At 38.7% G+C, this 121,896-nt stretch overlaps 9 protein-coding genes and 1 non-coding gene across 24 annotated transcripts; 6 read left to right on the top strand and 4 right to left on the bottom strand.

Moving 5' to 3' along the window:
• Positions 1-3,553: 3,553 nt before the first annotated feature.
• LOC109072415 (transmembrane protein FAM155B-like) lies at positions 3,554-10,162 on the top strand. Its single transcript, XM_042724290.1, has 3 exons — positions 3,554-4,792; positions 4,893-5,064; positions 9,452-10,162. Exons 1-3 carry the CDS (start codon positions 4,067-4,069, stop codon positions 9,757-9,759), a joined length of 1,206 nt encoding a protein of 401 aa, XP_042580224.1. The 5' UTR covers positions 3,554-4,066; the 3' UTR covers positions 9,760-10,162.
• Positions 10,163-14,126: 3,964 nt separating this feature from the next.
• Positions 14,127-49,109, top strand: LOC109045625 (ectodysplasin-A-like). 4 transcript variants are annotated; one of them, XM_042724292.1, is made up of 9 exons: positions 14,127-14,786; positions 42,074-42,137; positions 45,919-45,954; positions 46,070-46,255; positions 46,861-46,895; positions 47,088-47,139; positions 47,940-48,032; positions 48,465-48,496; positions 48,666-49,109. In XM_042724292.1, exons 1-9 carry the CDS (start codon positions 14,469-14,471, stop codon positions 48,924-48,926), a joined length of 1,077 nt encoding a protein of 358 aa, XP_042580226.1. In that variant the 5' UTR covers positions 14,127-14,468; the 3' UTR covers positions 48,927-49,109. The 4 variants fall into 4 exon arrangements, with proteins under 4 accessions (XP_042580226.1, XP_042580228.1, XP_042580225.1 ...); XM_042724294.1 differs by having other exon boundaries at positions 47,949-48,032; XM_042724291.1 differs by having other exon boundaries at positions 14,129-14,786; positions 48,465-48,502.
• A 3,832-nt stretch (positions 49,110-52,941) lies between these two features.
• On the bottom strand, positions 52,942-53,013 carry trnap-agg. The gene has a single exon. It is a non-coding gene; the product is annotated as a tRNA-Pro (tRNA).
• A 60-nt stretch (positions 53,014-53,073) lies between these two features.
• LOC109055467 (protein Wnt-11-like) lies at positions 53,074-57,710 on the top strand. The gene is made up of 5 exons (XM_042724295.1): positions 53,074-54,076; positions 54,494-54,729; positions 55,736-56,013; positions 56,177-56,469; positions 56,726-57,710. The coding sequence occupies exons 1-5, from the start codon at positions 53,871-53,873 to the stop codon at positions 56,898-56,900; spliced, it is 1,188 nt and encodes a 395-aa protein (XP_042580229.1). The 5' UTR covers positions 53,074-53,870; the 3' UTR covers positions 56,901-57,710.
• Positions 57,711-61,292: 3,582 nt separating this feature from the next.
• Positions 61,293-65,380, top strand: igbp1 (immunoglobulin (CD79A) binding protein 1). 2 transcript variants are annotated; one of them, XM_019072668.2, is made up of 6 exons: positions 61,293-61,613; positions 62,560-62,874; positions 63,394-63,589; positions 64,138-64,214; positions 64,317-64,426; positions 64,578-65,380. In XM_019072668.2, the coding sequence occupies exons 1-6, from the start codon at positions 61,399-61,401 to the stop codon at positions 64,724-64,726; spliced, it is 1,062 nt and encodes a 353-aa protein (XP_018928213.1). In that variant the 5' UTR covers positions 61,293-61,398; the 3' UTR covers positions 64,727-65,380. The 2 variants fall into 2 exon arrangements, with proteins under 2 accessions (XP_018928213.1, XP_018928214.1); XM_019072669.2 differs by having other exon boundaries at positions 64,581-65,380.
• Positions 65,381-65,968: 588 nt separating this feature from the next.
• Positions 65,969-69,236, bottom strand: LOC109055454. Of its 3 annotated transcripts, none has more exons than XM_042724303.1 (10): positions 68,955-69,229; positions 68,742-68,840; positions 68,631-68,647; positions 68,323-68,401; positions 67,991-68,061; positions 67,457-67,510; positions 67,146-67,211; positions 66,623-66,676; positions 66,291-66,435; positions 65,969-66,073 (listed from the first exon to the last, which is right to left on the bottom strand). In XM_042724303.1, exons 2-10 carry the CDS (start codon positions 68,754-68,756, stop codon positions 65,972-65,974), a joined length of 603 nt encoding a protein of 200 aa, XP_042580237.1. In that variant the 5' UTR covers positions 68,757-68,840; positions 68,955-69,229; the 3' UTR covers positions 65,969-65,971. The 3 variants fall into 3 exon arrangements, with proteins under 3 accessions (XP_042580237.1, XP_018928215.1, XP_018928216.1); XM_019072670.2 differs by having other exon boundaries at positions 68,738-68,840; positions 68,955-69,221; XM_019072671.2 differs by lacking the exon at positions 67,457-67,510 and having other exon boundaries at positions 68,738-68,840; positions 68,955-69,236.
• Positions 69,237-70,122: 886 nt separating this feature from the next.
• taf1 (TAF1 RNA polymerase II, TATA box binding protein (TBP)-associated factor) lies at positions 70,123-90,668 on the bottom strand. Of its 6 annotated transcripts, none has more exons than XM_042724300.1 (41): positions 90,368-90,668; positions 89,985-90,099; positions 87,999-88,122; positions 87,764-87,880; positions 87,561-87,683; positions 85,493-85,734; positions 85,166-85,387; positions 84,779-85,060; positions 83,168-83,357; positions 82,933-83,040; positions 82,653-82,820; positions 81,992-82,119; positions 81,781-81,888; positions 80,520-80,693; positions 80,216-80,389; positions 79,982-80,086; positions 79,649-79,849; positions 79,337-79,478; positions 78,697-78,827; positions 78,543-78,623; positions 78,309-78,458; positions 78,076-78,195; positions 77,672-77,847; positions 77,290-77,516; positions 76,982-77,189; positions 76,652-76,817; positions 76,313-76,524; positions 75,491-75,599; positions 75,259-75,357; positions 74,986-75,163; positions 74,833-74,900; positions 74,633-74,755; positions 73,927-74,019; positions 73,760-73,844; positions 73,600-73,667; positions 73,394-73,510; positions 72,859-72,924; positions 72,232-72,330; positions 71,859-72,072; positions 71,620-71,770; positions 70,123-70,552 (listed from the first exon to the last, which is right to left on the bottom strand). In XM_042724300.1, exons 2-41 carry the CDS (start codon positions 90,096-90,098, stop codon positions 70,315-70,317), a joined length of 5,901 nt encoding a protein of 1,966 aa, XP_042580234.1. In that variant the 5' UTR covers position 90,099; positions 90,368-90,668; the 3' UTR covers positions 70,123-70,314. The 6 variants fall into 6 exon arrangements, with proteins under 6 accessions (XP_042580234.1, XP_042580232.1, XP_042580233.1 ...); XM_042724298.1 differs by having other exon boundaries at positions 72,859-72,963; XM_042724299.1 differs by having other exon boundaries at positions 75,485-75,599.
• Positions 90,669-91,724: 1,056 nt separating this feature from the next.
• LOC109045383 (rho-related GTP-binding protein RhoG-like) lies at positions 91,725-95,319 on the bottom strand. 2 transcript variants are annotated; one of them, XM_042724305.1, is made up of 2 exons: positions 95,276-95,319; positions 91,725-93,943 (listed from the first exon to the last, which is right to left on the bottom strand). In XM_042724305.1, the coding sequence occupies exon 2, from the start codon at positions 93,918-93,920 to the stop codon at positions 93,345-93,347; it is 576 nt and encodes a 191-aa protein (XP_042580239.1). In that variant the 5' UTR covers positions 93,921-93,943; positions 95,276-95,319; the 3' UTR covers positions 91,725-93,344. The 2 variants fall into 2 exon arrangements, with proteins under 2 accessions (XP_042580239.1, XP_042580238.1); XM_042724304.1 differs by lacking the exon at positions 95,276-95,319 and adding an exon at positions 94,260-94,590.
• Positions 95,320-95,794: 475 nt separating this feature from the next.
• On the top strand, positions 95,795-103,989 carry micu2 (mitochondrial calcium uptake 2). Of its 2 annotated transcripts, XM_019063245.2 has the most exons (13): positions 95,795-96,054; positions 98,266-98,401; positions 98,781-98,831; positions 99,063-99,094; positions 99,258-99,333; positions 99,495-99,542; positions 100,469-100,551; positions 101,125-101,178; positions 101,345-101,439; positions 101,633-101,804; positions 102,347-102,455; positions 102,599-102,756; positions 103,037-103,989. In XM_019063245.2, the coding sequence occupies exons 1-13, from the start codon at positions 95,860-95,862 to the stop codon at positions 103,136-103,138; spliced, it is 1,311 nt and encodes a 436-aa protein (XP_018918790.1). In that variant the 5' UTR covers positions 95,795-95,859; the 3' UTR covers positions 103,139-103,989. The 2 variants fall into 2 exon arrangements, with proteins under 2 accessions (XP_018918790.1, XP_018918791.1); XM_019063246.2 differs by lacking the exon at positions 98,781-98,831 and having other exon boundaries at positions 95,796-96,054.
• A 255-nt stretch (positions 103,990-104,244) lies between these two features.
• Positions 104,245-121,308, top strand: LOC109059731 (RNA-binding protein Nova-1). 2 transcript variants are annotated; one of them, XM_019076896.2, is made up of 4 exons: positions 104,245-105,121; positions 112,287-112,430; positions 115,642-115,808; positions 116,688-121,308. In XM_019076896.2, the coding sequence occupies exons 1-4, from the start codon at positions 104,965-104,967 to the stop codon at positions 117,705-117,707; spliced, it is 1,488 nt and encodes a 495-aa protein (XP_018932441.1). In that variant the 5' UTR covers positions 104,245-104,964; the 3' UTR covers positions 117,708-121,308. The 2 variants fall into 2 exon arrangements, with proteins under 2 accessions (XP_018932441.1, XP_018932442.1); XM_019076897.2 differs by lacking the exon at positions 104,245-105,121 and adding an exon at positions 107,690-108,235.
• Positions 121,309-121,896: the final 588 nt, after the last annotated feature.

Consider the following 121,896-nt stretch of genomic DNA (forward strand, 5'->3'; position numbering starts at 1 on the left):
CAGGATTTACACTGTAGGGATGGTCATTTAATGAAACTCAAATGAAAATATTCTAATATTTTGAGATACTGGATTTTTTTACTTTCATGAGCTGTAAGCTCTAATCAAAAATAAAAAAAAAAAAAAAACTTTTGAAATGTTTTACTTTACATGTAATGAATTTAGAATATATGAAAGTTTCACTTTTTAAAATAAGTTACAAAAAAAGAATTTTTTCACAATACATTTTGAAGTGCACCTATAATATATATGAAAGTGAAAGTGACGTGACATACAGCTAAGTATGGTGACCTATACTCAGAATTCGTGCTCTGCATTTAACCAATCCAAAGTGTGCACTCAGCAGTGAACACACAAACACCGTGAACACACACCCGGAGCAGTGGGCAGCCATTTATGCTGCAGTGCCCGGGGAGCAGTTGGGGGTTCAGTGCCTTGCTCAAGGGCACCTCAGTCATGGTATTGCCGGCCCGAAACTCAAACCCGCAACCTTAGAGTTAGGAGTCAAACGCTCTAACCATTAGGCCACGACTTCCCCATATATACATTCTTATCTGCTTGCCCTACATCTTGTCGATTCTTTTGGATCATAAAAAAGATGTATACTGAATTTTAAAATCATGCAATTGTGATACCATAAGCAGACAGCACACTGTACTCCACCAAAGGTTCAGTGGATTTCAGTGGAATTCATTACACCCAGATCCCATGTGGGCTTGATTCATTTACAAGGAAGCAGCATTTTCCTGCTGAAACTTGATGTACTATTACAAGCATGCTCAAACATAGTTCAGTTTAAAATTCAGCCAACTAAACCACACTGAAGAGGCACATCATATTTGCATATAGATGTGCAGAAAAAGTCATGTACTTGCTTGTCTGTTGAAAAGACAAAGTTTGACATGTTAGACATGATCTAAAAGAACTAAAAAAAAAAAGTTGCACCATGAGGATTCTCCCTGTAATTAGCGTTGTGTATTTCACACTGGATAAAGTCTGCTACTAACTAACCTGACCTCAAACGTCAAGGCGTAAGAGGAGACCCAGTCATCTCTCTCTTACGAAAGCATTCAAAACGCATGCTGTTTGAAGAGAATACTTACTCTTTTATAAGCCCTGCAGGGCTTGCAAATGCTCTAGAGTTTATTTAAAAACCAGTAAAAAATCTGGACGGAGCTCGGCCCGGAAACACACCTAGTCCCTCAAGGCTTAGCAGGATCAAAAGTCCAGATGATAAATCCCACCCTCTCCTCTCAACACTCAACAGCGACTCAGCTCGGTCCACATTTTCTCAGGTACAGCCGCCAAGTTTCGCACTGCAGTTTAATTGGGTTTATAGCGCCATCTAGTGTAAAAAGAAGAGCCTTATATGACAGAATTCATGTCATTCACACATTCATTCAAGCAAGCATTAATCTATCTATCTATCTGTCTATCTGTTTATCTATCTATCTATCTATCTATCTATCTATCTATCTGTCTGTCTGTCTGTCTGTTTATCTATCTATCTATCTATCTATCTATCTATCTGTCTGTCTGTCTGTCTGTCTGTCTGTCTGTCTATCTATCTATCTAGACTCCCATACAGTAAATTATGATAGAAAATTATTGAAGTAAAAATAATTGGTTAAAAAAAAACTTTGGGACAGAACTCCTCGTTAATTTGAATCCATATTTCATTTCACACAATATGAAAAATTCCTTCCATTAAATGAACTGTAGGCTACATCTTAGCTACTACAATTGTAGTTAATGCTTTTACAGATACATTTATTTTGTGATTGAAGCAGTCAATTACCCACTTTGCACTTCCCTTGCAATAAATCCATTAATCCTCACTACTGCAAAACAATTACGGTACTACAGGTTTTTGGGAAAGTGCTGTAGTTGTTTTTATTGCCATGTAATATTTTAGAGGAAAATCACATTCAAAATTACAAGTGGTCTTTTACCAACGGTTGCCTTTTATTTCCACTGTGTGTGGGGGCTATTTATGTTAAATGAAACTGATTCATTTGTGGATAGATAGATAGATAGATAGATAGATAGATAGATAGATAGATAGATAGATAGATAGATAGATAGATAGATAGATAGATAGATAGATAGATAGATAGATAGATAGATAGATAGATAGATAAAGATGCATCTCAATAAATTAGAATGTTGTGGAAAATTTCATTTATTTCAGTAATTCAACTCAAATTGTGAAACTTGTGTATTAAATAAATTCAATGCACACAGAATGAAGTAGTTTAAGTCTTTGGTTCTTTTAATTGTGATGATTTTGGCTCACATTTAACAAAAACCCACCAATTCACTATCTCAACAAATTAGAATATGGTGACATGCCAATCGGCTAATCAACTCAAAACACCTGCAAAGGTTTCCTGAGCCTTCAAAATGGTCTCTCAGTTTGGTTCACTAGGCTACACAATCATGCTGATCTGACAGTTGTCCAGAAGACAATCATTGACACACTTCACAAGGAGGGTAAGCCACAAACATTCATTGCCAAAGAAGCTGGCTGTTCATAGAGTGCTGTATCCAAGCATGTTTACAGAAAGTTGAGTGGAAGGAAAAAGTTTGGAAGAGAAAGATGCACAACCAACCGAGAGAACTGCAGCCTTATGAAGATTGTCAAGCAAAATCGATTCACAAGGAATGGACTGAGGCTGGGGTCAAGGCCTCAAGAGCCACCACACACAGACGTGTCAAGGAATTTGGCTACAGTTGTCGTATTCCTCTTGTTAAGCCACTCCTGAACCACAGACAACGTCAGAGGCGTCTTACCCTGGGCTAAGGAGAAGAAGAAATGGACTGTTGCCCAGTGGTCCAAAGTCCTCTTTTCAGATGAGAGCAAGTTTTGTATTTCATTTGGAAACCAAGGTCCTAGAGTCTGGAGGAAGGGTGGAGAAGCTCATAGCCCAAGTTGCTTGAAGTCCAGTGTTTCCACACTCGGTGATGATTTGGGGTGCAATGTCATCTGCTGGTGTTGGTCCATTGTGTTTTTTGAAAAGCAAAGTCACTGCATCCGTTTACTAAGAAATTTTGGAGCACTTCATGCTTCCTTCTGCTGACCAGCTTTTTGAAGATGCTGATTTCATTTTCCAGCAAAAGTTGGTTAAATGACCATGGTGTTGGTGTGCTTGACTGGCCAGCAAACTCACCAGACCTGAACCCCATAGAGAATCTTGGATTTAAACTACTCCAGTCTGTGTGCATTGAATTTATTTAATACACGATTTTCACAATTTGAGTTGAATTAATTTTTCCACGACATTCAAATTTATTGAGATGCATCTGTAGATAGATAGATAGATAGATAGATAGATAGATAGATAGATAGATAGATAGATTCTATCAGGTATTTTGAGCCTTGTTCCACCGCTAAAACGACGTGGTATTTATAGGGTAATTATTTTTTTCTTTTATTTTTACCGAAAACGGGTTAAAATGACCTGAGGACGTTAGTCTATATATTTCCTCACGCACACTGCCCCTCTACGCTCGTAACCGGGATATGTGTGTCTAGCCGAGCAAGGCAAGCGGGGTGATTCCTCGCGGGGTGGGGTGGGCAACAATGCGCGCTGTTGAACTGAATGGTGAGCGCATAGTGAATGAAGTTTCAATGGGGGAGGCAAGGATGCGCGCGACAGCGCACGCGCCACACCCCCGCCTTCAATTAAAACATCTCGGGGTTCGTCTGAGTGCGAGCGAAGATGGCGACAGAGTGAAGGAGACCACGGAAAGATGACAAGCTCCCTACAGACAGAGAAACACGCACGAGCTCTTCGCCCCGCCGCCTCAGAGATGCCCGTGAATGAGTAAGACGCGGTTGCTTACGATGTGTTGTCAAGGAGATGCGGGGTAGGTGATGGAGTCTCGCGGCATGTGCTTTATCATGCACTCTCTCGGTAATTCAGACGCAGGTGTTTGCAGTGCAGCATGATTTTGAGCACCAGGTGAACGGGACGCTCCGAGCCATCATGTAAACGTCGCGGTGGGGAATATTGCGGAGGAGACCCGCCCGTGTGAGCTCGCGCTTTGTCTCCCCCTCTAAAATATGATCACGGGCGCCTGGCGCTGTGGAAGGAAACTTAACGCCGAGTTAGAAATCTGCCGCGTGACCGAATCCATCGACAAACCGTGCGCAGAGCCGGAGAAGGTGCAGAGATGGCGCATGAGCCTCGCGTCGCTGCTCTTTTTCACGGCGCTGCTGTCCGATCACATCTGGCTCTGCGCGGGAGGCAAGCTCCGCTCGAGAGACCGGACTCACCGGAGGACGTGGAGCAACGCGAGTCACGACGCCCAGAGGGGCCTTCGCGAGGAGGACTGCGGTGTCCTCTTGAACAGTCTGACGGAAAACGGGCCAAAGTGCGTGGAGGCTGACGCGCGGCGTCGCGCGCCTCTGGAGTCCGCGTGCTCTACGCTTTACCGGCAAAAGAGCGGTTTGGTGAGCTCCTCTTATTCTGTGCCGGTGCCCACGGTGTCGCCACACGCGTTTTTGGAGTACTTCCGGAACTTCAGCTTGTCCTTTTGCGACGCGCTCACAATAGCGGACCTACTGGAGAGCATGACCGGTCCTGAGGGGCTCAACTGCAGTCTGTCGCGTGTCATTCGTGACCTGTTCAGCGGCGGACCGGAGGACGGGGACTTGTGCAGTGCTTGTGTTCACGCGTACATCCGACTCGACCAACACGCTCAGGAAAAATATGAGGAGTTTCAAGTCCTTACGCGCAAAATCATGGCGGATGACTACTCAGTGCGCGCGCAAACACACATGTGTCAGGTGAGAGGCTCTTTTTAGTCTCTTTGGATGAGGTATAGACATGATATGTGTACTTAAGCATGCATTTGAGTTACCAAGAGTTTGGTAACGTGTCTTTCAGGCAGTGTATAAAGCCTGGCTCTGTGCAGAATATTTTCCGGTTCCTCATCGGCAGTGTGTGAGGTGGCTTCCATGCAAGCACTACTGTGGTGAGGTCACAGCCAGCTGCCCCTTCATCCTACCTGACAATGACCATCTGCTGTATGCCGGTCTGCCAAGCTTTCTCTGTGCAGGTAAATCACAGAATACATCCACTATATGGCCCAGCGTTATATGGGCAGGCCCTTCTAATCATCAGGTTTGGCTGCTGTAGTAACTGTACTGAATTGGATTCTTAGAACTTTGTTGCAACAGTCTGGCCTGCACAAATCCCGCTGAACAGCTTTGGGATGAATTCGAACAGAAAGTTCATACCAAAGGTGTTCAGTGGGGTTCAGGTCTGGACCTTGTGCAAGCCAATCAAGTCCTTCCGCACCGGACTCAGTAAACCAATTCTACACAGACCTCATTGTGTGCAAAGGCTCATTGCTATGCTGAAATAAAAGGGGCCATTCTTCAGACATCGAACTTGAAAGTACAATTCTTAAGAACATTCATCCCCACAGAAATAACTGAAATTACACATACTTTTGTCTATATTAGACATTATTATTATTATTAGACAGTTAACTGATAAAATTCATAATATGTGTCTTTGATTAAACATTGTCATATGAACAATCTACTACACTAATTAAGGTCACAAAAGCCTAAACTAATTAAATCATATTTGTTAATTAAAAAAAATAAAATGTAAATATTAGATGAAAAGCTTATATGAAAATGTGGGCTTAGCAACTAACTAAAATAGCTGAAGTACTAAAATGACTAAAACTGAAATAAAGCTAAACAGAAATCGAGAACCAATAAAAAACAAATAATCACTTTAAATCAGTAAATCTCTAACTTAAAGTACAACCTGAAAATATAAAAGCTTGTTCAAATACAGTGCCCTCCATAAGTATTGGGACAGTAAAGTGAAAAAATCTGTAAATATGACTAAAAGATGAATATGAGACAAAACTACAGAATGTCACATTTTATTATTGGGTGATTCAACACACATGTTTTACCAGCTAAGAAGATCAGCACTTTTAGAGTTCATCCCACTATCTGATGTGAGCATAAGTATTGGAAAGGTTTCCTCAGAGGTCTTTCTAAGTGTTCAGCTGTGTCCTGTTGCATTAATTGTTCAGATATTAAAAGCAGGGAATGTGTCGTATCAGTTATATCCATTGCTTCTGCATTCTGAGTCTTGCATTTGATGATGACACACAAACCAGGATGAAGACGAGGGAGCTGACTTTGAGAGAAAAGCAAGCAATTTGGGTGCTAAAAGAAAAGAGGAAGTCAATTAGAACTATAGGAAAAACAAAGGGCATGGAGAAATCAAGTGTTTGGACCACACCCGCAAACAACACCTGTTATCGGCTGAGAAAAACAATGCAGTTGATGTAAACTGTGAAAATGAACCCTAAAATACATGTCTGTAAAATTACAAACAACCTTCAGAAAGCAGGGGGGATGCTCTGACAATCTACTGTGCGCAGGAGACTTTGACAGAATTACAGAGGCTACACAGCAAAATGCAAACCTCTGACCAGCACCAAAAATAGAAAGGCAAGATTAGAGTTTGCAAAAGGCACAAAGGTTAGCCAGTAGAGTTTTGGAACTGAGTTTTATGGACAGATGAGACAAAGATTAACCTTTATCTAAGTGATGGGAAAGCAAAAGTTTGGAAAAAAAGGGATCTGCAGATGATCCTGAGCATGCAACCTCATCTGTAAAGCATGGTGGAGGTGGTGTCATGGCATGGGCATGCATGGCTATCTCAGAAACAGGCCCTCTTAATTTTAATGATGACTTAATGTATGATGACAGTAGCAGAATGAATTTGGAAGGGTGACAAAACAATCTTGGCTACCAATATTCAAGAAAATGCCACCAGAGTCATCAGAAAGCATTTCATATTGCATCAGGACAATGGCCCAAAACACCCTGCCAGTTCAGCGAAGGAGTTTATCAGGCCACAGAAATGCAAAGTTTTTGATTGCCCAAAATCAATCTCCAGATTTAAAACCGATTGAAGATGAATTTCACCAGCTGAAGAGGAGACTAAAGGCAGAAACAGTTGGAATTGGCTGTATTAAAGGCTGGGAAAAGCATTTCAAAGGATGAGACCAAGAGTCTGGTGATGTCTGTGGGTCGCACATTCACTGCTGTCATTGCACACAAGGGATCTGCAACTAAATAACAGTTAAAAAAAATAACCTTAAGTTGAACTGTTCCAATACTTCTGCTCACATCAAATAGTGGGATGAACTCTAAAAGTGCTGCACTTTTTATTTGATAAAACATGTATGTATTGAAACAGCTAATAATAAAATTGTGACGTTCTGCAGTTTTGTCTCATATTCATCTTTTAATCCTATTTGGAGATGTCTTGACCACACAGCAAACAAAGCAATTTTTCATTACTGTCCCAATACTTATGGAGGGCACTGTATGTATAAATACTATAACACTATATCAATAATACTTAAAGGAACACTCCGACTTTTTGGGACTTTAGCTTATTCACAGTATCCCCCAGAGTTAGATAAGTCCATACATACCTTTTTCATTTCTGTGCGTTCTGTAAGTGTTATTTGACGCACCCACCGCTAGCCTAGCTTAGCACAAAGACTGGATGTAAATGGATAATGGTAGCATAGTAATCCCAATAAGTGACAAAATAATGCAAACATTTTCCTATTTACATGTGATCTGTATAGTCACAGCGTGTACAAATAACAAGGCTATATGAGACAGAGACCATTTTAATCGTATAAATAATGGGAACTATATTCTCACTAGGCGTAGGAGCACAGTAAAAGTTACTTGGGCGGAGTGGCTTCTTGGGCGGAGTGATTAACGCAGCACCCGAGACGCGCTGTGGTGAGGAGCAGAGAGTTCGCTCAGAGTTGGAGTAATAGAGTCAGCAATTACTAGATAGTAAATTTATAGTGTACAATCATGGGTGTTCGTTGTATTGTAAATAGCTGCGACAATAAACAGGGGAGACCAGGTAATACTATGATGTTTCATAGAATTCCAACCAAAAACGCTGACCTGATGAATCGATGGCTACTTGTTCTGGGTATAGTTCCAAACACACCTGTAAACACCATCACAAAGTATTTAGTTTGCTCTGAACATTTTACTGTAGACGACTATTTTGAAAAAATGCAAGTTGCCACACGGACCATGAAACGTGTGATAAAGGATACAGCCATCCCAAGAAAGACATGACAAATTGGATCACCTGTTGCTGCGGTAAGTGTTCCGTTATGTTTTGAGATGACTAACATTAGCCATACTGTAACAGTGCCATGCTAATGTAATATAACCTTAGTAGTGACACTATTACGTGAATAGGTGTTCCGTTTTTTTTTTTTATTATTATTATTGTGTTGTCATGAACACACTGTATCGCTCAATAACAAATGAGCGGCGCTAAATGTAACTCTCAGGACTAATACATTCATCTTGCTAATGAATTGGAGGGGGGTGGGCAGTTTTCTTTTTTGAGAAAATGTTTGTGAAATAGTAGGCTAACGTTACTGTCTGTGGGTTCATTGTGCAAAAACTATTTGCCTTGTGCTATTACTTTCCCCATATTCTTGGTTATTGTAATGCAATTATCTAACATTACTGTATTATATGCTGTTGAATGTATTTGGTCAGCTGTAATAAATTGCATTTCAAATATATAAATTCCTGTAATAATTCTTTATACATTTTCTGTGATAATTATTAATCAGGATGAGATGAGTGTTCTACAGCACTTTGTAACTCCTCGTCTGTGTATTCTGGCTCAAAACTATATGGTTCTGGATCTTGGTTTGATACACAGTAAAATTCCTCTGAGTCTGACAATTCCTCAAAGTCAGCCATGATCACGAGTCACGTCTAGCTAGTTAGTCACGTTTGTTTTGTTTACGGAACCATCAACAGGGCGTCTCGTGTGCTGCGCTAATCACTCCGCCCAAGTAGCCACTCCGCCCAAGTAACGTTAACTGTGCTCCTACGCCTAGTGAGAATATAGTTCCCAGTATTTATACGATTAAAAATGGTCTCTGTCTCATATAGCCTTGTTATTTGTACACGCTGTGGCTATACAGATCACAACATGTAAATAGGAAAATGTTTGCATTATTTTGTCACTTATTGGGATTACTATGCTACCATTATCCATTTACATCCAGTCTTTGTGCTAAGCTAGGCTAGCGGTGGGTGCGTCAAATAACACTTACAGAACGCACAGAAATGAAAAAGGTATGTATGGACTTATCTAACTCTGGGGGATACTGTGAATAAGCTAAAGTCCCAAAAAGTCGGAGTGTTCCTTTAAATAGAGTTGGACAAGATGAAATTAATGACTGCTGTTCAGTGAGTAAATCGGATTAATCAAGAAACTGCTCCAACTGATTCATAAATGTTCAGGCAGAAATGTTTGTTTTCGATTCACTAAAATGTGTCAACCCTCTCGGTACAATGTTTTGTCCTGTTCTAACCCAGTGTTTCTCTCGTTCTCATCAGGGTTTCACAAGGAGTATTTGAGCAGTCAGGGTCCAGACTGCTGTGATGTCAGATGGAGTGAGTGTGACTCCACTGTAGGCGCCGCATGTGCTCTGACACGCCTCCCGGGCTCCTTCTCTTTGCATAGGAGGTTATCATCAGGAGCTGTGTCATGTACAAATCGTCTTCATGGCAGTAAATTGAAACTGTGTGTGCTTGTTCTCTTCTTACTACACACTGTTATCTCCATAACAACATTGCAGCATTGCAGCACTGGCTCTTTGGAGGCAATAGTACCTCTAGAAGACGTTCCCATGAGGGAGGAGTAAGAGACTGGAACATCTCCCTCTTTATTGGAAGACACGCATGCTGTGAAAGTGTTTTTGTCTGCTGTGCATGAGACGAACCTTACCAAATGCCTGGAAAACACAGGAAGTCTCACCACCGCTGAAGCGCCTGTGCCTGTCTTTTTGAGGGGTGGAACATCTGGCTTGATATGAGCATGCATGTTTGTGTGAGTGAGTGAGTGAGTGAGTGAGTGAATGAATGTTTTTAACTGTTTTTCAGTGTTTCGTCTGTTTTATCAGGACTAATTGCACATTTTAAAACATGGTTCATGAATGACATTCTTGTTTTGTTTTAGACAACATTCTTGGAAACAAAACCGAATGTATGAAGAATGAATGGATGACATTGTTACATTTCTCCTCTAATAAAATCAACACTATTGGAGACATTTTTCATATTTAAGGTTCTTCTATATATATATATATATATGTATAGGGTTTATGTTTCTGGACACTTTGCGTCCTCCTGTCCATGTGTCTACACTGGCTACAGGAGAAAAGTGGTTGTATTTGAATTAAGGGTGGTTTCTGCTGGCATTTTCTATGTGTTATTTTCTGCTTTGTGCTCCCTTCATAACTCTTTCTCTTTCTAAAGGCTTTCACACACTGCTGTAGCCAAAACCTATTAATGCCTCTCACATTTACTCATGGGTTTTATGTTGTTCTTGATGTTTGGGGGCTGTTAAGGGGGCTTTTGGTAGTTACCATTTAGCAGATGCTTTTCTTCCAAAACAACTCACAGTGCACTAATTGAAAAAATACTGTGGGAAAAGCTTCGGAAACGATACGAATTTACTCCATGTGGTCTGTCACAGTTCTACGAACTCCCCAATAACAACATGAACAAGTTTAAAATTATTACATCATTCAGACAGGGTGGTTTCAGGCACACATCATTTACATAATGGTCAGTGATATCCACTTTCATAGTTAGTGGATATATATTTCATTCTGCTCTAGCTGTCAGACTCAGAAGCAGTTGTGGGAGAAAAATAAGCTGCGCTTAAATGTTCCAGACAGACTGACATTGTGCATTATTTAAACGATTCGTTCAAAACACTGATGCATTCAGGAACGAATCAAGTGACTGGCTTTATGGGTGAGCAACTGAAACATTCATTCAAACAATTTAACAGTCTTTATGTCATTTAATCATTTTCTCACTCAAAAAATTCATTCAAAAACATTGCTTCATTCAGCAATGAAAAGAAACGCTGTCTGAAATCACATCTAGCTGGAAGTTGCCTACTGTTTTATGAATTCTATTAATTTTCGCACAGTTTTTCATTAGGTCAGTATGCAAAATGCATAATCAGCACCACTTGTCCTTATGAGCTAGTCACTGAAAAAATCATTCAACTGGTTCGTTCAAAGTGACTTTTTAGGAATGTATCATTGAATCATTTACTAAACCGATTCATACAGAAACACTGATTTATTCAGAAATGCCTATCCTGGATTTATAATATCAGTACAACTGTACAACCTAAAGAACATCACTCTGTGTGGCAGTCATAAATACATTGTAGAAGTAAATGGAACAAATGCCCAGAAATTTGTCATAGAAGTCAGGTAACAACATTGTGTTGTGATTGACAGGATTAAACACGTTCTCTGGAACTTTAGTAAAATTTTGTTTCAAGGCCATGAATGAACAACAACAAATAACAAAGAGACCATAATAGATTATTTATTTTATAAATAATTTGGTTGCTTTGTGAGTGTTTCTTGTCCTATTTATCCATTAGATGAAGACGTTTAGCCACTCATCTCAGTGGTTTCATCAGGTTTCTGTGAGCGTGTTGGCATCTTTGAGCTGAGTCAGTGGAACTGTTCTCATGCTGCTGCTTCTGTGCTCTTTTTGGCCTGAGATTATCTCCTCCACGATCTAAACTCCTACCACCCGGATGTTCTGCTTGAGCACAGACTTCAATTTGTCAATCTATGTATGGACTTTGAGACAGTACTGTAGCAACCCAACAAGCCATGTACTGTATATTATTTTCCTGTTGCATTATGTACCCTAAGTCAGTGCATATCTTTGATAGGCCTGTATGATACGATTTTAGCCAGTAGGAGGCAGTGTTTTCTCATAGTGAGTGTGTTGGGTTTAAATGCAGCTATCTTGTATCTTGCACATTTATCAATATCATTTACCCACTTCACTGCCTTCTGACAAGTATATTTTCTTCATACTGTAAATATCACTTCCTGACTGTACTAAAAGTAATAGCTATTTATCTAATTTAATCAATTTTACTTTAGGATTTTTTATATTGTTATTGTTTGCTGAATTTTGTATAAGCTAATGAATTTAGACAATAATTTTTCCAGAAAAACCTAGAACATTCAGTTTCCAGTTCCGTCTGCATCTCTCTCCCTTTCTCTCTCTCTCTCTCTCTCTGTGTGTGTGTGTGTGTGTGTGTGTGTGTGTGTGTGTGTGTGTGTGTGTGTGTGTGTGTGTGTGTGTGTGTCCATGTTTATGTGGTGTATGAGGACACAAATTTGTATAATAACATGGGTTATGACATAGGTATTACAACTAGAAAATGATTTATGAGGACATTCAAAAGGCTAATAAATCATTCAGAATGAGTTTTTTTTTATCTAAAAATTCATAGTTTCTTGTTAGGGGTATGTTTATGTGTAGAGTTGTAGGGCGATAGCCTATGGAGAGTCCTCATAAACCATAATAAACAATGGTTTGTTTGTGTGTGTGTGTGTGTGTGTGTGTGTGTGTGAGAGAGAGAGAGAGAGAGAGATTACTGTTTTCTTAAACTCTTAGCACTCTGATTCCTGCCTCTCTGGGCTCATGGGCTGGATTCTCTGTTAAGTTAATTTGTATAATTTAATTTCAACTGCCCAAGGGTTCTCAGACCCCTACCTATATATTCGACGCAGCTTTGCTTTTTTGGTTTAGTACATTTGTGTGCGCCTTCGAGTGTTTTTGGCAAATGTTTTTGTTGCGCGTTCGCGTGGGCTTGTTTGTTTATGCGTGTGCGTAAATGCGTTTGCGTGCGTGTTCAAGACTTTCTGGGTGGGTTTAGCTAATGTAATGATGCTTTTATTACATCATTTAGTAATGTCTGCGTTTAGAGAGCCTCCATGAATTGTCAGAGGACATCGCCTTATTAGTGTGAGACAGCTAGACCGTGTGCATGTGTGTGTGGAGCTGAATCGATTCAGCAGCAGTGTAGCTGTGAATATTTAAGTGATTTAAGATTAAAGAGTCTGGAGCTGAATAAAAGCGTCACAGATTTAATATAAAGCCATATTAAAGAGGCTCAGCTTTATGAGGTCACAGAAGATCTGCAGTACACAGAGCACAGCTGTGAGTGGAGCGAGAACAGAGGAAGAGAAGGAGAGAGGGATCAGATAGCATCCACCAAAACTTCTTGGGCTAGATTTCTTTTTCTAAATTAAACACTGAGCTGTATTATATACTTTACCTAGTATGCAGTAATGCTGACTTAGGTTATGATAGCCTACTGCTAGTAAAAAAATAACGAAAGCTAGAAACAAGTTGTCCATCCTGCCTTTAATTCTCCTTTTTCAATCAGTTTATATCAATTTCCCTCCTTTCATTATTTTATTTTTTTTTTTTTTTTTTTTGACAGGTCTGCAAAAACTGCCAGAGAAAGAAAGTTAGTGTTTTCCATAGAAACCTCGCGTTCTCGCCTCACACAACATGCAGCAGAAGAGTTTTGTTATAGTAATAAATAATTGTGTATTTTTGAGTTGTGCTTTGTGCGTGAGCTGGTGTGTGCTTTGACTTTGGTGTGTGTAAGCTGGAGAGCACGTAGGCCTATGTGAATAATTTTGTTGTTTGAAAAACGCGTGTGTTCATGTGTGTTTTTGTGCATGTGTGTCATTTGATGTTTATATTTGATTGGCAGTGCTGTCCCGCTTTTAACACTCAGTCTGCTCTGATTCTCAACACATGCCACAATTACACTACCAGTCCTCTGTTCTAACACTTTAAAGATGTGGAACTTCACACTTGGACGCTCACACATGCAAACACTGAGTAAGCCTAATGTACAAACATGTGGCTAGGGAAAGTTTGACAAAAAAAGTTTTGGGTTTTTTTAGGTACAGGGTTTCCTTGGCTTGTGGGTCTCTTATGGATCCCCAGACAGGAATTTCAAGATATTTTTATATTAACAAATGATTTTTTTAAAGAATTAGCCTATATAATGTAGCCTAATGACACCAGTTAGTTCAAATGTAAGTATGCAGTAGGTGTGTGAAGTTTGAAAAAACCCTTATGTGGAGACACAACAAAATTAAGTAGGAAACTCTCTTGACTTCACCAGCTAACTTTTTTCTTTTTCTTTTTTTTTTTTTTTACAGGCGGTTCCTTTCAGGGGTTACGAAATGGGAAATATTGTGTAATCGGCAGTGAACCTCTGACGCTATTGTTAGCGCTACAGTGATTTATATTTGTTTGCTTCTTGATGAATGTCATAGTGGCTGCGCGCTTTTCCGCGGGAGGATTTTCAATGAGGTGACGTCACGCCGGCAGCCAATCAGCTGCTAGGGGTCGGTCTCTGGAGCTGGCCGTAGTAGGTTATCAGCCTGAATCCTCGCAGTCCGAGGTCAGGAAGCCAGATGAGCCCGCAGAGAAGCGCTTGCTCACCGCGACCAGCCCAAGCCAAAGAGAGGACGAGGAAGTTCGGTATGCAGAAGCAATGCTGACTGACCTGCACGCAGCCATGGTACCGAAGCGCGAGCCGGCGAAGTCGGAGGAGCGCAAGCGCACGCAGGCGGCGTGTGAGTGCCAAAGCCAATGCAACAACTGCAAAATCTTCCTGAGTTTATTCATTCTCTCGCTCTCTCTGCACCTCGTCACGCTCTTCTGCTACCTGGACCTGCGCTCGGAGCTCAAACGAGAAATATCCCAGAAGAACAAAGATGAGGTGTCATCAATGGGGTCGGTGCCGCACTATGAAACCACAGCACCAGTGCTCCGGTTACCGGACACCGACCACCCAACAATAGACGACCAGGTAAACTGAGTTATCTGTTGTTCTATACAAAGAGCAGAAACCTCTTGCTCACTTGGCTTCAGCATCTGTTATTGAGAAGATAATTTCTTATTGTCATGTCTCCCATACGATTGATTGTGTGTGTGTGTGTGTGCGTGTGTGTGTTTAGCAGGGGCGGATTTAGTGAATTGGGGGCCCCAGGCAAATACAGGAATGGGGCCCTATACATTTGCACACATTTACCTAGATCAACCCTCGAGGTCCTTTTTTTGTCGTGATGCTTGCTGCTGCACAATGGTGCCACATTGTTGTGTCCAATGTTTCTACATTTTTTATGTACATGTTCTAATGGGATTCTTTAATTTAAATTTATTTATTTAGCAGATACTTTTATTATTTCATGTTGTAGACCACGAAATAGAAATTGATTTACGGTTTTTTTTTAGTTTTAACATAAAACAAAATAAATTATAAAATGATAAACCTCACAACTGAAACTTTATATTTCTGGGATGAGTCAGAAGTATAAATTATTATATTATTTAAAACAGATTTATGTGGGGTGAATATTCGCATTGGTCTGAACAAAAACTGCAGACTGGATTATTGAAAATGCACATTCATTCTCTGCCAGTAGGAGGTGCTTTTGGAGACAGAAATATAGTGGTTTCCCTGGTAACAGCTCTAAACAAAACAGCTCAACTCATAAATGGTACTTTATCAGGTAAAATGAAAATGTGAGTTACCAGCGTAAGCTTTTCATCAATCAAATGAAAATTGAGTACCAGCCGTGGCCTACATTTTATTTTAGTCATTTTAACTTGCTGTCAATTAATTAAAATATATAATCACGATTAAATGGCATGATTGTCATGAGTTAATCGCACATTTTTATCTGTTCTAAATGTACCTTAAATGAATATTTTCCCCATGGTTTCACAGACAAGGCTTAAGCTAGTCCCAGACTAAAATGCATGTTTGAGCTGTCTCAGCTGAAAATATCTTGCTCATGACATATGTTAAAACGTATTGTTCTGTGTCAAGATGCACACCTGTAACACTTTCTTTTAAGGCATTTTTGTAAAATTTGCTTAAATATCTTAAATCCTGGCTTAAGCTAAGCCCTGTTTGTGAAACGGGCCTTCAAGTTTTTAATCTAATCAACATGGGCATGGACAAATAATGATCCTTTATGCAATAAATGTTTATTAGTGAAACCATAGTTAACAGAGCATGAAGAGTAGGCATGTTTCATAGGTCATAGATGTTTTTCAAGGAACTCTTTTCATGTCTATTAGACACATGAAAAAAAAAAAAACAGAAATACTAGCTTCCTATTACTTCTCTTTCTTTGCACTGAGCACTTTACACAAACCTGTTTGCATTTTCGCACGACAGGGCAGCTCACTTCTGAACATGCAAAATGTAAATTTATTATTTATTATTACATTTGTTTGCCTCTCTGTGCCACATACTGTATTTTGATGCAGCAAAATTCTCAAAACTGTTTTCATTGATACATTTGACTGTTTGTTGTCAGACAACCAGATGAATATGAAATAGTGACTGAAACGCGACCCATTAAGACTAACCAGCTCTCCCTTCCGAGAAGTTAATCTGCACAAAAAATCCTGTTTTTTAATCGTGCCGTCGTCTGATAAAAATCAAATAGGCTACAGAATAGCTTGAAGACAATAGCTGTGCTGTGATTTCAGCTATACTTATATGTAAAATTAGAGAAGCAACATGTCAGTGTTTTAACTGAAAGCGCAGCTCCTTTCAGCCGCGCGCTGAACGCAGAGAGAGAAGTGTGCGCGCGCGCTGGGAAAGAGGGACCTCGCGCTCGTGCGGCAGTCAGCTTTAGATGCATACAATTTTATTTTGCGACAAGCTGGATACACAAGAAGCACGTTCAACTCGGACGCGCAGACGATTGTCGTGCATAAACACCGTAAACAGCAACCGTTCGCGTGTCCGCGCTTAATGCGCACCTCCTATATGAAAAGCATTAGGGGGCCCTTGGCTTTTGGGGGCCCAAGGCAGTCGCCTACCTTTGCCTAATGGGTAAGTCCGCCCCTGGTGTTTAGTTGGAGAACTATTGTTAGAGTCCACTTCCTTTAGATCACTGCTTCTCATTCCTTGACCTGAAGTACTCAAGTACTGCTCATTTTGGAGGTGTCCCTTATTTGAAACACCCAGCTCAGGTCTTGTAACGTACTAGAGCTGATGGTATAAATCAGGTGTAAACATCCAAAAAGTCTTTAGGACCAGGCTAGAGAAACAAGTAATAATTGTGTGAGACAGAATGATCAAAGAGTGAGCGATGCAAAATGATACAACACACAAAAAAAATCACTCCACTAAAATAAAACTTTAAAGCAGCAATTCAACTTTTATTTTTTCTGAGTGGTGCAGCCTGCTGCGATTATGTCATATCACTTTTTTACATTACTTATGAAGAAAATCAGGCTGAAACTTTGAAAATTCATATAATTAAGTAGAAATTACAGAAATTGTTTGTTAAATTACACTATTGTTATTGTAATCAGTAGTTGTATACACCTGTTACTAATATTATATTAATATTTATATAATTATTATTAATATGCACATTTAGGTATATATATTATATTTATATTTATATTATATTATATATTATGTACTGTAATTTATAGTAGGATTTAATTCTCTTTTCCACATATAGATCCCAATTTTGCTAAAGGGCACATGAATTGCCCTTTGCAGGGGTTTGATCCTGCAACCATTAAAGTGCCCCTATTATGGGTTATGAAAGGTTCATAATTTGGGTTTGGGAGTCCCCAACAACAGGTTGACATGCATGCAAGGGCAAAAAACATGTTCATTGTCTTATAATATGCATTTATTTTTTCCTTTTTTGCTCAATGACTCCAAAACAGTTCGCTCAACGATTAATTTTTCCAAACTCCTCTTTTGCGTGACACTAAACTGCGGTGATTGGGACTGAGGACCCAGTCTATTGTGATTTGTCTACTGCGTGCAGCGCATGTCAATAACGGAATGCCCATCACCATTACTTGGTAAACACCCAGCCATGGTTTATGCATTAGCCCAATGCAGAAACATATTGATAAAGCATTGCAGTTTGTACACCAACATATTGCTCTATTCTTTGTCAGAACTCCAAGTAATAACAACGACAAACATTCACTATTCACTGACACATTTCTAGACAATTGCGAGAGAACATATATTGGTGTTAGCTGGTTAGACGGAGACCTACAAGCTGCGCGACGCAAACACAACACACACAACTAAATACCAATGTTGCATGCTACAGTGCAGAGTATGACAGCAACAGTTTTTAAAAGAATTACTCTACTTTCAGAATAAAAATTTCCTGAGAATTTACTATGGGTCTAGTAAATGAACCCATGTCATCAAAGATGTTCATGTCTCTCTTTCTTCATTCGCAAAGAATTTAAGGTTTTTGAGGAAAACATTCCAGTATTTTTCTCCATATAGTGGACTTCAGTGGTGCTCAGTGGATTGAAGGCTAAAAATGCAGTTTCAATGCAGCTTCAAAGGGCTCTACATGATCCCAGCCGAGGAAAAAGGGTCTTAGCTTGCAAAATGATGGGTCATTTTCTTAAAAAAATGTATATTTATACACTTTTTAACCACAAATGCTCATCTTGTCTAGCTCTGCGAGGCCCTTGCATACTCTGTCTGTGTACAACGGTTCAAGACAGGGTATCTCTAAAAACTCCCAACACTTTTCTCCTCCAACTTCAAAATCATCCTACATCTTTGTTTTACCTTTATTTTATTTATTTATTAATTTTTTTGTAAAGGGTATTTGACCCTCCTTGCATGTTCACTTTGTAAACACTGGGTTGGTGCTTCTGCAGTGATGTAGGATGATTTTGAAGTTGGAGGAGAGTTTTTCGACATACCCTAACGGATTTACCCTCACAGTGCAGAGCACAGTGTCTTTTACGCTACAGTGTTTGAGGGAGGGGAGGTTCAAGTTTTCCCAGGTCTGCGCGGCAATAAGTTGGCGGGCATAAATATGCTAATGTTTCATGTTGACGTCAACTTGAAACAGCTTAAAGGGGTCCTGTTATGCTCTTTTACAAAGTCTTGATTTTGTTTTGGGGGTGTACTAGAACAGGCTCTCATACTAGGTTATTCAAAAAACACATTATTTTTGACATTTTACATAATTACAACACCTCTCTCCCCAGTCAGGCATTTACGGCTTGAATAGTTCCTGTATCCTGATTTGTTTTAAAAAGGACTCATTTTTATGACTCGGAGTCGACTCTTTCTTTTGAAAGACAGTAACTTTATACATGGTGCTTTTTTAGATTTAAAACTTTCTTTCACTTAGAGCTGTGTTACAGACTGCATGAAAGGTAATTTTCAAAAATCCATAATCGGGGCACTTTAAATTCCCTGTGAGAATCCTTAATCTTTTAACCCCTGGGCATGACAGAAACCTACCTGGTTTGTAGGCTTCAGTCATTGATTTAGGTGAGCATTGTCTCTCACCCCACTCACATTGTGCGTCAAAAGCCCAGGAGTGACGTGCTTCTCGTAACTGTGACTTGTTCACCTGCAGGGTACATTTGTTCTGTTTAAACAACATCTGTCCTTTTTACGAGCTCTCTTCATCAGAAGTGCTTTTTACTGTCAGGCGGCACAGGTCGCTGTTTATTTAGCCTTTGCTGTGGTTTGGCCTGGACTCGTGTTTAATTCCTTTGGCAAAAGGCCAGGCTCATCGCAGCATTTCCTGATGTTCACCCCGCAGGCAGTGTATTAATGCTAGATCCAGAACGCTTGGCTTATGGATGCGTTTTATTAGACATAACTAGAGGTAAATTCTGGAGGTAGAATTACACACACAGACAAATTCCTACAGTGAATGAATGAATCTAACATATGGCTGTGGCCTTTCTGAAGTGAATATGGAGGTGCAAAGACATCTCATCCCTAGTGCACTCAAATGGTACAGTAAACGTTAGTGGAATGGGCTATAGTAGGCTAATTCAGTGGTTTTCAAACTTGTTCCTGGGGACCCACAGCTCTGCACATTTTGCATGTCTCTCTAATCCAGGACTGAAAACCACTGGGCTAATTATTCTGTTTGCTTACTGTGCTATTGCCAAGTATTAGATGTTCATATCATACTGGTCTATCACAGTCATCTTATTTATTTATAATAGCGTATATGCTTGCATTCACAGTTTTCATATTTATAATTCCATAATGTGATTTTTAGGCACTCAGAGTTGCCTCAACCCATGAACAATTTGTTATAAACAGATATCTTAAAATGTAAAAGTATCCACCTGTTTCTCCAGAAGCATCTTCAAGGGCATGTGAAAAATACACTTGCATCTTGAACTTGTGACCCTTGAACTTGTGAACTATTTTTTGGGTATCGATGTTCCCACCAAGCAAAAGTGATATTGCTGCTAGGCGTGATTTTTTGGAATCATCCAAACACACACTTAAGTGTGTGGAGGTGTTGCTGTGTGCATGTGCGTGCATATACAGTATGTGTGTTTGTCAGTATTGCACTGATGCATGTCAAAAGAAGGCGTGTAACCATAACGACTCTGATTGATGGAAGGAGGCGTGAGCGTGGTTAGACTGTCAAAGTAAAAATGACATGCAATAAAGCCACAGAGTGAGAGAAAGTGTGTGTGCAACATGACCACTCTGCTGCATATTGCCTACTATTTTTTAAGAATAGTGTGTGAAACAGTATACAATAACCAACCCATAATGTTCAGAGTAATGCGTTACAGTGTTGTCACATGACAAACACTGAACATTAATTCAGCACAGCTGTCAAGGCTGTTACCTTATAAATATATGTGCTAACCATTATTTTTTACAAAGGCTTGTTAATAAGGATTCATACTAGTAAACAATGATATATTGCCCAATTTAACTCATTTCATAATTAATGAACTTTACATATTGAAGTCAACACTAAGCTGTCTTTAACTGAACAATGATATTATTTTCTTTTTGGCAGGTACACTAAGTGGAAAAAGCAATACATTCTAGTTACACTAGTGCAAATTATTTCTGTTTAAAAAATTCTTTTAACACTAGCAGTATTTTTTTTTCAGCAATAGGCTAAGTGTAAATAGTAGTTTGATGGCCATTTTATTTCCACTTTTAAAATATTCCTTTTGTTTTATTGAAAATAAATGCCTTTCTGATTTGATATGTGATGAAAAAGGAGAAGAACAAGTTTGGCAAAAGGTGGATACGTGTCAGGTCGATCGTGTCAAAAGCAATTGCTTCAGTTCTTACTCACTATGCCACAGATACTATCAATAAACAGGCATCGTTGTAGTGCTGTTTATCACAACCAGGCATTGTTGGGCGGAGTTAATATAAATAGCCTCTGCCAAAAAATTGGGCTATTTGTACTTTTGTTTTTTAGAGCTGTTTTACAGCAGAATAGAATTACTGAAATATTGTTTATATATTATATATTATTTAGGCAATATATTATTTTACTGCAATATTATTATTATTATTATGTAATACCTTTGAAACAGTCTGTACTGCATATACTATTGAGATAAAGGTGAGGTCATTTGACTTGATCGGAAATATGCCATAGAGATTAAAGTACAATTTATGGGCTACTAACAGTATTGTTTTATATACAAAGCAATAATTTGTAGTGTACAGTAACATGTAAATATGTACTTGTGTAAGTGTTACATTTATAGTTACTACTCCCCGCCTCCAGTTCACTCACACATTTAAAGATGAGACGTCACATGTCAAGTTGTCACCTTTATTTATATAGTGCTTTAAACAATACAGATTGTGTCAAAGCAGCTTTACAGTATTACATAGAAACAATAGTGTGTAATTATACAAAAGGACAACAGTAAACACTCAATTTCAGTTAAAGTCAGTTCATCATTGATTCAGTGATGTCATCATCCAGCTCAGTTCAGTTCAAATAGTATCTGTGCAATCTAGTTGACGATATAGCTGGAAATTAAGTGTCCCCAACTTAGCAAGCCAGAGGCGACAGCAGCAAGGAACTAAAACTCCATCGGTGAAAGAAATGGAGAAGAAGCTTAGGGAGACACCAGGCTAAGGGGGGCTCAGTTCTTCTCTGGCCAGACAAAACCAGAATTTTAATTCCTGGCTGCAGCAGAGTCAGATTGTGCAGAGGACTCATCTGATTCCCATGGGCTTGTGCCGAGGGCCATCTAGATCAGGGGTTTTCAAACTGTGGGTATCAGAGAGCTACAAGGTGGGTCGCACAAAGTCACTTGGCTGCAGCTAAATTTGCGTTTCAATGACACACACACACACACAGTTCAGTCTAGAGTTGTGCTATATACCAACATTAATTGTGAATTGCGATATTCTTAGTGCGATTTTTGAACAGTGAAGGTCTCATAGCGATGCCATTATTAAAAGGCTTGATCTGTCCACATTATTAATGAGAAGAAACTCGCTCACTTCAGTGCGCTGTATTATGCATGAAATTGCATAGACCAGAAAATTCAAATGTTATGAAAACTGTTGCAGTTATATGTTCCTTCATTTCTATCGTCTGTTTGAATGTGACGCTGTTTTTGTTCCTTCATATGCATTTGGCTTCCCACTAATAGGGAAACATTCTGTAAAAGCATTTCACATGTACGGAGTGAGTGAGGCACAAACGCGGGTTAATTGTAACACTACAAGATTTAAACATTTCCACACGCTAGCATAACAAAATTGACAAAATTTCCTGTTATTTCCTTGCCATATCATCTCTATATATAGAAAAAATATGCCAAAGTTCAAAAATCTTTTGAAGATATGTTGATCATTTATTTAACCATTTCAAAAGTAAATTTCTGACTGAAGCAAATTTGTTATCTCGGTTTTTAGTGTTTATATAAAATGAGAAACATTTGTTTATTGTTTTTACAATTGTTTCAAAATTATTTTAATCTCCAAACTGTTTTAGATAGTTCTGCTTCGCTTCTTATGTTTTGCTAAAAAAAAAAAAAAGGTTTTTTGTGTTTTGCTCTATTCTCTTCTAAAAAGGAGTGATGATGATTTTTTTTTTGTGATGAATGTTGTGATTTTTTCAACACTCGCAGTGGATTACAGTTCATAGCCGCACCGGAGTGAGTGTGTTTCGAGTTTTTATGGACATGTTTCATAGACTCATTAACGTCTGTAAATGAAGAAATTAAAACTTAAATATTAGTAGTGAAATTTTACAGTTGTACTATAAAATAAAATGGTTATACTTTTTCTTAAATACTTAATTTCTGCCATATTAAACTTTTAATTAAGATTAAGCATACAGTAATGTCAGTTGTTTTTTTTATCTAAAATATTTTGGTGGGTCATGAAATAGATTATGCTTGTCTAGGTGGGTCTTGGAATGGAAAAGTTTGCGGACCCCTGATGTAGATGATGAGGTCTTCGCTGGGGATGTCTCTGGGACACATCTAGTTGTCCTGGACTCCGCTGTTTGTCCTTAAAACGCTTGTGAGTAGGATTCATTTTTTACGCATCTCATCGAACGCCTCCGTTGCTAATTCCAAAACATTTTAGATTTAGTAACGGAGGCTTGAGCTGTTGATAGTAATGCATAATGCGGTTAAGTGACAGAGAGAGAGATAAACTTAGTGTTTTATATTTCAACTCTTTATACAAAATAGTATAAAATGTACTTTCGGCCATTTATTGGTCATAACTTTAATGGCCCTATGTATGTCCATACATCAAAAACTCAGCTGTGAAAATGCTACTGGTGTCTCATTATAGCACATCCAGCTTATGTTTCAGTGAAGGTCATTCCTGTTACAGAAGATCAGACCAGCTTTTCTTTTACAGTGTAGATCAAACCTTTCCTTTGTTAGAGTTTGTGTGTGTGAGAGAGAGAGTATGGGAAAACGAAGGGAATACTTTCCCCAGCAACCTCGTTCTTTCTCTCTCAGGCATTATGGCATGTGGCCAGATCGCAGTGTGAGCTCTCTAATGCACACACACACTATTCCTTATTAAGCTTTGTAGGTATGGGATTCCTCCTCGACAGGATATTACATTAATGGATAGAGTCAGCCACACTCTAATTACTCTCCATTCAACTATTTACTGCTGTAACTAATACACACAAAAGTTTCTCACATGCGCTCAGTGTGTTAGCCTGGGTCCTTTGTCCTTTGAGTTAGCATTGAGGAGTTAGCAGTAAGGAATGTGCTTGTTGATCAGCATCTTAGATCTGATATAGCGTTAGCCATATATCCCAGAGCGCTGCTCTGTCTGACTGATTACAAAAGTGTGTGTGTGTGTGTGTGTGTGTGTGTGTGTGTGCTAATGAGGGATCTAAGAGTGGGTTCACCTCAGCCAAACAGGTGTTAGAGAGCTGTGCTCTGAAGAAACAGAATGTTTGCATGACTTTAATGGCTTTACTTTAAACAGCTGGATGTATTTAAGGAGTCTCAGACAACATCCAACACACAGATGTGTAAGTTTGGGAACCAAAGCTTTAAAATTTCACTTTAGAGCGGCATGATGATTGGATAAATGGATGGATGGATGGATAGATTGATGACTGAATCTTCCTGACTACAGTAGGTCACAGCAATGAAAATAATTCAGATAATTCAGAAAATAAGTCAGATCATGCAGGCAAATTAATATTTTTTACCATCTAGATGAATATAAAGCAATGTAACTTAATTTTTCTGTGGTGTGATAGTAGCTCAACCCTTTTCATAGCAGTATAATTTTTTTTAGTATAGATTGAAAAATCTAAATTATTTTAGTTAATAAGTTCATTTGGATGATTAAATTTTAATAAACCAGATAAAAATCAGATTCATTGAAGCACGGCCCTCATTTAGATGCCCACACAGCATTACACATCGTATTTTGTAGTTATACACTGTCTAAATTAATTATACAAAATATAGTTAAAGACTAGTTTTTATTTATTGTATATAAATCTGTGGTGAAAAAAAATCAATTTGATATGTATATATATATTTACCACAGATTTATATACAATAAATAAAATACAACACCATAACTTATTTGTGTGTGTGTATGTATTAATCTTTTCAAATGCGTTTATTGATATCACCCTAAATGAGCTTCTCAGTTGAGTGTTTTTGGGCAGATCCTAAATGACCCATGACCTCTGACCCTTCACACAAGCCCTGCCACCTCTAAAACAACTAGAAACAGCTCAACGGCCTCTTCTTTCAATAAATAAAGCTTTTGAATTTTTTTTTTTCTTTGTGATTAATGTGAGCTTATATTGGTTGTGACTGGAGTCTAAACACTGCCCCATTTTTAGTATGGCTGTCCCCAAGTAACCCAGTGTGTGTGTGTATTTGTGTTTGTTTGTGTGTGCATGTCAGTCTGTCTGTAAAAGCCTGTGTGTGTGTGTGTGTGTGTGTGTGTGTGTGTGTGTGTGTGTGTGTGTGTGTGTGTGTGTGTGTGTGTGTGTGTGTGTGTGTGTGTGTGTGTGTTTGACGTTGTATGTATAATAACCCCTATTATTCTGGTCCTGCTTGGCATTTGTGAGGAATGCTCTGTCTTTCTGTTGTGGTGTGTGTATGCATCTGTATCTGTTAATATTGTATTTTGTCTCTGTTGTGGTGATTTAAACTTTTCGCAGCAGTTTGTGCTTCCTGGTGGTTTCCGTCCTTGTTGATGTCTGTGTGGGTGTGTGTGTTTCTTTACACGGGAATGTAATTCCCTCTGTTTCTAAATGAGTTTGGTTCACCCTGGGGTTCACCGACTGAGAGAGTTCCAGACAAACATCATTGTCTGTGACCAGGCAATGATCTGTCATTAAGCATGGAGGTTGAAAGGTCATGCGTGAGTGTGTGTATATTTTGACAAGGCCTCCTGTTATCATTCCGTTGAAAGGACTCCTCTGAATAAAAGCAGTTTAGATGTTGTATGTTAAATTAATTTTAGCACAGCTGTGTGCGTGTATTTGATCATTTGTTGCCTTTGACGAAACCATTTGGTGAGGTAGTCCATGTGGTGAGGCAGGGAAAAAAGAAGGGAAGATGAGTGAAAGCTTGACTAAACAGGACAATCTATCTCGGTGTCTGTGATATGTGAACCTCCCTGTGGTTTGAGATGAGAGCAGAGGCTTGTGTTGTTTTTGGAGTCATTACCAGCATATTCTTGATGGTCCTTTGAGAATCGTATGAAACGTTGTTCTCAATAATGTAATCCATATGTGATAACATGCTCATAATCTAAACCTGCTCTAATCTGTATGTGTGGACGTGCACATCTGTATAGGGTGTGTTTGCAAAGAGACTGATACAGATGAGGCTGGAATAAGAGCGATGAAGGTGCCATTCACAATCATAGATAGATTCTTTTATTTCTATGCTCTTGCACACTCCTAATTTCTTGCTCAGAGTTTTGTTCTCTTCTTTACAGTTTTTGAATCCGAGACTATGAAGTCATAATTCCGTTCAGAATCAAACAGAACCTGAGAGCAGATGCACCAGAGCTCCTGTTCTCTGTCTAATAATACAATGGTAAATACTATAATATGTTTAACAATATAATGTCTGCATTTCAAAAATACACATATCATTAAAACAAACAGTTAATTCTACAAATCTCTTGAACACTGGGGAACTGTTAGATCTTCTAAAGTGTGCATTGTATCCTGTATAAAAATGTGTGTACTCTGTGCCCGAAGGTTAGTCCGTGTGAAATTGTGTATTATTCAAGCCTTGTGTATTGATGTGAACGGTCTTTAAATGCACCCATGAACAAACAACTTAAAACTATTCTTGGCTATATCCAGCTTACTGCTATGCTATAGTTATGTTGTTCATTCTGTACTACTGAATGTAAAATGAGTGTTGCTTGGTCTTTATTTGAGGATCTTTGATCCCCAGTGCATACAGACTGAAAAGAATATTGAGTGCACTGTTGGTTACTGCCATAATGGAATTACAGAATCAAGAAGTTGCTGTATACATTGTTTATTTTAAAGATTTTTTTTTTTTACAAAATTATTTTTTAATTAAAAAAAAACTGATTTAAATTTGATTTTCAAGTGATTTATATCCAAATATTTTAGTAACTAACTATTTAGTAACTATTAGTAGTGATAATAGTAGTAGTGCTCTCAACCTGCTCTCTAAAACATTGGCATCTGCAAACAAAAAAAAAAGAATATATGTGTGTGTGTGTGTGTGTGTGTGTGTGTGTGTGTGTGTGTGTGTGTGTGTGTGTGTGTGTGTGTGTGTGTGTGTGTGTGTGTGTGTGTGTGTGTGTGTGTGTCAACCAATACACTTTACTTAAGGCCTCAGTCAACTATCCATTCATACTGTATATTTGGACCACCTTCTGAGATGGTAATTTTGACAGGAAATTAAATGGTTGACCTCTTGCTATAAAAACACTGTGTACTTTGCAAGGGGCCTCACTTACATGTTCATGAATCTGTTCTGTTGAACAATAGGCTGTTTTACATATGGTGACATTTGAGTGAGGCTGACAGTAATGATATGAATCTGAATACAGATGGCGTGCCCTTTAAGATTATATCATAGATTTATGACGGCTTAGATGATTGTTCATGTTTTTCTGATTAGACCGATGCCCTCTGTCACATATCTAGCAAGACTCTGGAAATTAACATGAATTTGAATAAAAAAGGGCATTTCTCTGGTGTATAAATATGTAGGGCCTAGGGCTGTACGATATATATCATCTACAATATTACCGTAATTGTTGTTTAAATGTTATGCGATTTGACATTATCGAGTATATCACAAAAACAAACAAAACACACCCAGAGAGTGCACGCATACACTATGAGACGTAGGTTAGACTACTGGCCGAGTACATCTAGTGTTCATGCTTTCCAAATAGTTTTAAACAAGACACAACAGTCTCTGAGCAACACACGACGGTTGCCTTGTCCAAATACCCACACTTGCGGTCTTTGCACTTGACTACTTATTAATGAGTTTTCTTGTATTTTGCCCAGGTGTTCAAGTGAGGATGAAGACCAGAAAAGTGTGTCATACTTTTCATTACCTGATGGGACACACTTATAGAGTGTTGTAAAAATGCAAGTGTCTACATAGCTTTATTTTTATTTTAAATACTTTTCATTTTAAAATTAACTTCTAAATGTCTGTTCAGTAGTCACTATAACATGACACAATTTAATTTTGTGGTGCTTCTAATTAAGTGATAAACAACAGTTGCAAATGTTGTGCAAAATAAATATCACCACTACTCATCTTTGCACCACTAAAGCATGCAAAAGTTTGTTTTTCTACCAAATTATATGTAATATCTAATTATTATATTAATATTTAACTTACATTGGAAAGGTTTCCATGACCTCTTACGAGATCTTGGCAAAAAGTCTCAGTTTATAGCATCGCATAGCATTATTGGAGTGTGGATTCAGTGTGCTTTAAGCACGGTGCTTTGGCATTTTTAAGACCTGGGACAGTCTTCCGCATTTACTTCCTGTCGCGTGCACAGCAATGTGGGTATTTGGACAAGGCAGGTGTTTCTTACTGAATCTGTTGAATGAATGACTCAATGACTCACTAATTCAGTGATTTGCCGCCACCTACTGGTGATTTTAGGTTTATGTTTAAATGTGTAGAAGCGTTTTTAGAGGAATCATGACATCATGAGTTATCAATGGTTAAAAAAAAAAAAAAACTATCAATGATTTTTATAAACGCATTCATGCATGCACACAAAACACTGTCTATCTCTCCTCATATTGTTCATGTATGTTCATTTGTGTACTCGTCAAGCTGTTGAGCAGATGTCTCTCTCTTTCTCTTTCTCTCTTTCACTAGCCTCTCTATCTCTTGCTCTCTCTGTTTCATGTGGTTTGTGGTTTGTCCCAAATTGGAATTGTTTAAAAGCCACAACACAGAGCCCTTTACACCAGGCAAAGCAAAGGAGGGGGGAACAAAGTCAGCGAGAGAGAGAATAAATCAAGAGAGCAGGTGGAGAAGAGTATGTGCCAAATTGCAGACAGGTGCGGCCCAGCCTCGACACCATACACTCGCTGTGCTCGCACGTAAAATACTTACACTTGATCAGCAAAGCTCTTTCTGACCACCTGACAAGCCTGCAATGGGATCATCTACCCATTCAGGTCAGGGGTTTAGGACAGCAACTCTCTAATTGGAGGACGAACGAGGAAGTGCCTGTTATTTTTTGGGGGGTATTTCCTGTCTCTGCAATTGGTTGGTGAAGTGATGCCTTTTGGCACTTCTCTTTTAAGTTGGATGTCTTGAAGAAATATATAATATGAAACTTTAAAGTATTATCCCACGGTCTCACTTTTTTTAAGGTGTTTTAATGAAGCTATTAAAGTCTGGCATTAACAACACAAAATCTATTGAAAAGGTGGAGCAGCGGCTCCAGCATTGAACAAGATGTTGAACACGTTCCAGGCACATGTGTGCGCGCGTATGTGCGTGATCGTATGCACACATTTCTCTTGAAAGGCACTAGATCACATGTTAATTTAATGTTTGTTCTGAAAAGCCAGACTGATGATGGTGTAAATGTACGGGTGATCATGATAGCCAAACGTGCGTGTGAGTTGGTGGGTGGGTGTTTGGAGCAGAAATCATCTGGCGTGTTTAAAAAGAGTCTCAGAGAACTAAATGACATCTCCAAAATTATACATTCATAAATAAAAAGTGGATCTTTTTATTTATCAGTCTTTGTCTCTCTTTAAAGGAATAGGGCGATCAGAGATGATAATTTTGTTGTTGGTCAGTGGTTTGTTGTTCTAATTTCATATTTAACTGTTTTTCTTCAGTGGAACACAAAAGAAGAAATTCTGGGGACTGTCCTGGTTGCTCTATGATCGTGTCCCATACAATAATTTAGTTTGAGAAACAGCCTGAAATGTGAGTCATTATGTACTATATGGGTTATATAAGAGCTTATAAGCTTTTACTGTGACTGGAACATTGAGCTACAGAATTGTGTCGATCCAATTCTAGAATCTGAATCATTCAGACCTGTTCTGTGAAGTAGATTGAAAAGATGTGACTAAAAAGAATGATTTATTCACATCCACTTTTATCCATCCATCCATCCATCCATCCATATTCTTTCTCTCTATCATCTTTCCTTCTACCTTTCTTTTTTTGATACTTTGTTCCTTCTTGTGTGAGCTATTTTTACCAGCATTAGATACTGAGCAAAGCATTTGTGTCCTTACTTTTTTGATTTGGGCTGGTGCTCTGCATTCAGTCATACACTGTAAGCCTGCTGTCAAATCTCTAAAGAAAATAAAATGTGTTTAAAATGAGACCTGTATAGAACTTCAGGGTCTAAATGGCCATGCAATTTATTGTAATAAAATAACATTGTATAGAAAGTTGGATTGTTCTATACTCACTGGAGTATAATCAAAGCTACTTGCTCTGTACAGTATTGTTACCACGTCTGTTGGTACTATTGGATTACATCCATTACTCATGATTTCATGTATTACTCATGAATTCATTACGAGACCTCATCTGTGTATATGTATACTGAGATTTCAGTGTTACACAAAGGTTAATTTTCTCTAGTTTAAAGCCAGCTCTTGTGACTCACCCCACAAACATGAGAATGAGAAGGATGAATATGGAGGAAAAAGTATCAGAGAAAAGAAATAATGAGAGGATTGAGGAGAAACAAAAATAGGAGCGAGAAAGACATTCATTCCTCTGTGTGCTTGATGAGCCAAGCCTTTTGTTTGAAGCTGTCATAGTTTGCATTCAACACAGCACAACACACACGCTGAGACGTGTAATCCTTGAGAAATATGTGGAGGCCTCTGTGATCGGTTGCTTACATGTTTTCCGTCTTAAGTTTGGGATAAATATTTGTGATGTATGCGTACAAATCTGTGTGTGTTGTCCAAGCCGCAAGAGTTTGTTACCGATGACCAGGCCCACATGGGATCTATGTGCACATAGCTCCACAGAAAGCTCCCCAGATTTCCCCAAAAGCTTGACACATTCCCCACCCCGTGCATGTTTGTGAATTAAATGTTTTGGATAATATGATTATGCTTTCAGCTACCAGTATGAGTGTCATGCGTTTTGTTGTTGTTAGATTCCCAAAAAATTCACAAAGGGAAATGCAAAAGTAGCCTTTAGGTTCAGTCTGGTCACACTGACAACCCTGTCTCATGTCGTTAGTTATGGTGAAAGTGAGTATGGTTAAGTGGTTAGTTAAGAACAAATGTGTTATAGTAGTAAGTGTACATTGGTGTGCATGTGTGTGTATGTGACATGTCTGTATTAGCATGTGTGTTTGTGTACTGTGGTGTGTGTGTGTAATTTTGTGGTATGTTATTGATTTAGCTTGTAAAGAAACAGACTGTGCACCCAGAGAGGTTTAGATGAGGCTAGGAGGTGAAGACTAACAGATGCCAGAACCGACTTCTTTGAGTTGTCCTTGATTTTCTCTCTCTCCTTCTGCAGCTGTTCATTTTTTTTTTCTGCTGTATTCTGTTCATCAGCTGGTATTAATCCTTCCAAACACTCAGGACCCTTCAGACAAACGGGAACGCCTCACTTTACAAACCACTTGTGGCACCAGACACACGACCCTTGGAGTGTGTGTTTGTGAGAGAGAGATAGAGAGGAAATGGAGCCCAGGATCTGGTTTTAGTTAAGAGGGCAAATACTTGTATGCAAGCACATACAAACTTGCATGCACACACTTACACTGGCTCTGGTGCAGTTGTGTCGCTTAGCTACAGTGATGACAGGCAGAAATAGTTTGACTGCGCACGGATGAGACAAAGTTTAATATAGCGAATAGGTTTGTGACTGCACACACTCTCTCTCTCTCTTTGGCAGTTTTGTTCGACTGTTGATCACTTGCAATCTTCTAGATATCAAAGTAATGTGCCAAGGACAAATTTGAGCCATTTCCATGGCATTTATTCAGACACGCTGTGATGGACGTCAACACAAACTAACCCAATTTGAGAATGTGCGTAAGACTGCCAGTTGACCCAGTCACATTTCTAGATTCATATTTAGATTCTGTCTTCATTCTGGGAAGGCTTGTGGTCTGATGTTTTTTACGGTTTTCACACATAAAACATCCCTGGGTCGCTCTTTTGAGAATTCAGAAACTCCATCTAATGTCATGGCCTGATCTGATTGCAACCTCTGGAGCACATTCTGCTCTCATTTGGCAGTGTTCATGGGAGGGTGGAACAGTTTTTAGATGTTGCTCAAGTTTAGCGAAGGTCTCGGAGGATTCCATCATGAGCTCTGTATATAGCAGCAGGAGCGGGGTTGACTGCTTCTTCAGTGCGTTTGTCAAAAAGATTTGAGCTCTCATAATGAACTCAATTTTATTTTAATGTACAATTTAACCATATATGTACTACTCTACATGTTGGATTTTCAAGATCCACCCTTAGAAGGGACAGCAGCATTTCATGAAGACTGAACTCTCTCAACCAGCTCATGTTTATATACTGTTCTTCAAATCATCTAAACAGAAATGTAACGTAATGTCTAAAGAAGTGAATATGAACTGAGTTTGTCATGCTCCAGAAAGAAAAAATAGTACTGTGAATGTAGTCTGTAAGCTATGTGATAGCTGTCAATCCTCAAATCTGGCATTTTTATGATTAATGTAAGATTTTCTTTGATTACATATACTGGAAGTGTTTCTTACGCCACACCACAGGATAAACAGAAACTACATACACATTTCATTTGTTATTGTGTGCATTGTCAACACAACAATGTATGCAAAATTATTATTTTAATATACATTTACTGTGGTTATTACTATTATTTATTTGAAAGCAGTTGTCTTGCTTTAAAGGTTTTTATATATAATATCCTAGTCATATGGACTGCTTTCACAGTATTTTATTTTTTATTTATGTTTTTTTTCCTTTCTTTTTGGAGCTTGACACTGCCACTGTCACTCACCTGTGGAAAGGACATTCAGCATAATAACATGCATGTGTGGGCAAGTAAACAACAGATTTTTTTTTTCCTTTTTTCTTTTTGTACAGGGCTGCATGATGTGGTCAAACAATCAAACTGCTTGCAATATGCAATATGATACGATGGAGAGAGTGAAGAGTGTGTGTCTGATACACTGGAACCAATAGGTTATTGACACACATCTGTAGTTTGTTTTGCATTAATATGGAAAGCATTAATCACATTTGTTCACTGCTGTCGCCACGCATTTCCTGTATTGCTTTGAAGCTGTGTTAGTTGATTGGATTGGGAGCAAAAATTGAACGTTTTGTACAAGTCAACTCATATCTGGCAATTATGATTATGATTTAGACTTTGTTGCAGTTTTTCTGCTTGCTTGGTTCAGAGTTTCATCTCTACTTGAAGCTGCTGTATAGGCCTATTTTTCTTCGTTAACATACTTTCTGGTATCCCAGGATAATATGGAGAGACAGCTCCAAGGATGACTTCCCGAAATGTGTAAACACTGCAGATCTTTGGCGCTTTTAAAAATTGCTCTGTTTGTTTGAGTGGTCTGATGTGTCAACTTCTGGCTCAGCCAGTGGAGTGAGTCGAAATATAAAATGGTGGCGGGGCTATTTTTTCAATTTGTTTTGGGGATGCTAATTGTCCAGAATTATAAATTCTGGATTGGGTTTGTTAAATGAGGAAAATTAATCAGCTTTATTTTACTTTCTAACAGTATTTGCAGAACCACTGGTGGTATTTTTTAGAAGAGCAGACTTCTTCAAATTGGATATTGGTCTGTTTACTGTAATAGAGGGCATAGTGGCTGCTCCCCTCATTCCTTTGTTAGTGTGTTATGAACTCTGATGTTTGGTTGGCCACAAATATGCAGCCCATTAAAATCCATAAATCTTTAGTGTGGTGTGTTTTGCTGCTGTACTTTGCGAGAATGCACTGTGAGATTGTGTAATGTGAGTAAATGTATATTTATATCCAACAATATCAGTGGCAGCTCTGTCAGTTTGTTGACTACACCTTTCATTCTCTTTTTGCCTCGTTATCGTTACCCTTTTCTTGCATCTGACCCCTTAATCATAACGGTTGAATCCTTTACTGCTGCTGAACAACGCTCTAATTGGGGTTGTGTGTTTTCAGAGCCTTTGTTTAATTCATTTGGTGTTTTGTCTTGTCAGAAGGGAAACAGACTGATCTTCTGCCCAGGCTGGAGATAGTGAGCTATTAAATCACAGAGAAGCTCTTTTCTTTAATCTTTCCCTATCTAGCTTGTACTTATTTGTACAATGCTTGAAACTTGCTATTATGAGCACTTCCTATGTCTATTCAACTCTTTAAGATGAATCGACTGATGTATTCCCCAATTGTAAGTTGCTTTGGATAAAAGCGTCTGCTAAATGAGTAAATGTAAATGTAAGCATATACTGTCTATATCAAGGCTCAACCATTGCTTTGTTCACATGTATGCGTCTTGTTAAAGGTTTAGAATAGTAAAGGTTGCTTTTTAGTTAATTTGTGAATGTTCACTGAACTGTGTGTAGGAAAGTGAAGCTTCAGGATCCTGGAGATCCACTCTAACGAGCATTCATTTACTTATATGCCAGTATTTCCCTCACTGCTTTTCACTACCGTGGCCAAATACAGTCCCATGACAAAAGAAGTCATATTTTGAGATTGATATTGCATTCCAGAGTGACTGTAATGAGACAAATAGGGCATGTGCCCTGCATCAAAATGCATCTTTCTTAAGTTGTTTAAGTTGTTCCATTTAAGTTTACCTTGCCAGCTGCATACATTAATTATAAAATACAAACAAACCAAGTCTTTTCTTGACTTGAAACAGACTTGACTTAGCATGGCATGAACAGACTTGAGCAGAAATAGACTTCAACTCACCAACAGCAGGTTACACTGTTCAAAGCTAGACAAGGAACAAACGCAACATGAGGGCTACTTATCCTTATAGTAAGGGTCACATGACATAAACCAACCAATGAGCAAACAGAACTGAGAACCACATGACAGGACAATTACCAATGGAAACACGACAAAAGGACCACATGGCAAAATCATACGACTAGACAGGAACCATGACTAAGACGAAATAAAAGACATGAAAAGAATGAACAGGAAACAAAACCCAAACCCCACATTACATCTACTTCATGACCAAATGACTCTTTTGAGCCGATCTTCTTAATGAATCATTTAGAATGACTCACTAAATTAGGATTCACTTTTTCAATTAGTCTGACAAATCCTTCTCTGCATTGGAATTGAAATCGAGTCCAATCCAATCAAGAGCTTGTGAATCCGAATTGAATTGGAAATTTGTATTGATACCCAGTCGTAAAATATTCCATTTATTGTACTGTAAATTATTTTCATAAAAATGAAGCACATTTCCCCTCCATGGAGGACTGCTACTCTCAGTCAACATTCTGATTTGATCTGATAACATCTTGCCAACTTTTGATTCGAGTCAAGCGATCACTGACATATCCATGACACATTTATAGTGATCAGCTTGCATTGGAGATGAATGTTTTTTTTAGTTTATTTTATTATTTGCATGTTGGACTGGTGATATAATGCTTTTTTTCTCCCATGGGACGTAACATGAAATAGAGCAATAATAGATGAAAAGACAGAGGGAAATGAATCCAACACTAACAGCAGTATCAAAGCAGGAACACATGCTTTGATCAGCTTCAACACTGAAATCTGCAGACCGAAGAGCAAGTAGGTCATCAGAAGGTTGTCTTGTGTTTCCATTTTTGTTCTTTTATCCAGATTTCTCCAAAGGTTAGCTCATAGTTTGGATTTGAAACCTATGAATAAAACCATATTAATAGTCTATCTGGTTATTTTATCTTCATAATAATAAGAGCATTCCTTCTGGAGGAAGACAAGGTGACGTGAGGATATGTAGATATAACAGAAGAGAAGAAAGGGGTCCATTGATAAAAAGGCCAGTTAGAGTTTATCATAGTTTGCATCTTGTGTGTCTGTGTATGTGTGTGTTTGTGAGTGTGTATGCACATCTCATCCAGTGTTGGTCCCAGATGGGCTGCAGCTGTACAAGTAAAACCACACATCCAGCTGTCCGAGCTGTGTGTGTCTCACTGCCCTCTAACTGGAGAAACTCTCTATTTATGAGGTGAGAACATGTTGAGACCACTGTCACATAAGGTCTGCCACTCTTCTTTATGCGAGTGTGTGTTTGTGTCTGTGTGTGTTACAGTACTACCAGCCCTTTTAACTACCATCACAGCATTAGCTTATTGTGTTATACAGTGGATGTGTGTGCTTTACTTCATAAATCATCCTGTACCAAACTTAAGTCTGCATTCCTATCAGGTCAAATACCGCTCTGACCCTCCAAGTCAGTATTGTGTGCTCGGAAACGCACTTTGTGTGTGTGTTTGAGAAAATATAACTCTTGCCAGAGAACATTTGATTTCTGATGTGCTCTTTAGCCAAAGCAAGCAGAGCTGTAATCAGATTGCCACGGTAAAAAGATCCCTCCACTGAGGGAGTGACATCATTAACTGTTGTGAAGGTCTCTCACTCTTATTCGCAGCCTGACACACACCGTTCGACAACCTTGACATGCTTTGCTCAAACTCTACCAGAGCCTTTTCTTTTAAACCCTAGAAAGTCATCCAAGTTGTTTAAAGTCATGTGCTCCTCTGTGTAAATGAACCATATCATCGCTCTGGATATAACAATCACAAAAAAGTATGCATGTCCTTATTGTATTAATTAAATGACAGCGTCTATGATAAGGATCTTTTAAAAATCTAGCGTACTCACTGTATCTGTTTTGGTTTTGACAACACAACAAAAGTTTGAATTTAATGAGTCCTTATGACATTGACAAGTTTTTAAATAATGATCAGTGAAACATTTTTGTCTTTTTTTTCTTCATTATTATTTCAGGACAATTACATCTCCCTTATTATTGACAATGTGGCCAAAAGAATAGGCTATTTATGTATTTTTAATAAACTGATAGGTCTGTATAAAAAAATTGCATCATTTCACTGACCCTCTTACCCTAGAATACTTTACAATCCTCTTTAACTTTTGAAAATAGAGTGTCTCTGTGTAATTTCAGGTCATTGGGGCCAGTTTTTGAGATGCCTGTCAAAACGTGGCTTGGTTTGCCCACGTTTTCCCCTTTCTTACATGCTCTCTAATGGTTACGGTGCTTGCTCTAATTTAGGGCAAAACTGTCTTCTGCTCTGTTCTTATACATTTAAATGTCCTTGAAGTGTCCAAGATTTTGTGCTCATCTGCGTTTGAACAGGACAGAAAACAACTTAATTATTGCTATTTCTTGAGGTTCTAGCTGTGTCATTTTTATTATTAAACTCTTGGCTTAAATAGCAGCAAATGATTGTCTAATGAGGTTGATGACGTGAGATTTATGATTGACCGGTCATAGAGATGGTCCCACTGGAGCGACGTAGGATTAACTGCCTCTCACAACACTGTTATGGTGATAGAGCTGGCTGTGATCTCAGAAACTCTCCGTTTCCTGGAATACATCTTCCAATCTTTCAGCTAGGGGCCCGGATCCTTAACCACTAACCTACCACTGCAGTCCGTCAGATTCTCCACTTGTGATTCTCCACTTGTCTTCATATGCAATGTTTTACGATTACATTCAGATTCAGCATCACACTTTCATACACATTTCATACACACGCTTGTGTGTGTGTCTCTAGAGGATTATATCTCTCAGTAGGAGTTTAATTGTATGATGTCAAGTGAGCTTCATTGGTCCAGGAGGACTGCGGTCATTCTCAACAATGAGAACATCTGCTCAAAGCGAGTGTTGTCTTGCTCTGTGATTGGGTCATAATGTCAAACTATCAAACATTTTAATCCATCCTGACATTATTTCCCTTCTTCTTCTAGAACGTTCAGGATTTATCACGCCATTCTGTCAGCAGATCTCTACCCATCAGTATTTAATTTCTGTTAAAGGACAATCAACAATATGTGGATGGTTTATTGAAATATTTTAAAGTCGTTTATTGTACATCTGGTATCTTGTGGCGGTTGACCATTTGATCTTTGAGGGTTTCATCCCTGGAGTGATAATTAACATGATTTGCAAAAAACAAACGAGCTGCTAAAAACACAATAATTGAGCGCTATAATAATAGATCTTTTGTGCGCATTTGACATCAGAGTTCAGTTTGTTTGGTTGCAGTGAAAGTAATTTTCTCAACTTAAATGCACATCAGTGAACCACACATCGTCTTTATGTAACAGACTGCAATAGCCAGATTTTGCTATTATGTGAAAGTGAACAAAAAATGAACACGGAGTGATTTTCTTTCACGAAATTTGTTCACACACAGTACAAGCCAAAATTCTTGCAAACCACCCTGAAATGAAGCCCTAAGCCTGACAGAAACTACGTGATTAAGACTTGACTGGTATTTTTTACTCCGTTTATGGCAATGCATGAATCTGGCAATAGAGATTTTCACCCGTATTATCTCAGCGCAGTGCTAAAGGACTGCTGATCCTGCACCACATATAATGAGTTATTTATGTAAGATAAAAGCTGTCCAACTAGTTTTTAGTGAATCATGGGGGTTTATGACTGAAGTGTTCATGATTCATTATTGAATTCATTAGTGTTCATAATTTTACACATATAATAACAGTTATATTTTTGCACAAGAAATTATTTTCAACTTAAAGTTGCATCAGTTGATAACTACAGAGCAGTTTTGGATTGTGCTGATTTAAAATATGTTAAATAAATGAATACAAATATTTTTACCAAATTAGAAGGGTCCCTGTATAACTCACAGCATTAGATGAGAGAGGATTTCTTTCACATGTAAGCAAAATAGACACTATAACCAAAATATGCCTGAATGAATTGGAATCAAATTGAGAGTTTGTGAATCAGAATCTAATTAATCATTTGAGTGCTAGTAGTGGTTGTAAACGTAATGCATTTCAGACCTAGTTAATAAGCCACAATGAAAAGTGACCAGCAGGGGCAAAGAAGAAGGGTGGAACTTTGGACCCAGACATAAAATACACAATAAAAAACACATTACATTGTGAGAGAGGTGTTTTTTCTTGTGTCAGAACAGGTCAACAACAGGTTAAAACTGTTTGTGGAGAGGGAAAGTTTTGAAAAAGAACTGCCGCTAATGTTTCAGAAAAACAAGAATAATGTAAATGAAGTGTAGTGTATTAATGTGAAACACACACGCTTTCTTGTGTTGTGCTGTGTTTGTGTTGCGATTATGTGTGTGTGGCCAGTCTGATTAAAAAGGTCGTTTTTCTCCAGCTGTCAGCGGAAAGAATGGAGAATGTCAAAATAAGTATGAGTGGAATAGATGCTACCGTTAGCTCAGACCACACATACACAACCTTTTCAACAAGCAATGTCATACAATTCAAACAGAAATAAATTAGGCCTCATACAGCGCGTACCCTTACTATAAATATTGTTTCAGAGCAACACATGTGTATGTGTGAGTCTACACACGTGTATGTATGAGGGTGTGAGTGTATCTGTCCTCGGTGACAACTGACAAACTAATCACACACACGTATTCATCATGCAGCAGCGTTTATCTGTTCACAATCTCTTGTTTTACAAGCATGAAGAAATGTACACACATGCGGACACACGTTTGAGGGAAGCAATTTTAGCTTGATGGAGCATTTGACCAATCAGATTGTGGGTGGTCCAAAGAAAGACAATTCTCTCTCTCCCTCTCTCTATAACTTGTATCCTCTAGTGCGTTTTGGAAACAATTTTACAGTAAGGTTCATTTTGATCGTATTCATGCATTTGGTACATTATCGTTTAAAAGTTTATGGTTTTTTAATGTGTTCAACAGAAGTACAATATAAACAGTGCTGTAAATAGTAACAAATATTGTGAGATATCACAATTTAAAGTTGTTATATTTTAATATATTTTCAAATGTAATTTATTTTAGTGATGACAAAGCTGAATTTTCAGCAGTCATTACTCCAGTCTTGAGTGTCATGTGATCCTCAGAAATCATTCTAATATACTGATTTGGTGCTCAAGACTTATTATCAATGATGAAAATGCGTAATATTTTTGTGGAAACCATGTATTATATAATGAATAGAAAGTTCAAAAGACCAAATAATCCAACTGTGCATCTCTTGTGATACTGCAGTAAGACAAAGTTTCTAATGCCCTTTAAGAAAGAAAGAGATTGGTGTACAGTGTTTTGTTTAGTGTGTGTTGTTTAGTGTGTGTAAAAAAGAGACAGATGAGATGTCTCACACTAGAGTCGAGTTACGAGGTCTAGACTGCACAGAGCTGTTTCTCACACACACACACGTCTTGCTAAATGAGGACATACCGTAGACCTCTATTGTATATAGTCAAAGCTAATTATAATTACTGCAAACTAACCCAAACCATACGTCTAAATCAAAAGTTTTGCATGTTTAATATTGGAAACACATTATTTGCTTTATTTATAAATCCCTTTTACGTTTGATGGTGACTCAGATGTCCCCAAAGGCAGGTTTTGTCAGATTTGGCTAACCTCTAGGGTCAGTTTTGTCCCTAAAGAACATGTAATTAAACCTCCATACTCGCTTTCTTTTGTTGCTTATCATAATTGCAAATAAGAAGATCATTGTAAGTTTGGAGAAATGTTTTCAATGCTCTCTCTCTCTCTCTCTCTCTCTCTCACACACACACACACACACACACACACACACACACACACACACACACACACACAGACTCTGAGCCAGAACATCATGTCCAAAGGCTGGAACATCCTCTGGCAGGAAGACAGGCCTAGAGTGTCTGATTTCAAACACACAGTGGATTAAAAAACAAAGTGTGACACAGCAAGGTGTTTACAGATCTAAAAGTGTCATCTTACCGGTTAAAACACACACATACTTGCGTTCACATTCACACTTTAATGTTTTACGTGGATACATGAATACACATGACACCCAATGCACTCTTGGGCTGAACTCTGTGATTTAGTGGCTTCTCTAATCACATAAATAACATGAGTTTTACCCAGACACAGCTGCATGACCCCGCTAACCCTGCTCTACAAGTGTGTGTGTGTGTGTGTGTGAATTCAGACTCCTTTCCCTTCAACAATTCTGCAATCAAAAAAGAAAAAAAAAGGCAAGCTATGAAGATGACAATGGCAGTCTAGGTCTTGTAACGTGATTCTACTGTGAAGAACAGCAGGGTTATGTTCTCTGTCTTGCTGACACAGACACAGATATGTGCTACTGCAACTGACCCAGAGTTCCTCTTCTCTCAACCTTTTCATTCACTGTGTATAAACATACATGGGAACTCCAAACTGTCCTGAAGTGTCCTGGCCTGATAGTTATCCCCGAATATAAGATGTATGATGAGCTGTGTGTGTGCGTGTGTGTGTCCACGTCTGCCTGAACATCCTCTTATTGCAATCTCAAAAGCTCACAGTTACAATAGTAGTGCTTTATACACATACAAAGAATGAAGAACTGAAATAAAGATAAATAAGCAAGGAAAGGAGAAAAAAGAGAAGAAAGAAAGAGAAAAAAATGAAAGAAGAAAAATAGAAAGAAGAAATGGGATGAAGAAATGAAAATAAAAAAATGAATGAATGAATAAAGAAAGAAAGAAAAAATGAAATAAAAACATGAAAAGACAGAGAAAAGAAATAGCAAGAAGGAGAAAGTATTAACAAAAATAGAAAGGAAAGAATAAAGAATGAGAAGGAAATAAAGGAAGAATGAAGAAACAAAGGAAGAGAAAGTTTGTTCTCTCCCAACCTCATCGATTTAGTGAAAATGTCTTTGCTTCCTCTGTGTGTGTGTGTGTGTGTGTTTAAGGCTTGCAGCGCTATTACTCTGTTCATATGTGAGATAATGATAAGAAAGGTATTTCCTTTCTAAATAATTCATTAAGTTTATGTGATTTTGTGTGTGTTTGTGTGCTGGATCATCCCATTGGAATGTCTTACTGTTGTAAATCCACAGGGTTTCTCGACACACACACACACACGTTCATTATGTTGTCTTTCAGCAGAGGTGTGTGTGTGTGTGTGTGTGTGTGTGTGTGTGTGTGTGTGTGTGTGTGTGTGTGTACGTGTATGGGTACATTTATTTTATGAAGAAGTGGATTCATTTCATAGATCATGTCTTGGCTCAAAATCAAGCTGAAGTTAAAATGTAAAATGCTTTGAAACAGCACCATGAATTAATTTTATTCTTCTGCACTGTATTTAAAAAAAAAAAAAACGTATTCCTTCATCTTCACAGAGCAGATGGAAGAATGAACACACAAGAGGGCTGGAGAGAGTCATTCATCGTACCAAACGTTCAGGTAAAAAAAAAACTTCTTTGTGTGTGTTGGTATTCCTGAAATTTAGAGCTTATATTAAGACTGTGTGTGTGTGTGTATACGTGAGTATAAAGCCTGTGAGATTGCCAGCGAATTCTCTTTGATGTGGTTTAGAGTTCAGAACAAGATGCATTTCCTTCATTTGATCATGCTACCTCTCACTCTCTCTCTCCCCCTCGTTCATTCTTTCCATCTTACTCATTACTGGGCTATGCTGTGCACACCAGTAGTTTATACGTGAAATCCCTCTCCTTTTTCCATTCTGGTAGCTTCTAACAAACTGATATTGCTCCTCTCTTGCTCTTTCTAATTGGTTGCCTCTAGCTTTGGTTACCTACTCCTCTTTCCACTGCCGTGATTGGCTCCAGTTGGCAGCGGTTTGATTGGCAGGTGGTTTGGGTTTGATTATGGCTGTGCAGTCACTGGCTCTGATCGGGAGTTCTACTGTTTCAGCTTTTGCACCTGTGTGCGTCATGTGCCAAAACAAATACCGATACAACACAGATAATGTGCACGCATGCCATCTCAAGCAATGCTGAAGCAGATGTCTGGAAAGCAAGGTTACTGATGATGATACATATAGGGTAGATGATATAGTGTGTATTAATGTCAGCAAAAGAGATTTAAAGTAAGGAATTATATGATATCCTTAAGGCTTTATAATTGCACATTTGTAGAATGACATTAAACTTTTTTTAAATTTTAAACACTAATACATTGTTTCCTTTGGTCCACTATAGTCGTATTCTACTTAATTTAAACTTTCAGCCAACCTGAATATATAATAATAATAATAAATATTTTATTGTAAAAGTAGTAGTAAATTAATATTGTTACTACTACTACTACTATTATGAGCAGACGTAAAAGAGATGGATTTTAAAAAATGTCACAACTACTGACTGTTTTCGCTGAAATCTCACCTTTTTCGGAGATCAAACAAGAATATGAGGTCTACAGAAAATGATATTTTGGTGCAGAAGCCAGCAGACATCACCTGAGATCAGTTTGTGTAGTTTTACCCCCATAAATTGTCATGCACTATCCAATTTCAGCACTAGACAGTTGTGCTATGTTAACTTGTGGTAATGTGACCGCGTGCGAACGGTCAAATGCACATCGATTGCCTTTTGTATTTAAATTGATAACTTGTTATTGATAACAAAGTTATCAATTTAAACACAAAAGGCAATTAATGTGGTTCAACTGGTATTGTGAATACCAATCTTTATCCTTGTACATTAAATTCTCTTAACAAACTAGGAGAGTGGCACACTCAGGTGTGTTGCAGATGGAAATAATGCCTGTAATATGTTGAGCTGTAAATCTCTGTATATTTGACAGCAGTGTATGGATGTTCATAAATCCCGAAAATACTGTTATGTAGACATATAGGATATTGCATACAGCTCAATGTGTGTGTTTGAAACTATAGACCTCACTCGTCGCCGTGAGCTCATTTTGAACAGCGTCCACGCACATAACTCATATTGTTTTTGATTTTTATGGCTTGGTTGTAATTTTGTTCAACTAAATTTCCATGAAATGTTGACAACAGATTTTAATTGATTAGATTTGTGTATAAAATCCAAGCATCAGACTGCGTTAGGTGAGTATTATTGCGAGTGTCAAGCTGTGTGTGTGCATCTGTGTACATGCACGGTTTAATAAGGAAGCCATTTAAATCCATTCTTGTGATCAAAAATCATACTGTCTTCTTCCCAATTCTCAGATTCATGGGTCAAAGCACTTGCACATGGACATACACAAACTCACTTACTTTGTGGCCTCATAAACATTAACTTTGTGAATGTACAGCTGGTGTTCGGTGTGTTTGTGTGTGCAGCTGCATGTTTGCTGTGAAATATGGTTTCAATATTGTCTGCCTTTGATGCTAATTTGTTCCATTCATTAAAGACTTTTAACACTCTTTCTTTCTTCTCTCATAAAACAAACACAGACATGCCCAATGTCAAGTAACCCTAAAGTAAATATGCATGTACACAAACTTTTTATATTTGTATTTTATTTATAGTTTAACATTTAAAAGCACTTTTTCTTATATAATAATTTAATATCTTAGTTGCATGTATATTCGTTTGAGTTTCAACTACGATATAAATGTTACCTTTCCCTGATGCTTCTCTTGATGTAAGCTCTCTGAGGCTCAGCGGCTCCACCAGAGGGAGTTCGTTCACTCTGTTGATAAATCTGCGCCACTGGGTTTACATTTTCACAAAACCTGAGATTAATAAAACTTGGATATTTTCATTATGTTTAGCAAACGTTTTGTAAATCAGGTGAGTGGATTTGCTAAAGCTGCAGGGACAGTTTGTGTGTGAGGGGTTTATAATGTGGTAATCTGGTCAAAATATTCTGATTAAGAGGTTTTTTGGAGTAGATGTCAAGACTACGTAGATAATAAAGGTTTTACAAAATAAACCAAGGCTTTGTGAAGTGGGCTAAATGATTTGTTCATACTGAGAACAGAATTCACTGAAAATGTCATATTTGCATGTTTATTTTCATCTTTAAATACACTTCAGTAATAAAATAATATGATTGAAATATTAAACATTTGATGTGTGAAGCCCCTGAGAGTTCCAAAGAGAAAAGCATTTTTTTATGGGCCATTGTGTCAGTACTGTGTTGTTAGAGCAGGGATACAAAGTCAGTCTGGCTATAGTTTCCACTTCAAAGATCACTTGGAAATTTGCACAAAGTCCATTAAAATAAACTGTATGCTTTAACTGAATTAATTCTTTAAGCATTTTGTCCATCTGCTTTCTATGGCCATTAAAATCACTATGTTAACTATACCCTGCAATTGCGGCTGTTTAAACAGGATTGCGAGTGGTATGTGAATAAGACGCAGGGTTTGCGCTGAAATAAACAACTGTTTGATGAGTTCATCACTGATTGTTTTATAAAAAAGACAGGGACATCTGCAGGGAGGTATTGAAGGCAGGTCAAGTTCTTTGCGTGATTATTATATGTGTCATGTTTGCTTTTTGTTGTGCTTGCTTGATTTTAGGTATGTGCATGTTGCCCCCCCTCCCCCCACTGTTTTTCATAAAATGAGAAAAAATGAAGATTGAAGATTAAAGGAAAAGATTAAAGGCAGCAGGTTGTTTCTCTTCACTTTTGATATTCTGTGTTTTGAGAAAAAGAGATATCGCGTGCGAAGCCCACCAGACAACACACTGAAAGCAGCAGTCATTTACGAACGAGTTGAAGTAGTTTTATTGCGAAAAAAGACCCTCGAATACTAGCCAACACAAACACAAGAGTGACCTCAGGCCTTAGGAACACAGATCTGTCTCCTGAGACTCAGTGTGTGTGTGTTTAGGCTAGACTTTAAACTATAAAAGAGTGGATTTTGTCAGACTTGTTTAGTACAGATGTGCTGGATTTGTTACACATTCACACAAACACACTCTTACTAGATATGGTTTGACTCTTGTGTCTACTTGTGTTGCTTCAGTATTATAGTTTGTTGTACAGTGATACGTGTGTGTGTTTGTTATTTGTAGACACCAGCAGAAGCAATTACATTTGGAGTTTGTTTTTCTGTGGTCATGTGAGTGTCATTATCGGTTTAGCAACTTTGAAACAAATAAACAGTGTGATTGAATAAATCAGTCTCTTTTCTGGAAGAAAAAAGCAGGAGCCCAGGAAGATTTTTTTTTGCATTTGTGATCATGAATGTAAAATGATACATTTCTAACTGATTTTCTTTTCCTGCTGCTTATCTCTAATCCAGAAACTAATGGAAAAAAGAAAGGAGACCGGAAAAAAGGTAATTTCATAATTTTCGATCTTTTTTTTTTTTTTAATGTGGCAGTTTTGAGGGCTTTTATGTTTTAGTTTATGACAGATTCATGCATTTTTATTTATTTTTTTAATTTCTTTAGGCAAGAAAGGACACCCTGGCATTCCTGGACCCCCAGGCCCACCTGGTCCACAAGGTCCACCTGGAATACCAGGGATCCCGGGAATCCCAGGCAGTAACGCAATGGGTCCCTCTGGCCCACCCGGACCTCCTGGACCCGCAGGGCCACCTGGACCACAAGGTCCACCTGGACCACAGGGACCTTCAGGTTAATGCAGACACTTGCCTTTGCATGCAGTCACAGCAAGCTGCTAGTTTAAAGTCAACATAAAATAAAAATGAACAACTCTTGTTCATGGAATTCCATTTTTAAATGTATGTGCCCTCGGAATCTTTCATCAAAATTGAATCAAATCTTCCCCTTTGGAACAACATCTCTTCTCTGACAATAGACTCTTCCCTTCAGCAAACTGTCACTCACATGAGATCACAGCAATAGCAAACAACAACGATCCAATCAATTCCCAGTGGACAAAATCAGGTCCCATCCTACTTTTTTTGCTTATTCAAGAAGCTGCTTCACTCTGATATACGTCTTAGGGAAGAAAAAATTTGATTTTTCATATTATGTCGATGATAAAGGCCTGCTCACATCAAGAACAATGCAACAGAGCAACACCACAAAATTACAAAATCGACTGAAATGTTGCTTCATTGTTGTGCAAGTTTTTGCAATACATTGGAATTCATTTTTTTAATTGAAAGGCTTGTTGCTGCAAGGATGTGTAGCAAACATTCATTGCTGTTGTGAATAAATCATATGCAATTAATAAAAGACCAAAAGCAACTAATTTCTTCCCCGTGTGTCAACAGGTGGCGCTGATAAAGGCAAACACAGAGAGACACAGGTATGCACCATCTCCTGATCTCCTCCGCCACACTGCTCCATATTATATTGGCTCAGTAATAAATAGTAAGAGGATGTTTGATGTGTAGATCAGACACATTTGTAACATGCTAATAAGTGCATCAGAAGCACACAGAATTTTTTTGTTGTTGTTGTTTTTTAATTTGTGAATTTAAACATGATGTTTCTGTAGCCAGCTGTGGTGCATCTTCAAGGTCAGGAAACTACTATCCAGGTGAAAGAAGGTAAGAGTTAAATAATGATCTCCTACATACAACTATACATATGCTTCATAATGCTTATTGATATTGTGTGTTGAAATTACTTTCATTTGTTAAAGGTTGTATGAAGGGCTCAAATATAAGGATGGCCCACTGGCTGTTGTAAATGTTCTTTGTAAAAAAAAAAAATATATATATATATATATATATATAAATATATATATATATAAATAAGTACATAAATGAAAATTAGGAAAGACTTTGATTTAACAAGGACACAATTTATTAAACGCATAAAGACATTTTAAAGTAAAAGCATTTATAAGGTTACAAAATATTTTTATTTCAAATAAATGCTGTTATTTTGACATTTCTATGCATCACATAATCCTAAAAACATACAAAATATTAAGCAACGCAACAATTTTCAGTGTTAATAATAAAGAAATGTTTCTGAAGCATCTAATCAGTATATTAGAATGATTTCTGAAAGATCATGTGACACTGAAGACTGGAGTAATGGCTGCTGAAAATTCAATTTTACATCACAGGAATAAATTACATTTTAATAATTAAAAATGATTAATGAGAAATGTATAATTTATTGGTGTTAGGGTCAGTGAAAACTTTGACAAGACAAGTAGAAATCGGGGGGAAAAAACGCCTTATAATTGAGCTCGTGTGTGTGTGTGTGTGTGTGTGTGTGTGTGTGTGTGTGTGTGTGTGTGTGTGTGTGTGTGTGTGTGTGTGTGTGTGTGTGTTTTACCTATGTGTCGCTGCTGTCATAACAGATGATTGAGTATTTACTGGTGTCTGTTTGTGAGATTTGTCAGAAGGTGTGTTGAAAAATTGGAGAATGATCTCAATCCATCAGCGGGTGTTTAAAATGCACTCACGCTCCGGAGAGCTGGAAGTCCTACTTTCAAGTCAAGTCAAGTCTGCTTTATTGTCAATTCTTCCACATGTACAGTACATACATACAGAGAATCGAAATTGCGTTACTCTCAGACCCCCGGTGCATACAGATAACACTAACAGTAGAGCCTAAAAATCTAGATCAAATATAAAATATAAGATAAAACTATACAATAAGGTAATGTAAAAAAGACATAATAGAAAAAAAAAATTAAATAAAAATGAGGTTAAATAAAAGCAGCGCAAGGCACATGGCAGATAGAGTGCAAACCAGTGAACAAACAGTGCAGATAAAAATATTTTTAGTGCATAAAAAAAAATAGCTTATTCAGTCTGATTAAAAGTGACAAAGTGACAAAGGGCTCAAGAGCAGTTATATTATTAAACTGACTGATGAGGTGGTAGAATGATGTCAGTTCCATGGTGAAATATGTTACTTGATGGAACATATTTTATATATAGTCAGGTAGAAGTGAGTACAGTCCCTGGACTAACTCTACTGCATACACACAAACAAATACAGTCTACATTTCATACAAATACAAAAAAATATATATTTTTCCAATATTACCATGATTAGAAATGAGTAACCATTATCCCAATTTGCTTTCCTTGTGTGTCTGTGTGTTCAACAGGTATATTACCTGAACTTCACGGACATAGCGAGTTATGAGGTGATGGTTGATAAGACTCCTTTCTTACGCTGCACGAGAAGCATCGAGACCGGCCAGCGCAAGTTCAACACCTGCTACACCGCGGGGGTGTGTCTGTTGCGAGCCCGCCAGAGGATCTCCATCCGCATGGTGTACGAGGACACCTCCATCTCCATGAGCAACCACACCACCTTCCTTGGCAGCATCCGTCTGGGGGACGCCCCTGCCGCCGGACACACCTGAGCCCATCGGTGTACGGGTCGACCCGATCAGACACACACATCACGCTGATGAGCTCACAAACCACACCCACTGAACTCAACTGAGCCAGTATGTCTCATTAGCACCGCCAACCATTTATGAACGACCGGGCTCATCTACGTATCTGCCGAGCGTCAGGCAAATGTGACTATGTAGCATCAACAACACTGACAAAAAGATCCAATTCTCTCTGAGCACTGATACAGCCTCCATCATTCCTCAAACACTAGCAACACAACATTCACCACAAATTATTAAATCAACAGACTGGCTTCCTGGTAAATAACCAAGATGCATTGTGTATCAGCCATTCTAGCAGCTTCCACCAAGCGACTGGATTAGCTCAGCGCCCTACAGCTGCTGCGTGTATGTGGTATCCAGCCTCGTAGCACATGGAGGAAGTGCACCTGCAATGATTGCAGTGACTGGAACTGTGAATGAAGTGAGATACTCTTCATTCAGTGCACCGGTAGCAGCCCGCTCAATCCATAACAGACACACACACAACACATAAATAGTGAACCTGTGTACTTTTCTATTAAGCACTGATTATGGCAATGTATAAAACAGAATATCTATGTTCAGTTATCACTAAACCTTTACAAATGCAGTCAAGATTAATTTTTTTTTTTTTTTTTTTTTTTTTATGAAGTCATGCGATTCTGAAATGTACAGTTTTATGGCTCTTTGCTCTTTACCTGTAATTACCTGTGGGAAAAACTGAGTGATGGCAGTAGTTCAGGCACTGAAACTGATGATAATCCATAATGGTTTTCTAGTGTCCTAGTCTTCCAACATCATCCTGAATATGCAAAACAATACCATATCCCTCCTGTAGGGGACAGTAGTGCTCCTCTATAGCATATGAAGCTGAGTCTGGCTGTGTTTGGAATAGAATACTGGTGTACTTCGATTACTGTTGCTACAGTAGCTACATAGAATGCATGCTGTACTCTAATAGATATATGTGTGTGTGTGTGTGTGTGTGTGTGTGTGTGTGTGTGTGTGTGTGTGTGTGTGTGTGTGTGTGTGTGTGTGTGTGTGTGTGTGTGTGTGTGTGTGTGTGTGTACTATTGCAACGCATTAAATTGGTCAAAAGTTACAGTAAAGATGCTTATAATATTGCAAAAGATTTATATTTCAAATGAATGCTGTTCAGTAGCGTATATGCTGAATACTGTATACCACAATGCAAAATCCGACAGATAGTCTCATTAATATAGACAATTTACAGAATATATATTTTTTTAATCCTATAAAACATACAAGATGATAAATCGCTGAACTGATCATGCAACTTGAACTAGAATACAGCGTTTCATAATCTATTCTGTTGTATATACCGGTTTGAAAAACAGGAGTTAGTATTCAGTATATACTGCACACAGTATACAGTAAGCAATAAACTAGTATTCCATTCCAAACATGAGCCTGTCTTTCACTCCAACACATACTGATAAAAATCACAGTGTCATGAATCAACCCAGCGCCCGAGTGACAGCTCAGGATTGTGGATCTGAATGGGTTGTAGAGAAAAACTGAATTATGCGAGTGTAGTGTAGTTAATAGGAATCAGATCCTCACAGTGAGAACAAACTGCTTTATTGTGCGTTCAAAGGTCTTGGAATAAAAAGAAGTATGGGAATTATCTGGAACCTTCTACAGAGCGCTGGTAATCTGCCCTCGGGTTTCCTCTGCATCCACATGGAAATATAAAAAACCAGGAGAGTCTGAATGTGATTGTGTTCTGATAGATTTGTTGTTTATATATCCCTTTTCTTCCCTCAAACAACACATCCGACCGACAGCTTGTTTTAGTTTTTGTTTCTGGTGTGTGTGTTTTAGATATGAATGTCTTTGTGGGTAAGTGATTTGTATACTGTATGTAGTCCTGTTTTATTGAAGAAGATAATGTATATTTGTAAACTATACAGGGACTGTATATATGTACATAAGATATTTTGCTCTTTTGTAAAGTTTTTTTTTAATGTCCTATTAAATTGTTTTTGGAAGACCTGAAGTTTTTAAAGTGTGCTTCAATTCCCAGTGTTCCCAGAGAAAGCGTGAATTACAGTGAGAATTGCAGTTTTGGGCCAGTTTGGTGTGCAGTGCCACCTAGTGTTCAATTAAAAAACATGTTTTATGATACTTGTAAACTCAGTCATATAATTCAAATATGACCATCAGTATATTCTTGTAGTCATATACAGAGATGTTTCTGGCCTAATATAATCAAATCTAAAAACTGTATTTGTGAACGTGTGACTGACATGTTGATTCAAACTCAGTGGAGAAACCAAATCAGTTTCACTAAGCATCACTGAACTTCATTGCTGTTCCACACACGATCTAGCACAAAAACATCCTTTCTGCCTGTGTGTATTCAGTGTTAAGTGGTCTGGAGGATGGTGTAACGGCTAATAACACCTTACAGTGTCATTCTTTCACAAACATGAAGGTTTCGTCACCTGTTTCCACATTCCAGTCTTACTGTCTACATTGTACACAAACAAATGCAAAAGACAGGATACGATGTTGGTGCTAAGCTTTTGTCTAAAATCTCAGGACAATTACGTCAAAGAGCACAAAACAGAAAGCAAAGGGCTCGTCTTCACAAGCCCCCTGACTGCTTCAAACAATTGTTTCTAGGTGAGACATCTGCATCTCACACCTCATCATCCGTAGCTCTTTCATGTTTCTGTTATTGCTCAGAACAAGTCCAGTTTTTAAACACTGTACTGGCGCATAGTGAAGAGCCCCTGTGAACAAGAATAAGAAACATGATTTGTTATTGCTAACTAGGCTCTCTTCTATCATGCCTCAAACTTTTTAAACCTCTATGGAGATGTAGAGGACATACGATTACATTTCTTAAATAAAACTTATAATGATAAGGTTGGAAATATTTAAGGCTTCTGTACAACTACCTAAATGGGATTTTGGAGGGAATCCTCAAATCATATGGTTGTTGGCCCATTAACACTTTTTGAAGCTGATCAGTTCCACACCTCTTCAATATGGCTTTCTTAAATTTGCATTCTAGTCCAAGAACTCATTTGTCAATGTGAATTTTATGTGTAATTGTGACATATAAATGTAGACTACTTTACTGAATTTTTGGGATCTAAAAAGGTTAACTAAAGGTCAAATTTACCTGAAAGACTCCATATCCAGCTCCCAGTCTCTCTTTAAAAAGTACAGAGCATTGCACTACAGAAGAAAAATACATAGTTCTTCGTTTCATTTACTAGTATATGATTTATTATAAGACCTGTTAAAAAAAAAGTTGGTTTATTTATTTATACAAATACAATGATGTCGCTTATTTACAGCACACAATGCTCATAAAACCCGATGATTAGGCCTCCGATTATGGCAGGATTTGTTGATCGGATTAGCAGCCCAATGAGGCATTTGTATTATTCTCATTCCATTAAAGAAAGGAGAACTGGTTTGTTTGATCTTAATTCCGACTAATTCACGCACTGGCATGCACATCAATCAAAATTCCAGTCTGCAGTTTCGGCCTCTGATGGCCCATTGCTGGATCAAAAAGCAGTCTATTCGTGATTCTGATTTGTCCCGACACATTTCAGAGAGTTGTATTCAAGGACGAGTCGAATCAAAGAGCAACTTTTATCGCCTTTCCGTGGAGTGGCCGAGCTGCCCGCTCGCAGGGGTGAGGGATATGTAATTTCTGATTGTTTCGGTAGGTATAGCCGCTCTGGAACCTGTGAATATTCACACCTATGTGATGATCAGACTAGAGTGATTAGCACCGTCTCAGCGCCGCCATTCACATGCGCCAGGCTGCATTCTTCAATCCGCCGCTGAGGCACATTCAGCTCCACTGAATAAGCATCGGCTGATCATATGAGTAAAACAGATTTGTGTTTATTGAAGAGTTCTAGTGCACGGACGCTATTTAGCGCTTATATTTGTGTTCATTCCATAGTAAACAATCGAATCAGATATTGTTTTGAAAAAATGAAAAGTAGGGCTCGTCCGGGATTTGAACCCGGGACCTCTCGCACCCTAAGCGAGAATCATACCCCTAGACCAACGAGCCGCGCTGATGCTGCGTGGCGGGAAAGCACGTATTTAATGGATGGCTATTCGCTATGTGAGACAGATTTCAAGCGGAGTGTAAGATTCTGCTTTTCTTAACCCCGAAGAGCAAATAAATGAGACTTGGGAATACTGTTGTAACATAACGTCAACGTTCTGGAAATTTTTGTCTAGAATAAAATAGAATTATGGATCATTTTTGTTTAATGCCTCCGGCGGCTTTCAGTGACCTACTGCTGTTTGCGCTTGTAAGGCTTGAGGAACGAGAAATCCGGCTTATCTGAAGGGAAAAGCCGAGTCAAACAGATTTTAATGTAATGTAAATGAACGAGTCGTTGATCCCGTTTGGACAGAAATCTTCAAAAAGACTAAAGCCCAATTGTTTCCTTTGGGAAGGCGCACACCCTGAAAAGCGGAGCTTACAGATGATGAGTCTGTTACTAATGGTTTTTCTTACCTCGTCCTCCACAAATCGGTTAAAACGTTGTTTGCTCACCAGGCTACACGAGCAAAGGAAAATAACAACAAACAAACCGTTAAGTCTCTCGTGAGAATTAATATAAAAACAGCGTTTGCTCGGTCGACTGGCAAGACACACTAAACCTGTTTGATAACTAACGTTAACACTTTAGTGAGCTTTGATAAACTCTACTTTAATTCAGCTAGGATTTGGCGCATGCTGTTTGCTTAACTGGCGTGACCAGACAGTGTGGTTCATTCTGTTCTTTCTCAGCTGTGTTTCAATCCCTCCTCTAAACTGTCTGTAACGTTAGTTGGAAATCTCTCCGCGCGCTTCTTGAATATGAATCTTGCGACCGCCCACGAGCAGAGGGGCGGGTCGAGTCCCATAGCTGAACTATGAAAGAGAGAGAGCTTCAATTTGACTCGGACACATTCAGCGTAGGTAGTTCGGTTTGCATCTTGACCACTGGGAAAAAAATCAAACCGGACTTCACTAGGATTTCTAAACGACAGAAGAGCAAAATGACAGCAAGCAGGATTTTTCTTCTAATATTCGTCATGTCTTTGGCCGTGATTTATCCATGCACAGGAATATCATGGCTGTAAGTATTTTTATTCGTTAAACGACATGCAGTTTTGGACCATGGAATGAATTAAGTGATTTTCACCAAAAAAAGAAGGACTAGAAAAAAAAAATGATTCCAGCTCTTACCCGGGTTTTTCAGAAAGACTCGTAGCATTGAATGTCACAATGATTCGAGAACCGAATAATTCGATTCGCAAATGAATAATTCATATCGGGTTTATGAACCGATTCACTGAAGTTCATTGAAAAGTCCAGTTTAAATTCAATGGCACATGATTGGAACAGATGATTTTCACTGTTTCTGAAGTTTTTGTCGATTACATTGTTGAAAGCCTATGTTAGTAATTTGGCATTATAAAATAAAAAGAAGTTAGATGTATGTTTTGGATATTAACGGCAGACTTGCTCAGTCATATGGTGTTTGTGTTTGCAGCGGTTTAACGGTAAACGGCAGCTCGGTGGGGTGGAATCAGACGCATCATTGTAAACTGCTGGATGGACTCGTGCCAGATCAGCTGCAGCTCTGCAAACGAAACCTCGAGCTCATGCACAGCATCGTGCACGCGGCCAGACTCACCAAGAGCGCGTGCCAGAGCTCCTTCAGCGACATGCGCTGGAACTGCTCCTCCATTGAGAGCGCGCCTCACTTCACCCCAGACCTGGCTAAAGGTGATGTACAGTACATGGGCAGTCTGTCCTTATATAACATGTTGTCATATAAGCCACATTTTCAGTAAATAAACATTTATTCAAATAATTCTGTTCAACTTATTTATATCAGCATTGTACTGACCAACAGTCACTACTTTTTAGATATACACTATATTGCCAAAAGTATTGGGACACCACCTTCTAATGAACAGGTTTGACTACTTTAGTAATCTCCATGAGTACAAATCTTAATGTTAAAGCATATAATTATATTCTAGGGAATTGTGTGCTTTTTTATATAGAATTTTATAGCAACAGTTTGGACGGGACCATTTTCTATTCTAACATGACTGTGCCTCTGTGTATAAGTCAAGGTTCAAAAAGAAATGATTGATTCAGTCAGTGTGGAAGAACTTGACTGGTCTCAACAGTCATTTTAGACACTTCCAAAACTGTTGCAACAGAGATGGAAATACAATTTTTAAATACATGATTGTTGCAACAGAGATGGAAATACAATTTTCTGTTTCCGTCATTGCCAAGGTTTTGGAAGTAGTGTCCCAATACTTTTGTCCATATAGTGTATGTACAAGTCATTGGTGTTTGGTGATGAGTTCAGCATTTAAAGTCACATCAGAGGTGTTTAGCTGGGATTAGGACTTGGCTTTCTGCAGTCAAGTTCTTCCACACTGACTGAATCAGCCATTTCTTTTGAACCTTGCCTTACACACATGCACTGTTATGTTAGAATAGAAAATGGTCCTGTCCAGACTGTTGCTATAAAATTAGAAGCACACAATTCCCTAGAATATCATTATATGCTTAAAATTAAGATTTGTACTTATGGAAAATACTAAAGTAGTCAAACCTGTTCTTTCAAGGGGCTGTCCCAATACTTTACTTACATAGTGTAAGTATCAGCTATGTAAAAACCACTAATTCATAATATAAATTTGCAAACTCCACACAAACTTCAGGTTGCTAGTGTTTGCATAGGTGATCTAACAGTGACGTCTCTGTGCAGGGACCCGCGAGGCAGCGTTTGTGTTCTCTCTGGCCGCTGCAGTGGTCAGTCATGCCATCGCCCGTGCCTGTGCTTCCGGAGAGCTCCCTAGCTGTTCCTGTGCGCCAGCGCCCTCAGAGCAGGCAGCCCCAGACTTCCGCTGGGGTGGCTGCGGAGATAATGTGCGCTACGGCCTGCAGATGGGTTCGGCTTTCTCAGACGCACTCATGAGGAACCGCCGCTCAGGACCACAGGCCTTCAGACTCATGCAGCTTCACAACAATGCAGTGGGAAGACAGGTAAGCTCAGCCGCATGGTTAATTTCCACCAAAGACTGGCTTCATTTGTAAATTACCTTGATGCACTCATCTGTGAACAGAATACTGTATGAGTGTAACACTGAAACATGCATTTTCTTTGATGCAGCTCATTTCATTAATGTGTTTGGTTGTTTTTGCATAGGCACTCATGGATGCTCTAGAGATGAAGTGCAAATGCCATGGTGTTTCTGGCTCCTGCTCTGTGAAGACCTGCTGGAAGGGCCTTCAAGACATCAACAGCATCTCAGCTGACCTCAAGTCTAAATACCTGTCGGCCATCAAGGTAATTCCACGTCAAATTGGCACCCGCCGACAGCTAGTCCCCCGTGAGATGGAGGTCAGGCCGGTCGGAGAGAATGAACTTGTTTATCTAGTCAGCTCGCCCGATTACTGCTCACAGAACGCCAAGCAGGGGTCATTCGGAACCACAGACAGGTGAGATAATGCATCAACAGTCAGGATTATTGTTCTTTCTCAACTCATCAGTAATCAATCAGTTCTCAGTCACTGTAATGAATGAAGGACTATCACTGATGTGACAAATGGGATAAAGCACAAAGAAAACATAGAATCGGTTAAACATTATCACACACACAGAGACACAAATACTGATTCTCACAATACAAACAGGCTATTTGTCAGTATTAAAATACACTATGTGTGAATAATTTGCTCTGTATTGTCTCTGCAGGCAGTGTAACAAGACTGTGACCGGCAGTGAGAGCTGTGGACTCATGTGTTGTGGACGAGGGTATAATGCCTATACAGAGGTGCTGGCGGAGCGCTGCCAGTGTAAATATCACTGGTGCTGTTACGTGTCCTGCAAAACCTGCCATCGCACTATTGAGAGATATGTCTGCAAGTGATAAGCCACCCTTATGGACTGTCTTCATTGACAGAGAGAAGGAGGCAGGGTGCAGTGCTGGATGAATGTGTATGATCTTTTTAGAGCCATAAGTGAGTGGATAATCCTCTCGGAGTGCTGTAAGGATGGCATGTAAGTGGAGAAAGAAGAGCTGGAGTTGAGGAATACGGGATGGTGAAAGACTTAATGAATGGCTGTAAACAAAGAACCCTGCGGTGAGGCCCTCAAGACACCCCACAGAAAAGCAGAGTGATAAGTAGTGGCCACTCACAGCAAAACTCATCAACTCTGGCACAGAGAAAGAGATTGGGGGGAGGGTAGGACTGTGCTGGTGAAGAGTAATACTTTACACATTGCTGATCTATTCAGATCTGTTTTGGGGCCAGTTGCATAAAATGTTTAGATTGACAAGTTAGTCATCTAATTTTTTTCGTTAAGACTGGTCTTTTTTTAAATTCAGTTACATAAGAAGCGTAGATTAGTCTAAGTTGAATCCAAAAATAAGACTCGTACAAAAAAAAACAACTCATACTTAAGACACAACAGAGGCTAAATTTATGCAACTGGCCCTTGGTCAGATAAATTTCAAAGGTTCCACAGAAGCAAGAGATGGAAATCAAACTGTTCGGTTTGGTTGACTTCAGAAGTTCTATGCACTCAGTACTGATTATGAAAGATTTGATGACACCATTGTATTCCATTGTATTTGTAAAAAGAAGGATGAAGGCCATGCCTTTCACCCTGGGAAATTTGTAAATTTTCTGTAAAAATGAAAAATTTTATTTATTTTATTAAAATATTTAATGTGAAAGAGTCTAATTTGTAATTTTTCATCATGTAAGAGTTAAAGGGATAGTTGGTCCAAAAATGAGAACTGTGGTGTTCCAGACTTTTATGACCTTTTTTCTTCTGTAGAACATAAAAAAAGATATTTTGAAGAATGTTGGTAGCCAAACAGTATTGGCACCCCTTGACTTACACTATATAGATAAGAAGCACAGAGACATTTCTCAAAATATCATCTTTTATATTCCACAAAGTCTTGCTTACAGTCAGTCTAAAGCAGTTTGGAGAAGATTTCTGTTGGTCAGAATCTGATGAGCATTTTATAGCAGTTCTGTATGTGAACATGAGCATGTTTTCTCTGATCTCTCATCAACATTCATCCACATCAAAGACATTTTCAGGATATCAGTGCTATAGAGAGATTTAAAGCCCAGATAGCAAGAATTCAACAGAAGCGAAGGGAGAAAGAGACAGAGGGCTAACCTGTTATGGAGTTCCTTTTGTCCTTTGATTTGGCTGATTTTTATCTCTGCATTGTTACAGAAAGACAAAGGCACACACAGACCTCTGGGCTCTTTGCAGGACCAGGCTGAGCCTCGGAGGGGTTTTAGCTTTGCTCAACAGCTTACAATTAAGGGTTCTCAAATGCTTATTGATTTAAAAAAATACACTGGCAGAGAAGAATGTTGAGTGATGTTGCTAAAATATAAGCAGTTATTTTTCCTTTACAAAAGTTCATCTATTGGCTTTAATCATGAGGATTTTATCAGCCACAGGAAGCAATAGACAGCAGAAAGGTGTGTGAGATGTGTTTGATATCTTGGAGCATAATGCCATTTCTTTCTCTAAAAATATTGATCTGTTTTTCTGACATGAAGTTATTCTCCTCTTCTCTGTTGACTGTGCACACGGTGTGGATCTCTGGAATGCGGCTCCTCATTACCCAGGCCCCTTGTATTGTTTACTAGGAGTATAACACCACACTCCCACACAATGATTATTTACACACACAGTCTGAGGAAGAGTTTAATAGTGCTTGGCTGTTTGCTGAGTGATTGTTTGTGAAAACAGATGCAGGACAATCCCACCAATCTCTTTTTCACACACATTTGTTTTTCTGTCACAGTGGGATCTTTACATCGACTTCTGAGGTGTTATTTTCCATCCCCTTATGTTAAATCGCTTTCCTTATGGTGACCTTGAGATGGTCTTCACAATGTAGGTGGCTTCAGTTACTGAGCCACACACACAGAAAATCACAACATCTTTTTATAACACTGACCATGCATTTTGCTATGTTTATACTGAACTAGGCCACAAATCTTCCCCTTTTAATTCAAAGATTTAGTCCCTTTATTAAACACTTCTTCTCATATAGCAGGAACATCTAGTCCATTTACTATCTGAGGTTTCCATTTGAACCATGTATTTGAGTGGGTGTGTGTGTGTGTGGCACCTGTCAGTTCTGCCCCCCATATTGCAAATGACAACGCAAAGGGCACAAAAGGCTATAAGTTTCACAACATAGCTGGACACACACATGCACACACATACTGAGAATAGATCTGCAAGTGACTCCAAATATGTGAAGAATTAACAGCATGGTGTGACAAAAATAGAACCTAAAAAAATCTTTAGAGCTACACAACATGTAGGAAAACTGGGTGGAAATGTTCAAATGTATGATGTTTTTCAGTTCTTTTCCACTCATGGGGTTTCCTGGTGCTTATTTGAATGTGGTTTGTCTATGTCGGCTGTTATTCTATAGGGTGACAGTTGATATATGTTGTATGTTCCAAGGGTAAAGATCAGGGTTAAAGGTCATGCCTGGGTTAGGGTTAGTCCTCTACTATGAGGGGAATTTTCTTTTTGTGGCCAGAAAGACAGAATAACCTCATAGCCCATTAAAATGATTAAAAAATAGCATCTTTAACACATAAGAGAGTAGACATGATCTCACACCTGTTCGACGGCCTTTAGCTGCAGGCTGAGCGTGATTTCACCAAGTACAACATGTTCCTGGAACAACATTCCAATCAACCAATCAGAATTGAGATATAACTTTTCAGGAAATATCTGTTTTAGGCTTACAATCAGGATTAGGTTCTTCTATACCCTTGTTAATCAGCTATCACTGATTTCCCTCTGATTTCAGGAATAAATTATGGGTAGGGATTGGGTTAAGTCTATATTTTTGGACAATAATGTTGATCCAGGATCATCAAAAGATGTTGATCCAGGAACATGACTTACTTGGCAAAATCACGGCGACCTTAGCTGCAGACAGACACTCAAATGTGTGGTTAACCATCAGATAAAGAAAAGACTGGATCAGGATCAGTGAACTGAATAAACACATTTACTTAAGCCTAGAGAGAGTTCTCGTCTATCACAGTAACAGCTCTAATGTGTCATGGTTTCTCAACAGCTGATCATGCCAGAGGTTCAGCAATACAACACCATGGGAAAATGAGTTGAGTTTCCACTTTGTACTAACAAAGGCTCAGTCTTCGATGGTAAAACAGCCCTGGAATATGTTACTTTATGACGTTTATTTGCCATACACAGTATTAATGGCTCGGTTAAACACTCCCAGGCTCATTTACTTCAGGCAAAATCATTAATATCAGCCAAACGTGCTAAGTTGCCTTCATACACTCACACAAACAAATAACCCAGCATCCAGTGATGCATGAAGATGCATGAAGTGACCGAGACCTCTGAGACAAATGGTTTCTGCATGCTAATGTTGTCACAGATCTGTGTTTATACAGGGTGTAAAGCTTTTTAAAATGAAAACTGAGCAGACCTGTGGTAGATCTGTTTTTTTTTTTAGGTTCTTGCTTTTCCTACTTTGAATTTTTAAAGGTATGCTTCAGAATGGTCCTGTTGACAGAAAAAGAGCAGGAGTTTTGCATGCAAAACAGTTTTATGTGCAAAGCTTTCTCTGAATATTTTCACCGTGTGAAGTTAGCCATTTGATAATTTAAAAAGGCAAAAATATATACGCCTAGTACAGGAACTCATACCGTGTCAACATATACTGTCCAGGGTAGGACAAATGACAGAAATTTAGGATGGGAAAGTAAGTTTTACATAGTAAAAAGGCTAATTTTGTAATATAATATGACTTTATTTTTGTTTTAGATATTTGGAACAATTCCCAAATTATTATTGCTTGTTTTAAGCAAAATTATTTGAAAATAAAAAGGCATTGACCATTAAGAATAGGCTGCTCTGGTATTTAAAATGTTTGTAAATATACATTTTACATTAATATATGCTATCATAAGAGCAGGATAGAAAAATATTTAATGTTTAAATTTAATATTTAAACCCTAACCCTAACCCTAAGACTGTTCAGCTGCAACACCCACTGACTGCAATGATAGAGCTTGGAATAGCGAGGACAATTTTTAATACAACTCCGACTGGATTTGTCTGAAAGAAGAAAGTTATATACACCTAGGATGCGAATCCGAGGGTGAGTAAAGCCAACTTTCATTTTTTGGGGTGAACTAACCCTTTAACTTCTCTTTAAATTATGCTGATAATGCCTATTTGTTATTTAAAGAGGTCTCTCCTGCGACATTAGCGTCATACTGACTCTGTTGACATCTACAGTGAGACGCCAGAACTGCAATACAGAAAACCGACCGGAAACAAAGAACCGGAACAAACGGAAGCCGAGCTGGACAAATACGCTTTGAGAAATGGCGGCCGCTGAAGACGCTAACAGTAAACAAAACCCCAGTGGTTCAGAGGCTCCGAAACTGTCGGATTTACTGGACCGGGGCTGGAAGCTGTTTGAAGAGGTGGACACCACGAACGAGCCGAGCAGCTCCAATGCAGTGCAGGTGAAAGTGAAGCGCGCTCTCATGCAGCTGGAGGAGGCGACGAGGATGGTCAACCAGCTGAACGTGTTCAGGTTAGAGGAACACACACACACACACACACACACACACACACACACACACACACACACACACACACACACACACACACTAAAACGCCGACTGTACACGAGGCGACATATTAAACCGCTCCTGTTATTATCAACGAAGCTGTCAAAGGACCGCGAGCGAGCGACGCGCTGATAACGAAAACTTTATGTTTTGTCTAGTCATTAGTTGCCCATTAAAATAGTAAATGTTTAGGATATGCATTATACGTTTACAGTACAGTACACTAAAGGCCAAAAGTGTACATTAGTGTATGTATTGTTACTCAGTTCTTACCAGAGCCAGCGCAGCACTGATGAGGGGGCGGCTGAGGTGACGAAAGGGGGCGATGACAGATCACAGAGAACCAAAAAAAAAAACTTATAGAAAAACCTTTTGAAAAAAATATTTCATTATAGCTTACTTAGTGCTGCTTTCTTAGTTGCACCGCTTTTGCGGGAATTTGTGTCAGAGTAACAATTAAAATGCGACTTTGTGAAACGGACTGTCCTGAATTGTTGCTATAGTAGCATCATATTGCTGGAAAGCCTATGCATTTGGAAACAGTGCGCCGGCCCTGGTTCTTACAGTTATTTAGAGTATGACTATGGCTGTGTACACTGCTTTACATTGAACTGATGTCGTCATTTGGCTACACAGATAGTGTATTGCACTAATGAATATTACAGGACTACATAATTTTTCTTTTAGCATCTGTAATGTATTTTGTGTGTATTTTGCCTTGTGCTATTAAAATAATTGACAATTAAACTAACATTAAAATTATACATACTGTTCAACAGTATATTTGAACATGAGAAGCACATTTTGCAAAAAAAAAAAAAAATCCAATGAGTCACATGATCATTACAAAACACCAGCTAAATAAAACTCACATGAGTACTTATTAATTTCCTCGTTTTTTTCCTGTAGTCGTAATGAGGCATTGGAGGAAATCTCCACAGCTGACCTGAAGTATCTGTTGTTGCCGGCTCTTCTGGGAGCGCTCACCATGAAACAAGTGAACCCCAGCAAGCGTCTGGAGCACGTGCAGGCGGCCCGTGTCTACTTCATGGACTTCCTCCAGAGGTGCAAGGACTATGATGTGTGTAGTTTTCAGCTCCCCAGAGCCAGCGAGAACACAGCAGACACTCCTACTGAGGAGCAGACCAATCCATCAGTCCCGATGCCAGTGTCACAGCCAGACCTCATCGCAATGGCAACACAAAGACAAGCCAAAATAGAGAGGTGGGGTAAGATTTCTAAAGATGTTTTTAAATTAAGTCACGTATGCTCCTCAAGGCTGCATTTATTTGATCAAAAAATACCATAAAAACTGATGATTGTGAAATATATTACAATGTCAATTAACTGTTTTCTGTTTTAAAATAGTTTCACATATAATATTTTTTATTGTAATATATGCTGATTTGGTGCTCAAGAAAAATTTCAGAGTATTAATAATGTTGTGCTTATATTTTGGTGGAAACTGATACATTTGTTTGTTCAAGATTCTCTGATGAATACTAGAAGGTTCAAAAGAACAGCATTTATTTGAAATGGACATTTTTTTGTCACATTATAAATGTTATTTTTGATCAGTTTAGCACATTAGGTGAACGTTTGTTTGCTGAATAAAAACATTATTCACATTTGAATGATAGTGTATATGTAATATTTATACAAGGTTTGTGTCTTTTCCATCAGTTGTGCTAATGTTTGTGTAACGTTCATGTGTGGCATATTTACTCTGTAAGTTGTTTCCAGGTTTATGCAGCGTAAAGAGACAGAAGCCAAGCTGAGTGAGATCAGGGGGCTGGTTGAATCTGGTTCAGCCGATGAAGAGTTGGTGAGAGATTTTTACCTGCTGCATGTACGCAGGTGGGTCACACTAGCAATTGAGGAGATCGACTCTATCAGCCAGGAGATGGAGATTCTGAAACGGATGGAGCTTTTCAAGCAGGTGTTTGATTGCCACATGGATTGCATCTGTGTGTTTTTTTTTTTTTTGTGTGTGAATGATGTGGTTGCATATCTTCCGCTCTACCTACATCTGATTTACTGCAAAAAATATATATTGATCAGTGTTGGGGAGTAACAAGTTACATGTAATGGAATTACATAATTTAATTACAAAATAAATGTGCTTATACTTTATTATAAGGTGTCCTTGTTACAGTGCAATTATACATTTAAGTACTGAGTAATATTAATTAACTGCATGTACTTACTATATGGTTAGGGTTAGGATTATGGTTTGGTTTAGGGTTACTTGCATGTTATTATGCATATTTTATTGTTATTACAATAGTAAGTACATGTAACGTAAAACAAGGATACCCTAAAATAACCGAAATTTTGGTAAAGTAATAGAAATAGTTACATTACTTATTACATTTTAAATAGAGTAACTTGTAATCTGTACCCTGTTACATTTCCAAAGTAACCTTCCCAACACTGATCATAATTTAAATAGATTGATAGCATATTAATAATTGTTTGTTTCTGCAGAGCGCCCCCCAGCCATCTCCACCTAAAAGACCACCCATGAAGCCTTTTATCTTGACTAAGGATGCTGTGCAGGCAAAGTACGTGTGCATAGGGAGTGTGTCTGTGACGTTCATTGCTGCAGTATTAGTTTATGTGTCAGTTTTAGTTTAGGTTTTTATTTTTTCTTTAATGTTTTGCAGAGTGTTTGGTGCAGGGTATCCCAGTCTTCCCACCATGACAGTGGATGATTGGTATGAGCAGCACCGGCGGCAAGGATGTTTACCTGACCAGGGCATACCACGCAGGGCAGGTGCTTACATACATATTGGGTGCTTTTGCAGAACATTGATTATCTTTAGAATGTATTAACGGATAATTAAATGATTTTATCCTGCTGTCTTATGTTCACTTAGCTCAGTTTTTAGTTCAGATTATCAAGTGGCTCTGTCTTTCCACCTCAGCAGATGGTGATGCAGAGGAAGATGAGAGAGCGGAAAGAGAGAGGAAGGAAGAGAACGATGATGACGAGGCACTGCAGAAGGCACGTGACTGGGACGACTGGAAAGACTCACACCGGAGAGGATATGGCAACCGCAAAAACATGGGCTGATCTGATTTCACACACTCACATATACACACATGCATCCCTTCATTTCCCTCCAATAAACCTCCCAATGCTGCCAATATGTGACATGGACACATCAGAGAGTGGGACTGTAGTGGTTAGTTAAGGTGGTTGCTTTCTTTTTTTTTAAACCGAGTTTGCGTATTTGACATTCTTTTCTATGTCTTTCTTAAATCTTGGTGAGCTTAAATGAGACCTTAAACCCCTGAGCATCTGTGGAGATAGATGTTTGGGCTTCAACCTTTCCTACACGATTAAAAGTTTGCCTTTTCATGGATGTTGTTTTGTGTGCAGCATTTCTACAGAAGTGTTCCCTATACTGTCAGCTTTTAGAGTCAAAACCAGCTGACTCAGAAGGACACTGTCACCCACATAATTACACATGATGTGCTGTTCGATTTGAAGCCAGTTAAGACTGCATGTTCGTTAAGTATTAACCGTTATTGCTAGGCCTCGTTGTCTGTTTCAGAAGAGATACTTCAGTGAAGACGGCTCTGTAAGAGGATTAAGAACCAATATCAGCAATCATCATCAATATAAACTGCCTTTTTAATCTGAAATGTATTTATTATCTGCCAGCACTGCTTTTCTCTTTGTGAGGTCAACGTTCAGTTCTTCAGTAAACATAAAGTGAAATCAGCTATCAACAGCCTATTTCTTTATATCTGAATGTTTCAAGCAATCTGAGGTCTCTAGTAATAATGCTTGCTTTGTGATTTAATAAAAAACATTTCAAATTTTTTATCAGCATAACAATTTAAGAGACATTGAATTGAAAAATGAACATGAATTTATGATTATTCGGTGTGTCCTTGTTTTAATGACAGCTATCAACTTTACACGTGCAAAAGCTGATGATAAAAAAAAGACAACCAAAAATCTGATATTTTTTATATGCCATTCATAATTGAGTTGAGAATGTCTTTTTAAATTCCAAAAAAATTCGGCATTTCAAGTGAAGTAACAAACAGGTTGCAGAATTGCATTTGTATTTAATGTATGAAAGAATTACATTTTTTACCATTTTCATTTTTTAGTATAAATCACCCAGTATAAACATATTTACAACTGATAAAAGAGATGAGGTTTAAAGCAAGAAATAATAAATTTGTTTTCCATAAATTACATAAATTCCTCGTGTCATTCCCATTCAACATCCTGGCCAAGTCTTTATTGTATAACTTTTGTTTCTTCAGTTGTTCGAAATCCTAAATCTTTTTTTTTTTCTATCTAGTATCGTAGACTTAATTGGGGTCGTGGAAATCCATTGCGGAGGTTTCCATGCTCAGAGGAACCGTAGAGTGGAGCAGGGGAATAGGGCTGGTTGTGTTTCTGTTGGAACGATAAACAGCAGAAGGATGATTTATTTAAGGAGAAGACCTTTGGTCATCCACAATAAGCTTATATCTTGAGTCTTATCAGAACACTGCTTCTGAATTGCTCATATGCTGTATATTGTAACATAATATCTCCATGGAGGAAAACAAATAAACTCATAAACGTTTACTTATCTATTTCTGTAACTGAAATGTTTAATCTTGAACCATACCAGTTCATCATATGTGTTTGAAGGGGCACGTGGTCTGTAATCACTGTGGTGGTCTGCAGAAGGACTGTGCTCTTCATAGGGGTTTCGGCTGGGTGAATCTCTAGCATAAGGGTTGCTAACAATCTGACCCCGAACTGCGCCATTGCTACAATCACGCAAATGCAAAACAAAAACCACTGATTTAAACACCAGGATGTGGAATACAAAACATGGAGACTAAGATTTTTACTTTATGATCATGATATAAATATACATACAGACAATATATTTTGCCAGAGAATCTGCTTTGAAATCATATGAGCTCAATCATTTTATGTAAAATTATCAATTACCTGTAGGGCTGCACAGGACCTCCCATAGGAGGGTCACGCATCCCGGTGTACATGCTGTGGAGACATTTAAGAGAGACAGATTCTTCATGATCCAACAAGCATTTGAATTCAGTCAAATCACCTTTATTTCTAAAGCACTTACAATACAGTACAATACAGAATGCTTCAAAGCAGCTCCACAGTATTGAACCGGAAATCAGCAAAATCATTACTGGAAACTCATTTACGGAAACAGTACCCAGTAACAGTAATAGTGTCATAACAATAAATTAATAAAAAAAAAGCAGTTCTACAGATGGCAGCATTGCTATTCAACTTGAGTCAGTTGATTCAGTTCAGTTCAAACTGACTAACTCAGCCTCATGAGCAGTTTTACATGCTAATTAATCATATGCTAAATATTCCAGATTATCTGATAGTATCTGATATCTTTGTGTTTTGTCAATGGAAAGCAAGGAAGAATTTAATTCACACTTTAAAAACATGGTTTAATTTATCTACCCATGTCATGCTGTCCACTTACCTGTTTGGCTCACGAGGTCGTCCATCAGGCATGCTGTCAACAGACGGGCGCAGACCACTGGATACACTATATTAAAATACATAATGCAGCAAATATTATATAATCCGAAATATAAAGAGATCAGTGGTTCAAACACATCCGGGATTAATTTCACTATAATTATTAGCAGGCCTGTTATAGATATATTGATGTACACAGCCAGGTAACATTGTGACAGTGCTAGTTGTAGTGATATCTAAATATATACAAGAGACAGCTAACCATGTTGATTCAATGGCTATTCAGTCATTTAAGTAACACTGACTGTGTACCTATAGGGCCGAGCAGGACCTCCCATTTGAGGATCACGCATCCCACTTGATATGCTGCAGAAAAAAGCAATTAAAAATAAAAAAAAAAAAACAACCAGCAATAGGCAAAATTATATTCACATAAATTCATTAACTAAAAAAAAGGGAAGGGAGGGGGGGGGGTGACTCTATGCTAATCTAAATGCCACAAAAATACGAGGCTTCATATAGGAAACTATTAAGGCAAGACACCACAGGTGACTGGGGTAAAAAGGTTAACCAAAACATATCAGTTAATTAATAAGTGCAATAATTTTGTATTAAACGTTTTCTGAAATGCAATGTTCAAAAATGCAAATGATGCATCATAAATTTGGCATAATATTGCATAGATTCTCATTTTGATGAGTATTTTCTCATTTTGTTGATGTATTAGAAACAGCTTTTAAAGATATTGTAACTGAAATCTACAGATGCAAATAGATAACGTGTAATTTGGGTGTTTTTATGCCTTAAAATAATAATACTAATACTAATCAGATAAAAATCACATACGGATGGTTAGGCATGGCTGTCATGGGAATATGACCTTGTTGTACAGGTCTCATGTTAGGGGGAGGCCGACCCTTTGAAAGCAAGACAAAAGGCAGAAAACAATGAAAGATCACAAGACCATGTGCATTTTAATACTTGGCAGATCACTCAAGAAGCTAATATCGACACACCTATCAGATCCGTCAGGCTTAAAAAATGTCTTATGCTGTGTTTTTTATGACTTCCAAAGGTATTTTCTTACAGATCAATGTTTCTGATTAAGATTAAGGCAACCCTTGCTATCAATCATTAACTATTTTTACCGTCAAGACACACACATTACGTAGACTCACATTCATATCAGAAGCAAAAGAAATGCCAGGGAACAAGTCCTGCTCTTTAGAGGCTGTCTTGGGTGTCATCACTTCTTCACTGAAAACAAACACATGCACAGAGACAGAAGGAATTACTTGTTAGACATAACATTTAATGACTTAATGAGCGTCATGGGCTTTAAGTCATATTTTTTAATCACACTCATAAAGTCAGGCTATGCAAGACACATGAAGATTTGCCTGATGCTATTCAGAATCAATAAAGCTACTAATAAAGGTCACTACTGTCCATTTCTGAGAGCATTCTTCATCAATGTAAAACTCACCTTTTTGACTGTTGCACCTACACAGAGAACAGAGGAAAGGAGTGAGGCTTGTGTTTAAACTACTGTGTAGAGTATCACAGAAAAGTCATCTGTAAGGAGCAGATTACCGACAGAATGGTTGTCCATTGAAACAGGTACATCTGCTAATTTTCACATCACAGTTCGCCACCTCATTCAGACATTCGTCAAAGTCATCAACACCATTACAGACTGAAGAACACACATACAGAATCTACAGTAAGATCATTAGTTTGCATATAATGTATCATTATTTGTAAAACAGATACTACATAACCATTTCAACATATTTGAACACACACTTACTGGTGTCTTGTGACTGTCCAGTTGCCTTATCGGTAACAAACAAGATGAAACACACGTACAGTAAGACCTTCATCTTGTAGTTTCCACACACACATGAATTCCACCAGTGGCACTTGCACAAAAGGTTCTTCGCACCCGACAAGGGTATTTATGGTGTTACACACCCAACACAGTGAGAGCTGGAGCATGCGCAAACACTCACCAACACACAGTGGATGTGAAACTCCTGCTGTTTTCAGCAGATATTTGCCAGTGTGGACATGTGATCCCCCCCACCCCCTTCATTAATTCACTTCAGTGGGCTTTTGGTGGATTGGATTAACATTAACATGAGGCCATGAACTTACAAAGGTTATAAAACTCAAAAGTTCCAAAAAAAATTAGTAAAATTATATTTTAAACAGTTTTAGATTGTGTGTATCATATCACAATGCAGGACATTTATGTTTTATATATATATATTATTATATATTTTTTTCTGATATTTAGGCTCACATGCTCACAAACATACTACCATTCAAAAGTGAATACTTATCACCAAGAACTCTTTAAATCAATCAATCAAAAACGAAAAAATAAATAAATAAAGATTTATAACGTTACCATCGAGTTCTATTTTAAATAAATGCGGTTCTTTTTAACTTTTAATCACATAATCCTGAAAAAAAAAAAACGGTTTCCACAAAAATGTTAAGCGGCACAACATTAAAATGAGTAAGAAATTATTCTTGAGCACCAAAACTGCATATTAGAGTGACTGCATTTCAAAATATATTCAAGTTAAAAAAAAAAATCATTATTTGAAATTGTATTATTTCAAACATTAGTTTGACTGTATTTTTGATTTTATGCTCACCATAAGAGATTTTTTACGAACCACAAACTTGAACAGTAGCGTAAATCAGAAGGTGCCACACTACAGGACTGATGAAAATGGAACACTTACAATTCCCCACGATGCATTTCTGTATTGTATATTTTCATGAAGAAAACAGTCACATCACAGGACAGTTTTCACAACTTTTCTTGAAACTGCTAAAAACCGCCAATGCCAGTTCAAAGTGTTTTCAAATGAATTTTAGAAAAACGGATTATAGGAGCAAAATCAAGACTAGCAGGAGAGTTGATCTAGGTTTAGTAGTGACAAAAATCACAATGGGTTCACTTAAGATACAAAAAAATGTATTTCTCACATCACAAAGTTGTCTAAGTCCCTCAAACAGGATCAATAAGCTATATAAAAATAACATGTAAAACACAACCATAAGAGCAGAACAAAATATACAGTTATGTGCAACACCATGATCACCTCCAGGACACAGTTACACACAGAACATATAACAGAAGAGGAAAAAGCGTGTTAGTTGTCAGAATCCATGTCACTGTCTCCGCCAACGGATCTGAATTCTTCACTGTCCTCCTCATCATCACTGAGCTGTGCCTGTGTGAGAACACTAGGACCTCGTCTCTGTTCATCTTCCTCCTCCTCTTCTTCCTCTTCACTTATCCCATACACCTCCTCTCCATCTCGTTCTCCTGTCCTGGGGCTGGACACAATTCTGTGCGTCTGACTGTCTCCATCATCATAGCTGCCGTAGCTGTAACACACAGGAAGTGTAAGTGAAAGAATTTATACAGAGACTTTATGAGAAGATATGGCATTTATTTAAAACAGCCACATTGCATTACTGGCAATGGTACAATGATTTTCATCCAAACAATGCAATATTGGATTCTTCAAATCTTAAGAGAATATGCAGCTATCCCGCACACAGTCCTCAACATAGTAAAGTGTGTTTTCATGATAAACACAAGCTGCTGCTGCTTTTTTTTAGTATAGTTGATATATTTTTTTTATATTAGTTACATATTAGTTATCTACAGAGATGCTGTCAACAGTTTTGTAGTGTTATATTAACTTTGTACGGTATTAACAGGCTGAAAAAGTAAAGGTAGAAAGACCTGAGAGCATGTGAATCAGAAATCTGTGACCTACTTCATGCACACTACCATTCAAGTCTGAAGTCTAAGATTTTTCAATGTTTTCGAAAGACTCTAATGCTCACCAAGGCTGTATTTAATTGATCAAAAACACAGTAAAACAGTAATATCGTGACATATTATATTTTCAAATAACAGTTCTCTATTTGAATATGTAATTTTGTCCAGACATGGCAAAGCTGAATTTTCAGCAGCCGTTACCCCAGTCTTTAGAGTCACATATGATTCTTTAGAAAGAAATCTTACTGACCCCAAACTTTTGAACAGTAGTAGTTTTAGCCTGCATTAGCCTGATTTAGAATTTGTGAGATATTATTGTTGCTAAGACATGCTTTAGAAACAAATCAATCCTTTACCAATTCATGTAGATGAGATCAATATGGAGCATGACTAGAAAATAGCTGACCGAGGGCATTACCAAGATGCCCCAAAGAATAACACAGGACTATTTATTAGGAAATGCTGTAAATCATGTAAATAATGTAAAAATAAATTCATCACAGCACTTATCTAAGTACAAGACAAACATTATTAGACTCTAGAGTCCTGCAGTTACTGAAGTACAGTAGCAAATCTCTAACAGTGATACAAACCACGACTTCATCTGGAATTACATCAGCGTTACTCGAACAACAATATGCTTTTTTTTTTTGCATACTCTCACCTGACATTGCTGTCTTCCATGTGCGTTACCCCATCAGGTCCCTCCCCCTCGTAAGACATCATACTCTCTTCCTGCTCTAATCCAATCCGGGTGCTCTCCTGATGCCCCAGCTCAGCATCACTGTCACTGCCACTCTCTGACAGTTGGATAGCTTCAGTGGAGAGCAGATAGAGTCAATGTTACACATACAGCCAAAATATCGCACAAATACTTGTATATTCATGAGTACACAGACTCACAGGAGAATGGATTATCGCCTTCCTCCTCACTAGCGTCGTCTTCTGCATCTGACATCAGCAGATCCTGGTAGAGCACACTGGCCTGTGCTGGCCGGCTGGAGCTTTCATCGTCCTCCTCATCCTCATCATCCCTATGCATACGCCTGTGTGGCCGCATTAGGAGATCATCTTCATCATCCTCCTCATCTTCATCATCCAGATCACCTTCTTCAGCCTAGAAGTACATACAACACTCAAATCTCTGACAATGAAACATTCAGCTAAACCACAACTTTTTAACTTTTGCTATGAGTTAATACTGTGCTATTGCTTAATGCATAATCAATAATGAGGTTTCCATGGGTTTTTTTTTTTTTGCCCTATAGACTATTACCGGAGCAGGTGTTTTAGGTTTGCCATCATAATCTTCCTCAAATCCTTCAATGTCCACATCAGACTCCTCCTCACCCATTCGGCCTCTGCCGTGACGACCCTTTGGAAGGTGTATACAAAAAAAGAAATAGTTAAGAAAACTACACAGAAGGAGAGGACCAATCAGAAAATGCATGCAGCAGAGGATGGACAGATGGAGGGAGGTAATTTATCATCTTTGGATATAATTTTTTTGCACATTAAAACCCTAAAGCTTTTTTCGGACCACCACATACTGGTCCCTGAAAGAATCATTTCAGCTACATTCCTTGCAAATGTTACTATATTGTTTTGTTCTTAGCTGGAAAGAGATTCAATTTGAAAGAAATGACAGATTTCGAATTTAGCTCACTAAATAGCAGTTCTAAAATGTCTCCTAAACATCCTTAATATCTGCTGGAAATGGGTTAGAAAGCAAATCAAGCAGCAACACACAGACACCATCACAGTACGGGGTGGGTGACCACAAGAATGGATGGTGGGGTGGAAGGACGGATCTAAAGGGGTAAAGCAAGCCAGCCAATAAAATGAATGAAAAGATGAATGGACAGAGCAATAGATCAATGCACAGAGAGGGAGAGAGGAATACCTGCCCCCCTCTTTTCTCAGGGGTGGGAGGGATTAGCGTAGCCTCCGCTAACAGACTAGAATCTCCCTGCAAACTCACAGACACACTGTTCTCACACACATCAGGCTGAAAGAAAGAAAGAAAGAAAGAAAGAAAGAAAGAAAGAGAGAAAGAGAAAGAACAAAAGAAAGAACAAAAGAACGAAAGAAAGAACGAAAGAACGAAAGAACGAAAGAAAATGAAAACAAAATGATAGAAAAAAAATCATGAAAAAGAAGAAAATAAGAAAAAGCTCCATTCACAGAAAGACAAACAGGTTGTCATAAAGGGAGGAGGAAAACACAGGAACAGTGAGGAAACGTGAATCAAACAGCTGTGCAGTACAGAAAGTCTGGATTATGCATGAGAGAGAGAGAGAGAAATACAAGCCTTCTGTTCTATTTCTGTCAGAGTCTCTTATGCTGACATGCTTAATTTCACCTGCTACAAAATACACTTGCACACAGAGCGCTTGAGACACCTGAGATCATGTCCTCAGTGTAATCTGTTCATGTACCTGAGGTGTGTATGGTCCAGGGGTAAAGGGGTCTAAGCTCTCAAAGTCTGCAGCATCCAGAGCAGCTTCTTTAGCAGTAGAGATGTCCTTTTCCAGTTGAGTCAAGTGTTCATCATACTAACAGACACATACACATTAAACATTTCAAAAACAAGTCAAAGCACATGAAAACAGCAAAGAGCTCGCTCAATTGCACACAGACATACCTCTGCTAGAGTCTGCTTACAGACATTTACAATTTCCAGAGCTGTTTTGGTGTAAGGACTATCAGGACCTGAAAAAGTAAAAATGTATATTAAAGGTGAAACCACTATTTTTGTTGTGATGAAACTGCATTTTCATAACTAAAAGATTCATGTTTCTCACCGTTGTACTTGACACTGTTGGTGTGAATGAGAGCGACATCAGAAATAAACACCTCTCGGTTCTGATACTTGTGCTTGGAGATGTTCTACACACAAACAGTTCAGAGATTCTTTAATAAATCACATTTTAACTGAAGATTCTTGCATCAACACACAGATCGTCCTGACCTTACGGAGTGTGTCCAGATCCATTGGGTTGATGATGACTTTATAATAATCAGGAACAAATTTCTTGTTAACAGGATGATGGAAGGGCCAAGACTACAGAGAGAAAAATAGATATTAACTAATTAAGAAAAAACAATTAACTTCATTTTTGCTAATTGACAGATTAGCTGGTCCTCTCTAGTGTAAAAACTGCTGAGCCAGATTTGATGTCATAATATTTTTATAATTTTATGTAAAAATTAAAATAGCCCTACATTTCTGGAAAAAAAGTCACTGAGCACTTACATCCATGCCCAACTTTGTATTTTTTATTTACATACATTTTTAACTAATTTAATTTTACTTATAAATTGATTTATGTATTATTTTGTTATGAATAATCTAATTTTACTATAGTGCAGGGTATTTATTTTACTGCTAAAATGTATGTAACTGGCTGGAGTTTGTTAACTGAGGTGCTACTATTACATAATTTTAAATTGTGGTAAATGGCTTTATTATCTCTGCACTTGTTATTTTTAAATGCAAAAAAAATCCAATAAAGAATTTAGAAAAAAAAAGAAAAGAATCAAATAGGTTAATATTGCTCAAACTGACTTGCAGTTAATAACACTGGACAGATATTAAATATGAATTAGTCCTCTAATACCTAAATACAAGTAAATATTAAATGTATAAGGCTAGAACAGGAAATAACATCACTCACGTCAGGTACGGCCATCATCTTCTGTGTGACAATGTTGTCAAGGATGAAGGAGAAAGCAACCTGATCATCATCATCCAGAAGGGGATTAATGGCTTTTTCCAAACGAACCAAACGCTCTTCTTTCTGCAAAGAGAGTGATAAGAATTAGTCCTTAATCTCTTTGCAAGTATGTCTAGTCCTAGTAAAAGATACACATTTACCTCTTTGAGTTTCTCATCACACAGATTCAACATTGCTTGACTGACGAGGGTTAAAGGATGCTTTGCACCTGAAAACACACAAAAATAGATCTTGAGTATGTCTCGCCTGAATAAAGAAATTAAAGTTTCTCTATGAGTTACATGTGAAAGTACCATTGTACGTAGCACTGTTTTTGTAGATGAGTTCAACACTCTCTCTGAACTCTTCTCGTGAAGGGTACATGCGCTTGCGAACATTTTCACGCAATGTCTGCAGGTCCATCGGCCGTACGATGATCTTGTAATAATCCTTAACTACTTTGCCATTCACAGGAGTGTGAAACGGGTATGTCTAAAAACAAACACCATATTCCCTAAGTGTCTCATAGAATGTGTCCATGTCTAGTATAGAAAGATAGTATAGAAAGATAGGTGAATGTGCCTTACATTAGGAAGGTCCCTCATGTCATTAATGATGCTCTCCAGCACTGAAGAGAGTGTGACCATGGGGTCTGTCCTTCTACGATGGATGGACTTATGAGGACGCTGAGAGAAAGGCAGAGTTAAAATGAACGATGATGGCAGACTGAAAAGCTGCCATATGCTTATTACTTATACAGGCTCTATAGGGACCTGTAAATGACTATTGTACAAAGAAACGCTTAAAACATACTCTTACATTGAGGTAGTCACAATGCACCGTTGTCCCCACACGTCTCTTCTTTTTAGGAGGAAGCTGCTGCTTGGGGAACTTCAGAACCAGAGATTTCCTCCGCACTTCATCAGCACTATAAACATAATGATGGATTAATATTCATAACAAAGCCACAAATACTAAAACATTTTAGCAACCGAGCATACAAATTATTTAAGCAGTTGACATGTGACGACGTGCCGTGCCATACATTATCTAAAACCATCTTAAACAGTATTTTGGTAGTTCTTTTAAACGTTAATATGTATAAAGCATATCAAATGAGAGACTTGATAAAATACATTTGAAATTCATTTGTCACACCACAAGTGTTATTTTAGTATTACATACATACTATTGTAGTACTTTCAATTTAAATTTTCAGTTTTCATTTAATTTTAGCTATTTATAGTGTCATTTTTATTAGTTATATATTTAATTAGTTATATAAATATATACCTTTAATCTGTATTTCAGTTTCAATATTTTATTTGAGTTAGTTGCCAGGGCAACATTTGTAATCTACCTTTGAAGTTTACATTTTATATTTAATGTTTAGATTTTATTTTGTCTGCATTTCAAATTACCAAAAATATTTTTTAATAGTTTCAGGCAACCATAATGCTGTCCATGGGCCCATTTTAAAAGCTGGTGAAGGTCAAAGATGGTTAATAGAACCATGATATAAGTTGCATATACACTTTTAATTGAACTGTATTAATTTTAACCTCTTGTTGATGTCTTGGCATTGATTAAAAAAAAAAAGTTTACAAACTCGTTATGCATCAACTACTATGTTTGTTTAACCTCTCAATGAGCTGCTTTCCAAGCACAATCTTGGTTCCTTCCACTTTAATAAGTTCTTCATTGTCATTGTGGATCACAGTCTTCTCGAGCTCCTCTTCCTGCTCTTCTGTCATTGCCACCGGATTAGAGGGCGGGGCATTGGTTTGGTAGTACAATGGGCAAAACTTATTGGTCCTCATGTGGCCAATAGCACCACAAGCTCCACATTTCAGCTGTGGACACCAGAAACATTAGAATCAGTCTGTGCAGGAAAATATCATGTGCTCATTTCATTCACAGCAAGACGCCTTCAAAAGACAAGGATCAGTGATGAGTAGAAGTGCATTTCTAATTTTGTACCTTCAGGTCTGGTCGTTCTTTGGCCTTCTTTGACTTTTTCTCAGGCGGACCTTTAAATCGGTCTTTCTCCTGGTTTCGTTTGAGGCGCCGCAGCTGCTCCTGAATTCTACGCCGTTCCTTTCTCATCTCCTCCCTGTGCTGCTCATCGAATAGTGCAAACTTGCGACTGCAGACACATTCAGGGAGACACACAGACATTATTATTATCTGTATATAATTTTTTATATAAAATAGTGTTCAATAATATATTAGTTATTGGTGTGTATTAATATTGACTACAACACTCATGATATCACAATAACTCTACTAAGTAGACAAATAGAGACTTACATGAACTCATCATCCTTAGTCGTGCGTATACGCAAGTAAGCGTCAATAACAGCTGGTTTGCGTACAGTCTCACAGCGCACATACTCTTTGCCGTCCTCATCACAGAAGGTGCGATAAATTTTAAGCCTTCGCCCTGTTGCAGAAGAGTTCAGGCTAGTGACGGAGGAAGCGTCATCATCTTTGTGTGAGCTGGTGGAAAGGGCACTTGCTACAATGCACAAACAGATGTTGAGTTGTTAGAAACAGAGACAGAGAAAAATCTGGGTATTGACAAGCTGAATTTCACTCTCACACACACACACACGTACAGCCTTTGCGTCTTTCTTTGCGGCCTCTCTCTCTCTCATTGTCCTCTCCCATCAGCATCCGCTGCAGTTCTTTTCTTTCCTGCTCTTCTCTCTCTCTGCTCAGTTGAGAGCTGGTCTTCTTATTCTGCAGCATGTTCTCAATGTTCTTGCCCATCTCCTCAAAATCACTGTCCTCTGCTGAGCTGCTGTCTGTGTCAGTCGATAACACCTCCGTGGACTCCAATACTCTAAAACACACATCACACTCATTTTACATACACAAGAATATTGTAACATTAATCAGAATTGTCATTCATTTTTTGTAACCATTTTGATAACCTAATTGTGTAGACTATGCAGAACGAAAAGCAGAGAACTCTGCTCATTTCTCTCAGGTTCTCACTTGTTCTGCAGGTCAAAAATTCTCTGGCACTCCTCTTTGTAACGTTCCTGATGTTCTGCTACAGAAAATCGAGACCCACGAGCAAATTTACTCATAGGTCCCTCCCCTGAGCGAGCCTGTTCAGTAGACATGGTCCTCACGACGTCGATCACCTCCCAACGAGAAAGTTTTTTTATCTAAATATGCACATAAATACACACATTAGAGTATATTAAAGAGATAAGAGAGTACACAATCACCACCAATAAACATCCATGTCATTAGAGATAAATAATATTGGAAAATAACAAGCAAAAAGAAATAAAATACACATACACAGACAGCACCTTTATTCTCAGATAACCATTACTCAATTAGCTTATTCAGAGGCGCTATCTTTGATTAGTTTGTTAGTTTAGTGTCACCTCTTCCTCAGGAACTCCAAACTTGCGGAGCAACTGTTTGGCATTTTTGAGTGACAAACGTCTCAGATCCGCATCAGTCCCTGTCACTGTCTTTTTCACTGGCTGAGGCTCTCGATCATCCTGAGCGAAAAAACAGAAAATAGAGTGTTTGAAATGAGGATGTGTGGAATACTTTAATGCATCTGAATCATTTAATTGCCAGGAGCTGTGCTAAATGGTCAGAAAGCACATACCTTCTGCTGTGTGGGTTTGTTAGGGACTTTAACGTATGAGAATCCTTCTCCACAGCCAGTGGGGTCAGCCACCCCTGTGACCTCCAGGAGACATTTCCCCTTCATGGCTGCAATGAACGCCCGAGTTGTGTTCCATGGGGCAGTGCGTACCTGATCATACCACAACATAATTATAATCAAAAACAGACTAAATCCATTACAAATACAATATTGAAATGTAGTCAAACTTCTGACCTCATCATCGATCTTCATCTGGAATTCCTCCTCATTTTCTTCCTCAGGTGCAAAAAAAGACTTCTCACCATAACCAGCATCCTGTGAGAGAGAACAGTGTACATTAGCTGGTGTGGATGAAAGTGTGAAAAATATGAAGTCTGCATGTGCAAACCTTTAGTCTCTGCTCTGCCACCAGCATACTGTAGTATGCACAGCACTGCTCTGGAGAGACCATTGCTCTGATCTCCTCTTCGGTAGGAAGCCGAAAATCAGGTTTTAGCACCCACCAGTTAGAATCCATGCCTAAAAGATTGCGCATGAAACAGCTTCAGTACAGGACAGAGGAGAGAAGTGTAACTGGACCGCTATATTGGTCCTCTCTATCTAGTTTTATCAGTAGTAAAAAATAGTAGTAACTAGTAGTAACAAATATCTATGGTCAAACCCTGATGATTTTTTTTTTTTATTTAAATATGGCAAATGTGAAAAGTTTCTTGTGTGTTTTTATGGCATTCTGTTTAAGGCCTGTTTCACACAAACTGCATCTGTTACACATGAAATGCAGATTTGCATGATGCTTTTTACACTCACAGTGCTTCTGCAGCTTTCAAATAAAATTCATTGAGTTCTGGGATACTACACTGAACTTCTTTGAAAAATGGCCATAAATTATAAAATGGTTACTGGGAGTGTGTACCTGAAATAAATACAAACTTGCCCAACATGAGATAAAAATCATCTAGATTTAGACAGATTTACAGCACAGAATTTGATTTAAGAAGAATGTGCGTGCATAATAGAGGGTGTTGCACCTGTGCGTTTAAAATCAGCACAGAGTTTGAGGCGTTTGCGGATGCTGCTCTCGGAGTGAGAAGGAAAAGCTTTCTTTATGTCCTCCATACGAATACGGCGAGGGCGATCTTTACTCTTCCAAAAGAGTCGATAGATGAACACCTACAGAGAGAGAAAATACTTAAATACTCTCCAAAAAACACATGAGGCATTTCAAACAAGCTCAGGATTTCAAACTTCTATAGGTGTCCCACTACTTATCCATACATTACCTCTTATCACTTGTTAACACACTACCAGAATAAAATGGGCAGGATGGCTGCCAGTGATACCTGTAGGAAATCTCTAATGTGTGTGTTGGCTCGTTTAGAGTTGGGTCCTGGCACTTCATAGAGAGGGCACTCCTGACCCACAACAATTATGTCCACAAGCTCTCGGATGAAGTAGCCTTGCCTTGTCCGGATAATCAGGAAATCAGTCTCAGGCATCTTATGTAAGTAGATGGGAGCTCTGAACAAGTTATTTTCAAAGGCCTGCGACACACACAAAAGCACAACACAATTCCTAAGGAATGACAACTTAAGGACTTCAACATGATATGATTAAGAAAACAAGGCACTCGACAAAGGGTGACAATTGTGACAAGAAGTCACAACCTTCTGTACCTGCAGTAGTTGTCCGGGGTGCAATGATCCCAGGAATGGTGAAGTGTGACAGTAAACGGTCTCTCCGTACTTACAGTCTGGTGCTCCTGGATCTTTACCTGGTTTCTACAGACAGAAATATTAACAATGACATTATCAAGGGTGACCAGACTTGGATACCCAGATCCAGACTACAAATTATCGAGACTAAACAGCATTAAATCTCTCAGTGGTTTGTTTAAATTTGTGACTTACTCTTTTGTAGTAGTTCTTGATTTTGGTTGCCATGCCAACTTGCATGAGAAGGGGAGGATACTCCTCGCTATATTCTGCCAAAATCAGGTCTCCGTCTTTTCCCGTCAGATCCTGAGCAGTGCGCATAAAAAACATGTCCCCTCCACCTGATGCCTGACGTTCCTGCTCTCGCATCTGAGAGATTTTAAAATATAACAAGACAAATGAAAGACAAGTATGAACTTTAATAGGTCAATGTATATAATACACAAACAAACACTCCCTATCACTCACATACAAACATATGAATTCTGTGTCAGTCTACCTTAGCCTTTTTTTTGATGTGTTTGAGGAGAGGCTGGGCTGGATGTGGGCCAGGCTGGGACAGTGCTCCAAATGAGTACTTTTTAAGGTTGGGGCGATGGAACTGCCGTAGTTTCATAGGTCCCATATGAGTGGGGAAGAAAGGCTGCCTCAACTCAACAGCAGGAATGGAGTGCTGAGGAAAGAAATATTGACAAAAAAACTAAGAAGAAACAATAGGCAAAGCAAAATTAGGAAATAAGATATCAGAGTCAAATCAAATTATTTAATCAACTGTATTATTTGAGTCAGTGTGATTTGGAAAATGGCACTAAAAATATAATTTTATAAATGGACAGGCATTTTCTTGTTTCTGCCCATTTAGGGGTTACACATTCAGACACATGCACATTTATGCATCTCACACTGATGCAAACACTGCTTTTAGAGGGTCATTCCACAGTGAACTTTGCACATGCCCAGGACATAAAAAGGGCTGTTGGCTCACAGGGACCACAGCACTCATTTATCAACAGTGCGTATGCACAGATGTGTGCGTAATGAGTATGCAAGAACAGTTTCATGCAAAGTGTGGGATCTACCAACTTGTACTTACATGTAGGAATGTGTGTAAATGTAAGCACAACTCTGAGCATGCTTGCGAAGAGATTCTTGTGTTAGAATGGTGATACTACAAAAAGAAAGTGCTGCCATATGTGTCCTGTGTCCTTTAATTGCAAATACTCAATTAATAATTTCTTATTTCAAGCAAAAAATTAGCACAATTAGTGTGAAAAGCTATAAAGGACAGTTGGAAAGTCGATTTGAAATGTAGTTATATGGTCATGGCTGATCTCGCTTTGCTGGAAGATTTGGCGAACCATGCACTGCGTTGAGAATGCGTTTTTCAAAGAGCGTGCTGATCTATTTAGTGAGAGCACAGAATGGCTTCTCAGTCGGTATCGCTTTCTTTGCCATGACTTTGGTTAGGACGTATATGTTCACATGATAAAGGGAAGTGTTGTCACCATGACCATGAACGGGAATGAGCATGGTGCTTAAGAACATGTGGGATTTATCAACAATGATTACTTACTGGTGTGTGTAAGAACCGTGTGCGCTCGTTTGATAAATACTGATTTTTTTTGTACTTACATTCTAAATTTTATTCGTAGGACAAAATGTAGAAACTTTTCTACGCACTCTTGATAAATGAGGGCCCAGATTTTCCAGATCAGACTCAAACCTGGGTCCCCATTGACATCCCTTTTTGAATGTCCTACCTGGATGATGTTTCCTCCAAAGGAGCCCCTTAGTCCCTGCTGTTTTGGGTAGTAGAACTCATCGTTGGACAGATTCCAAGGATCTTTAATCTCTGGTTGGGACATATTCTAGATACAAGTAAGAAAAGAGTCAAACATGACACACATCATCCACTATCCAAATACTTGCCCTTTTTTTTACTCCACATATTTTTTCTTATTCTCCTCTTACCTGTTGAGGTTCATCTTTGATGACACCAGTCTTTCCCAACAGAATGCGACTTTTTTTCAGTGCTGTCTCTTTCTTGTTTTCTTTGGAGGGTGAATGAGAGGCTCTCTCTTCTTTTTCATCTGGAATCTCTGGAAACACAGATCAAAGTCAAATGTTAGGTTCCATGTACACTTCTTTTCACAAATATTTTCTGTAACAGAACCATGAGGTTCTGTTAATGGCCCTTTAATCTTAATAAAAAACTAACCTTTAATTAAATCAGTGGTTCTCAGCCATCTCAAGATGACTTAAAAGAATAGTTCAGCCAATACTCAGTAGTTCAGTCAGTAGTATTTTTCTTTCCTTGAAGAACCAAGATATCCACGGTCTTGGAAAACCTGGATATATGAGGTAGCCTAATTTTTAAAGTGTGATTTTTAAGTTTATTACGTTTGTAAAAAAAAATAATAATAAAAAAAAAAAGAAATTTGTGATACAAATTGTGAGTAAAAATATTTTTGAGAATCTTTCTCTTTAATTCTTCTAGCAAATAATGGAAAACTGAAAAAAGTCACAGAGCGACAAATATTGTTGTAAACTGTAGGGGGCCTTGGACACAAAAAGGTTCAGAACCACTTCTGTAAAGACAGAACTGAAATAGGTATAAAACATTATATAATACCAAGTATGATGTTTTCATCATTGGGGTCAAGAGTGAGAATGGGAGGAGAAGGGAGGCGGTCCATGCACTGGTCATCCCAGATTATGTTGTCTTCCCAACTGCCATAAACAAGCTCCTCGTTATCAATCGGGAATATGGAGAACCATGGGCTGTCATCCTCATGAGCGGCTAGAAGATACAAATTCATTTTGTTTTATTCTTAGCCCCAAAAAGTGGATATTAACTTCACAGCATCTACCAAACTTTAAACATGACCCACAGAACAAACAGAGGACGGTACCTTGATGATCATGATTATGTTTGTCCCTCTTAGAGCCTGATATTGATGGAGTTTTGGCCAAAGGTGGTGGGGTTGGGGGAACCAACAGAGAATTACTGCGACTTAGACCTGAAAAACATGCATACATTCATTCCACAGACCAGTGAGGGCATGTCTATGAATGTGTGTTTTTAATATCATGCACTGTCAGTGTGACCTTCTCTGTTTGTTTGTTGCATTATGGCTGTTATCTCACCCTGCTGAGCATTGTAAGCATTGGCATTACGGGTCATGCTAGTAGGCAGCCACCCAGCCAGACTGGCACGCTGAGTTTTAGTCCCCTTGTGTTTCACATCCTCTCCATTCCAAATGATATCTTCCTCCCACTGCAACTGGGTCACCATTAAAAACAGCTCATCCTGCATCGGAGATGCCTCATCCTCTTGCTAACACACACAGACAGAAACACAAATATGATTAATTTAGAGGAGTAACTATTACAACTTACTGTGCCTTTAATTTCACTTTCAATTAAAGGGTTAGTTCACCCAAAAATGAAAATTAGCCCATGTTTTACTCACCATCAAAGCATCCTAGGTGTATATGACTTAATTCTTTCAGACGAATCCAATCAGAGTTATATTAAAAATTGTTCTTGCTCTGCCAAGCTTTAGAATGGGAGTAGGTGGGTGTTTTCATACAACAGTCAAATAAAGTGTGCGCCTCTATAATAAAATGTGCCTCACACGGCTCCAGGGAGGGATAAAGGTCTCCTGTAGCGGATCGATGCAATTTTCTAAGACAAATATCCATATTTACAAGCAAAGGTAGCAAAGTTTCCTTATTTAAGCAAAGGAAAACCAGTCTCCTCTTGGCCTATATCAAAATCCTCCTGCATTTTTCTTAACAAATCATCGTTTTGTACGTTTAAGTCATAACCGGCCTTTTGATTTGCGGCCTCTCGTCCGTGCTCGTCACTAATCACCGGCACGTGCATACGTATTACGTCATCCACCAGAACGGCTTCCACATATGACATTTAGCAGAAGTGAGAGAAAAGTGTATATAACATTTTAAATATGGATATTTTTCTTACAAAAACGCATCAATTCATTACAGGAGGCCTTTATTCACCTACTCCCATTCTAACACTTGGAAGAGCAAGAACAATTTTTACTATAACTCTGATTGGATTCATCTGAAAGAAGAAAGCTATATACACCTAGGATGCCTTGAGGGTGAGTAATACATGGGCTAATTTTAATTTTTGGGTGAACTAAGCCTTTAAAAAACATTTTTGAAACATTTCTTTTCTCCTTACTTTGCAAGCAAGCTATTTTTGTAAACGTGTGAGACTTCCAATTCATTAGCAGCTACAGGTATATAACTAAAGCAAAAAAAAAAAAAAAAAGGTAATTTTGTGCTACAAACCAGTGTTTTTAAGATTATGATAACGAATTAAAATAAAAAAAAAACAGCAAAATGGCCTGCTTTTGTAAAGGTAAAATAACTGGAAGTGAATGAAACCCTTACATATTTAAGTTACAAATGGCCGTATTTCTCTTACAATAAAAATAAGGCAGACAGACAGACTTCAACTAGTGTTATCTTTGTATTACTACTAAAATAAATATTATTTAAAATTAGCTTATCTTTTTAGATTTTCTTTTCTTTTCCAAATAATTCTATTTAGCTTTAATCTATTTAAGTTTATTAAGTTTACTTTTTTGTTCCATTTACTTTCCAAGGCTATGTTTCTAGTTTTCATTTCAGTTTTCAAATATTTCTATTTTATATCAGCTTTGTTTCAAGTCTTGAAAACTTTTTTTTAACAGATTTATTTTTATTTTCCAAAAAGAGCACTGACCTCAGCATGTGCTTCTTGGGGTGGTTCCTGCTCACTGACTGGTTCAGCAGCTGGAGGGTTTGCAGTTTTAGCTGCTGTATCTGTAGTGTCTTCCTTTTGGTCATCTCTGAGTTTAAACCCATAATGGAAGCCACTGCCATCCTCTGGGATGCCAAGCATGTCGTACCAAAGCTGTGCTGGACCATAACGCCACTCAGCCACCTTTGGCCTTACCTCAGACACCTTATCACCTTCACCAGACACTTGCAGGAACTTAGACTCCACCGGAGCCATCATGGTGATCTACAGAGAGACAAGCAGAGTGTCTTCTTTCTGATCCCATCATAATATAGGCCTATTTTCTGAAGCGGACAAGTGGACATTAAATGATGTATATGTCTGGATTACCTCATCATCAGACAAACACTGCTCCGGTGGAGGAGGTGGTGCATACTCATAGTCCCATCCTGACTTTTTCTTAGCCCCTGGTTCAGGTGGCTGTGCTTCGTTGTCACCTGTAGCCATGTCTGACTGTGGCTCTCTCTGCTTCCGTTTCCGTTTCCTGCGAGCACTTCTCCATACTGATGGCATGTTCTTACCAGGACCAAACAACCGCAAGAACCGCAACACCTGATAGAACCGAAACATTAACCCTCACCATGAAACACTGCAAACAAAGTAATAGTGGACAAACTAACTTTGGATTATTTCTAAGAGATATTGTGTAACATTCACCCTTCCAGGTCTAAACTCAGGGAATAGCTCTGTGACTCCAGGCAGGGCTTTAGCAGCATCTTTCTGCATAATGCCTGCAAGAGGGAGGGTAAGACACCCTGCCTGTCCTCCTGACCCTGAACCCTGAGATGGTCGATCGCTCTCACTCTCGCTGTCTGATGAACTGCTGAAATCAACCTTATCACCCAGCGACGATGGAGCGATGATGGAAGGCAGGATAATGCCATCACCTTCATCTGTCACTAAAAATTATAAATAAGGGTTTTTAAGCTCAAATTTAAGACTTTTTAAGACCTGCACAAATAAAATGAATACCATATAAGCAGGGTAGTGCAGTGTGTATGGTACCATATTAAACTGTAAAAAGCATAATTTACAGTTCAGATACAAGTTTTCACAAAAACAACAAGTTTTATAAAATGACAAACTTTAAATTTCAGCCTTTAAAAAATGTTAATGATATTAATTTAAATTATCATCAATAAGTTATATTAGATGATATTTTGCTGAGTTTGTTATTGCGCTGATATCTTAAGGACTACTGTGGACAGCTGACTCCTGAAATTTTTTATATTCTTCAAATCCTGTTTGGTCTGTTCACAGCAGTGATAGAAATTAATCTTTTCCAACAAGTTTCATGGGCACTTTTACCTTTAAGCCATTTTTTCTAGAAGTGTGCACCATCATTTGAGTCCAATTCTTGCATTTAGGCTGTTACCAAGCAAATTAAGTCAGTATCAACAAAATTTATCTCCGCAATGCAGAGGAAACAGAAGCTGCTTTAGAAGTGGCATTTAGATGTATTTACACACTGTTTATTGCAGCTCTGAGGGTCACAGAATACTTTAACCAGCAGTTACAAATGCATAAATAATGTTTTGATATTTCAAACATAAAACATTGAAAACTGATGTTTGAAATTATTTTACAAATTAAAAGGTACCTTAAATGTGAAATTAAAACTGCCAGTAGGTGGCAGCAAGTCTGTTAATAAGTGAGTCATTGTGATTGAACTAAATCATTTAAACGTTGATTCATTCAGGAACAAAACAACATCATGTTGCTCAGAGACACAAAACAGCACTGTGGCTGTGTTTGGAATGATTTTTGTTGGAAAAATAGAGCAAAAACAGGAAATATGGTGTCTAAAACGTAAGTCTCCAGCCACCGCCAGCGATTTTGATGATTTTCACTAAAATTTGATGGCCTACAGAACTCATCAAGTGTTCATTTACGAGAGAGAGAGAGAGGCTCTGTGTGTATGAATTACCACCGTTTTACTGCGCTTCTCTATTAACAGTGAAGCTGTGGCTTTAATTCCTTTAGAAACAATGATGTTACCATCACCTTGTTAAGAAAGATAATGTGATTAAGCTATTTAGTTGATAAAATTGCGGGGGCAGCGCTAAAAAGTTTGTTCCTGAATGTCTGAGTGCGGCGCAGCGTGATCTGTGTGAGTGACTCAGCGTGTGTGTGCATTAGATAGTGAAGACAGCGCATTAGTTTAGTACTCTTCTAATTTTGTATTTATTTTTTTAAACAAAGAGTGTGTTAATTTGTGCAATTATAACCTACCACAAATGTAAATATTATATATATTTTTTATATATTACACTGAGTACATTACAATATAAATTTATTAAAACAAGTACATTATTATTTATGGGCTTAAAAACAAGATGCAAACAATCAGAATATTGTACCTGGTGGGGATTGCCCAATGTAAACATGAAACATATGTCATTATTACCTATATTGTAGCCTACTGTGGTACAGTTATGGAGGCCCTTCATAATGCAGAGGTCAACTGCCAGCTCTGCCAATAGTTAGAAAAGGCACTATAGTATGCAGTGTTTAATAAACAGCTGTTTTACTAAATTCATCTTGGGTGAAATTCAGTGCAGTCCTGTATCATCGTATACATCGTATTGTGGCCTCTGTATCATGATACGTATTGTATCGTGACTTTGCTGGTGATACACAGCCCTAGCGGAAACTCTGATAAAAAGAAATAAGAACAGCACACTCAATTCAGACTGATTTCTTATCAATCAAAAGTCTCATTTACCACTGCTGTTCTGAGTGGCCATGTCTTCTTTCTTGGCAGGGGTTGGCTGACTAGGGGGAGGGGGAGGCGGCATGAGTTTGGCATCAACATCTTCACAATCAGCATCGTAATCTTCCTCTTCATCTGACACCAAAATACACACACGTCAGCAATGAAGTTGTGCATGTAGTTCAGTGTGTTCTGCACCAGTTGCACCAGTGTACCTGTTCTCCGTGATGGCTGCAGGTTGCCCATGGCCTGTCTGTACTTGCGGGTTTCATCTTCAGCAACTTCACTGATATCAGAGTAATCAACTGCATCTTCTGTGCTTCTTACCCATCCTACATTCATACACACAAATAGCTCACAAAGTTAGGGGTTTTTTTATCACGTCTCCTCTAACTGCACAGATCTGACACATGGAGTGAAGTTTTTCAAATTGCAGAAACACAGACAGACCCTCTGCATCAGTGTTGCTCTGGTCTTGCTCTTGCTCAGCCGTGTCCTCCTCACTGGCTGTGATCTCTGTAATAAGTGAACCCAAACCCAGTGTGCCCAGACCAGCTAGGTGCTTCTTTGACTCCTGATAGAGAGAAAGCGACAGTTGACAAGCATATATTCATTATTCCTTCTTAGGGGCCGTTTACACAATGATTTCAGCCAAAACATGGAAACTTTTTATGCGTTTTGCCTGTTCATTTACACAGCAACGGTGGTTCGGGGACTGAAAACGTATGTTTTTGAAAACGGTTTTCAAAGTGCACGTTTTTGAAAATGACACCGTTAGCATTTCCGCATAAACACCCAAAACGGGAATCTTTGAAAACAGTGACATCATGCGCATGTGTAGTACGTGTTAGGTATTTAGACATGCACAGTATGTGTCGATTTTAAAGGCAAGCATGAACAAACATACACAACAATGACGGAGTACATGGTAGTGTTGTTGCTGCTCAAGAGTTTAATGCTTCTTCAGCAAAGTGTGGATTTACTTAACCAATATTACAACCAACAGTGGATATGCATCATATACATCATATAACCGTCACATCCCTACAGCTACTGTTTACTAAAAAGGTGACAGCGCCAGCTACTGGCCTGGCGCACGTTATACAGCGTTTTTAGCCGTTTTCACAGAATTGTGTAAACGTGAATCGTTTTGAAAACACTGACGTATATACGTGAAACTTTTTAAAAACGCAAGGAAAACTTTTCCGTTTTTTGATGACATCGTTGTCGTGTAACGTAGCCTTAGGTTATTTTTAAAACCACCGCTTTTTCTATGCAGTTTGGCTGTTCATCCACACGCAAACGCAGCACCAGGTCACTGAAACCAAACATTTTTGAACACGCCTGTCAGGGTGAAGATTTTCAAAAACTCTGGTTGCAGTGTGATCATGTAGACAGCATAGACTGTAAATAACATGGACGTAGTGTCCGTGACGTCACCCATAGGTTTCCAAAGAGCGTTTTTGAAGCCTAAATTAGACGGAACCAACCGTAGCCATCTTGGCAGCACGTCACCGTGCGTCACTCCCGGATAATCAAAAATGGGCAAAAAGGCGGGAGCTGGTTGCTGAAACCACGCCCACCTATCGCGGCGGTGGTGACAGCAGCAGCAATCCACCTGTCACTCAAGTGGCCACGCCCTTAATTATGCAGAACTTTAAGGCTTAATATAATCTAAACAGATGAGTTATAATGTATTAAAAAATACCCCCCTCACAGTTGTCATGAAGTGCAAAATTAGCTATATAGACCAAAATAATTTTTTGAACCAGGCTGTAAACATGATTTTTTCTGCTGTAAAGTTGGACATTTTAACATGGGGAGTCTATGGGATTGACTCCCTTTTGCAGCCAGCCTCTAGTGGCCAGTTGACAATTACAGTTTAAGTCACTTCCGTGTTGGCCTCATGAGAGAGAGCAGGAGGTAGCCGCTTGGTACACAGCGAAACCTGAGATTTTGGCTTGTGACTTCAGAGCCTACACTCTTATCTCCACCTACTGGAAACTTTTTGGGTTTCTGATTGGCCTTCAAGGCTTTATGGTTGAGATTTTATCGCCACCTGTTGGTTTGGCATGCTCTTGAGTCTTGACAGTGCGTCATAGCATGTGTTTGCGTTTTCATTTAGATAATTTTTTAAAACAGAAGAAGGAAAAACTCTGTTTATAAAAATACCCGTGTATGTGTATGTGTGGACATGGCCTTAGTCTCTCTTCACTAAAGGCATTCAGCGCAAAAAGTTTGTGGTTTCACTGGAAGGTTGAGCTACGGCATTTTGATTAAAAATTAAAATAAAAAAGGTAAAAATGAAATGTGTGCATGCGTGAATCATTCACATTAAGATTAATAACACACATTTAAAAATATGGCAAATTTCCATTTCATGACAATTTTAAGTTATTGATCTACTGCGTCAAGAGCAGGGATTCACTCTCTTACCACATCCAGCACACTGTCATCTTCCAGCTGTCCATTCTCATTTATGTTTCCAAAGAGAAACCCGGTTAGGTGGAAAGGCCGGTCCTGGTCCTCATCACTGTCCGAGTCTGACATTCTACACACACAAAAACAGCATAAAATTCATCAGCTCACCAAACCCTTATGGATATTATAATCCTGGCACAGTCAGTTATGCAAGTCCTTTAGCAGTCACCTTCTTTTGAACTCTCCCCTGCTGCTCCCTTTGGGAGTCAAACCTGCAACCTTTCAGATTTGAGTTTTTGCCTAATATAAAACAGTCTGAGTATAAAGCATTTCAAACTGATTTCTGAAAAGTGCATCACTGCTACACAGTTACACAGTTGTTCTTTGACAGCACTTACCTGCTCCTCTGTTGCTGTTATCTCGAAGGCCTCTGGAACCTCGGGCTCGAGTGAGAATCTGACCGAAGGACGAACTCCCTGAAACCAGTCGATTAGCGGTCAGCAGATAGCTAAAAGGGAACGCGCAAAAGCATGTGCGCTAAACTTAGTCGCGTTCAAGAATATTATACGCAAACTTTGTTTAATGCAGAAACAAAGAAACCTCAAATTAATTATGCAATGAATGAGCTGCTGCTGAATGTGCGCGCAGAAACAGCTGTGCGCGTTTCGTTTCTGTTTGTTTTGTTCGGAGCTGATCCGGTTTGTTTGGCTCCCCCTGCAGGTCTAAAAATGCAGCCACATAACATTAAATATTTACTGAATATTTCTCTCTTCAGTTTAATTACGAAAAAGACGATGATTTTCTCAGTTAGCGTAATTAAAATTGAACAAAGCAAAAGCAAAACTCCAAGGGTTGGTTGCACAAAAGGTTTAAACTAGTTTTACAAGTTAGTCATCTATTTTTTTCTTTAAGACTGGTCTTTTTTATTCTTCTTTTTTTCTTATTCAGTTAAATGAAAACTAAAAGTGATTGCTCCTTGGCTGCTAATTGTTCAGACTAGATCTTGGTCAAACATAGAGGCTAAGTTTATGCATCTGGCCCCAGAAGGCTCAGAAACAGACCTATTCAATGAATTACAAAATATCATGTAGTTACTGTTTTAAAGTTTTTCCAGGGGCAGATTATTTTGGAAATACTGTAGAAGAATGTTGGCTCAGTATTCATTCTTGAATACTTTCATGATCTTAAGCAAAAGCCTTCCACTGTATGGACAAAAAAAATCTAGAGACGTACCTCAAAATGTCATACAAAAAGTCATACAGGTTCGAATCGACGTGAATGTGAGTATTTGATAACAAACTTTTCATTTTTGGACAAATTATCCTTTTAATGACTAAAATGAGGCTATGTCATGCAATTGTGCTAACACAGATTGTGGCATTGGTTGGCACAGTATTATTTCAAAAGTGAAGCAATTAACTGTATAGTAATAAACTAACACTTAACACATTTGTGTGATATTTAACATTTTAAATGTTTAATTTACATTTATATGATCATAAGTTATTGATTAATAATCAAAAAAGATTCTAAATATTAAATTTTATCACTTTATTTAGATGTCTTTTAATGACATTTTCCACAAATTCAGCATTTATTAATTATTCTTATATTACACACATACCAACTAACCACTTTTTTTTCAGTGAATAATGGTGGCATAATTTACTTCCATCTCATATACTAACTATATGAAAACATAAGTGGTTTCCATCTTTATTAATAAACATTTATAGAAATATAAATCTCTCTAAATTAATTGCACAGCATTTTTGTTTAATCTTGCAGTGGTTTGATTGAATCAGTTGTGGCTTGAGAGACCAAACACTTAAATGTTACATCATCCATTAACATGAAATGAACTCTGTGCCAACCAACCCCTACTTACTTGTAAAAGACATCCTATACTAAAACAAATGTTAAGCATTCAGACCTAAACATTAGATCATTACTCTAAGAACAATGCCTCAACACAAATCACACTGATGGATTTGTTTATCTGTGAAAGCATTGTAAAGAATGTCAGAGATGCAGCTGTTCCTTCTTTCTCCCACTTGTTCTTTCTCATTCCTTCTTACTCTCTGCGTTTATGTTTATGTCATGAACAAATCTGAGGTCAAAGAACAGGAGCCAACCATTCTTTTACTTTAAAACTGCTTTATTTTCTCATGCAAGTGGAGGTATATTCTTAAAATATTGAGTTTCAAGAAATAAAAACAGCTTTAATTAAAAAGAACCAATTTTATAGTGTTATGTTCTAAAAACAAAATTGAGACCAAAAAAAAAAAAAAAAACGCTGATGTTTATCATATAAAAAGTAGACATTCAATATATAAAATGTAAATGTGGACCCAAATGAAGCCTAAAACTGAATGTTTGTGCATATCAACTAGTCTGGATGTTTCATTGTAACGGAGATGAAAGACAGAGTGTTTATGTCCTCCGTCAGTTCTTATTAGGGCACTTCATTGGAGTGGATCAACATTCGTGGTAAAATACAAATAATACAAAATATTAGTGGCACTTCAGTTTCAAAAATATGGTTGTAAATTGTGAGGATTCAGCACAAAGATCTTAAATTCTACCTCAAGAGTGTTATAAAACAGCACTATACCCCTTCATTTACAGCTCTAATAGGAGGCAGGTGAGCTACAACAGCTCTCTGTAAACTTTCAACAGTCCTTTCCAGCAATAAATGACAACTGGCACCCAAAGTAGCACCCTAGATGATATGAGCAGAGAGGAAAGAGTTTATGAGATGTCAGAGAAGGGGCTAAGCACTAAAGGCACACTGGGATTCCACAGCGCTTCCTGATTTAAAAGTTGATCAACTCTACAAAGGTAACAATACAAGAAATATGGCATGTTGTGGTAAGTGTAGGTCATCAAGTCTTAGGGTCTCACATTAAAATACCACACACATCAGGTGGCTCGTGAGCCCTGATAATTGTGTTACTGATGTGGTAAGACAGCACCTTCAAAAGACATCCAATCTGAATTTAGACTGAATTTAAACTTTGGTGCATGAAATATCCTCTGAGTGATTCCTAAAAAATATGCTGGGGTTTTAAGGCTTTAAAAGAAGGCAGAAGCTGTCAATGCCTGTTAGTCCTTCAGACAAATCCACTCCACTGCCTCGGTCTGCCTGACTTTAGATTACAACACCGTATTTCTGTCTTGGACATGTATGGAAATTTGAAACACAAATACACACAGTCTCAGTCTTCCTCATTAACAGTCTGTGCACCTATTGCTAACTGTAGTGTAAAGATATGAACAAAAAGTGACAGCAACACACATTTGCAGAGATGATCACATGACTAACTGATATTCCACCCTTCATAAAATCTCTCTCACGCACACACCCTCACATAGTTATAACAGCACACATTTCTTGCTGTGCTTCTTGGCATTGGGGTAGAGAACGGCCCTGACTGCTTCATTGAAGACCTCTCTGACCCCCTCCTGCAGAAGGGCCGAGCACTCCAGATACTGCACCGCACCGATGCTGCGGGCCAATGCGCCGCCCTGCTGCGGAGTGGTTGGACTCATCCCCTGCTCCTTCAGCTTCTCCAGAGTCTCCTTGTCCCCTCGCAGGTCTCTCTTAGTGCCTACCAGCAAAACAGGCACACCAGGACAGTGGTGGCACACCTCCGGGTGCCATTTATGCCGGACATTGGCGTGAGAGGAAGGGCTGGCCACAGAGAAACAGATGATGAAGACATGCGTCTGCGGGTAAGAGAGGGTTCGCAGGCGGTCGTACTCCTCCTGACCGGCCGTGTCCCACAGGTTGAGGCTGACGGCACGGCCGTCCACACAGGTCTGAGTGCTGTAGTTGTCGAAAACCGTAGGAATGTACTCGTCTGGAAAGGCATTAGTAGTGTAGGAGATTAACAGGCAGGTCTTTCCCACTGCACCATCACCAACAACAACACACTTTATGGTCTGCATTTTGTTGCCTGTCACAGGGATCCCTGAAAGAGAGAGAGATTTCATAACTCACTCTACATGTACCAGACTTTGCAGACAACAGCCCAGACAGAAAAACAGCAGTCAAAAGACTTCTATACAACAGGGAAATCGGCAGTTTGTCCGTAAAAATAGCATACATATTAGTTGTTTTTACATATGAGACCTCTGCAAGCAACAAATACCCAAAACCAAATTAATAAATCTGTTCAGCTAGTACATTAGCAGCTGATCCGCTAAATAACACCGGCAATTATGGGTTTTAGTAAGGCAGCTCCACATCACCGTCGCTCGAAGTGTATTTTTTAAAGTAAAACTCACTGTGTTTGGATGGTCTGGAGAGCTAGATGAGTGTTTCCTTTGAGCTGCTCAAGTTTCCATCATCGCAGCGGCAAAGGCGCTTTGCTAACCGACTAGCGGATGAGCCTCACATTAATCAGTTAATAAACATGGACCAACAACTCCCCGAGGTCTGCAACTACGTGTAACAACCGTACAAAACCTGTACACACGTACAAAGTCACGAAATACTTTCAAATGAACATCTTTTGTGGTAATTCAAACAAATAATTCTATGTGTTTCGCAGTCCTTTTCTCTCACTGGCTCATTCTTCAACTCACGGGTAACGGAGACGACATTGAGGAACACGCCCATGTCGCAAAGGCTTGTGGAAAATGGAGTGTAGTTTCAGAGTAAAAACTACAAATGTTCGTGTTCGTGTTTATGTTGTCATAAATTACTATAATATTAATATACACACTAATTGTATTACCTTTATATCGGTTTAACACCACAATGAGAATATATTCTAGGTCTCTTTTTACATTTTATCCACATATGCAGGTTTCATTTGTAATTAAAACAAATGTGAATCAAATGTGAATTAAAACAAAGTGAATCTCAGGTATTCACGGCTCGCGCTTTACGGTACGGAGAAGACATTGTGGACCACGCAAAGGCCTGTGGGAAATGTAGTGTAGTTTCGGAGTTACAAAAGACAATATTAGCGATGTATGCTTGGGCTTTCATACTGACTTAAGCAGTGAATCAACTAAACCACAACTTTAAAAAAAAAAAATACTGTATAAAAGTATTACACCAAGAATAACGTGTCATTTTATTCAGTTCAGGGAGTGAGCAGACTGATAGGACTCACGTCAGAGTTATGAATTTTTACTCAAAAATACTTCTTCGATAGTTTTGTATTTTATATAAATGTTATACATAAATAATTCAAGATAATTACGAACAATTGCTTAATAAATAATAACATTTAAAAATCAGATTTGTATTTTGCTGTAGCATGTGCTGTCATAGGTGAGTAAAAGGTGTTTACCTGCTCCCTCACCTATAAGCTGCTGCTCTGTGTTTCAGAATGTGGACTTTACCTCGTTCCTCCTTTTCATCTTTCTGTCTATCATTACAGTCATAAATTCCCACATTATGTCTATTTACAGCATTTTACTGTCCCATAAGCCACACAAAGTATTTTACTTAAACCATTTATTTAAATGCTAAACAGTTAAGCATATATATATTAAAGTTGTTGATCTGTAATGTCCGGCCAATGTACTATGTCTGCCATAGGTATATAAAATAATTATATTTTATAAATTATAAAAAATAAGTAAATCATATATTTAATATCACTTCCCCAGAGTAAACTGAAGAAGACGTCATGCTCCATTACGTAAGAATATACACGGCGTGGCTACAAATGACTATGACTAAAAATGACTAAAACATCAGCAATGTTTTCTTTATCTGTACAACTATTCTTCATTGTATTATAATCAACTGTCACAGTTCGCGAGCAGTGTAGAAATGCGGTCAGCCTGATGGGGGCGCCAAACTACAGCATCTTATCACTCGAACTTCACTATCGACCAAAGTAGACAGATAAAAACTTCCCGTAGAATAATGGCGACTTGGGCCAGGTTAGGCGTTAGTTTGCGGAATACAGTCAGACGTTTCTGGCCTCTCAGAAACATAGGGTATGGTCGTGCTATTGGAGGGGGTCTTCTGGGCACCGTTTTAGCAAGCGGATTCATTCACTTTAAAAATGAACCGCGATGGAGACTCTGGCCACACATCGTGTACGCGGAGGACGCGAAGGTAAGTTAAACTTCTCTAATTACAAGCGACTTTTCAAATGACTTCTCAACTCCTTCGAATGTCATGTTGTCTGTGAAGTTCAATACTTAACAGACAGACGCACTGTCATGTCGTCTCTTTGTTCGTGAAGTCACTATGTTGATACAATTATCCGGTTTAAGTTTAAATATTAAAGTGGAAGCAACCGATTTACAATTATTCAACGAATCAGCTCGTGTTTTATTGAAGTGTGTCTAAACTGTAGCCTATGTGGAGTCTCAGTAAATCCTAATGTCTTATTGTTGCAAATGTTTATGTACACATATTTTAGATAGTTTGGACAGTAGCACGGTTGCTATCACAGTGTAGGTGGAGCTCTTGTCTGTGTCATAGCGAACTGAAGCTACTGTGTGGCAGCTAGATTACATAATTAAATGTATGATTATGGCCTCATAATGTGATTACAATCTGGAAAATCTACAAAATTAATTTAAACAGTAAGATGTTACAATGAGAGCCTGGAGTTTATTATTGAAGTAAATATCCATGACCACATATTACTGTAGTTATGAAAATTCAGTAAATGGTATTCTAATGATAACAGGTGTTTTATTCATTGCAAATATTTGCTGAAGGAAAACATTTCATAATTGTTGTGCAAAGCAGTAAACAAGTATAAAATCTTGAGTCCACATTTGGCTCTTTCAGTATTATTTTAGTATTTATATACAATTATAGTATTTATTGATATTTTACATTATTTTCTACTTTAATATTTATGTCACATTTACATTTAAATTTTAAGTTTTAGAATTTTGTGTGCAATTGTCTTTTTTATTTTTTTTTTTTTTGTTTGGTTGTTTTTTTGTTTGTTTTTTACATTGTTTAAAAATAGTTTAAAATTTAAACTTTTGTTTTCATCTAAATTATTTCCATTATTTGTCAAGGCAACATTTAAAATTTTTAGGTTTTTGAAGTTTTTCATCTAAAATGCATATTTTATATTATTTCAGCTTTTTTGTAATAATAATAATAATAATAATAATAATAATAATAATATATATATATATATATATATATATATATATATATATATATATATATATATATATATATATATATATATATATATAAATGTTTATTTTAGTTAAAGCTTAAAACTTTTTTTTTGGTTAAAAATGATCTGAAATCAATATTTGAGCAAGTACATGACCAGCCAGTGTTCAAAACTATCGCCTTACTTTAGCCTGATTCACAGCGGTAAGCTTATAATAATGTTTTCTAATTTGAGTGGTACAGGTAGGTTTTCGCGGGAAATTCGAGCATGGCCCTAGTGCTACTAGGCTACTGCATGTGAGGATCCTGCAGGTGACGGATCGTTTATAGCCTATTCTCACAGCAGCTAGAATAATTCATTTTATCATTTTGACGGCAGATTGTAATCCAGAAAGGATTATGTGTTTATGAAACACATGTGAATTAAATTCAATTATAGTTTCAAATGTGCATTTGATTACAGATAGCCTGGGATTACCTGAGATCTGTATTTTTAAGACAACCAGTTCGAGGGGAGCATAATTCGCCTTTTGGTTTAAAAGAATTTCTTAATATGAAATTCGAATGGTATTACAATTAGAGATTAGACTGTACAGAAACTGAAATCACACGCTTATAGCGTGGTCAGACCAATCATGGCAGACTTGTTACTTACTTGTTCAGATGACAACATCCGGTTAAAATTCTTATTTGGGTCATATATTCCAAGACATAGGCTAGAATCTGTGATTGCGAAGTACAGTAAATATCTACACTGGTGCGGTGACTGACTGCCCTGCATTCACCTCAAAACATTAGATTCATCCAAGCTGGAGCCGTGGCAGAGCACAACCCACGCAAGGAAGATAATTCCGCACACAGCTGCAATTGTAGGTTTTCAAACAGAGATGGCGACAACGAGGCAAAACTTATGGTCTGCAGCTTTAACAATAACAACATTGCTCAGCCTCTGCCTTGTGCTTAAAGTTATACAATTGTCACCTACTTTTTGTTTAAAATGACACTGAAGTTGACTGAACTTTCCAGTTTCAACATTGTTTAAATTTAGTAGAATAAAAAAGGATTCATAATTCTAATGTTTCTAATGAGTCCAGGTCTATGTCTAAATAAAATAAAGGTGCACTGCTTATAAATAAAACATCTGCTCTTTCTCTCCATTTTTGTAAATCCATAAAGAAAGAGGAGATCACAGTATCACCAGTGTCCATGAGACGCCTGCGGTTTAACCAGTTTGCCTCCATGATCTATGAAGAGGAGCCATACATGACACCCAGAGACTTCCTCCATTCAGTCCTGATGGAGAAGGTGGATTGTAAGTGACATGCCGACCATATGGATGTGCGAACATTCAAAAACAAACAAACATACACTAGGGAGGCAGTATTATGCATAAATTATTATGATATAATATGCTTGCATTTTTATTCTATTAGACATTTGGGTTACACTTTATTTTAGGGTGTCCTTTTGACAGTTACACAATTAGGTGATTAATATTAATAAACAACATGTACTTACTATAGGGTTAGTGTTTGGTTTAGAGTTAGTTGCATGTATTTATGCAAAATGTACTATAGTAAGTACATGGAACGTGTAACAAGGACACTAAAATAAATGGTTAGCCACATTTGATTTTATGTAAATGTAAACTCCTTATCAACGATAATCTCATAACATGCATCTTATCAAAGCAATCTTACAGCGAGAGACCAGTCAACACAAAGACCCTAAAATGCTGACATGTACGTTCTTCTCACTTACATTCTTATTTATACAAGCTTGTTTCTGGTTTAAGTGTGCATCTGAGGGCATGTCAGATCACCTCTGCATGTTAGGCCTTGTATTCATAAAGTGGGCGTAATGTAATCCAATATCTCTTCAAACAACATTACAGGCCTCAAAGCTATTTTTCTGTTGATTTTCACTATGCTCCAAAATATTGTTAAGCAATCCTTGATCTTTCTCTTTTATAGGCAAACTACAGAAAAAGATGCTGACTAAAGCAGTAAGTGCAGTTTGTTAGTTCAAATGAATGTTACTCCAAAAAACAAAGAGACTTGTTCTGAGTGAATAATGTTATTATATGATCATTTATGATGTGCAATTTTCCTGGAAATCTCACTGACACAGTCAAAGCTTTGCCTAATATCTAACTGGTCCATGTACAGGATGTGGACGATATGATAAGGGTGGCTTCTAGGGCTGAGGCAGGAAATAACATGTTCAGAGGAATCGGAGACAAAGGTATATGTCAAGCAATCACCTGCCTTAGTAAAGTGTGTGCTAACTTGCTCTCATTGAGCAAGTGCCATTATGAAAACTTAAGTTTTAAAATGGTATGGTTAATAAAAACATTTATTTTTACATTGAATATTATTAATACATATCCTGAACCATTGTTTCAGGGCTGATCTCTTACACAGAGTACCTATTTCTCCTCACTATTCTTACAAGTGAGTATTTCCTAACCTTTTTATATAATTTCATATACAGTGTCCTATCAGTTACAGTCCAGAATGATAATCGGATGGAGACATGTTTTAGTTTTAGTCATTTGTAGCCAAAAATGGACACAAAGTCACTTCATTTTCAGCAGGACTTAGCAATTTGCATATTTTTGGTGACATTCCTGAGGCTTGATTCTTTGTCACTGTATCAAAATATGTCTGCACTGTTCTGCACCACTACTGATTTAACAGCATCATGGAAAATTTCATTTTGGCTGAGACTGCAGTCTGAATTGAAATGGGATAAGAAAGAGTGACTGGCTACTGTGAAATAATACAAATACTATAATGGTCAATGCATCATTGTGCTCAGTGATTGCATGCAGCATTGAACATACAGCATGAGTATATCTTTTAGTTTGGATTAGAATTTTGACGACTTGTTTTGTGACAAATTAAAAATTGTTGATAAAATCACTAAGTGGAAAAGAGTTAACTCACTGTTTAATCACTGTGAAGTTTCAGCACCACAATTTATTGTTCTTTAACTGCTTGAATACAATCAATGATTATAGTTGGTGTGTACTGGAATAGATGTGCAAAGAACTAATTCAAACTGTTCAGTAATGCCAGTTTCAGTCCAGTTGTGCTCTTTGTTTTTGATATAAAGTTTTCCTAATTTAGTGACATGCAAATACATTGCATATTGTACATGTGCATGTTTACTCAGACCTTGCTATGAAACTGTACAATAACATCCAAACTATACCGCATTAATATTAGTGATATTGACTGACACTGATTTACAATACACCACACCATCTCATTAATTTTCTTTATACTGTGTGTGTGGTGGGGTTTCTTTTGCTCACTTGAGGGGCTGAAAGCCGGTATCCATTGCTTTACTTAGTTTAACTGCATTGTGATTCCAGAACCTGAAACAGGATTTCATATTGCTTTCAAAATGCTTGATATTGATGGCAATGAGCATGTGGACAAGAAGGAATTTCAGAAGGTATGGAATGTTTTTTCACATTGGATTCTTTGACACCATATTGCCTTCACAGTCAAACTGATACGTGCAAATGTTGTTTAAAAACACTTTGTTGAAAATGCGTGTAATTATATGAAGAACTATGTAGAACTAAGAAAGTTCTCTTGACTGAATTTTAAACACTCTGGATTGTAAGTATTGTGGTCATTAGGGTCTGTCTGCTTTGTGTTTCTATTAATGCTGGCATGAGATGAGACCGATGTGCAACAGGTATGTGGGAATAGTTGATGCATGATCTGTGCATGATAGGAGCATCAGAAAAATGCATAATTTAATTAGAATTTAGTTGTATTTAAATGTTGAGTCTATTCACAGGTATCAGTTTGCCATGTGGTCAAGGTCTAGAAGATTCACTGAAGCTGAAAAAACTATTTGAATAGACTCATCATTTTCTTTAGTGTGGATGTACATCCTGTACCTGAACACACAAACATATGCATAAACACGAGAACGAGTGAATAAGAGTCAGTTTTTGGAATGTGACTTCTTTTACCAGCAGTCTACTAACTGTTTTTTGCTTCTTTTTTTTTTTGACTGAAGAAAATAATTCGACTGAGAAAAGAGCTTCTAAGGCAGGATGGGACAGAGGTGGGTACATGTTGTGTAATTTCAGCAACTTTGCATGTTATTTGGAGATTTTAAATATATTGTTTTTTTTATATATTAAAATTGCCTAGTGGTGTTTAATATCAGAGTTCTGTTGTATTTAATATTTTTGTAGTTGTACTGAATAGCTTTGATTGTTTCTTTACAGCTGTCACACAGTGTTGATGAGGTCAACACTACACTCCAGGTTTTCTTTTTTGGGAAAAATGGCAAGAATAAACTCCATTACAAAGATTTCTGCAGGTAAAGTACTGCCTGTGTTTACTATGTTAATATGTTAGTGTCTGTATAATATAAACTAAAATTTTCTTTATGTATGCTACAAAAATAGCATAACTGATAGAATTTCCAAATCAGGAATCAGGTTTTGTACAGCAACATGTCATTTAGACCTCAGAGTAAAAAAATAAAAAATTCTATTGAATTTTTTGTGTAGGTTTATGGAAGACCTGCAGGCAGAAGTGCAGGAAGTTGAGTTCCTGCGGTTTTCTAACGGGATGAACACCATGAGGCGGGAGGACTTTGCTGAGTGGCTGCTTCATTACACCAATGAAGAGAACAATGAGGCATACTGGGAAAACATGAGAAAGAGGATCCCCACTGGACAGGTAACCTCTTTTAAACACTAACACTGATAGTCCTGAATATTATTAGCATTTCTGCTGTTTAACACAAACCGAGACTGATATTAGGTCATTTTTTCTAGTTTGAAGCAATAGATTTTAAATATCACTAGTAAGTGGCTAAGAAGCCAGTGGCCACTCTTCAGAGATTTCCAGCATATAGATGAAAAATGTGCTCTATGCAGTCATATTTCTAGAGTAGAGTGGGCAAATCTGATGTCACTCCTGAGTACAAAGCATTTACAGTCCACCTAGAGTTGGACAATTGGTATGTAGAAGACTCTGGAGCGCTGTGACCTGTTTGCCAAGTGCCATTTATGATGAAAACCATCACCTGGCTAAAATGATATCAACTGAAAAGCATGGCTGTTGCATTATATTGTACGTTTAAATTGTAATATAATGTTAAAATATTATCTATACCAGCAAAAATGTCATTTAAAATTTTACGTTCATAGCATCCTGCAACAGCATTATAATTCCCTTCCTATATTTTAAAGTTTCTTACTTTTTTATATGTTTGTTAGAGCATCACCTTTGATGAATTTAAAGAATTCTGTCTCTTTACCAACCATCTGGAGGACTTTGCCTTTTCAGTCAAAATGATCAATGATGCAAACAGGCCAATAGGAATGGGTAAGACTAATCTGGATGCAAGTAGTTATTAACTTTTAATAATGAATAATCAATTGTTCTCAGTGCATTTCATGACAGGTCAAAATTATTTTGATTGAGTAATTGAAATGCATAGCATTATCCTTAAATTTTTGCTCCATTAGCTGAGTTTAAGCGAGCAGTGAAGATAGCGACAGGTCACGACCTTTCAGAGAATGTTCTGGACACAGTTTTTAAGATCTTTGACCTGGACGGGGACAACTGTCTGAGCCATAAGGAGTTCCTTGCTGTGATGAAAGACAGAGTGCTTCGTGGACTCCGGGTGAGAAAGCATTTAGTCCTTTAATTGATAATTAATTATTAATTTCCAAAGTTTCATTTAGTTAATTTACGATGTTATGCTATAAATCATTTAATACATATCATTATTGTTAAAAATATTATTGGTACTCAGATCTGCCAGTGTCTATGCCAACAACAATGCACATGATGGAGCAATTATAGCCAAATCTTGTGACAGTAGTTATTAATCTTTGTGATTGTAAGTGGCTCAGTGCAGTAAATGGTAGACTTACTGTCGATTGAACCTGCGTGTTGTATAGGTTCAGTTCCAGTACGGTATTTCTGATTATTGGAAATGTGTGAAAAGAGAGACACTGCAAGGTGCTCAAGAGGCTCTCCGTGAAACCGGCAGCCCTGTCTGACACAGGAAGAGGTCTGCATTTGAGTGTCACTGGTCAGATATGGTGATACTTGCAATTCCATATATGTCTGGGGAGGAGAATGGTACATAATTAATTACAAGCACCAGGGATTGTTAGTTGTACTGTCAGTAAACTTTTCCTTTAGAAACGTTTACATGGTCCAAAGAAAATATTGCTTTTGAAGCAATATGGCTGTTGGCCCAAACCATAAAAAAGAAAAATATTAATATAAAAATAAATTTCATGGTTATAAGCTTTATTGAAAATCTGTGAAATGTTTTTCGGCCTTGAATTTGTGAAATGGCCTGTGCACACTCCAACTAGGTTACACTGTCAGTTCATGATTTTTTTATTTTTATTTTTTTTATAGAAAACATGTTTTAATCATATATAGCCATATTTTTTCTTTGGATGTGGTGTTGTTTACATATAATCTGTATGTGAAACCTTGCTGTTATGTAAGTTTGTAACACATTACCCTGTGGATAATCTGCATGTAATGCAGATATTATGAATTATGCATTTATCACCCCAAATTGCTTTTGGGACTGTTTTTTTACTGACAAGATGAGCAGTTCCATTTTTAGGAAGCTCATTGTAAATTTTTTAAAATGAGTTTTGTCAAATTGTGATGGTGAAATACAGGTTTCTTTCTTTAAATATAAGACTCCATGTGGTATTTGTGAGTACAATCGGTTTAATCTGTGGAATCTTTTTTTTTTTTGGGTAGCTGGTGTATTGTATACATGTTATTTTCTGGGGCACTTTTCTATATTAAAAATACTACATTTGTAGTGCTAGAAAATTCCAGAATTGCATTAATTTTCCATTAATAAAAGAAACAGAAATCATGTGATGAGTTATGACTATCAGTTACTTAAAATATTACAGGGATTAAATGTAAACTATATTCGGAACATTAAGTGAACGGTTTCATCATACGTTTGTTGTCTTGTTGTAATCGTAAATAATCTGCAGTGTTGCCTCAGGAAATCGACGTAAATTGCAAAATGCAATTTATTTCACTTTGTAGCACCCGATAGTTGCTCTTTATTTAATAACCTCTATATGTAACATAGTGCTATTATGTTTACATGTATAATTTGAGAGTTTAGTTAAAGAACAAGTTGTTAAACAAGTGAGTCTGAAACTTGCTTCAGTTGAAAAGCTCTTTTGGAGGATGAGACCCGTGACGTCAGGAGAGCTCTGGCGCTCTGGCTCACAATTGGTCCAGGGATGCTGCGCGAGAGCTCTGTCACCCGAGCAGTCGCTGCCGCGCGCTGACCAAGACTCGCGCATCTCAAACAAAATCTTCTCTTTACACTACAAAACAAACGGACTGACACCGTCAACAGCAATACAATATACCCAAACCCCGGCGCCGCTGTGCGGACACCGAAAAGGGGCCATCGAAACAATGTTGTTTTGAACTGTCTTTTTGTTCTGATAGTGAATCTTGGTTTGTTTATCTTTTCGTAGTTTGTCAGGCAATGGTCGCGAGGATCTTTTTGGAGAGGGCGCTGCGCGTGTGCGTGTGGGCTCAATAAACACAGACGTCTCAAGTGTCTGGTGCGCACTAATGAATAGACTTCACTGAATGGATTTTTATATTTAGAGCTTTAATGCGCCTCTTCTCCCAACGGGAAATAGTGGACCGCGAGGCAGAAACGGACGCGCTCAGCGTCCTCGCAGCATGGCATTTTTATGACCTTTTAAAGCGATAAGAAACACACGGACAGCTCGGACAGGAGACGCTGGACGGTTTTTATGTGCTTTCCAACGGATTTCGGTGCGCTAACGCGGTGTAAACCCCAGCCAGAGACAAAATGATGGCTGGCGGGGCAGTTCAGCAGAACGGGATCTTCTCTACTCCTCAGCACCTCTCACAGTCGCCACACATGGACCCGGATCTCCCCGATTCCCGAAAGCGACCCCTGGAAACACCTACTGAGGCGAGCAGCACGAAGCGCTCCAACACAGGAGGTAAGATCAGTCAGCGCTCGGGCCTGCTGCTCCAAATAAGTCGTGTCAGACGAGACTCCCGTGGGTTCGAGTCGCGTGCCTAGTCCAGTTTTACGCGTGCTTATCTAAAATATCTACTCTTTAACCCTGCAGGGGTTTAGATGGTTGGGTTTGAGAGATTTGTCCATCGAATTATTTATTTATTTTTTGTTTATAAAGTGGCAGTTTTAAGCACCTGTGAAAATTAAATGCGTTAGCAACGTTACAGTCAAATAATACTAAAATTAAAACGGGTCGCATGTGTCCAGCCTGACCCTGTGTGACCCGGCGGGGTGATGTGCATTGTGGCGGTGGCCGTCCCTTAGGGACTGAAGCTAAATTGAGCAGAAAATGAATGAAAGGGAGAAAGCGCACATGCTGCTGTAGTTTAATCCCTATTCATATGCAGTAACAAGACTCCAGTGCAAACAAAAGATTGAATTCCCCTCTATAGCGTCGTGTGGAGCTCTTAATACATATCCAAAAGAGCATTAGGGTCCGTCTTAAATTAGAAAAAAAAGTTTCCTTAAGGGTGTTATGGTCATTTAAATCACTTTGTGCTTACAACAAAACCGCTATTAATTTTCTTTATATACTAAGTCTTTTAAATGCACGTAGTATATAAAGTAAGGTCAGTTTCTAGGCAGGCTTTTGTGCCCGGTTCAGATTCTGATCCATAGCCTATATCTTCGGACTTTGGTCTGAGTCATCGCCCTTTAAATAATTGTTGAAAAGGTCACATAATAAAGTTCTGTTCTGGAGCGCTTATTTTACTGTGTGCGTACGTATTTGGATCTTTTGGACTGGAGCGAAGCGTAAAGTAACGTAGTGTGTAAACATTTCTGTGAGTGTGCTCACGGGGCGGTAGATCCCGCTGTGGAGCTCCGCTGCAGCTGTCCAGCGACTGTTTTATCACCCTGCACACTGCCGTGCGCGTTTGACAGATAATGCACAACTTAAGGTTTTCATTGTTCAGAACTAATGAGGTGAGCCGAATATGTTGGTCTATATAGGATTGGTTTTAAGGGTTGTATTTAGGCAAAGTTTATGTGTTTAATTCGTTGAGGCCTCGACTTCTAAATCTTTTACAGATAACTGGACTATAAACCAGTTTTATTTATTAGCAGGCTTACTGATTAGTACTCGCTATTTGTGTAGATAATTTTGAAATAAAATCAAATCAGTGCAGAGCTTACAACCTGCAGTGATACATTAACTGCATTATTAAACTACTTTCAATTAAACCACTACTGATGCAGAAAATCAAGTTTTAAAAACTCATTTGATTTTGAAATTGAGTAGAAATTACAGAAAAGATTGCGACAATTTAAATGGAGGGAAAGGAAGAGGCTGTTATAGTGATGAACATTTTAACTAGTGTGTATGACAGCATTTGTCAAAGCATGTAATTGAGCACAGTTTAGAGATTATACTTTTATTTAGTCAGTAAGTTATGTCTTTGTTCATTAGCAGTTCAGATCATCATTCATTCTGTTCACCTATCTAGCTTTGTTAATTAAGACATAATCCTATCAATGAATGAACCCTTCCCCCTTGCATGACCTTTGGCCTGAAGCGAGCGACGAAGAGGATGGTCAGTGATGGAGATCCTCTTTATACGCTCCCTTTTGTAAACAGTCATTGATTGCTGATGCTAATTTCACCAGTGCACACACAGTTAGTTACTTAGCATGTGTGTCTCTGTGTGTGTGTGGCCTCTCACCAGATGCAATTAAAATGGCATGTTAATGTTGCTAATGGAGGTTTTGGCAGAGCTATTTATGTTGGTGTTTTTGTGTGGTTCCGTATTAGATCAAAAGGTGCGAGCGAGAGAGCGAAAGCGAGCAAGAGAAGGACACAGGTGCCCTTGCAGTGTGTGGTGACGTGAGTTGACTGTGAATTGGGCAGGTGGTGGAGAAAGGAGGGGCTAGATAGAGAGAAAGAGAGGCTCATGTATTCTAGAATGTCCAGTGGATGTGTTGAACGTGATCTGTTTGCCTGAACAGAAGCATCCATACTCCTGTATGCTGCATCCGAGACACACAGCAGAGCACGTCAATATACCTAGTATTGGATATGTAGAGAATTTATCAAGCTCAGCTGAAAAAAAGCTACTATGTAAATGAAGTATGACCCTGGGACGAAGCTCATAGCCCTCCCCCTGCCACGTACGCCCGCACCCGCACACACTGGTTGGGTATAGTGTCTTTGGATTTATAGGCAGTAATTTAGTTGGCCGGCCCCTTGGCGCTCTGCGGCAGATCCTTTCTGCCATTTTCAAAAATCTCTCTCTCTCGCTGTTTTCAACATGGCCGTCCAAGGAGCCCACCGCCTCCCCGCTTTCGCTCTATACCTCCTCTCCATTCACGCAAGGTCACTCCCTCGCACTTTCTTTCACTTATTCTCTTTCGTTTTCACTTTCTCTCCCTCCGCAGCCTCCCTCCATCCTACCTTTTCATATTTCACCCAAACGTGAGCGAGGCGCTACGTCTTTTATAGTGCTGCGTCAAAGTGGCGAGGGGGGGCAACGAGAAAGAAAGCCTTGGTGTGTATGTGCGAGCGTGTGTGTGTGTGTATGTGACGCTGGGGAGGGGTGCGGGGTGATTGGACACGCTAGGTGCCTCTCTGTAGAATGCAGCACAGGGCTGGAGCTCTTGCTGAATATGGATGAGAAGGAAAGCAGAGGGTGATGCAGTAGGAAGATTCCCCCGTTTGTCCGCCTCTGCCTGAACAATACCAAGCTTCTCCGCTTCAAACACTCACTCACACACACACACACACACGCGCACACACACACTCACACACGGCAATTGCATTGCCATCACACACAATCAGAGAAAGAGAGAGAGGGAAATTGAGGGAGAGAGAGCAAGAGAGAGAGAGAGAGACGGGGGCTGACTGCGGGTATGGAGGGGAGGATGCGCTGACGTTGTCCCCCTCTCGGATACGAACCTGGGGAAAAAGGTTGACTGGCCACATTCCTTGACGGCGGCAGAGCTCCTATGATCAGCCTGAAGTCGGGCATCGCTCACCGGTCCAGCCTCTCGGCATCCATGGCTATCTGAACCCCACCTCCAGCACGCTACAGCAGAATGGGTAAGAGATTCGGTCCCCTTTTGTTAACTTGTTGAATGCGGACGAGTTGACCGTTTCGCTTTGCGTATTTCCTTTTTTTGCCCTTTCTTTTCCCATTCTCCGATGGCGTCTCTTCATTTATTCTGTGAGGAGAGGCTTGCTTGTCCTTGCAGTGTGCCTAGGACAGGCCCTCCTTTTCACATGCAGAGTGTGTGTGTGTGGCATGGGGGTGGGGGGTTTTAACAATACAATCCCTCTTGACCCACTCCCTCTGTGTGTTTGCATGACACTCTGTTCACACTCTATGTGCTGTGTGTAATCATAGGTTTGAGCCCATAACTGTCTGAGTGTGTTAGTGGCTGTGTAAGGATGGCTTACTGGCAAACATCAGCAACAGATTGTATTATTTACTCAGACACTCACTGCTGAAAACCTGTTACACCAGCTTTCCTTACATCATCGCCGCAAGCAGGAGCGCATGGGTGAGGAGCACTCCCAAAGCGCTCGCCATTCTCAAATCACTGCTGCATGAGAATGTGCCCTAGGTTCTCCTTTTAACAACAGGTAAGCGGCAGCCGACCTTCTCGTTGGATCTTTGCGCCTTTGGAATGTCACCTCAGAGTCATCTAGGAAACAATTGTGAGGCAGCCAGGATGGAAAGATTGAAGTTTTCATTCCTCGTCGGCCAAGGTCAAACGGTCCTCACGCCGCCACTCTGTAAAAAACGGCTGCCGGAGGTTTCGCTTTCCTGCGACGCTGTAGTGAGCCGGTGCGCCGTACTTCAGTGATTGCAAGAGCCCTAATTGCCCTTTCTCTTTCTTTTCCGTTCTTATAATCTCACTCACTCTTTCCTTATCTCCCCTCCGGCTGCACTCTTCAAAAACCTCCATCATGGATTCCTGAGCATGTGTCCACTGCGTCCTGTCCTCTTCCTCCCTTCGCTGCAAACTGCCCTCATTAAACAGTCCCTCTAACAGTGTCTGCATTCATTCCATTCACACTCGCACCCTCCCCTTTAACAGACCGGTCATTGATAAGATCGGGATCTGCCCAGCTGTGTGTCTTCGTGTTTGCTCGGCTGCAGAGAGCATCGTGGACTAGAATCCTATCATTGCCTGTCAGTCATGTGTGTGTGTGTGTGTGTGTGTGTATGTGGCAGGGAGCATTGAGTCGGGTGAGGCAATGATGTAATGCATATCCCACTGCGCACCTGGAGCGCTGCAGAGGACAGGTACAGATTGAACTGCTCTGCAAGGCTCCGTCCAGATATAAGTTGTATCCACTAGCCTCTCTCCAGGGCCCTACGAAGGGAGCTAGTGTCCTTGTGTGAGCGTTTGTGTATGACGTAGTCACAAGATAAAGTATTTGTCGTACGCTGTGCGTTTTATCAAAAAAACCCTGAGGTCAGTTCCAGTGCAGAGAATAATAAATCTCTCACCCTCTGACATTTGCACATATTCATTTAACAAATAATTTTCACTAGAGTGACTGAGCACAGAGCAAAGCCAGTCAGTCAGGGAGAGAGAAAAGAGAGGGATGGACAAAAGAATAGCAATGCTGCAGATAACAGCATTTAGATCTGTATAACAGAGATGGGAATACAGTTTTTATTCTCCTTTTTTCACAGTTTCATGCATTTCTATAGGAACGTATGGAAACGAGAGTGATTGGGTAGCTCTGTGTTTTTCTCGAAATGTCTTTTCAATTTAAATTCTGCTCGAGTATCGTTCTAACTGTGCATTGCACGTTCAGCTGCGCTTAAGCGAGTTGTACTGCATGTGAGCTTGCTTCTTTCTTTCCTTCTTTTTTCCCCTCCTCTTTCTCCCCTGTTTTTTGTGTTCCTGTTAGACTAGATAATGTATTACAACTGAAGCTAATGTTCACTTTGATCCTGGTGCCATCTAGTAACTGGCCCTCCCACTCTTGGCTTGATTGTATATGCCTGGGCTGACAATTATGTTTTTCTGGATTTCCCAGATTTTCTGGTATTAATGGGATTGTCTGTATAGTATGATTGATCATGTATTGACCGGACTGGCCTTCCGATTGTGAGAGTGTGTGCTGCATTTCTGGAGGAACTGCACACGTCGCTCACTACTGAAACATTCACACCAGCTTTAGTGTACAGGTGAAAATGGTGGCGTATACGGCATGTAGTGGTCTTTGGTGTTATTTAGAATGTATCAAATGTTCCCACAGGAGAGTCAATCAGAGTTGCTTAGAGACCATAATATTTTCACCTTCTCCCTGCTGCCCCTCCCCTCTCCTCTTCTCCTCATCTGTCCTCTCCCCTCCTAGTCGCTGTTTTCCTCTACCACTCTCTGGAACAGTCTTTTCCTTTCGGTCGAATATTCCTTTCTTCCTTCCTAACACATCGTTCTCACCCCAGCTTCTACTTCTATATTTTTCTCATCCTTTGTATGTTTTCTATTTATTATTAGTGTGTTTGCACCTATCCTGCAGTCTCTTACTCTCTCTCTCCTTGTATCTCTGACTCTCTCTCCTCCTCTCTGCAGTGGAAAAGGGTCAGCTGCTGGAGATTGGGGGCATTTGAGTCTGCGAAACCCATCTTATCTCTTGGATTTACTACAGTCTCTGAAAAACACTGTTATAGTACACAAACACAATGTACTTTTGTACCTACTTCCATTTTGTCACATAATACATTAATATACTGAAAATAAGAAATGCCGTCTTAGCTGCAAATCAAATTAAAACCGTTATTGATTAGTTTTAGCTCTGCCACCAGTAACATTTAGATGGGTATATCAGGTATTCAGCATGACTTGAGCGGTATGATGTCACTGGGATCTCATGATGGAATATATTTGCATGTTTAGTGGTGAGGGAGTTTGATGACTCTCATGTAAAAAAAATTTTTTTGAGGGAATGTAATCGCCTTCTGATTCTTCCCTTGCTTTATCAGTGGACTCTGGGCCATATGTTGTGTTTAGGATGTGTAATATTGTGGTTGGAGGGGGAAGCCTCGTCCCCCCCCCCCCCCCCCCCCCCCCCCCCCCCCCCCCCCCCCCCCCCGGGAACCTCTGAGTGACTTACGTGCTGTTGGCTGGGTTCTTCAAGACAAATCTGAGGATTTAGCATCCATATGCTCCTGCCTGAACAGCCTTCCAGGCAATTACCCACAAGCCCACGGCCTCAGTATAGTGCAGCGCTAGAGACTGCCTACACACCACCCGCCACACACTCTCACTTAAACCTCAACTTCTGACTGTGACACTGAACCTCCATGCTGAGCATCTGAGCGGATTGTCGGCTGGCCGACCATTTGTGTATGTGAGAGAGAGAGATGGCGAAGAAGATAGTGAAGGACACAAAACACAGAGATAGTTTGGTTAAATTTAGACCTCTACCAACCCAAAGCAGGTCACTTTATCTCTGCATGGGGAAAAAGTGGGACAGAGGCAGAATCAGCAGGAACTCATCAGGGAGAGAAAGAGAGTGAGAAAAAGTGTAGAAAGAAGAGAAATGAAAAAGGCAAAGAAGTGAACAAAAGAACCAGCTGGTACTTTTCATGTTAGTTTGTATATTGTTTCAAAAGGAGGAGCCATTGTGAGATAATGATGGTGCACTCAGGTGGCCTCTGGTTGGCTTTAGGTTTTCAAACTGTTACATAATCTTACTGCAGTTTTACAGAAATGTGTAACACATCCCAAAAAATCCTCTGAATGAAACATGACTACAGATTGCATAAAAACAAAAAGCAATATTCAGCTATATTTAAACAGTATTATGGTTGTACTTTATTTTGTACATACAATGTACTTACCTGATGAGATGAATGGGTAAAATAAGGTAACTACATGGGTTAAGATTAGGATTAGTGGTAGGTTCAGGGTTAGTACATAGTTATTTCCCAGTTATTGTAATCACTATAATAAGTACATAGTATGTACATGTGGAACAGCACTGTAAAATAAATGTATAATTATTAACTGTTATATACAGTGAATGTACATCTCAGACCTTTCTGCGACGCTGTTAAAAAAAATATTAGAATTGAGATGCTTTTATCTCTAATTTTGTGTTGTTGTTTGTGTGTGTGTATATGCAGAGGAGGGTGAATATTTCCTGAAGGTGTTGATTCCCAGCTATGCCGCTGGTTCAATCATCGGTAAAGGAGGGCAAACCATCGTCCAGCTTCAGAAAGAGACTGGAGCCACCATCAAACTGTCCAAATCTAAAGACTTCTACCCAGGTATGAATCTAATCTTCTATCTGTCTTAAATAATGATGAACATTACTTATTTCAGAGCATGGCACATATTGTTTTTGGTTTGTTTTAATTGAAACTGTTCACTTTACCTCATCTATTTATAATTTATGTTATTAGATCTGTGTTATAAATCCTCACAGTTATATCATTTCATTTACTGTGCAACAGATGGCAGAGTTAATGGTGCCATGCATAAATCTCTTTCACAGTAAACAACACTCTTGAAAAAAGATCATTCAAAGTATCAGTAACAATTTTACACTGGATTTTTAGAGATAAAAAAAATGTTAGAGGTTCTTTTGTGGCATCAATCTGTAACAATATTTTTGGTCATAACTGGAGTCTTTATTTTTAGGAATGAAGGATGAGTTTTACATTTTTTTTATGCAATCTTCAATCCCACTGATAAACTTTTTTTAACACTAGTAGATTTTTGCAAGCTGAAAATCTAGAATACTAGAAAACAACAGGCTTGTACGTTTTCTGAATATTATGCAGAAAGTCTGACGGAGAGCTACACCGTGGTAGATTAATGTGAATGTGTCCGTTTACAGATGTTGGCCTGTTTGTGTCATTGACTATAGTATCTTTTCCTCCATGTGCCATTAAGAAGATGCTTTATGTTGTAGCGTGAAAAATAAAATCGGCAGAGAATGACAGTGGAAAATGTGCCCATAGGGAGAGAAAATATGTGAGAAAGAGAGAGAGAGAAAGTGTGTGTGTCGCAGCTGTGAAGCATACAGCTGAATATTATGAGCATAATTTGATTATACTGTGAATAGCTATGTTTTCATTCATTAAACACACCCGTTACAACTAAAACTATCCTGAGACCACCTGTTCTGCCGTTCATCCTTACCCTACTGACACATACAAACACACATTCTCACTTGTCTTTTCATTTGCTGCGCAGTTTTATTGTCCTGCAAATTCACCTTTCATCATTCCACCATTTTCCAAATATTTTTTTGAACATTTATTTTCAGTGCGTTCATCATGAGAGCACAACATCATAGTAGCACACAAAGTAATATATAGTACAACCAGGGTTGTGCACTATTCAAAATTGAGAATACCTTCAAGTTCCATTTGAGTTCCTGAATTTGAAATGAATCCTAAATTTGAATCGAGGTGTAATTCAGCAAACAGGATGCAAAATTGCAATATTAATTTCAATTGTTTTTTTAATTTTCTAAAGAAGAAAATCTATACAACTAATATAACTGTTATAAATCTGATAAAAAAATCAAAGTTTGCATGTTGCCTTGACAAAGCTTTTTTCTTTTGACGTGAATTTTTTTTTTATTTGTTACAATTTATTTTAGATATGAAGTTTGGAAGGTGATTTCTTTTACTTGTGAGGAACTTCTTAAATAAAAATGATAATTAATAAATTCCTCTTCAGTCATTTCAGTTCAAAATCAAATTCAACTTCCTGTGTGCTGTGACCAGTTTAATTACATTCAAATTCCAACTCATAAATTGAAAGGAAGTTAATTCTTTGATTCTGAGTTTTGCCTAGTTTACAACAAGCAGTGCTGCTCTGGCACAACCACCAGCACATCCTCAATCATTCTGGTCTCTGATAAAATAGCAGCTTCTCTTCCAGACCTCATTTATCTCATGAGACATTGAAAGGGAAACATTTAAACTCTCTGGCTCGCAAGAGAGCTATAAAAAGAATTCACCTACAGCTGAGCGGTTTTACTCCAGCAGTTTTACCACACACACTGTAGCCTGTCACAAATGTAAATTACAATTCAATCTTTTCCTAAAACTCATTTAACTGCAGACGTTTACCACAAAACACACCTCCTGAACAGGAGAAGGAATGAAATTAACACAGCACACACACTCATCTGCGTAACTTATTGGAGCATATTTTATCTGTAATCCTTTGACATCTTGAAGACCAAATGTTGAAACTGGGGGAGAATTTGTTGCTTCAGTGTGTGTGTGTTGTGCTGTGTTTCAGATATGAATAAGTGTGTGATATTCAATCTAGTGGTAAAAAAAAAAAATCACAGCCGAGTAACAAACACTTGGTCAAGTATGCATGTGTGCTGGAGCAAACACACACATGCGGCTATATCTCTGCACTGTTGCCCAGAAACAAACACACACTACCAACAACCTACATGCCTTCGTTTCCCACACCTCTCTCCCTCCAAATGAAATGGAAGATGATCATGACAATATATTTACAACATCAAATGATACTGTCCACCACAAAACTAAACAAATCCTTACTTGAATTCAGTTTGACACAATACGCAGAAGACTGTGTGACAATAATTCATTGTAGACTTTGCTGGTCATGGTAAAACAGGTCCAGCCAAGCATGGGTTCATTGGTTCACACAGTTACAGCGGTATTCCATACAGGTCAAGTAGATGTGTGTGTGTGTGTGTGTGTGTGTGTGTGTGTGTGTGTGTGTCCTGGACATTTATTTGCCGTGTCCCATTGGAGGGATGTGGATAGAGAGGACAGGTTCAGAATTCTAAGCATTCAGAATGAATTACATCATGCAGCCATAAGTTTTTTCCCCCTGTGTTACAACAGCCCTTTTCATTCTTTCTGATAGTTGGATTTATAAAGAAAGGAAAAATAGCTTCTTTGACAATGTAATGTGTGTCTCCATGACCTTAAATATATGGCTCAAACAATAGAGCATGGTGCTTACAGCTCCAAGGTCATGGGTTCAGCTTCCAGGAAATTCATTTAATGATAAAATGTACACCTTGAATACAGCTTTGTTAAGTTGCAAGTTGCTTTGGATAGAAGTGTCTGCCATATTTAGGAATGTAATTGATAATAAGAAGAAAAGCTCACCAAATCAGCATATTAGAATGATTTCTGAAGGATTGTGTGTCACTTAAGACTGGAGTAATGGCTCCTGAAAATGTAAAATGTAACAATTTTAACAATTTAAAATGTAACAATTTTAACAATTTAAAATGTAACAATTGTAATAATATTTTACAAAACTACTAATTTTACTCTATTTTTCATCAAATAAATGCAGCCTTGGTGAGCATAAGAGACTTTGTTTGTAGGTAGTGTAATATGCAAACAGTATGTGTTGATACATACATAATATAATTTGATGTGTTTACATATTTTGCGTTTTTAAATTTTGCATGCAAACAATATATGCTAACATTATGTTTTTCTTTTGTGTTTGTTTGGTCAGGTACGACAGAGCGTGTTTGTTTGATTCAAGGTACGGTGGAAGCTCTGAATGGAGTTCATAACTTCATCGCTGAAAAAGTTCGTGAGATGCCTCAGAGCAGTCAGAAGACCGAACCAGTCAGCATACTCCAGCCACAGACTACTGTTAACCCTGACCGTGTTAAACAGGTTAGTTTGTGAGGTTGATCTTCCACACCAATTCCAAACAGTTGTACAAGTTTTTAGTTATTAAATGTATGATGTAGAGTTAATCATATAAGATTTTGCAGTTTAAGAATTAAACATGCAAATTAGTTATTCCCCTAAACCACAGCTTAGTTCATAGTATCTGTAATATATTAATTAGTTAGCTTACATAATGACAGCACAGAAAGTTAGTACATTTACATGAATATAATTGAGTATAATTAAGTTTTGCATAGTCAAGCTACAGTTTTCATCTGTACATAAGCGTTTACATGACATTTTAGAAAGGTGAATTATTGCTTTAGTCTTACTGAAATCAATTTCTAAAGTGCATGTAAATGTACTTACTGCCAGCTATCTGACAGTGATAAGCAACACTGAAGACAGGCAAATATACCAGCCCAGAGGAGGCAGAGGGCAGGGCAGGCTGGTGGTTGTTCCCCAGGGAAAGAGTGGCTGAGAGAGGGCAACAAAGTGTTAGAGCAGTGGGTTATTTTTACCTGCATGATCCTTGTAGAATGAGAAACAGAGGGAGTGAGAGAGAGAGAGCAGCTGCAATGTAAGACTGGGGATCAACAAATGGCTGATATAAGCACTGACTTAAGAGCCAGACCTTACACAGACACACGCACACATACTATTATACACTCTTAAACATACGAGCATACAGGGTTTCATATGGTAAAATGTGAAATATATAACAACAATTTTTTACTGTATAATTGTGGAAAGAAATCAAACATCTACATAACCAGCACAGACGCACTTGAGTTTATTGCAGTATCTATTTTTGGGGTTGTGTGCAGTCTCATGCATGTTATTCTGTTCCTCAATCAAAGTGACACTCCCCCTCCTCCACAGGCTAAACTGATCGTGCCCAACAGCACAGCAGGACTCATCATCGGTAAGGGTGGGGCAACTGTTAAGGCTGTGATGGAGCAGTCAGGAGCATGGGTACAGCTTTCTCAGAAGCCTGAGGGCATCAATCTGCAGGAGCGTGTTGTGACAGTGAGCGGGGAGCCAGAGCAAAATCGCAAGGCCGTGGAGATCATTGTTCAGAAGATTCAGGAGGACCCACAGAGCAGCAGCTGTCTCAATATCAGTTATTCCAACATCACAGGCCCTGTGGCCAACTCTAACCCAACCGGATCCCCCTTCGCAAACTCTACAGAGGTGTTACCTAACGCCGCAGCGGCAGCTACAGCCTCCACGCTCCTTGGCCAGGTGGGTCTTGCGGGCATGGGTGGGTTCCCTACCGCCATGTCAAGTCTTTCCGGTAATGATCTGCTTGCCATTACATCTGCTCTGAACACTCTGGCCAGTTATGGCTACAATACCAATACTCTGGGGCTTGGCCTCAACCCGGCCGCTGCATCTGGGGTGCTCGCTGCCGTTGCGGCTAGCGCCAATCCAGCGGCTGCAGCTGCCGCCAATCTGCTTGCTACATACGCCAGCGAGGCCTCTGGAGGGGGCGGTCACCCTGTCGCACCTAGCTTAGGGGGCTTCTCACTGGGCTCCCTAGCGGCCGCCACAGGGGCATCTAACGGTTACCTGAATCCCTCATCCCCGCTGGTGGCATCATCTCTGCTGGGCACAGATAAACTAGCAGAAGGTGGGAAGGAAGTGGTGGAGATCGCTGTTCCGGAAAACTTGGTCGGTGCCATCTTGGGAAAAGGTGGCAAGACTCTCGTGGAGTATCAGGAGCTGACAGGTGCACGGATTCAGATCTCCAAAAAGGGAGAGTTCATCCCAGGCACACGCAATCGCAAGGTGACCATTACAGGGTCACCGGCAGCAACACAGGCTGCCCAGTATCTCATCAGCCAGCGAATCACATACGAGCAAGGCGTCCGTGCCACCAACCCTCAGAAGGTGGGCTAGGGATGGACAGGAGTGGGGAGGGGAATGATGAAAGTGAAGGAAACCAGAGAGAATGAAGAGGTGACTGAATGAATGAAATCAAGGGAGAAATGGATGGGTTGGAGAGAGAAACATGTCCAAATATTTAAACACAAAATAAGGACGATAACAAAACAATTGAAAAAAGATCTGATGGAACGGTGGATAGATAATCTGTTTGGGGAGAAATGTGATATTTTGTGACTGAAATTCTGCTGTGTTTTTAAAGTTGTGTTACGTTGTCTAGGTCTGAGTATCGTGCCCTGGGGCACTCAGAGAAGAAGGAGATCAAACCTCACTTCCTCTCTCATAGCCAGGGTCTTTTGGATTCTGTGTTAAATTTTTGGCTTCCATTGCAGAACCCTCACAGTTTAGTTCATACCTAATCCACACCCTGAGCAAGGAGATTGGAGTTCGAAGAAGTCCCCCTTTTGATATCAGTAAATTCAGCTTGCAACTGTAGTGTAGGCCTGAAGTGAAAAGGAAGATACCTATTAACCATTTCCATAGGTACTCTTGGTTTCTCCGCTTATTGTTTTCAACTGAGACTTAATCTCAAACACCTGCTGAAAGATTTCAGTCTGCATTACATTACTAATATCTCTGTGATTATGGTCAGTTCACAATCAGTCTCTTTTAGATTTACTCAAACCTGTGATTCCAGGTTGATCTGAATGTAAATGTACTTCCTGATATTTTTTTTTAATATATGTAAATAGAGTATCAAATTGAGATGCTGTTGAGAGTAGATAACTAACCTTCAGACACAGGCAGACAGAGACCGACATCATACGTCAAAGATCAGATACTCAGCATTAGAAAACTGGAATGTAATACACATACATACAAGTGCAGTTTAGTCACAGGATCCCACTTTGGTGCTATAAGAAAACACATTTGAAGAGATTTTGTTGTCATATCTACTGATTTTAGTATTAATGGGAGAGTTTCTCTGATCCCTCATGAATTATTGGGGGCATTTTGCGATTTACTCATGAGACTGAGAGCGAGTGGATATTCAAAAGATCCCGCCAGAGCAGAGACACAACAGTAGGATCTTAAAAGCTGTCTGTTTTGTCTCATTGACTTTTAACTCTTACTACAGAAAACCTTTGGACACTCTACCAAGGAATTGAAGTCCTTAGAATCCTGAACTTGAAAAATAATTGGACCTGTTTAGACAGATGTACCTCTTAACTCCTCCTCATCCTCTGAATGGAGGAGCCAGGCAATGTCTGTGCCTGTTTTGTTTGAAAGGAGCTCAGGTTGTCATACCTCATGTTTGTGAAGAAGGAGAAAGATTTCCAGTTTGTATGCAGTGCAGCAAAGTCTTGGGTGCATTACAGATGCCACCTCGTTCACGTCGCAGTTAATCCCTGTTTGCGTCAGACTGGCAGCAGAGGTGCGGTTGAGGTAGTGAACGAGAGACTAAAACGACACAGCTTTTGTAACCTGTCTGAAGTCATTCGAAGGCCAGAGGATGCTACTGTAATGACTTTCGACCTTCAGCCTTCTTCAGTAAAGCGGCATCGCTGCGAGGCAGGCTAACTGATCATAATTCTGCTTCCTTTGAGAAACCAAACTCCAGGCCGTAGCGTCAGACGCACAGCTCCGTTTGCCCAACGTTCTAAAGAGTTTCACGAGCCCTCCACCTTTTCCACTGATCAACAGGTCATCAGTTTCACAGACTGCTGGTGATAGTTATTCATTAGTTAATTCCACAGTTGTACACTGCATCAAAATGTTTGCTGCTAACAGCATTTTCGGTCTTGCCAGCAATTGGCTCTTGCATGGAGAGTAAGCAGGAGCTCCCGTACAGGGCGAGTGATCGTCTCTGAACCACACTGTGAATCCAGTGGCCTGACGCCATCGCAACTATGGAATGTACTGTACATATTTCACACCATCGAGAGCGTGTCCACAGAGACCCGGCATGACGGAATAAAGCAATGAAACCGAGCGAGCACAAGAACACGGGCCATGAGGCTCCGCTGTAGGAACGTCTACCTGTAGTTTACCTTGCTCTTTCACAAGACCAGAGGTCGCCGAGGGTCCGATTCCCCCCCCGGTGCCCAGGCCTGTCATTAATTAGCAGATCTCCATTTGAACCCTGGACTTCTATATATAACAACACTGCACAGCCCAATCTACTGCTGACCTACATACACACTCTAAAAGACATTCATCATCTCCCTCCAACTACCAGCCCTCTAATCTACTCGCTAGAGGGGAAGCGGAAACGTAGAAAAAGGAGGGAAGTGAGAGAGAGAGACGGAGAGAGAGATGGCGAGAGAGTAACCTATTTATATCCATTACATAATTGTGAGGAATATTAACATTTCCACATCTCTCATGATTGCTGTTTAAATACCATTCAACATACCATTTAACATGCCATACGCTTAATGTACTCCCGAACTATTTACTATGTTTCAGTACCAGCCGTGAGACATCAGGTTCTCCGAGTATAAATTATTGTTCAATACTGTTTGGAGATCAAACTGTGTACCTGATTTCAGAAGCACAAGCACTTGGTGCAGCAATATGAGGGTAATATGATTACAGAAAAGGAGATGTCATTTATATTTGGAGAAAAATAGCTTGTTGACACTCATGACATTAGGATTAATTCTGTCTCTCACTCTCTCTGTGTTGTCTCTCTCTGTCTTTGCACTACCTCTTTTTCTTCCCTCATGTCATGCTCACTTTTCCAGCTTTCTGTTGTCTCTCCTTTCCACTTTCGCTTTCTTCCCTTCCAGGCTGCCGGTCGCCACGGATGTGTTGTGTGTGTGTGTGTGTTTATTGCAGGGGGTGTGTGTTTCCACAGGGGCCGATGGGTATTCTGCCCTGTCGTGAACACCATACCTCTGGATTAATACGCCACATAGTCAAACATTAATACATGTGATCAGATTCTCGTGCTCTCTGCCTGATTGATTCAGTATTCTACCTTAAACTAGCTAGAACAGGGAATCTGTGCTCTGAGAGAATGTAGAGGTTTGTAAACCCAAGAACTCTGGGTAAGAAAAAACAAACAAACAAACAAAAAAAACAATGACCTATGGGAGATGGATGTGAAAGCCACCTCAAACTCAAACGATGACGTCACTGTCGTTTGTGCTCTGTGTTCTCTCTCCTCTCTCTGAGAACTATCGAAGATCATTTCTGCATTTTTCCTTCGTTTTTTTTTTTTAATGAAACTGTGGAATCTGTCGCGTCTCATGTTCTTTGTGTATTTTGGTGTAGTTCCTCTAGTTTGTGGTCTAAATGCAGTCTTGCGCTGTTGGTTTCAGTGTGTGATTATCCGTTATACTCGTGTGGATGATGAAAGTGCCAATCAAGCCTGGTTAAGAGTAGCTTTGCGATTTGTTTGTGCATTAGATTTGCTCTCTTTGGAGTGCTGGTGTCCATATCTATGTCATTGATAATTTTAGATCGACTTAAAATGTAAAGAACTATTGGAAGCAATATTGTAGCATGTTGTCAAGTTTTGTGTTTTGTTATGTCTGTTGTATGAGCCTTTGGATTTACTACAAATTTTGAATGAATAGGTTTACATGTACTTTTTTGTAATACCGTAAGTTTAAAAAAAAATAAAAAATGCTGCTATTTGATAAGTGAAATATACAGAAATATTTTAGTTGAGGGGAAAAAAAAAAAGTCTGGTCTGTTGATTAGGATTGTGCTCGTTTTTCAACAGGGGTATAAACGAGGTGTTTCAATATTAATTACATAGACGCAGTAATAATAGTCAACCTGTGCCAAACTAGATCTTCACAGCTTCTCGACATGTAGGTGTGTGATGAAACATTAGATATCGATAACTTATTTAGAAGCATTGAACAAGTGCCAATCAATCAATATCTTTTAGTTCCAATGAAAAGATAATCAGCGAAGGGAAAAAAAAAAAGACATAGCGCAATGTTAGAATTGTTTTGACCCCAGAGCTGCATAGACTAAGAGAAGAATTGTTTTCTGCATCTATATGGTTTTAATACACTCAGTAGAGGCATCCTGTGCATTCGTTTGACCTGTGGCTTCCGCACTGCTTTTAAGTCATATTGTCTCTGTAGGTCGGCATGGAGTAGGCATACACGTTATACGCATTCATAACACAACCATTTATGAAAGTGTGTTTTGTGGATTTAGGTGTTATCTTTTTGCACGTCTC

Source organism: Cyprinus carpio, chromosome B5, assembly GCF_018340385.1.
Source record: "Cyprinus carpio isolate SPL01 chromosome B5, ASM1834038v1, whole genome shotgun sequence".
Taxonomy (NCBI): Eukaryota; Metazoa; Chordata; class Actinopteri; order Cypriniformes; family Cyprinidae; genus Cyprinus; species Cyprinus carpio.

Coding starts and splice junctions, on each gene's coding strand:
- micu2 (XM_019063245.2), top strand. CDS start 95,860: ATGGCGACTTGGGCCAGGTTAGGCGTTAGTTTGCGGAATACAGTCAGA. Junction 101,179..101,344: donor TAAGGCAGGATGGGACAGAG/GTGGGTACATGT, acceptor GTTTCTTTACAG/CTGTCACACAGTGTTGATGA. Junction 101,440..101,632: donor CATTACAAAGATTTCTGCAG/GTAAAGTACTGC, acceptor TTTTTTGTGTAG/GTTTATGGAAGACCTGCAGG.
- taf1 (XM_042724297.1), bottom strand. CDS start 90,098: ATGTCAGACTCGGACAGTGATGAGGACCAGGACCGGCCTTTCCACCTA. Junction 87,684..87,763: donor GCAGCCATCACGGAGAACAG/GTACACTGGTGC, acceptor TTTTGGTGTCAG/ATGAAGAGGAAGATTACGAT. Junction 78,196..78,308: donor ACAAACCCACACAGCAGAAG/GTATGTGCTTTC, acceptor TTTTTCGCTCAG/GATGATCGAGAGCCTCAGCC.
- LOC109045625 (XM_042724291.1), top strand. CDS start 14,469: ATGCTGACTGACCTGCACGCAGCCATGGTACCGAAGCGCGAGCCGGCG. Junction 14,787..42,073: donor ACCCAACAATAGACGACCAG/GTAAACTGAGTT, acceptor TCATCTTCACAG/AGCAGATGGAAGAATGAACA. Junction 48,033..48,464: donor CTCCGGAGAGCTGGAAGTCC/TACTTTCAAGTC, acceptor GGTGAAATATGT/TACTTGATGGAACATATTTT.
- LOC109045383 (XM_042724305.1), bottom strand. CDS start 93,920: ATGCAGACCATAAAGTGTGTTGTTGTTGGTGATGGTGCAGTGGGAAAG.
- LOC109055467 (XM_042724295.1), top strand. CDS start 53,871: ATGAAAGAGAGAGAGCTTCAATTTGACTCGGACACATTCAGCGTAGGT. Junction 54,730..55,735: donor CACCCCAGACCTGGCTAAAG/GTGATGTACAGT, acceptor GTCTCTGTGCAG/GGACCCGCGAGGCAGCGTTT. Junction 56,014..56,176: donor ACAATGCAGTGGGAAGACAG/GTAAGCTCAGCC, acceptor GTTTTTGCATAG/GCACTCATGGATGCTCTAGA.
- LOC109072415 (XM_042724290.1), top strand. CDS start 4,067: ATGATCACGGGCGCCTGGCGCTGTGGAAGGAAACTTAACGCCGAGTTA. Junction 4,793..4,892: donor CGCAAACACACATGTGTCAG/GTGAGAGGCTCT, acceptor CGTGTCTTTCAG/GCAGTGTATAAAGCCTGGCT. Junction 5,065..9,451: donor GCCAAGCTTTCTCTGTGCAG/GTAAATCACAGA, acceptor CGTTCTCATCAG/GGTTTCACAAGGAGTATTTG.
- igbp1 (XM_019072668.2), top strand. CDS start 61,399: ATGGCGGCCGCTGAAGACGCTAACAGTAAACAAAACCCCAGTGGTTCA. Junction 64,215..64,316: donor AAGGATGCTGTGCAGGCAAA/GTACGTGTGCAT, acceptor AATGTTTTGCAG/AGTGTTTGGTGCAGGGTATC. Junction 64,427..64,577: donor GGGCATACCACGCAGGGCAG/GTGCTTACATAC, acceptor TTTCCACCTCAG/CAGATGGTGATGCAGAGGAA.
- LOC109055454 (XM_019072670.2), bottom strand. CDS start 68,770: ATGTACCTGTTTCAATGGACAACCATTCTGTCG. Junction 67,511..67,990: donor ACAGCCATGCCTAACCATCC/GTATGTGATTTT, acceptor TTTTTTCTGCAG/CATATCAAGTGGGATGCGTG. Junction 67,212..67,456: donor GGTCCTGCTCGGCCCTATAG/GTACACAGTCAG, acceptor ATTTTAATATAG/TGTATCCAGTGGTCTGCGCC.
- LOC109059731 (XM_019076896.2), top strand. CDS start 104,965: ATGATGGCTGGCGGGGCAGTTCAGCAGAACGGGATCTTCTCTACTCCT. Junction 105,122..112,286: donor GAAGCGCTCCAACACAGGAG/GTAAGATCAGTC, acceptor GTGTATATGCAG/AGGAGGGTGAATATTTCCTG. Junction 115,809..116,687: donor ACCCTGACCGTGTTAAACAG/GTTAGTTTGTGA, acceptor CCTCCTCCACAG/GCTAAACTGATCGTGCCCAA.